Source organism: Pholcus phalangioides, unplaced genomic scaffold, assembly GCF_987345545.1.
Source record: "Pholcus phalangioides strain wild (caught in Gottingen) unplaced genomic scaffold, Ppha-v1.0 ptg000007l_1, whole genome shotgun sequence".
NCBI classification, from domain to species: domain Eukaryota; kingdom Metazoa; phylum Arthropoda; class Arachnida; order Araneae; family Pholcidae; genus Pholcus; species Pholcus phalangioides.
In genome coordinates this window covers 57,431,142-57,572,215 of record NW_028301600.1, presented here as the reverse complement: position 1 = coordinate 57,572,215, position 141,074 = coordinate 57,431,142, and the positions used below count along the sequence as shown (strand labels likewise).

At 33.8% G+C, this 141,074-nt stretch overlaps 1 protein-coding gene and 1 non-coding gene across 4 annotated transcripts; both read right to left on the bottom strand.

The window, feature by feature from the left end:
- Window positions 1-8,557: 8,557 nt before the first annotated feature.
- TRNAT-GGU (transfer RNA threonine (anticodon GGU)) lies at window positions 8,558-8,631 on the bottom strand. Its single transcript has one exon. It is a non-coding gene; the product is annotated as a tRNA-Thr (tRNA).
- Window positions 8,632-21,569: 12,938 nt separating this feature from the next.
- LOC149085540 (rho guanine nucleotide exchange factor 10-like protein) lies at window positions 21,570-120,104 on the bottom strand. Of its 3 annotated transcripts, XM_089233606.1 has the most exons (26): window positions 119,970-120,104; window positions 117,560-117,708; window positions 112,756-113,776; window positions 108,652-108,678; window positions 108,342-108,443; window positions 96,335-96,564; window positions 94,761-94,854; window positions 91,672-91,775; window positions 87,558-87,635; window positions 85,034-85,213; window positions 82,421-82,537; window positions 81,360-81,452; window positions 78,549-78,770; window positions 77,559-77,650; window positions 76,094-76,254; window positions 73,284-73,393; window positions 71,925-72,049; window positions 69,778-69,869; window positions 64,240-64,352; window positions 61,810-62,096; window positions 60,857-61,008; window positions 57,816-57,958; window positions 49,740-49,914; window positions 48,749-49,117; window positions 36,066-36,309; window positions 21,570-31,529 (listed from the first exon to the last, which is right to left on the bottom strand). In XM_089233606.1, the coding sequence occupies exons 3-26, from the start codon at window positions 113,636-113,638 to the stop codon at window positions 31,139-31,141; spliced, it is 4,584 nt and encodes a 1,527-aa protein (XP_089089732.1). In that variant the 5' UTR covers window positions 113,639-113,776; window positions 117,560-117,708; window positions 119,970-120,104; the 3' UTR covers window positions 21,570-31,138. The 3 variants fall into 3 exon arrangements, with proteins under 3 accessions (XP_089089732.1, XP_089089733.1, XP_089089734.1); XM_089233607.1 differs by lacking the exon at window positions 117,560-117,708 and having other exon boundaries at window positions 119,970-120,072; XM_089233608.1 differs by lacking the exons at window positions 108,342-108,443; window positions 108,652-108,678; window positions 117,560-117,708 and having other exon boundaries at window positions 119,970-120,076.
- Between the last annotated feature and the right edge of the window lie 20,970 nt (window positions 120,105-141,074).

Genomic DNA, 141,074 nt, shown 5'->3' with positions numbered 1-141,074 from the left:
CAAAGTCTTAATGAGAGGAAATTTTTTTAGTTTGTGGTACCCTTGCAATGTGAGAAAACAACAGTTGCAGAATCATGATGAAAATAAATCTAATGAAAATGTAAAGAATTTCTTTTTTCAATAATTGCATATGTTGGAGGAAAAACTCCCTTCGAATTTAGGAAGTTTGTATAAAATACTGGACAAGGTTTGCAGCATTGTAACTAAGTAATTATTTGATAGCAAACATATAAGTGCTCGTGTGAACTGTGATTTTAATATTTAAAATTATGCTCTGTGGACCTGTTTGTAAATTGTTTACATTGGAAAAAACTTATGTGTACATTGTTGTATATATAATGTTGGAAAAAATATTAAACTTTTTTTTTCTCTAATTTTTATTTCATTTCGTGCATTGAGAGTTCTTTTTCAGCAGTTAATTCGAAGAAATATTCACTGCTACGAATTTTCGAAGTGGGAGCCTTCACCAAAATGCAAAACATAATATTAGAAATGTTATGTTGTTGCTTTTTTTTAATAAAAAAATAGTTCCTGTTTAGCTTTTTAAAAATAGCGTATTTTTCTTGTACGAAAGTAAGTATTCATTTTTATTTAAAAATTTTCACATGAATAATGCATAAATATTGGCCGAAAAGTGAAAAAAAAAAAACGGAATGTATATAGGTCTTGTAATTCGATTTGCCCATTGCCTGTTATTTATGTTAATTATTTATTAACACGTTCAGGGGCTTTGCTTCAAAAGGGTGTGATGCGTAGGGACGGCTCGCGAAGTCCTCACTCCACTTTCCTTATAGCTCAGTGTAAAAGGCCTCAGCACAAAGCTTGTGACATCACTGAAGAAAGCCACCTCATCTAAGGTGTCTTGATAAGGACCAAATCTGGCTAGAGTCTCTTTAACCAGCTTTGATAAGGACTAACTTATTCTAATGGCTATAACCTAAGCTGACCATATTTACTCGAGAGAAATACGGGACATTGCCAATTATCGCCAAAAATGACGCCAAAACCGAACAAAGTTGTCAAATATTGCTGAAGTTACGGAAAAGTTACAATGGCGGGAAATGAAGCATTACTGCAAATTGCAGTGGATTAAAATTGAATTGCACGAAAAAAACTTCACCAACACAAATGTGGGAGATTAATATTCTCATTTATAGTTGTAATTATCATAACATAATTTATGAGTTGAAAAAAAATTTCAATCTTTGACTTCAATAAAGAATAAATTTTCAAGTAGGCTTCGTGTAAAATACTGGAAAAACCTGGACACACTAAAAAGTCGGGATGGCCAAAAAAACAAAATATCGGGAATGTCCCGGGAAATACGGGACGTATGGTCACCCTACTATAACCTCATTTATATCCATGAAGCTTTTTGGATGACATGATATTCCCCTCTTTCTGGAGGGACGTACAAAGTAACCAATATGGCGACTTCCTGCTCGACTCATGAAAGAAACAAATTTAAATTAAAGAAACGTAAAAATGAATCGTGTTTCTTCTTTTGATGGGCTTTAGATATTCCGAAAATTTTCTTGAAGTTCAAGTTATTGATTATCCTGTTTTTGCTTCAAAAAATGCTTGAATAAAGCTGCGGAATTTCTTCAATATAATTTATGGGCCCATAATTAATTTCAAAACATCCTAAACTATTTGTACTGAGAGATGCAGTTGGATATTATAAGACAATACAAAGACATTAATTTTCATTTTCATACTTGAAAAAATATAAATAAAAAGTTGAAATCAATGTTATTGCATGAATACCCATCTCAAATGTAGGTCCGGCTAATTATTTTATACTTAGTTTTCTAGGATCCGTATCTCTAAGCAAACTCAATATTTGCAAAACTATTAAAACGAAAATGCAAAATTAAAAGCATTGATGTGGCGGAAAACCACACCAAATTCCCGCATTTCTACGGTAAAATCGGCAACTTTAACATTGATTTCTATGGGGATCATCCTGTTCATGTCCCTCAAAGTGATGCTGATGATGATTATGACGTCTATTCGAAAAGCCTCATTGGATATACATATTGTGACCATACGTTCTGTATTTGCTGGGACAATTCCGGTTTTTTTTCCTGATTGTCCCATCCATAGGCTGAACATATTTCTTCGATAGAAATACGGGAAATTGGGAATTCCAAATACGGGAAAAATTATCGCCAATTATCGCCAAAATTGAACAAAGTTGCCAAGTATTGCTGAAATTACGGGAAAAACAATATGGCGGGGAAATGAAGCATTACTGCAAATTGCAGCAGTGAATTAAAATGAATTATTCCACGAGAGATAAAACGTTCACCAAGACAAATGTTCTTACTTATAGTTGTAATTATCATAATATAATTTATGAGTTGAAAAATAATTTCAATCTTCTGACTTCAATAAAGAATAAAAATCCAAGTAGGCTTCGCGTAAAAAACGGGAAAAACTGGACACCTTTGACAAAAAGTCGGGACGGCCAGAAAAATAGATAATTCCAGGACTGTCCCGGGAAATACGAGACGTATGATCACTCTACCCATCCAGCTTATATTACTCATCGAGGAGAAATAAATTATTTGTATTTCTCCTCTAAGTATATTACTGGAGGGAGTATGACGTCAGCGGTCTCCGCCTTGGCAGTGCTGAGAACGGTGTTTCCCTCAACATCTCCGTCGGAAGATCACGTAACTCGGTAAAAACAAACACAATCCCCCATAGAGATCAATGTTAAAATTACCGATTTTAGCATAGAAATGCGGAATTTTTTTTTTAGTGGGGTTTTCCGCCACATCAATAATTTTAAAAATTGAATTGAATTTTTGATTTTCGAAATATTGAGTTCGCTTAGAAATTACGAAGCCCAGAAAATTAAATATAAAATAATGAGCCAGGCCCACTTTTGAGGTGGAAATCCATGCAATAGCATTAATTTCAGCTTTTTATTTATATCTTCTCAAGCACGAAAATGAAAATTAATGTCTCCGTATTGTCTTATATTATCCAATTGCATCAGTCCATATAGTTTAAGATGTTTTGAAATTAATAATGTGGGCCCATATAAATTACATTGAAGAAATTCTGCAGCTTTAATCAAGCATTTTTTGAAGAAAATAAACACGCTGATCGATAACTTGAACTTAAAAAAAAAAAATTCGAAATATCTAGCTCCCATAAAAAAGAAAAAAAAGATTCATTTCTGTTTCTTTAATTAAGATTTGTTCCTTTCATGAGAGTCGCATGTGGCATTCCTTGCATGAGAGTAATTAAAGATAATTCCAGAATTAATGAAAGTGATACTTTCAGCATTGACGAAATTGACAATTCCAAAATCCCTGAAAGATAATTCAGCATTGATGAAAGAGATAATTTCAGAATTAATGAAAGAAAAATTATAGTTTTAATGGAACAGATAATTTCATTTCCAAAATAAATGAAAGCGATAATTTCAGCATTAATGAAAGAAATAATTTCAGCATTAATGAAAGAAATAATTTCAGCATTAATGAAAGAAATAATTTCAGCATTAATGAAAGAAATAATTCCAGAATTAAGAAAAAATTATAATTCCAAAATTAATTAAAGAAATATTCCAAAATTAATTAAAGAAAAATTCTAGAATTAATTAAAGAAATAATTCCAAAATTAATGAAAGAAAAAATTTTCTAGAATTAATGAAATAAATAATTTTTTCATAATTTTTTTAATAATAATTTTTTAATAATATTTTTTCATCTTTAGATAGTTTTTTTAGTCTTTAGAACGAAATATTTAGAGACCGAACTGTACATTTTTCTATATGAGGCTTTTCGAATAGACGTCATAATCATCATCAACATCACTCCTGAGGGACATACACCAACACCACACTAAATATATTTATATATATTTAGTGTGGTGTTGCATACACTGGATGCTAATTTAATTACATGCAAAAGAAATTAAGACCAATAATGTATATAAAAAAGTAGTTGTCTTTTAGTGTCTTTTCTTTTCCTAAGTTCCGATTTTTAAATATTTTATAGCTGTTTACGACTAATTAACGTGCACAATATATATTTTTTATACAATAATTTTTCTGTTTATTTTTAGTCGATTTGCTATCGAAAAATGCATTGATAAATTGGAGAAATATTTTACTAAAATTTGCAAAGGTTTTCGTGATTCGCCCCTTTAGCTGTTTGAATATTTCAGTTTGTACCGAATTTATAATGTATTTATATTTTGACGAATCTTAAAACTTTTGGTATATAATAAATCAAGTATTATAACAAAATATGTAGAAAAAATTATCAAGACCAATAATAATGCTGTAAAAAATGTAATTCCTTTTAGCATATCTTTACTCTTCTGAAGTTCTGATATTTAAATAGATGTTTAAATATTTCATAGTTGTTTGCGCTTATCAACATGTACGATATTTTTTTTCATACTATAATTTATCGGTTAATTTTTAGTCGATTTACTATCGAAAAATGCATTGATAAATTGGAGAAATTTTTTACTAAAATTTACAAGGATTTTCTATCACATTTTCAGAAATTTAAAGTCGTTATCCTCCTTTAACTGTTTGAATATCTAAGTTTGCTTCCAATGCATAAATTTGTTGGTTAAAAAAATAAAATCGTTTTTATAACATTGAAAATAGCGCGATTGCACATTTGAAATGCCTCGCGGAACATCAGTGGAAATGTCTACCTTGTTTGCACCACTGTTCCGCGATCAGACACGAAAATGAAGATATCGTAGAGTTACGCAAATTATCGTATGGGCTGGAGCAACGTGATTGGCTGTGTGGAAAAAATTACGAAAAATATCGTGTAATCGCGGTGCATTTGCGAAATATGCGACCCGTCTGCTCCCCTGCCTCCTTTAGTGACGTCACGAGCTTAGTGTGGAGGCCTTATTCTATAGGAGGGGTTATTGTGACTGGAATAAGGATATATAAAGTGGCTATAGGTGAGGAGCGCCATCTAGGATCATCCTCGTTAGTCACCGTCTTCAGCACTATGTTTTTATTGATTAATATTTTTAATAAAAATTGTGGAATAAAAATGTAAGAAATGTACGTAGAATGTGTGAGGAGAGTATTCTGGTCTTTATTTGACGGTGCGCTAATGTATACGCACCTTAAGATTAGAACAGTGCCGTCTTAACACATGGGCCCATCTGGGCACGGCTTGGGGCCTCATAAAAATGAGATCGGATTAAAATTTACTAGAATTTACCAGGTAGGGCCTAAGAAAAATCAATTGGCCCGGGGCCCATGATGCTCTTAAGATGGCCCTGTATTAGAAACATCGAGAACACATACTGAGCACGTTTGAAACTAGCGCTCGCAGTCACTCACAAAATGGCTGGCTGCTTCCACTGTGTATTACACACATGGCACTTTACCCCAAAGCCGCTTGTAAGTTAATGCAGCTCTTAATGCAGCTTTGCTTTACCCTGACATCCCTGTATAAAAGTGGTATCTAGAGCTCGTACAATGCGCGTACGCTCTAGGAAAGGACACAAGTAGCCGTCTGTGGGGCTAGGCTTGCCCACTGTAGCAACAGAAACCGATCCTATGCAGGCTGTCCCAAATTTTTTGCAAAGCGAATATCTATGTAACCGTTGACTTTCGAAACATACTTTCAATTACAAAAAGTTTTCAAATGATGTGCAGTTGCTTAAAATCTCAAAATTTGTTTCAGGGGTCGTATACATGAAAAAAATAAATTAACTTTTTTATATAGTCCCGGTGTGCTCAAAAACCCAATTAGAGCCCCCCCCCCTCCCCCCAATCGCTTCTGATGCCAACAAAAGAATTCCATGTTTCTAAGTGCAATATTCACTGAGATATTCGAAAAACAGAAGGAATTTGGAAAAACAATGCTAAATGCGGGTAAAACGTTTTCCCGCATTTATTGCTGTTTTTTACCCAAATTTCCTCCATTTTTCAAATATCTCAGTGAATATTTCACTTAGAAACATGGAATTCTTTTGTTGGCCTCGGAAGAGGCAGGGCAATAACTTTCTAATTGGATTTATGAGCACACAGAGACTATATATAAAAAGTTAAATTATTTTTTCATGTATACGACCCCACTAACAAATTTTAAAATTTTGAGCAACTGCACATCATTAGAAAACTTTTTGAAATTTGAAAGTATGCTTCAAAAGTCCACAATTACAGAGATATCTGCTGTGCTAACAATTTGGGACAGCCCGTATAGATGCTGCTGACCATATCGAGTTACGTTGATTGGTTCAATTTCTCCCTTATGTGCATACACGCATCTGTACCAGTTTGTCTGGCTACTCAGTGAATATATATGAACTATTGGGGGGGGGGGGGAACACTTATATAAAACACTGAGCCCCCAGATTGACCACCTATGCAAATGGTGCAAGTGCATGATGGTTCATACTAAAATCATACTGTCATAGAAGCAGTGATTATTGGTAACTTTTTCCCTCACATTTTTTACTTATGTCCTCGAGTGTCATAAAATAAAAATAAAAAAATCACAAATTTATAAAATAGTGCAGTATCCAGATTAAACTGCATCTTTATAAGAATTTATAAGAATGAACATACTTCCCTTATCTGTACAGCTATTCTAAAACAGTCATGAGATCATTTCATTCATAACCTGCATTCATCAAGTTCAAAGGTGAAATTGAATGCTGTTGAGCTTTTAATTGTGTCTTCATCCTGCAGTAAACCTAGAGCCCCTCTATATATATGAAAGCATTTAAGGTAGACCCTCACACAATAACCAATAGAAAAACAACACTCTATTACGTCAGTGAATCAAGAGTGTGCATGAGAAGTCAGCAGTTGTCTGTCAAGGGTACTTCCCTCAAGTTATCCGCCGAGAATGAGAACATTATTATAGCTTGCAATTTACTTGCTTTTAAATCATTTACAAGCAAAAATTTATAATTAGCTTCTTTTAATGAAATCACACATTTAAAATACAAAATGTACAAATTTAAAATACAAAAACACATTTAAAATTATATGAATTCCATGAATTATATAAAAAAATAATTTTGCCGCTCGTATTTGATGGAAGTTTGATGGAAAAATTATTACGATATTAAATCATAAATACATTATAATTTTTTGAATTGATTTCTTTTTTTTTTCTGGCCAGACCAAATTGAAGACAGTACATAATATTCAATAAATTTAAAATTATAATTACTCTAACTTACGGAGTACTTAAATTACAGTCACATTCTAATTTAACTGACTACAAGGCCCAGAAGATATGTAACCACGAGTATCTGGAGGCAAGGGCTACGGCTCGAATGGGGTCGGAAACTGCCCTGGGCGGCAAAATTTAAAGGATGGCAAATTTCAGATAAAAACAAAATTGCCTTAAAATAATCGAATTTTACAGTGGTGGAAGCGGCAAAATCCTAGTTCCAGCCCTGGGTAAAGGCAAATTTCAGGTAAAAACAAAATGGCCATAATAAAATAATCAAATTTCACAGTGGTGGAAGCAGCATAATCCTAGTTCTAGCCCTGGGTAGAGGTCATGAATGAAATATGGGAGATCCCCAAATCATTGGAATTTAATTTTAATTTTATTCTTCAATATTTTAATTGTATTTATGATCTGCAATTTTATTAAGGGACTTCAAAAAGTTATTGAAGTTAAGTGAAAAAGTAGTGGGGGCATTGTCATTGAAAATATTTGTCCTTGGTGATTTTTCTGAGCCCCTGGCCAGAAATGACATGACAATGATTTCTAGCATGTGATTTGAAAATTTGAACCAGATCTCATTTTCTTACCACCCCCCCCCCCCCGGGTGTGCCTAAGTGTTAAGACAGCACTGAGTTAAGTCATGTTTTTTAAATTTAATAGAACAAAAAATGGGCCCAAATTTTTTGGGTGCATCTGAACCTGTAAGGATGACCCTAATTATAAATACATCTCATATAATTTTTTCTTCAGAAATTTATCTTTAAAATAATCCTTTATTCTGTGTGTCATCATGTAGAGAGAAATTGGTCAATTAGCTGTCCCTTTTTAATGACTTTAAAAATAAATTACAATTAAAATCAAATGTGAGAAATGTGGTTGAACTGCGTAGAAAATGAAATTTGATCCTGTATTTAATAAAATTTTAAATTAAAAAAATGTGATCTGCTCATAACTTTTTTCAATAAGCAATTTTTTTTGTAAAAATGATAAATTTCTCTCGACTTGATGACACACGTTTACAAGAATCAGAAATTAATTTTTATTGTGAATACTTAAAAACTTCAAATGCTGAAAGGGAAACCCTTTTTTCAGTGATTTGGAAGCTCCCTCATCCTTAATGCATATTGCTTTGCGTTTTCTTTATTTAGTGACGTTCGCACATTTTATATTAGTGCACTTTTTGAGGACAGCCGAGACAATTTTTTTAAACATTTCTTAAATAAATATATGCAAAGAAAATGCAGGAAATTTGAATGGTTTTCAATGTCAAGGGTTTCAATAACTAGATTAAGAATTTATGTCATCAAGGAAACAGTTATTTTCCGGATATTATGCTGAGGTGAGCTCGGAAAGAAAAGTCATCACGTCTCCGCCGGGACTCGAACCCAGGCCCTCTTGCATACCGGGCAAGCATGCTACCATCTACACCACTGGAGACACATGAATCTGCCTTCCAAATTTCACACACTGTGTCGTGAGGCGCTGAAGTAGAGGCAATAGTAGCCTCTCTTAACTTCAGGAAATGGCCCCCGGGTGGGACGGTTTAGAGAGATATAGATGGCTTTTTTCTCAGCCGGAGATATCAAGGAAACAGTTACTTTCCGGATATTATGCTGAGGTGCAAAACCGTCCCACCCGGGGGCCATTTCCTGAAGTTAAGAGAGGCTACTAATGCCTCTACTTCAGCGCCTCACGACACAGTGCGTGAAATTTGGAAGGCAGATTCATGTGTCTCCAGTGGTGTAGATGGTAGCATGCTTGCCCAGTATGCAAGAGGGCCTGGGTTCGAGTCCCGGCGAAGACGTGATGACTTTTCTTTCCGAGCTCACCTCAGCATAATATCCGGAAAATAACTGTTTCCTTGATATCTCCGGCTGAGAAAAAAGCCATCTATATCTCTCTAAATTTATGCCATGTTTGTGAAGAATGTTTTAACATAACAGCTGTGCGTGTGAAACATCTTAAGACAGGACCAGCTAAAATAAAAGCCTGAATTATTTTTGTACAACAGTGCAACAGTGATAGACAGTTTTATTGACAAACTAGTTTTTGTACAGATTGCATGCATTATAAGAATAATAACTACAATAAACATCACAATGATATATCCAGTACAAAACAATTTACATACCATTTTGTACACACACAAATGATTGTTGCTTAAAAAGCCGGAAAAACCATTCTTGGTTTCCTTAGTAAACCCACCAAAATCATAATTTTTATATCTCATAAACCCATACATTCAGAATTGAATTGGATATTCTTAACAACAAATTTGTGAAAAAACTACCTTGTGTGGTGAATACAAAAATTATGTATCCTCAAATTTCATTGCAAAAAGGAAAAGAAAATTGTGAAGAGAAAGTTCAGTGTATTTTAATATAGTGTAATGAATGTATATATTATACAGGGTATTCTGTAAGTGCTAACACTGCTTTTATTTCATCAACCGTCCATCATAAAGGTATGATTCCAATTTAAAAATGCTCAACAGCTGTTAAAAAATTACCCTGTACCAGTTTTGAGAGTGAAAATACAGTGTGTAACAAAATAAAAAAATCTAAATTTTTATATGGCCCCTGTGCCCTAACTTCCAATTAGAAAGTTGTTGCCCTGTCTCCCGTGATGCCAAGGGAAAAAATTCAATGTTTCAAAGTGCGATATTTACAGAGATATTCGAATTTGAAAAAATTAGGAAATTTGAGAAAGAACAGAGTTAAATGCAGAAAAACAGTTTTACCTGCATTTAATGCTGTTCTTGATCAAATTTCCTCAGTATTTCGAAACCAAATATCTCTGTAAATATTTCACTTAGAAACATGGAATTTTTTCCCTTGGGATCAGGAGAGACAGAGCAACAACTTATTAATTGGAAGTTAGGGCACGAGGCCATATAAAAATTTGGATTTTTTTTTTTGTTACACACTGTATTTTCAGTCTCAAAACCAGGCCCGTCATTTAGGGGGGGGGCAGAGAGGCCGTTGCCCCCCCTGGCTTTTGAAAATGCACTAAAAATGGTATATGTATATACAAATATATATATATACATACACTGAGTACATGTGCTTTGCACCCCCACCTGGAAAAAGTTGAAATGACGGCCCTGCGCTCAAAACTGCTGCAGGGTAATTTTTGAAGACTGGTTGAGCATTATTTAAATTGGAATCACACCTCTACAATGGACGGTTGATGAGATAAAGGCTGTGCCTATCATATCTACAGGGTATCCTGTATATGATACATCATAACCATACACACTTTAAAAAAAGTTAAAATCGCCAGTAACCTATATGGGATTTTTGACTCCTACTTGGATTTTTATTTCTTCATATATTTAAATAAAAATGACAAAACACTGTGAAAGAAAAGATATCCAAAAAGCAATTTCTTCAAATAGAACATCTGATATTATAAAATGATCACCTTTTTTCTTTAACTACATTTTTTCTTTAACTACTTCATACAAATCAAAGAAAATGCAGAAGACAATAAAGTTTTGAAAATCAATCATGTTCATGAAAATAAACTAAAATTATAAATATAAAAAATAAAAACTTTCAATATACTGTATTCCCCTGCATTGGCCAGCATGCTAGGAAATTCAAGTCACAGATTCTTGAAAGTTCTTGATTATCTTTATTGTAAACATCACATCCATTGAATTGTCTGAATGCATACAGTGACCATTATTAAACCTCACTTTTCCAGGCATACCAGGGATGGACTAGACTCCAACATTCAGGCTGGTGTCCTTCAAGTTTTACGGTATGCCGGCTAATGCAGGGAAATATGTATAAAGAAATTAGTCCTACACAATTTTATATGTGTAATTATTTAACAAACGTTATTCTGTGGCTTATGTAATATACATATGTTATGGTAAATGTGATAAATCAGTTATTATGCATAATAACTGAATTGATCACATTTAACGTAAAATATATATACAAACAGAACAAGAAATACTTTTAACAAAGGCAGAAATCACAAAATATATCTTGAATTTGTCAATTTTAATTGTTGATTAAAATTAGTAAAAAAAATTCAAGATATATTCTACTTTATAATGCACACCATATGTAAATATTAAATATTTACTACTTAGATTGTGAAGATATAAATGAAACAGCATTAATTTATTCTATAAATAATTTACAGTTTGTTGAGTGCAAAATTGTCAATGACAGCAATTTTATGACTAAAAAATAAGCAAGTCCTATATTTCAATAGACACCCCCCCCCCCCCAGTTCAACAGGAATTCAATCAATCCAGTGTACAATGAATGGATGTAACTTACCAAGCTGTTTGACCTTTTGGAATTATTTCATTTTTCCCAAAAATTTTAGATGACTACGTTGTTTGTTCAAACATCACCCAATCACAGGCCAGCACCTCTCAGCCAATCACTCACCAATTCAAACTTAGTTTTGACTTTTAATGGTGCAAAGATCAACCAATATTTGGAATCATAGGTGGCAGCGAGAGTGAAACAGGAAATGTTTAGAAAGAGAGCATCTTGATTTTTATCTATGTGATTCTCGTCTGATGATGGCTGTCACAGCAACAAGTAAAACAGGGAAGGGGAGAGAAACGAATGACTATTCTGACCGAAACAGCACTTCAAGCTGTTACATCAATAAAAATGAATTTTTTTCAAATCCTTTTCATCTTTTATTTTCTGACTGCACTTTCCCATACTACATCATTCCGAGTGCTTGTAGGCAACAGTACCTAATGATGATTGATGAAATATGTTGAAGAAACTTCAGCAAGTTGTCAAAAATGACAGGAAACACCTAGATTTTTTTTATGCTGCAAGTCAAACCTTTATATAGTCCCACCAATTTCCAACTTCAAAACACAAATGAGAGATGATCTCATTTAAAAGGCTTGCAACAGATCCTCACAATGGTCCAAACATTCGATCATTACACTTTTACTCGAAATTTGAAATAAATAAATAAATATATATATATATATATATATATATATATATATATAACTTTCAATATTTTCTCGTTATTCTTTCTACCTGTTATCATTAGGGCTCAGATTTTTATGATGATATATTTTGGGCATTTTCGAGCTATTGGCCATACTTTAAACATTTTTGAGGAATCAGTTACATTTTAGGAATTTTTAAGCAATAGATCCAATGATTTGGTCTCATTTATCACCAAAAATTTCATTTCTTACAATGAATTTTACTTATCCAACTGATTTATGTTTCAATACTTATTCAATATTGATTCTCAATACTTATTCAATATTGATTCTCAATACTTATTCAATATTGATTCTCAATACTCATTCAATATTGATTCAATACTTATTCACTTACCATGTGAATTCTTCTCTCTTTTTTGCAAGAAAAACTTTTGCATTCCCAGTAGCCACTTTTTTTGTTCTTGGAGGATCCATTTGATAAGTTTCTGAATGTGGTGCGCCAAGCACTTGCGAAAGATGTTGTTCCTTCGGACACTCAAAATCTTTGCCTTCAATGTATTTTCAATCTTGCTTAAACGCAGGGATTTTTGTCAAGGGGCACACTTGGTATTGCCACTACTCACTGTCACTGTAAAATTCCAAAGCTCGATAACAAGGTGTTTTGCATTATGTTTTAAAGTAACATTTTTTTTCAAATTTCCTCCCCCCCCCTAAACTTCAAGACTGCCACTTCAAGTTTTGTAGTTGCTCTCTTTTGTCCCTTTCTTTAATTCTGGCACTGCTTATGGGGAAAAAACGATTTGCTACCGCTACCTTGGTGGCTAGGGCATTGGCTACTTTTTTGAAGGAGGTGGATTGGTAGGTAATGTAGAGTGTGTTTATGACCTTGGTTTGTGGTTTATGTGCGTTTTGCTTTTAGTTCCTTTCGGTATATGGACCGTTTCTAGTAAATCTTTACAACTTAAACTATATGGATCATCTGCCAGCTGATCAATGAGTCTTAAACTTTCCTTAATGGCTTCTTGGTTTTGTGAATATCCATGCACACACTTGACAATCCTTTAGTTGTTTACTATACTTTTCTTCTATAGTTTTCCCATAGCTCTTGACCAAGCTCAATGCTTTCACTTTCTGATAACGCTTTCGCTGCTGCCCAATAAAAGGTGCACTATTTATTAGAGATGGGACGAATATTCTGCTGGTATTCCGTGTTCTGCCCTTTTGCCGAATATTTGGTTTGGCAGAATATCTGCGTAAATCTAACAACAAACTAATTAAAAAAAATTATAACAATTGGAATTTTTGTATATATTAAAAATTTAATGATTATATTTTATTCTGTTATGTGCATTACTTTCTGTGCAAGAGGATGTACCTAGACAAGAAATGCATTGAGCTACTGAAAGGATAAAAAATCTAGAGTTAGAGTAGGAAAATAAGTCGTACATTTTGTGATGCATTAATACTTGAGAATAAATAATAGTCAACATTTTTTCTTAATTAGATGTAGAACTGTAACAAGTGTTTAAAAAAAACTGATTCTGTAGGCAGTGATACCTAACGAACACCTCAGCTTATAAATTTTTCAGCTAATGAAGATTTTTTTCATTGTTTTTCTGCCTTGGCTAACTAATATGGATTCAGCTAACAAGCATTTTCTATGATATGAATGCCCATACTATCATAAAATAACTGCTCAGTAGGAGTTGAATTTTCGCACCAATCATCACAAGCCCGATTAACTCATGTCCATCTCAGCATCTTTTTCAGATGACCTACACTTCTCTTTCTGAAATTCTTTGAATCATTTCATATATAATGAAAGAATCAGCCAAAATAGAAAATGCAATAGAAAAAAGGAAACCTATGTTTACAGAGCACGCGTTGTTTCAGTGCGAGACTCTTAGCATCAAGCTGAACAGTCTGTAAATTCTAGGAGATTATCTTTTCCATCTGCAGGTATCAAACCCAGAAACGAGTTGACCAAATCACAAATGGATGGGGACACTAACCAACTCAATTGGGTTGAGTCAACACCAGCTTCAATACATACTTCCTTCTTTTCTTTCAAACCAAGCACCACTCAGGTCTATCGCCATAGGCAATTTACTACCTATTTAGTTGTGCTGGAAGTGTGTACCTAACAGTCTGAGTAGCATATTTAGTGTTGTGCCTGATTTTTCAGAGCTGCCATCTATATTTCTCGGAAGTGATTGATGTGTAATGATTGAATATTTCTACTGTTTGTAGGCCTGTTGCTCTCTGTGGCGAGACTTTTTGACGAGAAGATAAGCTTGCATTCACACATCGAAGTTGGGAACCACAGAAAACCAACTTCAGCTGACCACAACTGTAGCACCAGTGGAGTTTGAACCCAAGACCTTGCAATGCGAGTCCGTCACTATGACCACCCAACCACCACAGTGGCTGTGTACATACTGGAAAATAAAAGATCTGTAGCATCTGTCATCTTCCTGTAGATTCTCGTTTATCCACTTTTGAAGTAATTAATTTCAGTCTTCAATCAGTTTGTCTTTTTTATAGCATTCCTTGATGTTCTAAAAACATATCTTCACATTATGGACAGAAGCTGGAAAGAATCAATTGATTTTTCATAGAAACCTATGGGAAATCATGTTTCAGCTAACGAAAATGATTCCAGAACGAATCATCTTTGTTGGCTGAGGCATCACTGTAATATTAAAATGCAATATATCATTAAATTTGATTGTCTCTCTCAGTATCATTACAATAAAAATCTTTCAGTTGCGTTTTTTAATATTTATTTAAATAATAAATTTCACAATTAAAATTTAATTTCAATCATTGGAAATCAACAGTAGTTTTATTTTGAATTAAAAATGCCAATTTTACTTATAAATGTGATGACTTTTAAGAAAATTTATATTCGGCCAAAATATTAGTCAAATATTCTGTATTCGGTCGAATCACTATTCATCCCATCCCTACTATTTATCACTCTCTGGATTACATCTCAAAGGCTTTTAGAGTCCACTAACACTTTTACTAGAATGAACAAAAAGCAAACTTGGCACCCTTCCTGGTCCAGTGCTCAGGCCACCACATCCCCCTGCTTTCCCCTAGTTGCAGCCCTGCCTACAACTGTACAAATATTCAAGCATTACACTTTACTCACAATTTAAAACACAGATGGCAGCACTAACTTCACACACAACACTAGATATGTGCGCAGATGGTAGGTATATATCAGGTATCAATTAGGAAAAGAACATACACACGTTTCAGCTCAACTAACATCTGAAAATGGATAAAATGACAGAATATTGATAGACCAGAGTTGTGCTCTATGTAGAAAAAAACTGATTTTACCACTCTATTGTTTTATTACACATTTTGTTGAATATGTTAAAAGTTCCAGCACAAAACCAATTTAATGTACAGCAACATTACAATTCAGCTTGAGAAACAATCAACGAGATTGCAGAAATTAGACGTCTGCTTTGTGAGTGTGTGTGACAAGCTTTTCTTCAAATACTGCTCCATCTGGCAATTTTTATCAAATTTGCAAAAAAATTTTTGCACATATAGTTTCCTCAAATATTTCTTAGAAAAAACTAAACAGTAGCAGTTTTTTTTAACATATGAAACTGCATCTTATAAAATTCAGTGAGATTCTAGAACGGCTGTGTGTAAGATAGGCATGATTTTCATTTGAATTCTGATGAGAGAATTTTAATTAAAATGGTAACAATGTATTTTATATATGTTTATTTTTTAACTTGATAAGATAAAGAAACAATAATTGAAAAAGAAGCGATGAAATAATGAGAAAATTATAAGGTCATATTTTCATGTTTTTTAGCTCTTTTTTAGATCATAAATGCATATTTGCTTGCATATTTTCAATATTTTTAGGTCATAAAAGTTTGAGCTCTAATTATCACCATTAAATTTTTATTAACATTTTTCATGATTCAATCTCAAAATTTTGATAACTTAATGCAACACCCTTAAATTTTAATTATTATGGATCTTATTTTTCTCTCCTCTATGTTTATTCATGCCAAAAACTATAGCGAAACTCCCATATAAAGATACTCAAGAAAATGGAGAAATGCATCTGTATAAAGGATTTATCATTATAGGCTGAATATATTAACACTATGAAATGAAAAGTATACCAAGACCAGAGTAATATCGTTACAGAGAGCATCATTATAGAATTTTTACTGAATTTTTACTAATAATACAAAAATTATGTGAAAAATTTACTTGCAAATCAGTGCACGAATCAAAGGGTAAAGAGTTAAACAGATTATGGTTAGAAACTATGTAACTGTGTATTAAGTAACTATAAAATTATGTGTCTATTTTTTGAGAATTGAATCAGCACGCTGTTGAAATATGATTTTAGAGAGAAAACTCCATTTTTGAAATTAAGAGAATTAAAACAGATTGGCAAGGATTAGACATATCAGCCATAAAGTTATAAATTTGAAAAAAAAGAGTACTTTTAAATTTTTAAAAATTAAAACTATAATACTAGCAAGTATGCAAAAAAAAAAATATTGAGAATCTGAAACATTAGAAAAATCATTCAAGGTTTCTTTGCACAACCAAACCAAAAATAATTATTTCTGGAAAATTATAAAACAACCATATAAAAAATGAATTATTTCAACAATTGCAAAAATTTTAAACATGAATGCGAAATAAATTGATATATCTATTTTTTCTGTTTTTTTTTTTATTTAGAGAGTGAAAAATCCTTGTAGATGTTCTTTTTGTGTGGAAACAGTTATAATTTCACACAGAGCATCAAAGTGAAGGCACATAGAAAATTTAAATAACAATTTACTTAGAAAAACTTATTTTCCCTGAAAAAAATTAAAGCTATGCAAACATTTTTCCTTAGGAAAATCATATTTCAAATATCAATTGGAATAAGCTAACAATTAAATAATAACTACACGATTTCTGGCTTTCTGTATTTATAGCGTGAAAGGTATAAATACACTTTAGTATTTATAGACATTTTGTATGCCTACTGTGAGAAAATTCAGAACACCCATTTTTCAGATATATATTTGCTGTTAATAAGGCACATAGATATATACATTAATTAAGGATATTGAAAATTAACCACAACGAAAATTTCTCTCAGAAATTGCTCTAAAATAAAGTTGATTCCATAAAAAAATGTTATTACATTCCAATTCAGGGTGTCTACCAAATACCAAAAGCAAAATTCCGTGACTTTTCTGTGACCTTTTCTCATTTGCAGGGATCCTACTCAAAAAATTAGAAAAAGTAGTGATGGGGGAAGGGTACTCTCCCCTTAGACAACATAATCTCATGGCATAATAAAAATAATCCCTAGAATTTTTTTTTTTGAAAAATTTCAAAATTAGTTTTTTTTTATAGCACACTATTTCAGTATCCTGTAAGATTAACTCAAGCCAAAGCAAAATGACAAATGTCTTAGTTACAAAAAAGTTATTTTTGATCAAAATAAGGTCTTAGCAACCACAGATAATTCTTTTTTTTCTGCTCTCCTCACAATATATATATATTACATTCTTTTTTGGGAGTTGTCCACAGTCCAGTCTCTCAACTCTCTTCGACAATACACACGACAAATTATGAAGATATGTAAGTTTTTTTAAGAATGACACTCTTTCGTACCACTTCCAAAAGCAAAATGTGTAAATTACAAGGTCTGATATAAATAAGTCAAGGTGGACTAGATGGTTTCACAGCCTTGTCCATCCCTTTTAATAAAAAGGATTTGTTTAAATTTTAGTGGTCAATGCCAGTGTAATCATTTTTGACAAAAATGAAGCATTTTCATTTCTAGCTCTTTACTTGAGCATTGTAAACATTGTTTGTACCTCTGCATGCCCTAAAAATACAAAAGAAAATTGAATGCTATTAGGTATCATCAGTCACAAAACCTAGAATAGGTCTATGTACCCAACTGCTTTGTTATGCAAACTGTTGTTTCACCTATACACAAAATGTGCACCATAATTTTGAACGATGAATGTTAGTTACTGTCCAAGACCATGAAGTAGTAAATAAAAAAAATTTTCAACCAGATAGAAATTTTTATTAACTACTCTATTTGTAGAACCCTCAAACAAAGCAAATGAAAAATTACTAAACCACCAAATGGTCCACATACACCCCGCCCCCAAATAACCTTAAAAACAATACAATTTCTGCTTTGGCAGAATCATCAATTGCAATCTACTACATTTATATTATTTGGCATTATGTCCATGGTTCCTTTCTCAATTAAAATCAATTATAAATTTTTTTTTTATGAGTGGGAACCCTGCATTAGACAAAATGAGCCATGCTGGACTGTTTTCTTACATCAGTGCTTCCCAAACTGTAAGTAGCGACCACCTAAGGGGGTTTGGGTTAATAAAATAGAGGGTCTTACTGAAAGGGGGAACGCAAGTAAATTAACAAAAAAAGACCTGTGAATTTGCATAAGTGGATACAGGTTCTTTCCCTAACAAGGTGGGGGGAAATAATATCCACTTTTTGCTCTTCTGCCTACGCCAATAATTTTTTTAATTGGGGGGATAGTCTTCATTGCCCCACATATCACCATCCAGTGCCAACTTAAGGCATGGGCCCTCCCGGGCACCTCAAGATAAAAGGAACCTCACAAAAATCAGACTTGGTTAAAATTTTTAAGAATTTGTCAGGTAGGGCCTCAGAAATATCACTCAGCCCGGGGACCCACAATGCTCTTAAGACGACCCTGTCCCCACCCATGGCTTCAATCAACTTTGCAAAATCACCTAAGCCTGTTTATCATGAATATTCAATGCAATCCATTCCTGCATATGCCCTTGCGAGTCGTATATACGGACGTCTGGCAACCCTAGACTCCCATCCATTCATCAATGTTTTTGTTGTATCGGAGTTGATTCACCACCTACGACAAAATTTTCCAAAGAAAGATCTGTGAGCGCACCCGTGCTCGTTGAAAATGCGTCCTACGAATGCAAAACTACTGAACACAGTTGATAGATATTAAGCCGTATGCACAACAGCAATGTTGTGCTGCAACGCATAGCAATAGTGGGCTCAAAACAGAGTAAAAGACCGAACAATGTTGAATGGAGCGAGGTGTGATTGATCAAGCAGTTTGTTCAGTCGGTTTAACGATCGCGCAAACTTTCTAAATCAGCAGTTTGCCGTCAGAATCTACGCTAATCGCCAGACAGGGATGTGCATCAGAAGAAAATGCCATCTTAATAGAATGTGCATGAATGAGCCCATTTCTTTACTGATTGTATTAACGCACGCAAGCAAAAGGTGCAGGTAAAATAAAAAAATTATATAGAAGAAACGTTTCTTATATACGAGAGCCGAAACCATCGTTTAAGAGTACAAACATAGTCTAGCCGATTTTCTAATTTGGAGGGAAGCACAGTAGAGGGCTGGTCCAGGCCGGGACTCTAAATGAGATAATTCTCATTTTTGTTTCTTCACACTATAAATTCACTATAAGGGGCCCCGTGAAAAATGTGGCCTGAGCCCGCCAAAGATCTCAGCTTAGGGGACCCTAGCCCAGTGTTTCTCAGCCTTTGGAATCCAGCGACATGGTTGATTTCTTTTTCTTGATTGGAAGGCCTGGGCATACACAAAATTAATGGGAAACAAATGGGTAAAAATGAAGCAATAAACCACTCACGGCCCAGTTTGGTGGATGCCAGGGCCCAGTGGTTGAGGAACACTACACTAGACCAACCAAGGGCCCTTTCGAAGGACGGATATCACATATTTCTTTTCCTATTCACATTTTTCAAAGTCCAATATTAGACGCTTGTTATTTGCTCTATCGTCATGCTTACGTTGTCCATCCAGATCAGGCATCTTCAATCCGTAGCTTACGAGCACTTGATCAACGTTCCCTCTAAACACCTTGTGCCAATTGCATTTCGATTATTACAATCATCATGCATTTGTATGTCAAACATGACGTAACAGTGCTCTTCTTTTGATGATGGGTACAGGCAGTGCTCGCGCCTGAAGAAAGGCACACTTTTGGAAACACTGTGGTACTCTTTTAAATTCGGCCTAAAAGTTAGGTTGCAACAAAATTAATGGCGAACAAGTCTGATGTCTGTCTTCTCTTGAACTCTCTCGTTCTGCTGCATGTGTATATTGTATGATTTCGTCGTTAGCTATAGCTATTCGGTAAACATCGATGCAATCAAAATAAAAAAATGGATAATTTTTAAAAAAATTCTTTTGCAGGGGGAAAAAATTGGTGCCTTTTTACCTGTCCCCTACAAGGATGGGGCTGACAGGGCTGCAGCCCTAAGGCCTGGGACAATCACCATCACTGTTTCTTCATGCTATAAATTTACTACAGAGCCCCCCAGTGAAAACTCTGGCTTGTGGACCTGCCAAAGATCCAACAGCCCTGCTCTACGTTGTGGGGGGTAGATCATGTCCTTTCTACGGAAAACCAATATTGTTCCCAAGAGGTTCCCCCTACTCCTCTAGGAATTATCACATAATCCTGAGAACACTGCTTTATTAGGGGAAATATTACAGATGTTGAAGTCTGGACAAAGAAAGATAACTTCTTTTTTGTTCATCCAGTCTAAATAGCTTTTCTGCCCCACCCATATAATGTCTGCCCGAATGTAGGATGGTTACATATTTGCATTGTTCTTTTCTGTTGTTACTCACCCATCCATCCCTCCAGGGAAAAAAAAAAAGAATGAATAAAACCTGAGAGAAGAAAAGAAATATTGAATGCCACAGATTCTCCAAAGCTTAGATTTTAGGGAAAATATTGAAAAAAAAGATCTCTGGAGAATCAAAAAAATCTGTGCCCTTCACTCAAATTTTGTGACTTTTTTGGGACTTCCGTGACCTCCCTGTGTTAGTAGACACCCACAATTTAAAAAAAATTGGTTATGTAGACATAATTCTGTAGATTACAGTAATGAGAACATGAGCATTTTGATAAAAATTTTGTTACATAGAAAAATTTGATGCATAGAGATTCCACTGTTATATGCAAGACCTCATACATTGATGCAAAACCCACTTGTATGACTATGAAATGTGTTGTCAGCTGTTTCTTTCAAAACAATTTTTCTGTAGCAATATTGCAAGTTGATATAAATCATCAGGCTGTATGTAATAATAATACAAGAGTCAAACCCCCCTCCCCTTGTTCAGAGGAATTCGAAGAAACCACAAAAATATGTTGTATCAACAGAATTTTATATTAACCTACAAAACAATAATTTGATCATGAAAAGAAACTTGAAAGAAGGTATGTAATTAGTAAATGATGTCCATAATGTATAAACACAGTATCTAGCTGAGGTGAAGTTACTGAACTCTTTCATAATAAAAAGAAAACATAAAAAACAAATGCATATTGCATTTTTTATTTACTCTAGAAAAATACATGTATAAAATCTTGAATCCATAGAAAACTCGTATAACAGTGAAAAAAAATTAAGTAAAAGGTACACATATAAGGTAAATGAGAAAGCCTGTATCCATCCTTTTATGACAAAAAAGAAGTCCTCAACAATAACTTTTGGTCTATCTGCAGTAAAGTATACATACTCAATGTATTGTAACACTAGTGAATAAGGAATCTAAATATTGAAGAAAAGTAAAAAATAAAGCTCAATTACAAGTTGTAGACTTGTCGAATTATTAGGTATCACTAACAAGATGTGGTAGGTAACTTTAATCATCAAGAAGCTGTGTGTGTGTGTGTTTGTATAAAGGATTTGTTTCCTTCCTCTCAAATTTATTTCTAGGTAGAAATTTCAAAGAAAACAATCATGTTTATATCATATGAATCGCCATTTAGTCTAAAACAGGTGTCATTGTTTGCATAAGTGTTTTAAACGCATGAATGAAATAATCTGTTCCTTTAGTTGTCTGCAAAAATACAAATATTCTCTGTCCACTGTGCCATTTATGTATTGAGAATGTTTCCAGGACAGCATTGTTATACATCATGGACCGCGCAGTAGCCAACCTTGTATTCTTGATGACCGACTAGTCTAACCAGAATTTCTTGTACTAATAGGCGAGTAACACTGAGAGAACCAACAAAATATGCCATGGAATTTTCCAAGACCATAATATACCAAGTAAAAAAAAACGAATTTATGTAAGATTGGTATTGGCAGTATTTTGAAGAATGGATTGGCCACCAGACATAAATCCAATGGAACACACACATGGGATATAATCAAAGTTTTTATGCTCATGCTCAATTGGGTAAAAATAAAATATAAATGCCTTTACAGTCATTGTAAATGGCATTGCTTAATAGCATCTACTAACTGTACACCTAATTTTCAAAAATATGAGATATGTATAATTCATTTAATAAATACTAGTCACTGAAAAGGATATAATTTTGAAAATTTCATTTCTCAAAATGAAATAATTATCTAGAAGAGCATTTTTTTACCATTTTGACCCTTGAAATGAAATTTCATGTTCCAGTCTTTACTCTAAAAAAAGTTCTGTAGAACACTAACAGAGCTACAGTGGACCATATTTATAATGCTTTTTCAATTTGCCGCCTAGCAGTCGAGTGGTTAGGGAGCTAGCCTCTTACTGTGCAGGTCTGGGTTCGAGTCCCGGTTCAGGCATGGATGTCTACTAACACTAAAAAATTCCCTGGATGGATCATGCTGATCCCTTGGGAATGCGTGAGGATCATGTTATTATTTTAGAAACTGCCATTACAAAATGTTATTAGTGAAAACGCTGTAAACAGGAAATCTCAAGAATCATTAGACATAACTTTTACAATACCAGTTTTATTATTTATTTATAAACAGTATGTTATACAGGGTGTCCTGTCGGTCCTAACTTGGCCTTTATATCATCAACTGTTTGTCATAGAGGAATGGTTTCAATTTAGAAAATGCTTGAAATATATATTTGCTCAAAAATCACCCTGTACTAGTTTTGAGAGTGAAACTGCATTGTGTAACAAAATAAAAAAATCTAAATTTTTTGGGTTATTTAGGGCAAGTTGTCCATATAAATATGGACAACCTGCCCTAAATAACCCAATTAGAAAGTTGCCTGTTTCTTCTGGGGCGATCAAGAAAGAATTCCATGTTTCTAAGTGCAATATTTGCCAAGATATTTGAATTCAAAAATCGGAATAAAGGTGGGAAAAGGGCAGCATAAATGAAGGAAAGAAGAGTTGCCTGTTAGTTTACGCTGATCTTCCCCAACTTTTCTTCAATTTTTGAATTCAAATATCTCAGCTGATATTACACTTAGAAACATGGAAATTTTTGCAACAACTTTCTAATTGGGTGCAGGTTGTCCATATAAAAATTTATTTTTTTGTGTGACACACTGTATTTTCATTCTCAAAAACTAGAACAAGGGGATTTGTTTAGCGTATTTTAAGCATTTTTTAAATGGAATCATTCCTCTATACAGCAAACGGTTGATGAGGTAAATGCTGAGTTAAGACTTACAGGACACCCAGTATAGATTTGATAAGAAGCATTTATTTGTACTTCACTAATATTTACATGTTTAATACAGGAAAAATTGGGTTAAAAAAAAGCTTAAATTTGAAAACGCAAACATTATATAACCAATAAAAAAAAACATCAATTTTTAAAAAAATGCTGAGATCATTGAAAATAAGTCATTCTAAGTGGGGGATCTAATATTTGCTACTATTACTTCTGTTTCTTATGAAACCCCCACCAATGTTTCAGGGTTTTACAGGGCCCTAGTTGAAAAACACTTATCTACAATATAAAATAAGTTTAAACTGTAACACTTTTTCTCTCATTAACTTTTAATTTTTAGGAATAGCATTGTGCCAGACCTTCACCAATACAAATAGAAGTTCCCTTCTATTTGAGCCTTTATCGACAAAGAAACATTAAATTGTTGTTAAAGTTTTTGATTCATGTCCTTTTTCAAATTAATGGTTTTGTTTCGGATGCTTTGAAACATCGATAAGTCAGGAGCTGTGTTGTCATTAGCAAGTAATAGTTCAATTTCTATTTAGGCTATACAAATTAAGTAAGCAAGACCATTGATAGAAATCTTAGGAATTCCTTTCTATATGAAATCAGATATTTTTAAAATGCTACCTACCTTTTCTTATATATAGGTGCACATTAAAATTCTATACTTAGCAAAAGTATACTTGTAGGCAACAATGTCATTAAAAGCCCTGTTTACATGGGGAATAAAAATCATTATATTCTTCACTGGGCAACAGGGGGAAAAAAAAAAGGATTATGGGAAAAGGGTTGTGAAACCCAAAATTCCATCAAAGATGATGTAAATTTCTCCTTTTTCACCTGTGAGGGAAAAAGTTGCAGGTTAATAGCATTCAATATCAGTTTAGTCAGAGAGCCCATCCCAAAAAAAAAAATTGTGGCTATGATAGTACAATAAAGCTCTTCCTAACGGAGACACCCCTCTTTTACATCCAAATAATATTTTTCCCTCGTGTAATAAAAGTATGTATTTCAAACCTCTTCATTAACAGTCACCTCTCTTTTACAAATTTTTTTGCCCCGTTGGTGTCCGTAGAAGAGAGGTTTTACTTTAAATATAAAAATAAAAAACTTACTGTTAAAATTTTAGTTAGGTTTCTGAAAATGATAGAACAATCCATGCGCAATTGATATTTTCTCCAACTAAATATTTATTACCACAAAAACTTAGTTTAGCTACCTGGCAGTCGAATGTTTACTGTGCTAGTCATCAGCTTTGCTATTCAGGTGAAAGTTCAAATTCTAGAATGACTAACAATAACTATTGTCTGGATAGATCACACAAATCTCTTCAGTTAATGGCATTTACTTATATATATACAGTATGTTCATAAACTGTTTAGAAAATATTGGAGGGGTAATGGTACTTATCAGGACAATAAATATTTACAATGGAACCTATGGTCGCACAAAAAAAAAAAAAAAATCACCTACATCCCCCCACAGATTTGACACATTTACCAGGAGTCTGTAAGACGGTGCGCCAGTCTTTGGATATCACCTTGAGCATTCTAGGATATGTGTGTGATGTCACTTTTCGCTATTCATATGAAGGATTTTAACAACTGGTTAAAGCGAAAATGTATTTAGGAAACAAAATTCAACTGCCTTTGTGAGGAATCGAACCTATGTCCTCTCACTTTCTGGGGTCCGTTCAGTGTGCACAAGCTGTTAGGAAAGATTGAGACATTTGTTGGCTTTGTAGTTTAGTGCGCTCACCTGGAAAGTGAGAGGACATGAGTTCAATTCCCTGCAAGAGATGTTGAATTTTCTCTTTTCTAAATTCATCTTTGCATCAGACAGTGGTTAAACACCTTCACCTTGAGCATCTCCTTTAGAGTCTTACGTTGATTTGCATGGGATTGTGCAACTTATGATTTTGTTATGCATCTTATTTTCACTTTTGAAACTTCAACACGAACAATTTACTTTTCTGACAATCTAAGTGGATTGCGATCATGGGTTCCATTGTAAATGCTGTTCGTCTTGATGGATACTATCACCCTCCAATATTTTCTAAACAGTTTACGAACACCCTGTATATCTAACTAATATAATAATTCAATCCTAATTTATGACACAAAACAAATACCAACATTTTCCATCCTTCAAAGCCTATGAGAAACATTGTTGGGGATCTCTCATTTCTCTGTTTCTTATAACAAACATTACTTTGTGAACTTTTGAAAATATTCCAGACCATTTAATGAGTGTCTCTTTAGAAATTAACCTCTTGAAGTGAAAATTAACATTGAAGACTAGTAGGCCAATATTCCAGCTCTTTAGTTACGTTACAACAAAGCCACCACATATGGATGTTGCATCAAATGATCATTATATAAACCTTCAAGCTTTTTTTCCCAATATGATGAAAGAAATACCAATTTTCTTATCTTCAATATAAAGGATTAGAATATGTGTGTTTGAAGTTACACATGTTTTTCAGATGGACAAACTAAATTAATATGGGCTGAAATAGCTTTAAAATGTTGAGTTCTAAAAAATATATAACTTGAAATCTACTTTTAGTTAACTATTGGGACACACATCCCCCCCCCCAAATAATTTATAAGAACCTCATACACTTTTTTATACCTTATAAGAACTCTTTGATAAGTGATTCTGACTTGCTGCTCTCTCATATTAGGTAATCATAGCAGTAAATAAATTTTTTCAAAGTCCTTGCTCTACTTTCTGGCTGAAAGTCAGCATGTAATAAGTTATTACATATACCTGTTTCATAATTTTTTTATGTGTGCTGGTTTATGAAGGTAAATTCTATTCATTCTACCCTAAAATGGACTTGGCTGCTAGTTAGCAGAATAGTTACACTAGTAACACAGAGAAGAATTAGCAACAACCACAAACTTGTAATATCCAAGTTCAAATACATATAATTCTGTGTATATTTCACTAGAGTTTCTTCATAAATTCAGAATGGATTCTGAGCTGTGGGCCACACATTAATAAAGCAGAAATGAAAAAACTCAATAAAACCAAATGGAACTAGCTTATCTCTTATTTACGCTATAAAAGATAGTGAAAATTGAGTAATTTTTTACAACTGTAATTTTTAACCTGAAAGAGTAATTTGATATAAACAATTTATTTATATTTATACAATATTGTTTGGCCGAAGCCTATACAGGAGGGTGCAGTGATGGGATTTGACATAAGCGATTGATGCTACATACAAAATCAGAGATTGAAGTACAGTCTACAGAATTTGATGGAAGGTTGTTCCAATCAATAATTGTACAGGAAAAATGAATTTGAAGCAATCTGTGGATGCAAAAAAAGGTTTCAATTTTTGGGAATGATTGAGTCTGTTGGAAAAATTCAAAGATTTGATTAGAATGTGGTTAGTTTCAATGTTAAAATAGCCATGGATAATTTTGAAAAGTAGTGATAGGTGAGCGATATATCTACGGGAAGTAATTGGGAGGATATTAAGTTGGCATTTGAGCTGTGTGATGGAAACAGAGGAAGACTAGCAGTTTAGTTAATGTGAAAAGTAACGTGTAACAGAAATGACAAAGGATACAAAATATACTAACAATAACTTTCATAGCCTTCATCCTATTGACCCAAGGGGTGCAAAACGAGGGCAAAAGGTTAAAACCACCCAACTTAAAAGGACATGCACAATTATGCCATCAGTTCTCAAAGATAATGAATTTTATATAGTTTTAAAGAGGGGAAAAAACAATATTTTATTCAAACTATGGCACACAAATATGACAAAAAGATATATATCTATAACGTGTAATACAAATATGAACCTCTTGCATTAATACAAAATCTTTCTAATTCTCTATGGCATAAACAAATATACAAAAAGTTTTTTCTGTTGATTATTATTTATAAATTACAAACTTTAAATGCATGCATATACATAAGTTTAGCATTGAGTCGAAACAAAAAAGATAATATGGATAAAAGACCTAAATGTTTCATACAGGTCTTTAGAATTCTGATAAGCTAGATACAAAACTGTATTGTACAGAAATCAAACCAATTTGCTGCAGTATTTTTGCAAAATGACTAGCTCATAAACAAAACCAAGCATTTATAAATTGAGAAAAAAAAGAAACACAAACAAACAAAAATAAACCTTATCTATATTTTACACAACATTTAATTGTAAATTGGTTAAACACATGCCTGAGGATACATAAATTCCATTATCATAGTTAATAATGAGACATTTCTTTTCAAACCATAGACAATCAAAACTATCATTAAAAGTATTTCTTGCCATATACCTAAGTAAAATTCATTACAAAATGTCAAATAAACAAAAACATGAATTTGAACTGTCATTGTTAAGTATGAAATGAAAACCAGAAAAACACAGTTTTCTGAAAAGAATGAAATGAAATAACTCAGGGATTCTCAAACCTTTTTCACTTGTGGCACCCCATCCCCTAATAAACGCTTATCTGCAGCTCCCTGGAGCAATTTAACAAAGGATCTCTTTGAAAAACCTTTGTTACAGCCGCCCCTGACAAAGGGTGGCGGCGCACAGTTTGAGAACCCCGGAAATAAGTCATTAAACAGATAAGCATTTTCAGAAATAGGTGTACATAAAATACATTTTCACTATGAAAAAATTCAACTTCATCTCATCACTGATAGAATCATTCGTGGAATGTAAAAGTTAATGCCATAAAACAAGTGTGAATAATTTAGGGGCATGATTGGACGGCTGAACTGGCTTTACACGTAATTTACCACCATTATGCAAATTCACTTGATTGAGATTAAGTTGCTGAAGCAGTTAATTCACTTACTGGTGCAGTTAATTCACTGCTTCACTGAAATTTAATTTTTTTTTTTCTGAAGTGAGGAAAAATATGAGAAATGAAGCTGATTGAAACCTTGGAATACAAATACATTTAATACACACATATAAATACTATAACATTCTTACAAAAAATGCAAAAATTCATTGGTCCAATAACGAGTTAACTAAACATGTTATTTTAAACAAGCACTCTATAAATAACCATGAAAATATTTGAAAGCAATATTAATGTACAGACTAAATTAAATTACATGGATATATAATAAATTTTCACATAAATTGTTGAAGTATTTGGTATAAAATTTATCCCCACAAACAATATTTGAAGTGGGTGGGGGAAAAGCTGCTCTATGACACTACATATTCTCTGTAACAATAAAAAATAAATATGTAAATATTTCATAATACAAGAAACATAATATTGAATTATATATAATGTTAATTTCATAAACTAAATATTGTTAGGGTACCACATTATTGATAGTCAACCTGTGATTTTAAAACAATGAAACACTGTGATACCTTAATACGAGTGTCTCCACTTACTAGAAAGTTACAAGTAGTATATATTTGCCAAAAATGCACCAACTAGTGAGCAAATATTTGACCAACGCTTAAAACATGAGAGAAAGAAAATTATGAAGAAAAAAAGATGATTCAACACATAAATGCTAGGAAGTCAAAGTAAAGAGCATTGTCAGGCTCTCTATTGGATATACTTGTAAGCAAACTACTTTTACCCTGCATAGAATAAATAGTTTTGCATCGTGTCAATTGAATTTTGTTTAGAGTACTGTAGTTTTTGCTAAAAAGCCACTGGGATTTTTAAGTCATCTCTAGAAAAATGATTAGCGGGAGAAATTTTATTCCTTAGAAACAACATTTCACACAACGCACATTTTTATTTAATAACTGAAAAACACTTGACATTTGAAGAAAAAAATTCAATAATTGTAAGTATGTCAAATCGTTTCACAAATTCCAACTTACTCAACAATTTCATATCAAAGATTTTGAGAACCAGAAAAACCTCAATTGAATTCCAAGGGGAAAAAACTTTCATAATTTCTTGTAGTAATAAAAATTGATTGCACAAATTTTAATAATCTTAATATTTAAAACTTGCACCTTCATCTCATAATCAGTTGTAGATCAAAGTGAATTTTAAACAGCTTTGCTTAAGTGCCTCTCACTGGTATTCAAAACAAAGGTTAATTGGCCAGCCACTAAGCTGCCAAGCAGTCTTGATAATCTGAATTATTGTATCAATTATTTGAATAATCTATTTGTTTTATGTTGACAGACTGAAAAATCTGTTAAATGAGGAATTTTTTAAAAACATACATTTACTGAAATCTAATGCATATTTTCATCCCTCCGAAATTGGACCCCTTGTTGACATGGGGCCCATTAAAATAAATGACGAATACCTTCAATGGGAGTCCAAAACACTGGATTATACTTTATGGCTAAGGAATAAAATGCACATTAGATTATAGAGTGAATACGGTATATTGTAACTTATCAATTTTATTCAGGACTGATTGTTCGTCATTCAGCAAAATGTTGTATTTCCAGCAACAAGAATCAAGTATTACTTGTCCAGTTTCTATTTGAAGCATTGAAATCTGCTGCTGCAGAGATACTATGTACAAAGAGTTTTTTTTTTTTTTAAAAACAAACCCCTGGGAAGGGGGTAGATAACCAATTTCAGAATTTATAGGAAATCATGAGATATATCAAACTAATTTATTTGTTAGAATGACAGTCACTTCAGATTTTTCATATAGTTACTTAAAACAGAATTTAATTTACAGAAACAACATTATCACAAGATATAGCTGCCTGCTTCAAGCTTCTATTGGAATAGTTACCCTCGCCAAACACTTGAAAAAGAAATGGCCACTAACTCATTAAGTGCTAGACGGTCACAATGACAGAGTTTCTGTTCTTATGTGTTTAGATATTAATGACCACACAGTTTTTAAAACAAAAACACTGGTATTGTAAAAAGTAAAGTAAAAGATACAAAAAATTACAGCATTGTGTAGAATGCCAAAAATACTAATTCCAACACTTAACTGTAATAAAATGAAATGTAGCTGCATTTCTTCCTTTTTTTTATTGAAAAAACCATTTATGCTTCATAGAGTTCAACTCGTAGTATTTATAATATTAGGCAAATTTCAATATTTCTGATACTTTCCTCATAAGTAAAACTTGCATAATGATATTTCACAGAAACAGATTATTGTTTAAATTTTTTTTTCACTGCACACAAACCTTTATATAGATGGAATAATAAAATTGAAACTTCCAAGCATACCATGAATTTATTCCATAAAACAAAGTATAATGAAAGTTGATTTGAGAAAGCTCCACACAACTGCATAACAATAGTTTAATGGACAACAGATAAAAAAGAAAGGAACTAATAACAGAAACAGAAAATCAGTTTTTTTCTCATTATGCAAAAGATTGAACTCAATAAAGCAATGAAATCTATAATTATTTACAAAAACATGTAACATACAATTTCTATTTAGAAAGATGACAAATATAAAAGCTCCAAATATCATACATAAAAAAAGAATTTCATTATTTATTTACTCGTATAATTCTTGCATATTTACAAAAAAATGTACTCTCAAAGTTTTACTTCCCATATCATAACATGTGAATCGATGCTGGACTTGAAATCTTTTTCAGGTCTTCTCCAGTTGACGTATCCACAACCACCAGTCAACATGAGTACAGTTTTAGGTGAAGAATCTACAATTGTTTTATGAACAGATTTGAAAACAGTTCTTCCTAGAGTAATCTGGGCTGCAGGAGCAGAAAATGAATCATGTATGAGGTGTATGGGTGATTGAGTACCTTCAGCAACAGAAGACTCGGGGGAAGGAACACTGATTTCAGTAGTTGCTGTAGAAGTTGCAGTTGAAGCTGTATCATAAGCAGCCGATGAGTCTGAATCTTCAGATACAGCCATTGCAGAAAGATCCCATGATCTAGGTCTGCCTGACTTCTGTTGCACTCTACATTTATGTGAAATAAACACACACTTTATTACAAAAAAGCCAAGTAAAAATAACATTACCTGAATAATATGGAAGTAATATTATATTTTGAGGCAGAAAAATATAAGTAAAGTAAAATGCCTATATAATAATATTCAAGGGACTGGAAAAACATATTGTTGTAAAGGAGGTTATGGTTATAGGTGGAATATGTTAGCACTATGAAAGTGCATTGTGACCAGAGAGTAAAATTGTTATATAGGATTTTCACTAAATACTCTTCTGCATTTAACTAGTCTCTACTCATATATGAATAATCTAATTTTCCATGAAACATTATGTATACCACTACGTTCGAAAAGTTCAGGAACTTATTTTATTAAGGGAGAATGAGTACAGGGAACCTGCACAGAACCTGTTTATTTGGTGTTTTCTGAATGAAACACCCTGCCCTGTGCAATTTTGTGTGTTTACCATCATTCATACGAAGATGTAAATAAGTATTGCAACCCTCTTTTTGTCACATTTTCCACTGCTTTTGTCGTTGCTCACTGCACCTCTTCAAAACCTGTGGATCCCTACCTCCGTAAGTAAATTTTTTATTTGAAAAAAAAAAGTAAAAGTCACACAAGGAAAGATCAGGGGAATAAGCTGGTAGTGGAAGTATTGAAATTTCATGTTTCGACAGGTAATCTGACACCGGGAGAGACCTGTAAGCTACTACATTATTGTGAATGTAGTAGCTTACAGATACTGACCACCTGCCTGGTGTCAGATTACCTGTTAAACATCACATTCTGATACTTCCACACCCAGCTTATTACCCCGATCTTGCCCCACATGAAGGCGAGATGAAGGGAATCTTTCCCTTGGATAAAGAATTGGCTTAAAGGGCAATGATTATGAAGTTCTGAAGAGGTTTATCAACAAACGCACTGAAAGACGTGACAAACAGAGGCTTGAAATCTGCATTTACATCTTTGTGTGAACGATGGCAAAAATGCATAATTGCACAGGGTAGTTAATTCAAAGAAAACTCCAAATAAACAGGTTCTATCTGTACTCATTCTTCCATAACAAAATAAGTTCCAGAACTTATTGAATGTAGTAAACATGTGGTTGAAATTATTTAATGTTCAGGGGGAGGGGGGGTTTAGAAGTTTTATAAAGTCCTTGACCTCAAATTATAGATGCATGCATGATGCATAAGTGGTCATCTCTTACATTATTCCTCTGTTCTGGAATCTGCATCATAGTAGAATGCAAGTTTATTGTTTCAAAACTTAGTCAGTGGAACCTGATTTATACAACTTTCACATTTAGACAATGTTCAGGTTTGGTCCCAGTTCATCACTACACATTTTAATGCCCAAATTTTTCATTTATATGTCACACGATATTAATTATATCATGTTTTCATTTTGACTCAAATTCTAAATTTTGGGAAAGATTATTTCCATCAATCAAATCCCAAAGTTTTTTCTTGGTACCCTATTCCCCCATATTAGCCAGCAGGCCTGGAAATAGCAAGGAAGACCAACATGTCAGGAATACCTGTATTTTCAAGCATGACATTAAATTTTCCAGATTCCAGAAAATTCTCGAATGCCTCAAAGAATTGATTGGATTGGCTGATTTGAAGATTATCTGCTCTCTGCATTTTAGGGCAACAACTGCATTACGAGCTTGTCACCGTATTTTTTTAAAATTTAGCTCAAATATTCTGTTCAAACACTTTTAATGGCCAATGACACATCAATTCCTTCATGTTGAGTCTGACACGCCCAAGGGTTCAGTCCCTCTTGTCTCTCTCTCACTATTATAAATAATATACTATTATTATTTATTATTATAAATATATTTACTATTTATTATTATAAATAATATAATATACGCTATAGCTAGCCTGTAAATATCAATGAATTTAAAAAATAAATAAAATATTGCAAAAAACTAAGACCTGAATTTTTTTTTTGAAAAAAATATATATCAGCAGAAAAAATTTCCTAGTATTGACAGTATTTCTCGTAGCTTCATAGTTGAGTGCGGTCATCCATAGAAACTATGGACAATCTGTAGAAGTTGGCAATTCTGCATACTGTTGTATTAAATAGATAAATATAGAATATTTCTCTTCTGGGACACATATATATAAACAGTATAGAATACATCGCACTATAGATATACTGTGCTAGGAACAGCGGAATCTATCCACTAATGTGAGAAAATCACGAACGAGATGAGATGGTGAGTAGAAAAACTTATCCTCAACATGATTGCAATATACAGTAGTATCATACCAGTGTTGCATCCAGAAGAAAGGATAACACACTTCACTACTACAGCTGAAATTTTCTAGCATAAGTAGTGTTAATTTTTTTTCTTTAATGAGTTTTATTTGTTTTGTGTTACTAGCATTTTGTTTAACATTCGCTATCCTTGATTAGAACTAAAGTTCATGTCAATAAATTGGTTTGCAGACATAACATTCTATCTTAAAAAAATTAATTACATTTTATATACTCAATATCTCAAGAAGTACATGATGTAAACAGAAGTTAATAAGATAAGACTTTTTTGGATACCATGCAGAGGTGAACTCTTAAAGGTAAGTCCACTAGTCTCAGCCAGAAATCGAGCCCAGTCCTTGCAAAGCGGGCAAAAATACACTATCCATATACAACATGGGAGACATGATGATTCCCTCCTTATTTATGTGCTGTAGAGCCCCTCTGTTGATCCTTAACTTCAGCAAATGGCCCCCAGGTGGCAGCAGTAGTGAGAACGAGATGATTTTTTAATTTTCTCAGCGCAATGTATGAAGGAAGAACTTTTTCTTGAAAAAAGTTCTACTTTTTATACTATTCAGTCTTTTTTCTATCTTTTTCAAGAGAAAATCTTTCCTTCATACAATGGGCTGAGGGGGAAAAAAAATGAAAAATCATCTTGATCTTGCTAAAGTTAAGGAGGCTACTGTGCCTCCGCTTCAGCACACTGGGCTACAGAGCATAAATAAGGAAGGAATGGCCATGTCTCCTGTGGTGTGTATGGATAGTTTGCTTGCTCAGATTGCAAGACTGGGTTCAAATCTCGGCGGAGACTAGCAGACTTTTCTTTCAGAGTTCACCTCGGCATAATTAACCAAAAAAAAAGCCTTTCCTTCATACATTGGCTGAGAAAAAAAAAATCAAAAATCATCTCAATCTCATTGAAAGATATAATGGGGTTAATTTACTTTTCTCTCCGAAGTTTGAGAACACCAGACCTTCTATATTGAAATGAGAATAGGCCATACTTTAAACAATTATTTCGCAGAAAGTATACAGTGCAGATAAATGTTAGTGGTATTTACGAAACAGATCTCTTATTCATGTGAATACATCTTTCAGTACCAGGTACCACCAAGCTGTAGTGTACAGTGACAATCATTATGTTACACATCAAAAATATCCAACATAAGGGAAAGAACAACTAAGCAGAGTTGTGATGGTCTGGGCAGGAACAATGCTGGATGACAGCATACCACTCCATGTGTTTAACTGAAGCGTTCTGACTACTCAGAGGTATAGAAAAGAAATATTAGAGTCCAATGCTTGATATTCACTTCAGGGGTACAGTTGGCACCAAGTTACTTTTTTGTGGACAACACAACTCATCTACATAAAGCCATAAAACTAACCTAGTGAATCTTCAAAGTGCAAATATTTGGATGATGGATTGGATAGCCAGAACCTGAACTCGATCAAATGTGTATAGGATGAATTTTGTAATGCAATCGTGAACTGCCATCCACCTTAGAAAATCATCAAGGAGGTAAAAATTCTTTTAGTGGAGGAATGGTTATGGTAAGGACTTGCCAGTTGTCCCCAAACCAATTATGACTCACTATTAGGGATGGGACAAATAGTGATTAGGCAGAATATTCAGCTAATGTGTTTTGGTCAAATATCAATTTTCTCAAAATTCATCACAATTATAAATAAGATTGGTGTTTTTAATTGAAATTAAAATTGGTAATTTTAAATGATTGATATATTGAATTTCAATATGTAATTTATTATTTAAATAAATATTAAAAACTGGTTATTGGAAGATTATTATTGCTATGATACTGACAATCAAATTTAAATATAATATAGTGTATTTCAATATTAATTACAGAATTAATTTTTTTAACTTTTTACCAATTTTACATCTAATTAAGAAAATTACAACCATTATTTACTCTCAACTAGTAATAAATCATGAAATTTATAAACTATTTTCTTATTTTCCTCTTTAGATATATTCTTTGCCCCTTTCAGTACCTCAATATGTATCTTATGTAGGAACATGGATACAGATAATCTTGTATCCATGAGCATTACTCACACTTGTGAATGCATACCTTCAATTTATATGGTATAAATTTCTTTCTGTCTCATACTCTGTATCAATACGAAATTCTGTTAAATTCTGTACGGCATTTTTCATGAAATTCATAAAAAATGAGTTTACTCTTTTAATTTTGAACACAATGTTTTTTTTTTTTGAGAAATATAATTTAAAATCTACCTTCTATCCAGTGTACTTAGATGAAAATGAACAAGCTCTGGATCACTATGATTTAAACGCTCATATAATTTCTCTTGACTATCTTTTTCATAATCTTGTACATTCATCAAATCTGCATATAGACCATATACATCATTTGAGTCTTCGATCTCATGAGATGAAACATGAGGACAAAATGTTATTCCTCTAGGTAAGGTCTTGGCTCCAGATGAATGAACATCCCCAACATTACGCTTTGGGATAGCTACAAAAAAAATAAAAATAAATAAGCACACACACATATAATGAAATTCAAGAAACTATAAAATTTATGAAAAATATCATGGAATTAAAACTATTTACATTTTCAGATAACAAAAATTTTCTTTTGGTGAACTCTTTGAAAGTTTTAGAACAAAAAATTTTCTCTACCAGTGGAAGCAATGCAAATAGCATTAAATTCAGAGTTGGCTTGTAATTAATTACAGTAAAACCTCCCAAATCTGGGATGACCAAAATATTTTTTGCATGTTTATATTTAAAGATAGGTGTGGGCTGAGAGAGTGAGTGTAACCTTTGTCTTAGCCCAGATAAAAAAACATTGATTTTGGCAATTATTTTTCTGAATGAAATGCAAGTATTGTAAGGTCTGTTACTTACTGTGACAAAGATTTTTCCAAAACTGAGACGGATTGCATTAGCAGGGGTCAGCACGGATCATGGCCTCAAAATTAGTGAAAATAGTGACCAAAATGTTTGAAAAAGTGACCAAATAGTGATCGAAATGTTTAAAAGTGACCAAAATATTTTTAGAGAGAGAGACCAAATGGACAATGAATTTTTATTACCAAATTGAATGAATTGAAATTGAATTTAGTTTTAACTTTGCATTTCAATAGAACTCATTGAAATTGCTTTTTTTACATAATAGCGTGAAATAATTAAATCAAACTCAAACGCATTCTGCTAACCAGAAAAGTTTTGAATAACTTATCAAATTTATCAACAACTATGTGTGAGAGAATAACTATATTACATCCTTTTTAAGTAACAGCAGCAATGCCTTCCCCCATGTTACTTTCCACAACCCATCTTAAAATCAATTTAAGCAGGAAAAACTTCAAAGCGGGAAAAATTTTTCCCTTTCAAAGAAGGGAAAAAAGTGAAATAACACAAAATTTGATGAGAGAATTTGTCCCATCTACATTCCAGTGGATTTTTCATTCATATTATGCTATGAATGACAGTATACAAAATGTACTCAAACGTTTTTTAACTAGTACAAATTTGATTTACATACCTAGGTTTGTATAATATGTTCCAACAAATTTTAAGAAATTTACTTAATGATTAAAAACCATAAAATTAAATTTTTAACATTTTAAATTATTAAATTAAAAAATTACTTAAATTACTGAATTATAAATTATTTAATTGAATAAAATATTTAAATTATTAAATTGAATAAAATTATTAAATTGAATAAAATTATTTTAATTATTATATGTTGAGGGAGGGCAATCCACCCAGCGTCAATGGCAGAGCCTACTGATGTGTATATATAAAAGCAACGTAAGATCTTCGGGTCCCCCCCCCCCATGAAAGGGGGAGGTCCAGGGCATCTCCGGCAAAACCAATATTTATTGATACGTCAAAGATATATATGATGTATATCAATTGTCATCGTGCCACACCCCTAAGACCTTAAAGTATCTCCACCTATGGCTGGACTGGGAAAAGTGGGCGAGTACTATTTTACAGGCGGGGCACCAAAATAATACTGTCCTTGGGTGAGGGAGAAAATAAACCAGTTTTGAAATTGTTTGCTTTTCGAGAGAAAAATTTGTAAAAATATATATTTTCCCTTTTTTTACACACAACATACACCCCTGCAAAAAAAAACACATTTACTCCTTTACCCAGAAACACAGGGGTGGAAAGTGACAAAGTCCATTTCGGAGCAGCTTTGAAGCAGCAAAATTCAGGATTCGGAGCAGCAAATTCAGGATTTGGAACAGCAAAATATAGGATTCGGATCAGTTTTGGAGCAGCAAAATATAGGATTTGGAGCAGATATTTATTGGAGCAGGGAAATTAGCAAGAATATTTTCGTTAACCCTCATCCCTTTTCAAAATAAAACTGCACTGTCTTTTGTTATCAAAAATCTTTTCATCAGCTTGTTTTTTGTTTTTGGTGTTTCAGGTTTTTGACACATCGTTTGAAAGAGAGGCTGTCATAAAATTTTTCACACCAGTCTATTTAAGTCTAGGCACTAGTTGCTGTCTTGAACAGCAGCACTTCAAATGAGCAAAAAATTTTCTATAAGTTTTTTATACTCGGAAAGAAATTGTTGCAAAAAGGGGGTTGAATTTCGGAAGAATCAACACGACGTTTGGCGATTAAGTACGCATTATTTGGCGAGATTAACGATCTGACACTCGTTATTCGGCAAAGTTTCTAAATTAACATTCGTAATTCGGCGAAAACACACTTTTTACTTCCAGAATGGAAATTTTTTTCACGAAACATCTGGATTTGACGCAATGACGATCGACTACAGTAATTTCTGCTGCTTCCAGTGGCGACTTTTTTTAAACGGCAACTGACTCGCATTTGCACTTTAAAGCTGAAAGACAATTGCAAACTATCTTCAGTTGCACAATCGGGGTTTCACGATGGAAAGGCCGACAGTTTAAATAAGGCGTACAGTGGAATATATATATAAAACACGCTCTTAGAAAGAATCGTTTCACGGTAAGCAGGAGCAAAAAATTTTTGGCGTCCTTTAAGAAATTCTGGACATACGAAGCAAAATTAGCTATTTGGCGCAGAAAAATACGAAAACACTATTGGAGCAGGATGGCGCAAGATGTTAATTTTGGCGCAGTGTTCCTACCCCTGGAAACAGTATAATTTTGGCCTCCCCCCGTAATTTTTAACAGAAAAAGAGACTCAGCGGCCTTCCCCGGTAAATTTCCCATGAACCTTGTAAGCACCAACGTGGCGACTTTTTTTCGCGCCAAGGAATCGCCGTTTTGCGGTAGTCAATTCAAGATGGCTGACAAAGGGCACATAAAAAATTACAAAAAAATATATAATTTATAATATGAATTAACCTAATATGCGGCAATATGCGAAAATCGATAGAAATATATCGGGAAATACGGAAAATTAGGATGAAATGAACAGAAAAATCGAATCAACAACATACGGGGTTTATAAATGCGGTTGATAGAGTATATGGATGCTGCTGTCAGGGCTACCTATTTTAGCGCGAAAACAAGTCGCCACGTTAGCGCTGACTCAAGGGCGTCGGAAGTGTTTCGAAACTGTGGGTGCTCGTCTTTAGTTTTATATCGGAAATTTTAATTTCTGAATCAATTCTGGGGGTGCCCGGATGCGTGCCACAAATTATCGTGGGTGCTTGAGCACCCACAGCACCCCCGGCTCCGACGCCACTGCGCTGACTCCTCCCGTAACTTTCAACGAACTAAAATAGTGAATTCGTCCCCATCCGGGACACCCGATTTACCATGGCCGTAATACAATTGTTTTTTCTGGAGGGGAAACGTAATTTTACTGCCCCTTGACTGTGAAATTCGATAATTTTGCAAAGGAATTTTTATTGCCTTTCTTAAATATACCATTCCATCAAAAACGCCGTCCAAGGCATTGCCCCCCCCCCCCGCTTTTGGATCTGATCACGGTATGTAGCAATCCGGGTCGCAAGTACGAACGAAAATTTACTATCGCTCGGGGCCGGTATCCACTCTTTTTAACAGAAAATGAGTAAACTCGGCACCTTTCCTCGTTCAACACCCGTGGAACCAGACCCCCGCCCTCTCCTATTGCGGTCATAACAGACTCGAGACAAACGTTTTAATAACTTCCGAGGTCTAAAAATAAGATTTTTTTACACATCAAGAATGGCGCGCAAGATGTCGATATTTCTTGTGGGGCAGAGCGTACCGACTGAGCTGAAGAAAAACAATGATCAGAAGTTCATTTTGAACTCTTTTATCATAAAAGTTGCAAAAACAAAAAAACGATCATTTTCGTTCATCAAAAATACGGCCGGCAATCAAAAGAGAGAAACAAATCGAATCCCGACATACATCCATGCGGAAAAAACAGACATCTCACCTATAGAGAAAAAACCAGTCTATATATCCGTGCTCCCGTGAGGGTACGCCGCAGCCGATTTGCATACAGCGTCGGAACAACCGGTTCCCGCACGTGCATAGAGAGAAAAAAAAGGGAAAACAATCCAACAATATTAAGTCAACAATCAGTATCGTGAAGATGCTCTAAATTAAGTTACGGCCCGGGCATAAAAAAAATTAATATTAGGCCCTTTAAATTAGGAAAAAAATGTGAAGTAGGGGCCAAAGGCGCGCTCGGTGTGCCCATCGTTAAATCCGCCTTCAGTTACGGCTCGCATGCACGTTAACTGAGTTTTTATCAGCCTGATGACAAATTTTCATCTGATTTGGAAACCCTTGTGTTAAACTAAATGTTGAATTGCAGGATTCTGTGATCTTTTCATAAATAGTTCTCCTTTCGATCAAATTTGGGGGTACGGTTTCGTGCTGAGATTTAAATCCAGTTAGAAAAATAGTACGAATTTTATTTGTCGATAGATCGCGATTTTCAATCGGATGATTTTTTTTTTATTTTAAGTAAATTCAAAATACATGCGAGCTTCTTTAACCTTAGCCAGCTACAAGAGTATTCTCCAAAGCGTATTAATAATACGCGTCTTTAATACGCGCTTTGGTATTCTCCCGCTGCGCGTAAGTTAGTTTCTGCACGGGCTCTCTAATCGTCATTTCAAATAACATTTAAAAAAATTAACAAAAGTAACGATAGAACAAACAACAAATGTAACTTGCTCGATGCTCAGAGAAAGGAATTTGGCCCTTAGGACTAAAACTTTTTAAAACAAATAAAATAAAGGATCAGTTTTAAAATATGAAAATGAAAGAACGAGTGAGCACGTGGGGAAATAAGAAAGAATGGTAGTATAGGGGGGGAAAAATTCTTTGTTGTAAGTACGCCTTTTATGCTAGTTTTTTTTCCGACCGGCTTTTCCATAAAATGACGATTCTTTAACCAAGGAGCTTACTTTTTCCAAGCGCCTTGAAATCAAGTTATGCTGACGTCACACGGTATGCTCCCGGGAAGATAAGATGCCTTCGATCGTAGTTCAATGAAGGGAGGGAGAAAATTAACGATATTGAACAGGTAAAGTTCCTCCTTGAAGAAAAGAAAAACACTGACAGCAGAAAAGCGCGCGAGACCGAGGTTTTTTTGCTAAAAAAGTGGAAAAAGTGACCTGGGCCTGAAAATACGTAATAAAAGTGACCAGTTTCTAAAAAAGTGACTTTTAGTGAAAAAAGTGACCCGTGCCGAGCCCTGCATTAGGCATCAAAGTTGGAAAACCACAGACACCAACTACCACTGTGCTAGTTGGATGGGAATGTATTTGGACAATTCCCAGACCACAGAGCTATGCCTGCACAATAGGACTGGACAAAAGTCGCCAATGGCGTCGATGAATATGAACACACGTGTTGTTTCTCTGTTTAAAAATAAGTGATTATGTTCATCAAGCACACTGTTCACGTCACAACATGGACACGACCATGTGTGAAGGTGCCAAGGCCATGGTGTGTGAAATGCTGGGCTCTATACAGCTTCTGGACGTATTTTTCAAGGAAAAATGTCCAGTCATGAAGAATAGGCAAACATCCCCAACAAAGAATGATGTAGCTTTAGCAATTTCCACCGTCACCACTCGTGAGAAAGAAACGGCAACTGTGCCAACTATTCCCTGGAAGGGAGTGAACAAGTCTGTGCAATGCTCCATCGTATCAATTGAATCACCTCAGGCTAAGCAGGATTCGTCATCGGCAAACGTCACAACCAACACCATGACTGGAGCTGGTGTTGATGATGATGATGATGGTGCCCCATTCACCGAAGTGACCACAAAACATTGTAGAAGAAATTTACTGAAGGGCGCTCGGGAAGAAAGTTGTCTTCTGTCTGCAGGTGCGGTGGTCCCTAGGGATACACTAATCTATCTGGGAAGATGCGAGAAAAGCACTTCAGCTGACGATGTGAAGAACTTCATGAGTTCTGAGATATTTTGGTTAATGATTGTGAGCGTCTGAGCTCGGAGGCGGCTCCATATGCATCTTTCAGGATAGCTGTGCCTGCTGATGTCGGCACAAAGTTACTGACAGACAGTTCTTTCTGGCCAGTGGGTGTTGTGGTATGACGATTTTACACGCCCAGGCGTAAGCTCACAAATGTTCAAGCAAACCCGGAAACGCAAAATGTAAGGATTGATCAGACAGCTCAAATGAATGCATGATGCAATAAGTCCAATGGCAATGGTATTAGAATGTACGACCAAAATGTGAATGGACTGAGATCGAAGTCACATGAGTTTTATAATACTCTCTTGGCCGATGATTATAACGTTATTTGTTTAACGAAAACGTGGTTGACTGATAGTGTGTGTGATTCAGAGCTATTTGATTGCAGATATGTAATTTATCGACGAGATTGTTATGTTCATCCAACCGCATGTAAAGGTGGTGACGTTCTAATTGCTGTTAATAAAAACCTGCAAAGCACTGAACTGGCTACATGGTGTAGTTCCGCAGAATTTATGTGCATTCGGGTTAGACCTTCCGATCATCACATAGTCACTATTTGCAATGTTTATTTTCCACCTAAATCTGTAAGTGCTGATTACATCGAATTCTTTCAAGCTGTTAAAGAAACATTCCCTGTTTCGAAAATGCACGAGCTTATGATCATTGATGATTTTAATATACCCAATATTGATTGGTCAGTGGATCCACCTCATGCGAGCATGCAAAAATTATAAAACAGGTGAATTCCCAGATATTTTTCGCAAGGATTCCATGTTCTACTAGGTGCTATATGAATTTGTATATATTTTCTTGTTTTCTCATCTACTTTAGGTTTTCCATTCTTTATTTTGGACGTTTTGTCTTCCTCATATTGAATTCTTAATGTGTGCTTCTGTTGCACATATATATTTTTGTATTTTGTTTGTTGACGATTTTATTTTTAACGTGTAAATTCTAAATTATTATTATTATTTGCTTTTCTATTAATTTTCATTACTTGTATTTTTCGTATTCTTATGTCCATGTGTTTCCCATCTCTGTAATTGGGCTCAGCTTGTTGAGATGAGTAAATAAATAAATAAAATATTGAAAATTTTAAATCATGATACACCATCAACCTTACATCATGATATAATGATGTATTAATATGCAGGGTTTCCACTCAAAAAATTTGAAAAAAAGTAGGAAGGAGTACCCCCTCTTAAGAGAACATAATTATAGCCTTATGGGGAAAAACCCCAAAAATTTTCTTTATAGCACTATTTCAGTATCTATAAGATTGACTCAAGCCAAAGCAAAATGACAAAAATGACTTGATAACAAAAAATAATTTTGTGTGAAAACAGTCTACTAGCAACCACATATAATTCTTTTCTCTTTCCTTACAATATACCTCTATATTACATTCTTTTTTTTTTTCAGGAGTCTTCCAAAGTCCAGTCTGTCAACTTTTTTTCACGATACACAGCCAATTATGAAGACATCATTTGATCATTTTTGTCGCACCACGGTCATTTTCTGCACACGAGGGCTAATTAGACCGGGACCTACAATTTATTGCCGATTCCGAACGGCCAGCTTGTTTTTCATACTCATCGAGAGGTTGGTGAGCTAACTCCTCGATGGGGGACTCCCTGCGGTAGCAATTTTTGCTGCGATCAAGTCGCCGTTTTTTTGTTGTACCCCTGTGTCAGGAAATTTTTCTGACAAGGACGAACTGGGTATCGAACTCGCGACACCTCTAAACATCCTTTGGTACTTTAGGCGAGCATCTTATCGACCGGGCTACCGCGCCCCCAATTATGAAGACACATGTAAGTCTTTTTTTTAAGACTGCCAGATCTTTGAGACCACTTCCAAAAGCACAGTCAGGGCTCCCACTCAAAAAATTAAAAAAGGTAGGAAAAAATAGGACTAATTAATCAATAAAAACTATATAGGTTAGTTTTTACTACCTCAAAATTTATCATTTTTTTATTTTTAAAAAATTAAAAAAAAAATCAGCACTATTTCTGTATCCTATAAGATTGACTCAAGCCAAATCAAAATGACTTGGAAACAAAAAATATTTTTGGCCAAAAAACTACTAGCAATCACAAATAATTTTTTTCTCCAGGGCTCCCACTCAAAAAATGAGAAAAAGTAGGAAAACGCAGGACTAAAAAGTAGGATGGGGGAGGGTAACCCCCTTAGACAACATAATCATAGTATAATGGAAAAAAATCCTTAAAAAAAAAAAATTTAATTTCCAATTAACTTTCTTTTATTTTCATAGCACTATTTAAGTTTCCTATAAGATTGACTCAAGCCAAAGCAAAATGATAAATGACTTGGTTACAAAACCAATTTTTGGCCAAAACAATGTACTAGCAACCACAGATAATTCTTTGCTGGTTTTTCCTCATATAATTATATTGCATTCTTTTTTGGACTCTTCTTCTCTTCGACAATGCACAGCAAATTTTGAAGACGTACGTTTTTTAAGAATGACTCTCCTTCGAGACCACTTTCAAAAGCACAGTGTGCAAAATGTGTAGATTACAAGATTACCTTATTATAATTAAGGCAAGGTGAACCAGTTAGTTTTACTGTGTTGTCCATAATTTTTTAAAGAGATTTTTTCACATTTTACTGTTCAATGCCAGTGTTGACAAATGAAGCACTTCCATTTCTAGCTCTTTGCTGAGCATTGTAAATATTGTTTATGCCTCTTCATGCCTTAAAAATACAGAGGACAACTGAATACTATTGGGTAGCATCAGAATCACCAAACCTAGAATAGGCCTATGTATCCAATTTCTTTGAAATGCAAACTGTTGTTTCACCTATTTGCACCATAATTTTGAATGGTGAATGTTAATGTCCAAGACCATGAAGTAATAAATACAAAATTATTTTCCCACCCAGACAAGTTTTTAATGACTACTATACTTGTTGAACCCTCAAACTAAGCAAATGAAAAATTAACCAACCAAATGGTTCACATACACCCCCCCCCCCTCAAATAACCTTAAAAATGATAAAATTTCTGCTTTGGGAGAATCATTAATTGCATTCTTCAACATTTGTAATATTTGGCAATATATCAATGATTTCCTGCTCAATTAAAATCAATTACACAAATTTTGTCGATAGGATTTTGTAAAAAGGTAGGAAAAGTAGGACAAAAACTAAAAAGTAGGACAAAACTGAGAAAGTAGGACAAAAGTAGGACATTTTACCGAAAAGTAGGAAAAGTAGGACGAGTGGGAGCCCTGTTTCTCTCTCTCCTCACAATACACATTTACATCTCCTCACAATATACATTTACATCTCCTCACAATACACATTTACATCTCCTCACAATACACATTTACATCTCCTCACAATTACATTCTTTTCTGAAGTCTTCCACAGTCCAGTCTGTCAACTCTCTTCGACAATGCACAGCAAATTATGAAGACATATTAGTCTTTGAAGAACGATGCTCTTTTGAGATAGCTTTCAAAAACACAGTGCAAAATGTGTAAATTAAAAGGTCCAATGTAAATAAGTCAAGGTGAACTGAATGGTTTTACTGTGTTGTCCATCCTTTTTTTACGGGGATTTGTTTACATTTTGCTGTTCAACGCCAGTGTAATAGTTTTTGACAAACAAAGCACTTTCATTTCTGGCTCTTTGCTGAGCATTGTAAATATTGTTTATGCCTCGGCATGACTTAAAAATACAGAAGACAATGCTATTGAGTAGCATCAGAATCACCAAACCTAGAATAGGCCTATGTATCCAACTGCTTTGTTATTCAAACTGTTGTTTCAGCTATACACAAAATGTGCATAATAATTTTGAATGTTAGTTACTGTTCAAGACCATGAAATAGTAAATACAAAATTATTTTTCCCATACAGACAGAAGTTTTTAATGACTACTTTACTTGCTAAACCCTCAAACTAAGCAAACAAAAAATTAGTAAACCAAATGATCCACATACACCCCCCAAAATAACCTTAAGATGCAATTTATGCTTTGGCAGAATCATTAATTGCAATCTCCTACATTTGTATTATTTGGCAATATATCAATGATTCCTTCCTCAATTAAAATCAATTACACAAGTTTTGTTAATAGGATTTGGTGGAAAAGTAAGACAAAACTGAGAAAGTAGGATATTTTATCAAAAAGTAGGAAAAGTAGAACAAGTGGGAGCCCTGCGCTGTAAAATTTGGGAATCACAAAATCCAATATAAATAAGTCAAGGTGAACCTGATGGTTTTACTGCACTGTCCATCCTTATTTTAAGGGATTTGTTTACATTTTACTGTTCACTGCCAATGTCATCATTTTTGACAAAAAAAAATTTCTAGCTCTTTGCAGAGCTTTCAACGAAACAATGAACCTCTGTGGTAATTATATGAAGTACAAATGACTAGATACCAAGCAAAGATAATTGGAAAGAAAGTCACATTCCTCTGTGAGGAGGAATATATAACCACCAAATATAACTTTTCTTTCCAATTATCTTTGCTTGGTATCCAGTCATCTGTGCGTTGTATAATTTAACAGAGAAGTTCATTGTTTCATTCTATGTCGCCATCTGGAGGCTAATTTTGTTACAACCTGTTGCTGAGTTACGAGGCTGTCTATTGCACAGTCCCGTTCAGCCCAAAAAAAAAGTGTTCTTAGGAAAGAAAATGTCTATTCTCTGTAGCTTAAAGGTGAAGCACACGTGCAAGATTGGTGGTTTGATTTCCAACAGAGAAATGTGACTTTTTTCAATTATCTTCACTTGGTAAACAGTCATCTGTACTTTGTAAACATTGTTTATGCCTCTAAATGTTCTAAAAATACAGTAGACAATTAAATGCTATTGGGTAGCATCAGAATCACAAAACCTACAATAAGCCTATGTATCCAACTGCTTTGTTATGCAAAGATAGAGTGCTGTTTCACCTAATACACAAAATGTGCCCCATAATTTTGAATGATGAATGTTAGTTACTGTACAATGCGTATAGAGTACAGATGTATACATGGTCCAAGACCATGAAGTAGTGAATACAAAATTATTTTTTTCTATCCAGATAGACGTTTTTAATGACTTCTCAAAATACTGACACAAAATGAGTTTTTGAACCCTCAAACTGAGCAAAAGAAAAATTAATAAACCACATGGGCCACATACACCCCCACCTTAAATAACCTGAAGCATGTGTAAGCTAAACCTGCATCGCAATGTTTGACACTGGAATTAATGATACATCGCCATGATCAAAATAGTTAATTTGGGATATCAATGTGGGACCTTACATTGGTGGTTTATTATAAATTGATACATCGCCCAGGCCCTCAAAGCAGAATGTTTTGCATTGTTCTGCAATGAGCCTGACGGGAAATATTCCGCAGTTCCCATAATAGTGTTTTCTACTTTTTTTTAAAAATTCTTTCCGATTGTTCTGCGACGTACGTCGCAGACTTCAGCATATTCTGCTTTGGGGGCCCAGGCCTACCACACAATCAAAGTAATTTTTCTGGGCATTAGGGGTTTAGCCTCAGGAAATAGAGGCGTGCAAATTTAACAATTATTTTCTGCTTCTTTCAACTTCCGGAAGCAACATTTACGCGATATCTTATCTCAAAAGCCTCTAATTTCAGTGATGACAGGCAAAGAGATTTTGTAAAGCACACTTATTAATTGAACATGTTTTTGATCTCCCCTTTCTTATCAGCTCAACTGGTACTCTCTGCAATCCTTCTTTTGTTCACATTTTGACAACAGGAAAATAGATTGTTCGAAATCGATCTTCTTTCTTCCTTTTTGTCTAATTCAGGGTAGTGAAAACTACTGTATATATACACACACCATAGAATATTTCTCTTCTGGGCTTATTGTGCTTGGATTTGGAGAGAAAGGCACTTGCACATGCTCAAAATTGGAGAATAACTTTCTCAGAAAAAGATGAGCAATTTCTAATGCAGATCAGTAAAATGAATAATGTCAGTGAAAGAGTTAATGTTTAGAGCTGAGTAAGAAATTTAGAAATAACCAAGCTATGCTCATTTCTTACCAGTTGCTCTGGATATTTACATTTGGTTGGTTTTGTTTCACTGCCTTGAATATAATGAGGTAGGTGTGCAGAAATATTCTGTCCACTCAGTTTGGACAAAATAATAATGACATTTTATTCAATTAAAAAAGGAAGTCAATAGAAATACACGAGTCAGTACAAAAAAAATAACTAAAATGATAATTTCTGAAGTTAAGAGAGGCTACTAATGTCTCTACTTCAGTGCCTCATGCCACAGTGTGTGAAATAAGGAAGGCAGGGTCGTGTCTCTAGTGGTGTAGATGGTAACATTCTTGCCTAGTATGCAAGAGGGCCTGGGCCTGAGTCCCGCCGGAGACAAGATATGACTTCTCTTTCCGAGTTCACCTCAGCATAATATCCAGAAAATAAACTGTTTCCTTAAAATGATAATGTTTAATTTTTGGGACTGAAGAAGAATCAATTCAAGGCATAAAGATATCATAATCTTGTGTTGTAAAATATAATACTCACAGTGGCTTTTTTTCGTAGCAATTGGAAAAGGTAAGACAGAATCTGACACTTGTTTCACAACTCTGTTTCTAGTTGGAGATAATGCCAAAGAATCATTATCCCCATCTGCGCTAGCTGGCCGACGAGGTACTGGAGAAGGCAAATGAGGATAGTTTGCCGCTTTTGGTTGCAAACTAAGAAGCAGACTCACTGGACCTTGATGAGCATGAAAAGCCATGTTAACGCCTCCAGTAATAATTGGAACCCCTTCTAATCTAGGTAATGGTACTGTCAAGAGCACACCAACATTGGTTCCAACCCACAATAGTCCTTTGCTGGCAACTAATGAAGTTATAAACACTGAACTTGAGGGTTTTTCCTTTTCTTTACCTAATATAAACCAGAAACATAATATAGTTAATATAAATGAGATAATGTATAAGAACTACTATTTTTTAAAGATATATTCATACAATTTTCACATGCATATGAGGGTTAAGAGTCAAAGCCGTCTGAGTCATTGGAGTATCATCTCATAACAAAGCATTCTTTCCTGAAAGCTCCCACAAAAAAATCAGTTTTCCTTGAAAGGCTTTTTTCCTTACGAGACACTTCACTTCAGAGTCATGATGTAATGTTCAAAGTGTGTCTTACACTCTATGCTCCCAACAGATGGAGAGAGGTATTTTTGGTTCCTCAAGTACAGGAGATGATAAACACAATGAGAAGTGGACGGGGGGAAGACAACCTGCAATATAACATAACTGCAACACAACAGAGAATATAGAAATACTTTTTATTAATTAATTAGTGTGATGGTGTATGATATATATGAATTTGCAGGAACTGTGGAATTCATTTCGCAGCATGCCATCCACAATGTGTTAAAAGCCTAAAAAATTATCATAAAAATGATTTTTTGCTAGGTCACAGTTTTGTGTTTCTTACAATAATATTTACATATCATATATAATTACAAAAGTAAAAAGAAAAGATATACTCCATGACTTACTCAAAAGAATTCTATTAACATTTGCTGACACATTTATATCCTGTAAATGATGGAAAGTTTCAGTGTGATATAAGCACACGGTAGCTGAATTTTTCATTGCCACCCAAAGTCCAGTTCCAGAATGGGCCAAGAGAAAGGCATGATTATCTGGCTCATGATGTAATGTATAATTCCTCTGCAAATAAAAAATATATATATAGTATGAGACATTATATAAAAAATACTGAAATTGAAAATTCAAAGCAAAAATATACCAAGAAAAACTCAAAAAAAAATTCTGAAGCCAGAGGCAGCTGTATACACATAACTGGAAATTATAAAAATAAAGAAAAGACAATAAATTCTTTATTTGTGTGTGTGTGTGTATATATATATATATATATATGAAATAAAACGTTCAACTTAAAAAACAAAGAATTTAAAAATTCAAAGTTGGAGCATAGCGCCTAAGGCAGCTGTATACACTTAACTAGAAATAATACCAATGCAAGATTAAAACAAAGACGAACAAAGAGAGAGTTAATGGAACAATGAGGAAGTCTTTCTCAAGGAGGAATCTCTCACATATTTCATAAAAGCAAAAAACATTTCTGATGATGGTAAGCCGAAGATAGGCATTATTTTACCATCCATCATTTTTTGTAAAACAAGCTTTGGAAGTCCAAAAACATGAGAAAAAAATTACATAATAAATATAACTACAATTTTTTAAGTCTTTTTTCTCCCCTCACATACTTCAATAACACAGATTAGAAAAAGAAAATTTTTGTCAACAATTATTTTTTGACAAAAAAAATCCCAAGTTATAAAGTAATTAACAATGTAACAATACCAGTAACTCTCTTGACAATCTTCCTCATGATGCAATGTAAAATCAATGATAGATATAACCAGTCACAACCCTGGACTGATGCAATTAGCAATTTACTTCTGTTATCTCAAACGAGACTGGGTTGTGTCAGAAATATGTAATCTATTAAGTTAATCTCATAAAATGCCGAGAAAAAATTGAATTAGCTTTCTTTCTTACTGTTGAGGTTAAAAATGTTAGTTTTTTGAAGTGGCTGAGGTCTGTGTATAGGGCTACAAATTTTTTACAATATTTGTTTTACCTCTTATAAAAATAATTAAGAGTCTCCTGTTGAAATAAAAATCTGAATAAGATTTAAGTATTCTTTTTATTTTATAAGTAAATTTTATTTTTGTTTTGATATTAAGAAACTGGAAAGAGAATTTTAAAAAATAACATAGCTACACCATTAGAAAAGTATTAAATTTTTATGCACCACTTTTAATGCAGATTTTTAAAACCATTTACAGTTTCCATTGGTTATATTGTATGTGTATAATAAGCAACTTCTTTTAAAAATTTCTATGTAATTAATGGTAGAAAGTGTTAATAGCAAGAAATACAAAATAAAATAAATAAAAAACATTTAAAAAAATGTTATATGTATTTGGTAATATACATACCAGTTACTACCACTAGAACTTCCAGACATGCCAACATTGGCAGAAAGCCTCTCAGTAGTGATGAGTGTTGAGCTTCCCCATGGGGGGCACCGCCCAGATAACATATACATAGTTCAATAAAAAATTGTGTGTTATTTAAAAAAAATAAAAAGCTCATTTAAATACAGCACCCCATAGACACTGAAGCCTAGGGGGCATGTGAGCTCCCTTCCTCAAGCAACTTCACATGCAAGGTAGGATATACAGATGTCCGGCAACCTCATACACATCCCAATACCTTTTTCGTATCAAAGCTCCTACAACACCTCTTACTACAAAGCATTCTCTCCAGAACAAGCTTTATAAGCGCTGCCGCGAATGTTCAAAATTCATCCTACTCATGCAAAACTACCAAATACACTATTGGTATTTACAGGCCTAAAAGTGAAAATTTAAAAAAAAAAAGTAGGAAAAAAACTGAATTCCAGAATTATTGTGGTATTTAAAAATGTTGTGCCATTGAGATTCACACTTTATATATTTTAATTATAGTATTATCTATTGATATTTTAAGAAACTTAAATACTCTCTAATGAATTTATAAATCTTTCATTTCCACAGAATATGGGATCAAAAACAATGTAAATAGCAAAACTAAAAAAGAAATTACTCAAATTTTCTACTGTTACTTTAAAAGTCAAATTAATGATCGTGATCCATTTTTTCCCTGTGGTTTTCGAAGAAAGAAAAAGCCTGTCTAGGGGTGCCATAGAAATGTAACACATGCACGCTTAACTCATCGCCCATGGGCAGAATGTGGCCCTAGAGTCATCTGTTGTGGCCCACAACTCAAACCTAATATTGTAAAAACTGAAGTATGTATTTACAGGTCAGCTTGAGTGACCAGCGACGCATTTCAAAATCAATGATATGCCCCACACTCTACTGAATGTTGAACACCCTTGATGTAACACCTCCTGAAGTTACATTACATCCCAAGGATACGATTAGAATAACCTGCATATGTTCATGAATGTCTGGTTTTTTTCAGACACACATTTTCTTAAAACACACATGCTAACCCATGGCCCTCAGAGTTATCTCATGTGGTCCAGGATGAATAACAAATCCACACAAGTGGCCCCCGAACGATCATCAAACCATTTAAGTGCGACGCATTTCCAGATTACTTCAGTGGCTTGTGGCACATTTCCAGATTATTTAAACTGCCAACAGCATATATCCAGATCACCTAAGTGACCCCAAGCACATTTCCAGATCACTTGAGCGACCAGCGACAAACCCCCAGTTCACTTAAGTGGCACGTAGTTCAGTTGCAGATTACTTTAAGTGGCTAGAGGCACATTTGAGTGGCCCTCGGCATGCTTCGAGATCACTTGAGTGGCTCGCAGAACACAGATCACCTAATGGTCTGCGATACATCAACACTTTAAATGGCAAGATGCATTATTTAAAGATTATTTTAATGGTGCTCTTGACACATTTCCAGACAACTAAAGTGGTCCAATACACACTTTCAGACAATCCAAGTGACTTGTGGCACATTTCCAGTTGACTCAAGCAGCCCACGGCACATTTCCAGATGACTCAAATGGCCTGTGGCACACTTTCAGATCATCTGAATGACTCGCGGCACATTTCAACTTAACTCAACCTTCTGAAGTGGGGACACTTTATTGATTTGAAAACGTGTCGTGGGCCACTTGATTAAGTAATCTGGAGCAGCGACGCAGGTTATTTGTGTGATCTGTAAATGTGCCGCGGATCACTCAAACAATCTGGGAATGTGTCACGTTTAAAATAATGGGCTGTTCAAGTATTACGTCAGCAAATTTTTTGCCATTTTTGACCCACTCCCCATGTCCGAAAAAGTCAGCAACACTGACCCTCCCTGTCAGTAAAATTTCATCAGCGCTCTGTCCCCTTTCTCCTAATGCATATTGGTGGGATCAGAGATGTACAGGGGGTGGAATCTGGATTTGGGGGCTCGTGGTCCCTCTCCCTCCCACAGATGATCAAAAATTTATTTTTTTAATGAAAAAAATATTTTTTAAAAGAATTAAAATTTTGAAAGAAAATATCTTTATATGTTATTTGAATCAATTTCTGTTAATTTAAACGCTATTTGAAGGCTTTAAGAACTCAAAATTGTTCAAGACATTCATTGTGACCCTACCTCTAAGCCCTTGGTAATCTTTGACCCGCACATTTGGCCTGGGCGGACCAAACGTGGTCCTGAGGTTATGATGTGGCCTGTCCCTCTCAAACCAAATTTTGTAAAAATGAACCAAGTGGCACATTTACAGATCACTTAAGTGACCCATCGCACAATTCCAGACCATTTAAGCGATCTGTAGCACATTTAGAGATCCCTTGAGTGACATGTGACATAGTTTTAAAGCATTGGTGTGGCCACCAGTAAGAAAAGCAGTACGACTGTTCAAGTCGTACAGAGTGCAATAACGCTCACAAGAGTGCTTTACGTCAGGCCTTAATGTGTGGTCTGCTTCTGGAGGTGTTAAGCGTCGTGTGGCGCATTTTTCAGTGATCTTCTATTTTCATGTTGTGTTCTCTTTTCCTTCCCTTCAAACTGGAGCATGCAGCCGATAGAGTAGCTGACGCCAGGGTTATATACTATATAGCCATCCTGAACTGATGTGCCACGCTTGGAAAACACAAATGCATAACGTGATTATGTAACACATTTCTGATAATGCGAAATGATCCAGTTCGGTTCACAGGGTGCAAAAAGCCTACTCCTAGGAAAACCCAGCTTCAGGGACGAATGCTCATTACGGGATCCCAGGAGAGAGTAACCTGTAGTCTCTCATGGAATCTTGTGTGTGTGGATGGATATATAGAGTCTGTTCCTACTCCCCTTTTTTCCCCTTCTTATTTACGGCAATCGATCTGTGAAACAGATTCGCTTTCCCCACTGGACTTCAGTTTTTAGCATTTTAACTAATCAAATAAAACACGTCTTCAGCAGTGACATTTTACGGTTTCTTGGAATTTTCATAGTGAGATATTGGCTGTAAACAAAAGAAGGGAGGGATAAAATAGGTGAATTGGGGTAAAAAAGAACAATTGCGGCAAAAGTAAGAAAATAGGAGGACATTTCTAAAAAATAGGAGTGCTGTGAGGTATGTATTTATGACAACTTGCCTTACCACACATAATAAAAAGTAGATCATGCAAGTAAAATAAAAATAAATTGTGGGAGCGTTGCATACAAATGCAAAAACCATTGTAACATTCATACTGCGTTCCCCCCCCTCTTCTCCGTCATTTCCATTCAGTGCAATAACGACTTCCTGTGCTCGGGTGGCATCACATAAGGCAGATAAATGCAGTAAAAACATGAAACTCAAAATTTGCCCGCACTCATTTAAATCCTCTGTTGATCAGTCCTGAAACCAATCCTCTTTGATTTCATGGATCGAGAACCACCTTTAATGGGTGGAGGTGGGGACCAGTGATAAAAAAATAACAGCCACTTCAGAGGATTGATTTCCTATATAGATACTTATTATTTGCTATATTGTCATGCTCTGCTGTCAACCCTTATCATATGAGCTTGTCACTCTATTCCTTTCAATTCAGTCCAAAAGTTGCATCACAACAATCTTAATGGTGAACAATAAGTAAATTTGATCACCAACCCAAGATATTTATCTTCTCTCAAATTCTCTGGTTCTGTCACAAGCAAATTCAAATTTGTCGTTATGCTATAGCTAAAAAGCACCTACCCCAAAGCAGAATGTTTTGCATTGTTCTGCAATGATTACTCGGCTGACTGGAAATGTTTTGCATACCATAATAGTGTTTTCTACATTTTTCGTTAAAATTCTTCCAGATTGTTCTGTAGTGGCACTGGTAGTTCTGTGACTTACATCGCAGATTTCGGCATATTCTGCTTTGGGGAGCACCTATATTATCTTATTAAAGTTCTCTGGTGGGGTAGGAGGGAAGGCTCTAAGTATAGCTTTTAATCTGTAAAGATCAACGCCATTTTAAAAATAATAATAAATTTACTGCAAGAAACTAGAACTGAATTTTTTTCAAAAAAAAAGTCTGAAGAAAAAGCAATTTCCATGATATTGAGGTTATTTTCTGTAGCTCCGTAGTTGAGCACAGCCGTCCGTAGAAACTATGGACAATCTGCAGCAGTTGGTAACTCTGTACTTGATACTTTTGATTTAAAAAAGTTAACAATTAAAAATAAAATTTAAAATCACAGTAGATGTCACTTATCAATCAGTGTGTAAATAAATGAAAGATTTTTAACTGGATCAAAAATTATGAATTAACATATTTGATATTTTTAAATGATGACTAATTATTTAGCTAACAATGTATTTGTTACAGACAATTTTCTTTGTACTATTTTATAAGACAGTTATTTGCACAGACAATCCAGTACTGGAAGAAACTGAACATTCAATTACTGTTGTTACAGCATTTGTTGTTGTGGACAGGTTCAGGTAGGCTAACCAGACAGCTAATGCCATGTACCGGGAAGAGGTTACCTAAGGCCATCTTAGTTTCTTGGGTAAAGTAATGTCCCAAGGTGTCTTCTTACCTGGCTGGAAACACCAATCTACATACTTCCAAAATGATAGTATCGGATCTCATAACCAAGGACTTCCCCTATGCACGTAAGGCCACTCAAGGCTGCTCCCATGCATTATGATAGTCCTGTGGGGTTCTCTTCCTTCCTTCATTCATTCAGAAATAACAAAAAAATGCATGAAACTACACTTAAATAGAAAGCACCCTCCCCCCAAAAAAAGGTATACTGTATACACATTAGAAGCTGTTCAGTTTTTTATGGCAAGAGATTGTTCTTTAATAGTATAATGGCATCATCTGCTGTAAAAATAAGTGAAATTGCCAAGAGTGCATGCACATGCCTCATCTTCAATTTTTAGAATCTAGTAACTTTATGTTCATGAAACTTTTCTCAAATATCCCAACCTATGTGCATGCTTATGTATGTAGATAGAACCAGCCATCCATCTTTCAAGTTCATAGCTTACACTGGAAATCATGCTTGCATTTTGATTTTTGGAATTTGACAATACTAATATACATGTTATACAATGTAGAAATATTTTAAAATGACAGTAAACTGATTCAAAAATAAATGTCGCCACTGAAGAAAAACAATTGTATCACAGAAAATAATGTCCATAATAGGTTGTTAACAACAGGAAAACTATCAAAATCATAGGCTTTAGAATAGGACAAATTTTTTCCCATAGACTTGGATGTTTCCCCATAAAAACATTCACGAATCAGTTGCATGATACAAGGCACTAGTTCCATACACAATTTTCTCCTCTCTTGTGATACTATTCTACTTGATCTACAATTGGAAAATGTTTAATTTTGAGCATTTTCACATTCCCAATATACAGGCTGATTCAAATTGTTTGTCCACAGGACTATAATGTTTTCCATATAAACCATAATGTTTTCCATATAAACCATAATGTTTTCCATATAAACCATAATGTTTTCCATATAAACCATAATGTTTCCCATATAAACCATAATGTTTTCCATATAAACCATAATGTTTTCAATATAACAACTATCATATATTTTTCCTTTCGATACAACAACTACCCATCACCCGGGGTTGCTATATCGGGGTTGTTTTTACTGTGGTTTTTAAAACTTGCCAACCCTGATACTGTGAAATCTTGATATAATGATACTCTGTGGATCAAAAAAAAAATATTGTTGTAAAAAGATTTATTGTTAGAATGAGTATCGTTGTAATGAGGTTTCACCATACTTAATTGTCTATTTTGGAATAACATTGATTTACTTTGGAAAAATTATCTACTTTCATCACAAACACAATTGTGTGAATGGTTGGGTATTAGACGATTTAAACGCTCTTGTAAAACATAATTTATGCTCATTCTTTGATTAATAAAATTAATAAGCATATATATCATGTTAATACAATTCTTAAACCAGAGTTTGTGTATTTCAAACAATTTTTTTTTATTAAATATTTTCTGTGAAATGATGCTAGATATAAATTAATGTAGGAAGTATCAATTTTTGATGCTTGGCAAAAACCCATTATTGCCAGGACATTTTTTTACAGCAATTCTTTTTAGCAATGGCAAAAACTCACCAACTTAGGAATTTATTAATTTTTATACTACAGTTTGTGTTCAAAACTGTCTTATTTATATTTAGAAGAATAATCAAATGCACAATAAGGCTTTACATGCATAAATGGGGAGAAAATAAATTTTTGCGTGCCACTTGGCAACCAAAATGGTTTTTCCCACCTATGAGGAAAACTGGCCAACCTTGATGGAGATATTTGACTTTAAAGTTTTCCATCTTTATCGCCAACCACAAGGGGTATAAAAAGTTAATTTCTTCATTTTTTATGCATACGACTTATCAAAAAAATATATTTTATGAAGCCATACTTCATTTGAAAACTCTTTGTAACTGAACGTATATTTCTAATTTCAATGGTTGCAAAGATAGCCTTGTGGACAAACAATTAGAATCATCCTATATGTGGAACTTATTGACTTAATTCTCATAACAGTTTGTGAAAGTATTTACCTGAACTTCAGTTGTCAAAGCATCAATAACCCAAATTTTTGGTCCACAAGCACAGTACATGGTCAATCCTAAAGGCAACAAACATGTGACAGGATCTTCATGTAATGCAATTAATGTTGGATTCTGATATTGCCATTGACCTTCTGTAAAAAAAACGAGACAGAAATAAAGAGATAATTATTAAGAAACAAAAGATTTACAGAAATAGGATTTTCTGGATGTCATGCTGAAATGAATTATTTGAAAGAAAAGTTTTTAGTCTCCTGTGGGAATCGAACTTGGGTTCTCTTACATACCAGGCAAGTACACTAACCAATACACCAGAGACAGGGATGTATGCAGGAACAACCTTTGGAGGGCACAAAAATTTTCTTCTCGCGAAATTTTGAGTTACCACCCTTCAAAAAACATTTAAATTAACAGAAATTAGTTAACATATTATATAAAGGGTATTCTTTTGATATTTAAATTTTTTCACTAAAATATTAATTTTTTTTGTAATTTTTGGTCGGATTGAGGGAGGCACAAGCAGCCTGAGCACCCCCCCTGCATACACCTCTGACCAGAGACACAACATTCATTTCCTTATAACACATATTATTAGCATGAAGCACTGAGTGGAGACATTGCAGACTCCCTTAACTACAGCAACGGCCGCCCAGGTGGGGACAGTATAGATAGGCGTTTTTCAACCCGAAGCACATTGAAAAATGTGATTTTCTGGATGTTAAGCTAAAATGAATCTAAAAAGAAAAGCTATTCGTATCTTCTAGGAATCAAACTCAGGTTCTCTTGCATACCAGGGAATTGTGATGACCAATACAACTAGAGGAAACAAACTTTTCTTGTCACCACTTGGGGCGGCCATTGCTGTAGTTAAGGGAGGCTGCAATGTCTCCATTCAGTGCTTCACACTAATAAAGTGTTATAAAGAAATGAATGCTGTGTCTCTGGTCAGAGATGTATGCAGGGGGTGCTCAGGGGACCTTGTACCTCCCTCAATCCGACCAAAAATTACAAAAAAAAAAAATTAATATTTTGGTGAAAAAAATTGAAATATTGAAAGAATACCCTTTATATAATATGTTAACTAATTTCTGTTCATTTAAATGTTTTTTGAAGGGTGGCAACTCAAAATTTTTCGAGAAGAAAATTTTTGTGCCCTCCAAAGGTTGTTCCTGCGTACATCTCTGTCTCTGGTGTACTCGTTAGTGCACTTGCCTGGTATGCTAGAGGACTTGGGTTTGATTGCTGCAAAAGACCAACAACTTTTTTTTCCAAAGATTCATTTTGGTATAACATCCAGAAAATCCTATTTGTCAATATACTTTGGATCGAAAAAAAAAAGAAACTTCTCTTTAAAAGATACAACTACCAATTGAGGTATATATATGAAAGCAATAACCGGAAACTACGTTCTTGATTTGCTATTTCACTCAATCTTTTTTTTTTTAATTCTGCAGATAAAAAAATCATTTTAAATTTAAAATATAGTGGATTCTCATTTATAACACTTTTTCACTGATGAAACATTTTATTCAAACCACCATTCATATATGTTGTTTGCCCCCCCCCCCCCCCCCGCGTCAAAGGTGAAGTCAACTGATCTAATGCATATATGTATAGATGAATTGAAATCATCATCGTGCCCCCCAGCAATAATGACTGTGCTCCCCCAGACTTCCAAGTCTATCTCAGCCTATGCCTTGAACCCAAAAGTTGTAGGGAAGATAGTAGTTCTATCAAATCCTACATTATTGATTCAATGTGAGTTGCATAAATGTGCTACTAAATCATCTTTCATGAATATTTTTGCTACATAAGACATAAGTTTGAGGTAACTGACAATAGATAAAAAAAAAAAAGAGTTGCATTGAGTGAGCAGGATGAGGACCAATTTAGAAAAGACACTATAGAAAATCATTTATTGCCTTCTCTTGAGAATACAAATGATGCTGCAAACTCCAAAAGAAATAAAACTAAATTGTGTGAATGGTGCCAATATATCGCCCTTTTCAATTTTTTTCTTTTTCTCATCTGGTAAGTTCCTATGTTTTGAAGGCGATTGAAAGGACCCAAGTCCAGTAATAAACATGCATACAGTATAAGTTCTCTCATTTTGAATAGAATGTATTCGGTTGCTTTGCAAGTTGGCTGTGTTAAATTTTCTGTTCCCAGCATTGAGAGAAATAATATTTTTTCCTATGAATGATAAAGCATGAACTTTGAAAAAAAATCTGGATTCTTTAAAAAAAGTGGAATATTTATTTGTGTAGCAACTTCCAATACATTTTCATACACCAAAGAGAAGAATATACAGAAGATCTGTTGTTTATGAAACACATGTCAAGAAATTGAGAGTGCAAGCAAATTTGCTGAAAATTGAGGAATTCAACAGCACTTTTTTTTGCCCAATGACATCACCAAACATTCATATTTCCAGCGGATAAATTTATGTTGAATGAAGAAGAGAAGGTTATTGGTCATTTTTCAAATAATTTTTGTTGCACCACAGTCATTGCATGCACACGAGTGCCAATTAAATATTTTATGGCCAATTTCAAACAACTTTTCTTCCATGTCTCTGGTTGGGAAGTTGATGTACTGATTACTGTGTGTAGGAACTTTCTGGAGTAGCAATTTCCTGCGTGATTGTCATGTGACCAAGTTGCATTAATTAAATATGTTAACATTATGTTGTCCACCAAAGAAAACTAATTCGAAAGATGCCGGTGTTTCATTAAATGATTAGGTACATTCAAACTAACAAAGGATATTGTCAGAATAATGAAGAAATCAAAAGGAAATTTTTTAATATTTTCCAAATAATTTAATGATAGGATTTTTCAAAAACTTCAGTTTATATATATTTTTTATATTTTCCATAATCATATGGTTTTTTTCATACAAAATTCATTATGACCCTATTACAAAAATTGGATGTTTTTATTGCAGCCATTAGAGAGGAACTTATTTTAACATGGTCCCATGCAAGTCATACAAACGGGGCTTCGTTGTAGGAATGCAATTTTTATATTTACCTGAATCTCTACTAAACACTGCTACAGTACCATTTGCTAGTGCTACGTACACTTGGTCCCAATGATACTTTATTTGTGTCACACTTGCTGATAAAGATGCAGTACCAACTTCCTCCCATTTTTCAGGGCATGACCCTTCCAACACAAGCAACCTATGGAATAAACATTTAAAACCATTATATAAGTGACTACTAAATTTGCAAAATAATGTGCAAAAATGTTTAATATCCTTTCAATTTCTGTACAGTCTCAACAATCAGAGGTGAATGAGACCTCCCTGGATAAGAGAAAAATTCAGATTATCCACTGAAAAACAACAGAAAATGCATGAGATATTAGTCTACTTTGAAAAATTTGGAGTTATTAACACAGTCCTGACAACATGAATGTCTTTTGTGTTCCACATTATATTTCAATATTAATTTTTTCTCAAAACTAAAAAAAAATCAAGGTATGGTATTTTTTCAGCCTGAAATATAATGGGAAATTGAATTTTCTGGATGTTATGCCAAAACTAATATTTTGATAAAAAAGTGATTTGTCTCCTCTGGAAATCGAACCCGAGTTCCCCCTTGCATACAGGGAAAGTGTGCTAACCAATACAAACATTTTAATTTCTTATGCAAGGAGACCCGGTTTCTCCTTGCATTCCGGGTTAGTTTTGGCATAACATTCAGAAAATTAAATTTCTCAAAAAAAAAAATCAGCCTTAAATTTTTAATAATTAAATTTTTATAAAACTCACTTTTGTTTTTCATATGCCTATTTTATACCAAAAACTATTCCATGATGCAATTTTGCACACAAGTGTATATTCATTGTATAACATCATGCCAACAATAACACAATTTTATCAATATTTATATTTTAAGAAATTTATTCAACACTATGAAATAAAATTGATTATGCAAATGGCAGAACTTGAATGTCCGAAAAAAAAAAAAACTACTTACTTTCTACTCTCTGTTCCCATCCATACAGTATCTACAGAGTGTGATAATTTCATGGCATCAGTTGAAGCATCATCTGAACTGCACCCTTTATTAGTAGATACAGAGGGTACTGCCTCTATAGCCAAAATACGTGTTTCACTCAAGTGGTACACTGCAACTTGTCTCAAGTGTGTCAGGTGAACGGCCATAACAACTAAATGACTGTTGATTCCATCAGATGAGCATAGCCATAAATACTGTTGAGGGACAGAACAGCTGTATACCACATAATGGCAACCACATTTCACCTGTAATGAAGCAATCACTCTATTACTATCAGCTGAGTAAAATATATTTCAACGAAATATTTGGGTTTGTGCTTTAATGATCAAACAAGGTTATTTTTTCTTTCTCCCAATAATACAGCACATTACCCAGAAAAGCCTCATTTAATCTTCATCATTAAAATAAAAAAATCAACCCCATCTTAAAAGATAGATTTAAACATGATGAAACTATGTATGAAGTGTTAGAGATTTAAAATTCTCAAGAATAATCTTTAGGAGAATATTCTCCAAAAAGACTACTATTATAAATTACTGGATATACTCTTATCAAAAATAATTATTATTCTCTAGTTATTTATGATAGCCTTTCCAGAGAACCTTCAAGAATATTTGTAATAACATGTGTAATAATTAAATAATCTCTATAAATAACTAGATAATATTCTTTGGAAGAAATTCAAAAACTATTATAAATAACTTGAGAATATATTCTCTAGTTATTTATAATATAGTTATGTATAATATTCTGGAGAATATTTTCCAGAAGTACTACTATAAATTACTGGAGAATATTCTTATCAAAAATAATAAGAATTATTTTCAAATTATTAATAATAGACTCTCTAGACGGAGGGAGACGCCTCCCTCCCTGTCATGAAGACAGAATATTGAAGTTTGTAGTCCACAATAAATTCTTGCTTTAAAAGCAAGAAAAGGAAACCACTACGACCGAATTACACAACTTGCAAAAAAATATGAGTGATCATCTGAGGGGTGTCTGTTAAGAGGGGTTTTACTGAACACAAACTTAAATTTTGTATCACCCCTCTTTTACAGATAAATTATGATTTTCCTCAGTATAATAAAAGTATGCATTTCAAACCCTTGATTAATGATCACCCCTGTTTTACGTACAAATTTTTTTTGTCCCACCAGTGTCCACAAATGAGAGGTTTTACTGTACATTAAAGAAAATAACAGTTCTGTATCTTAGTATGAAAGTAATAAGAATAGCTTCTTTTTTTATCAATAAACTTTGTTTTTACTCTTTGCTTTGAACTAATTTCCTAAAATTTTTATAATTTTAAAATAACTTTCAAAGGTTTTAATTTTAAGGTTTCTAAAATCTTCATAACCAAACTTTTAAAACTTCATCATGACCACAAGAATATTCTTGAACCAAAAGTTACCATAATGAGGTGATTATAAAAACAATTTTGTTTTAAATGTTTGAGGCATTGAAAACTGAATTATATTTCATAATATAAATAAAATTGGTAATTTTTTTTCATTATTTACAAGGAAAAATGAATATTCTCAATTATTCTCAGATTTTTACATCAAGGAGAATATTCTCCTTCTGCGAGAATATTCTCAATATAATACTGTTGAGGGACAGAACAGCTGTATACCACATAATGGCAACCACATTTCACCTGTAATGAAGCAATCACTCTATTACTATCAGCTGAGTAAAATATATTTCAATGAAATATTTGGGTTTGCGCTTTAATGATCGAATAAGGTTATTTTTTCTTTCTCCCAATAATACAGCACATTACCCAGAAATATTCTCACCTCACATCTCTATATGCAGTGAATATAAACCAGCAAAGACAAAAATGATGATATATTACTCTTGTCATTTCTCATTGTTGTACTACTTGTTTAATTAACTACCATCACTCTTAGCTAATACTATTCCACTCAAGTGATTTATTTTGAATAATTTGATATTTTCATCAGAACAGTCTAAATAAAAAACTAGTGACATTAAGTGAACAAATACTATATATATATATATATATATAATAATTGATAATATAACAAATTGATATATGAACGGCCCAGTTCAAAAAGGCCTCAACTTAAAAAATTACATTTTTGAGGTCAGAACAGAGGAAAATGCCTCTACATATTGCAAAACAGCAACAAAACTCCCAACTTTAAATGTATGACCCTAGTGTGTGTATATATATGTTATTTCAGCTGCCTATGGTGCTGGCATTGGCGTGATTAAATAATTATATCCAAGTTTCATATTCAACATTAATGTATTTATACTTATATAGATAGATAATATAACCAATGAATAATAACACTTTCCACATTTGGAAAAAATTTAGTTTTTCTTTTATAATCATTTATGACAAACAAAAATTACCTCTGATGAACATGATGCTTGGTAAGGTGAGAATGTTTTGACAAATAATGGCATTTTACTGCTTGGTCGCTTTTCTTGTTCTGAAACATCCCATGCTGGTGTATTGTTAGAATCTGAAACACATTTTTTATTTTTATATTATTTTATTTTTTAGTAAGTCAAACATGATATATCACAAAATGTAGAATTAATAAAAACATTTTTTACTTGTGCTGAAATCAAACCCTAAATTTTACACATTAAAAAAATAATAATTTAAATATTAACACCCACCAAGAGACATGAATAATAAATATTATCTGCAATACAATTTTCATGAGTATATATTTTGTTCTTTCTCAGTTTCTCTACACTATATCCATTATATAATTCACTAGCCTAGTCTGAAGCAGACAATATTTATAAAACCATACAATATTCATGGGTACAGTGATACTTCCGCTAACGATAATTTGTTCTGGAATAACATTTGTTATCCACGACACTATTTTCCACAGGTGTCTATTGAAAATTGTTTAATTTTTACTAGAAACTGATCAAAAGTTTCATAAAACACTAAGAAGTACTATAAAAAATAGAGCTGACAAAGACTGGGATAACTTCACAATTGAATGGGGGAAAATTTAAAGAAAGATTTGAAAAACTGAAACTCTTTTTATTTTACACTATGCAGTCAGATTCATAAGCCATAGTGAAAATAAAGTGTGGGAGGTGGTGTGTTATGCGATGTAGCTATTTCTTTCATACGCACATGCAGATGAAAAAGTTAAGTTCCAAGAATGTCCTGAAATCATTCACTCAAGTCTAAGGCTTTTTTTTAATTGCATTTCTCTCTTGGCTTGATCATTCATTTTATACAAAATGGCTCAAAATTCTTCTGAAAAAGAAAGAGAAGAGTATCTGGAAAGTGATTCCACAAGGTGGAAATAAATTAATCTAACTGTAGTTTCATTCAATTTAATTCACCAACTGTAGTTTCATTCAATTTAATTCACCAACTGTAGTTTCATTCAATTTAATTCACCAACTGTAGTTTCATTCAATTTAATTTTAATTTATTAATCAACATATTAATCAATAAATTATTCATTTTGATTGGCACAAAAATTTAACTCACGACATGGCTGTTTTATTTCAGCACATACATCCATATCAACTAAAATGTTTATTAACTGAATCCGTATTCATTAGCTGAGGCAGAAAAACGTCAAAATAATCTTTGCGAGTCAAAAAATTTGTTAGCTGAGGTATCACTGCACTGGCAGATAATGACTCCTTTGAATAGCAAGTCATTTTGGTAAGGGGGCCATTCAAGTATTATGTCAAAAGATCAGCAGATTTTTAGCCATTTTTGTTAGCAATATTTTGTCAACTCTGCCCCCACCTCCTAACCATATTGAAATCAGAGACCAATGTGGGGAGGGGGTTAGGTACAGTAGATACAAGGCCCCTATACCTCCCCCTAGACAATAAAAAAATTTTCATGCAAAAAAGTATTTAAAAAAATCAAAATATCGGAAGAAAATGCCCTTTTCTATTATAATCAATTTCTGTTAATTAAAATGCAATTTGAAGGTTAAGAGAACTCAGATTTTCTCTTCAAGAAATTCATAGCAACCTACCCCCTAAGCCTTTTGTGCCCCTCCAAAGGTCAATCCTCTGCCGGTGCCTCTGATTGGATTGCCATTCAAGAATATACACAGGGAGTCAGACCACCACTGCCTGACACTGCTGTAGTGAACTTTGCTATGCACAGGAATTACTTTTTCACATGATTACAGACTGAACACTCTACATTTTCAGCTTGTGTTTCAAGTTTATTAATTCAGAGCTGCCATTGACGCGCTATAGCATGTCAAATACCCAGAATTTCGGAAAAAGACGCATAAAAATTTGGTTCACGCATGTCCGTTCTTTCCTAGTTCCAAGAAACAGTAAGGAAAAAACTAACTTTCTTTCCCCTTTTTTATTTCTTTTCACAGTTCATCATGATCGCGCGACCTTAAAAAAGTGGTTTCATTACTTTGTATACTGTACTGTATTTTATTGATATACACGCGGGTTGTTGAAGATATTTACTCGCTTCCCTTAATGAGGAGGCGTGTACAGAATTTTCTAATTTCTGAGTTTTTATTCCCCTGCGGATTTTCTCCTCTCTGGTTACATACACAAAATTACAGTACTGTCATGGCTATTTGCCAGCATTCAAAGACAGCGTCTATACAGCATAAATTTACCTTGTCAATATAAGAAGATATAGTAATATAAGACTGTTTTTTCTCCAAAATATTTAAATTTTCTACAAAAATATTTTTAATTTTCTTGGGTCGGGTGGGGGGGGGGGGGGAATTTTGCCTTTGGTGAAAATCCGGGTCTGAAACCCATGATTGCACAGTAGTAATTAGCTAAAAATACAATTTTTTAAGGTCTTCTAATTTTGAGTTGGCTATTCCTTTGAAAAAGCTTGGTCGCCACGGAAATCACACAGACCGGCAATTGAATTCGGCACCCCCCCCCCCTAGTTCAGTGTCTGGAGAGAGGCACTAGACCCGCCTGTTCTCCCCCACCCTAGTTTGCGACCCTACACCTATCCTCCAAATTGGTAATGCATGGATTTGAAATGTAATGTATACATTGTGTTACACTGAACTGGGGGGGGGGGGTGCCAAATTCACCCTTTATAACTGCTTCTTCTTTGGCACCCTGTGTTTCTCCAAACACAGGGTGCCAAAATATGTGCTTGCCTCCTTTGAGAAAGTATCTAGTTGCAGCCCTAGATAGATGGCACCGCCTACTCAACACAAAACACACTGAATGCTGGGCACACGCACACAAACACACTTGAGTTTCAAATACAACGCCACAACAGGCAAAATACCCAACGAGGTGGCTGAGAAGGTGGCTGTTTCACGAACACAAATGACATAACTCCTATATTCAGGTGTGAAAATAGGTGGCAGTTAAATGGTGATAGATCAGAGATTAAGATTTTCTGTTTAAAGTGTTTTCCTGCTTACGTTTTTTATGACAGTTTTTTGAAAAACGTTATAACACATTTATATACTTACTAATAGATTGATTTATTAATTCCCTTCTGATTGATCAATCTATTAGTAAATATATAAATGTGTGCCTCCAACTTTTAATTACAGTGGATCCTGCTTACAATGTTTTCAAAAACTGTCATAAAAATGTTGTAAGCAGGAAAACACTTTAAACACAGGATATCTTATAATTAGAATTACAGTAAAACCTCGGTAAGTCATCACCCTAATAAGTCGTCACTCCGGTTAAGTCGTCATTTTAGTTTGGTCTTGTCTAGCTTCCATAGATAACAATGTTATTAAACCCTCGGTTACTCGTCACTAATTTTGGTTAACTTGTCACTAAAAGTTTGGGAGAGAGGAATGAATGATTTCTATGGTATTCTTTGAAGAAAAGGCTTGATACGATACTATTATATGTTCGAAAGTGACCATAAAAGCCTTATATACCGAAACGGAACAGATCAAACAAAGATAGTGGCGCCGAGGAAGTCCATTTTTCGACTAAAAAGACAGAAATTCTTGAAGCATTAGGAGGACTATTCGAGTTAAACATAATTTTTGCATGGGTCCCCATTAATTTAGGGCTTCAGTTTAAACAAAATATCTTTGTTGATAAACCAGATATTTCTTTTTTTCCAGTTGAGAAGGCTCTCTAATATCTGTTTTGCCCTACCCAGGGACCACTCAAGTCAAAATTTGTGTTTGAAATTAATTCATATTTGTACTATGAATTACTGATAAAAAATTCAAATGACTGAAATTAAATGTGTCATGCACATATAAAACTAATAGCATTTCTCCACAATACAGTTTAATGCACAACTATTCTAACATTTGCTCTGATTAATGTAAATCAAAAAAAATATATATTGGTAAAAATCATAAATTTACCAGTGTATTTAACTATATTACAGTGAGTTGAGTACTAAACGCTTAAAAAGTTCAAAAATTCGTTTTATGTCTTTTATTATCTATAAAATTTTTCTAATATTGTAGTTTTAATTTCTGCTGCTTGCAGTGGCGACTTTTTTCTTCTCTTGAAATTGGAAACTGCGGTCGGTTGTTGAGAAACACTGCACTAGAGTAAACCATCTTCAGCTGCATGATCAAGGATATGATCGGGGTTTCACAATGAAAAGCAGCAGGGATTTGCCATGAAAATCCAATAAGCATCAAAATTCAATTTCAATCTTCTGAATTTTGTAGAGGACTGAAAATACTCTTTCAAGTTTTGCTTAATTTTTTTTTTTCATAAAGGAAAATACCACTTAAAAATATAATATTATAATAATATTAATAATACATTAATATTATTAATATTAATATTTAATAATATATAATATAAATATAATAATATTGATAAAAAAAAATTTTTTTTAAATTCTCCTTAAAATTTGAGAGGAGTGAAATTACTCTTCAAAATTATTTTCTCGGATAATTCTAAGTGCGACTATGGAAGATGGGAGGAAGGGGCAGTGCTGAAGTACGAAGGAATAAAACACGCTCTCTGGGAAAGAATCGTCTCATGGCACTTTTTTTTATGCCCTATTCCGAAAGTCTGGAATTTAATTCGCTGAGAGCGTCATTGTACATACCATAGAGGGGAAATATAATTATTTCTCTATTTCTCCTCTAAGGTACATACAAGGCGGGTATAAAAGTATTTCAAGGAGTTTCTAAGTACACACAAAAAAAATGAAAACAAGCACTATTTGACGCAGAAATATACGAAAATACACTATAGGAGCAAGATGTTAATTTTGGCGCAGAGTTCCCACCACTGGTAATAGCATCATTTTCTGGACAGGAATGATAGTTAGTACTTAGCTAATTCTTTATTTCAATTTCATTGTCAATTTTTTTGACAGCACAACAATCTTCTTTTCCCGTTTCTCTTAGCATATTAGAAGCGGGTGTGGCCACTAGTCCAACCAATCAGGTGTCCTTATCTCAGCTGCGCTGGTCATTGGCAGAGCTGTTCCCACCCGGTACAGGGTGACCTTGAAATCCCTATAAAAAAAAACTCCCCGTCATGCCTTGTTTTCTTTTTCCTTCTTTTTTTCAGGGACCTTCTTTCAGCATCAAGTACTACTCATCATCAACCTTAGCAGGAAATATTCCAGGGTGGGGGAAACTCGACTTTTTTTAGAAACAGCAGGAAGGATTTTAAGTTTTTAAGAGCCCTTAAAAAGGAAATGAAAATTAATGACTTTTTAAGGAGTTTTTAAGCACCTTTCGTGTTTTTTGGCATTCCCAGTAAAGATGTGATTGAGAATATTTCATATTTCTATAAGGGTGGTTGGTGACGAAGCATTAATCAACCCCCCCATTGATGCTGAAGAAATACTTGAATGACCCTAAATGCTTTATATAAACACATTCATATGTAGAATGAATTTATATCTCTATCCCTCAGTAGTTTTGAGCAAATTTTTAATACTTCAGATATGTTATAAATTTTTTAGCTCATTAAAAATGAGTAAATACATACCCAAAGCAAGTTTTGCCAAGCGTAACTCTGTAGTCCATTCCCTTTTCACAGCTGGACTTGCCATCTGAAGGCAAATGCTTTCTTTGTTTGATCTATGCACAAAAATTTTGTTTGATTTAAATACAGATAGACACATTCAAAAATAAGAGAAACAATTTATTAAGGCAGTAGTTCTCAACAGGTAAGGGCTCCGTGTAAACTTCCAGGGGCTCCGCAGGAAAATAAAAAAAAAACTAAATAAGGAAAATAAAAGATAATCAAAAATAAAAAACAGTAAATTGGAGAGAAAAAAAAAACCTATAAATATTTTTGAATAAAAATAAGTCAGTAACTTTGATGTATAAATAAAAAATAGGCCTAAGAGGCTTCACCATAGGAATTATATACCAGAAAGGACTCCGTGGGTCAAAAAAGGTTGAGAACCGCTGCATTAAGGGATCTTAACTGATCTATATGGTAGACGCAACATACAGTAGGAATACAATCATTATTAGCATATTAAATTCACAAAAAAGAGGGGGGGGGGAAAGGCAAACTAATAATAATTAATAAAGATAAATTGGTATATAAATCATGATTTTTACATAGATTCACTAATGTTAATAAATTTGATGTATACAATAAAATACCACTGTACAATTGCGAGACTGAGATCAATAAGAAAGTAGTAGAGTAAATTTTTGTCAACATTATATACAGGCAAACAAAAATTATTACACATAAAAATGAATTCCAATAACAAAAATACCATTGTATCCGGTGATATGGGATGTGAAAGTTAAACAGTGCGTATGGAGCAAAAACAATTCAATAGAATGCACCTATGGGCGAGATTACAAAAGTTTTACAAAAGTTCTATTATAAAACTGGAAAAAAAACAAAGAGCCTATTGGTTACATTCACTGAAATTATGTAACCGATATACTTATTGGTTGAATTTTTCAAATTCCATAAAAGAACTTTTGGAAAGCTTTTATAGTGCAATCCTGTTCTTAGGATCAAAACCATTGCAATAGTTTAGGACTAAAAAAGTTGTGTCCATAAGTTATTTGAATTAAGATTTCACATAATCAGTAGTTATGTACACAACATTAATTATGAAGCATTAAGAATTTGAAAAAAAAAAAAGTTGGATCCAACTGGTTTTTTTGGAAAAACCATCGTGAAAAAACATTGTAGGCAGAATAACACTTTAAACTGGAAATCTAGATGAGTATTAGTAAGAGTTGGAACCACAAAAATAAATCGTGATTGGGAACGTTATAAGCAGAACCAACTGTACAAAAAGAAAAATTATTTGTCATGTAGAAGATTGGAAAATAGATGTTCCAATCAATTATTGCCGATTCATAGACTAAATAGATTCTCACAGACCAAAAGCTAATAAAGCCAAGAGTAATATTTGCCATATTCATGAAGAACAAATGCAACCAATAGCCTTATCAGTTATGTTTGTTAGAATGTAGCCACTTGACTGTTTTTTCAAGTTTTGTAAAAGATCTTTTATCAAACTTTTATCATGTAACCTCGGCCTTAGGAATAGGTAAATAAAATGTACCTTAAATTAAGAAGTTGTAAATAAAGTCTGAATTTTCTCTCTAAAATTTTTTTTTCAATAAAAACTAATGAAGAGCAACACTCTCTCCCTTTTTAAGCTTAAAGAAAATATTTAAGAGCTTAATCTAAATGGCTCATCAGCCTACTCACCCTCCTCCCCAGGTTATAATTCAACAATATAGTTATTTTTTTTGTTTTCTGCATACACATATTTCATTAAAAATTAACGCTAGGCACTCAGAATCATTCAACATTCTGAATACTTGAAATAAAAGTAAATTATTTGATATTTGAAAGTTATAAAGTAATGTTGATATTCAATTTCTTGAAGATTGTATTTTTCAAAACAAAAACTTATGTATATTTCCACATCATGTAAGGTAAGCATCTAAAATAACTTTTTCAAAAAGATAAGCACCACAGCAAATATTCCACAAAATACTGTAATTTATCAGTTGGAATTAAATCCCTAGAACAGAATACAGCTTGTGAAAATCACCAGTATGGCATGACACTGCGTATGGCATAGTTGAATTCCATTTCTGAATATAAAAACAAAGAGGTAATTGGAGCAGTAGAAATGCACTAACTTTGACTTTAGAGGAACAGCCAATTGAAGACAACAGCTATCAAGCAAAGTTATTTCTTCATCTTTTTGTCGGATTCGTTCTTGAATAGAATGTGATATGCCTTGTACAACCTCCACATTAAGGCCCTGAAAATTAAATAATATATTAGTTTATAACAGAGTTATATCCATAAGAGATATACAGTAAAACTGCTCTATCTGGCAAGGGAAAAACCTACCTTACTGTACTGAATCAATTTAACCCCTTTTTTGTCTCAAATAATTTTCTTTAAGTACGTCATTACCTTGAAAGTCTAATCAGGGGTAACACTGCAGTGAACAGAAATATGAAAATTCTTGTGGTTTTTTGTTGTTGTTGTTGTTGTTTTTGTTGTTGTTTTTTTTAAAGAAATATGGTTTTCTTCTGGAGGTGAATGAAACTTTAAAAATAGAAAGGTGTTACCAGGAGGCAAAAAAAGAACATGTTTGTAACCAGAAGTAAATGCTGTTTGTTGCCGTTCAAGTTAAAAAAAAACAGAAAAAATGGCTGAGAAAAGACACTCAATGTTCAATGGAAAAAATAGATATTTTAAAATTTTTAGACACAAATTCCATCATGAAGAAAAGTGAAATCATAGCAAGGTTGGAATTCTCTTTCAACAATCATCAGAATCACAGAAACCATTAAAAACAAGTATGAAAACAACAAAAATGTCTGGAAACTTATTCATCTTTATGGTTCATAAAATGCGAAGAAAAAATAAATTCTGATCTATGGAGCTACCATTATGAATGAGCCTAAACATTTTGCTATGGACATTTCTCAATAAAAATTGCTACCAGTTTCTTTTTATTTAAATCTAAAAAAAGATTTCATAAAAAAATCTCAAAATTTTTTCCGGTCTCATCAGTTTTGTGATAGAGCGGTTCTAATGCATTGCATAACATAAACAAAGGAAAATTTATGAAGTTAAAAGAAAAGGCTCTCATTGAAAAAGTTAAAAAAACTACAGTGTTTCTCAATGTATACGTCGCAGCTCCTGTGTGCCTATTTTTGCCTATAAGGTGGTTCTTTTATAAGGGAAAATATTGATCAAACTATTCTTGATAGCCGCAGATGAACCATAAGTTGGACAAGGGAGCCATGGGTGACGAAAGTTTGAGAACCACTGAGCTACACATGTAAATTAAATAAACAGATTATATCGATTAGCTCTTGACTAATATTTACTGGAAGAAATTAACCAAAATTCACATAGAAAGAAATGGTTCCAAAAGAGTATAAAAAGTTACACTGTTTCTCAAATCATATATTATCACTTCTTGTTGATTATAATAAATTAACAATAAGTGAAAGTTCAAACTTCAAAAACAGCCATACATTATATGAACGCCTCAGTGATGAAAACAAAGCAGTAATTCGACTTGTTACTTCCAAGTCATGCACCAAATCACTCAGTTCATCATATAATGCTTGAACAGAGCCTCCTTCTGCAATTAGAAACCAACAGTATAACAACGAGATAGTAGTAAAATAAATAGTATATATCTGTTATTACCAAAGCCTTAAATTGGCCAATTTCGTTGTAAATTGACTTGGCCAATGTCCGAATTTCGGGCTTTGGCCAACCAGTTTGCAACGTGGCCAGGATTCGTAGCTAAAGTCTGATAATAAAAGACACGATTCGGGTCATCACCAATTTTTAATAGTTTTTTATTATAATTATGGCCAAATTAGCAGTGACAACCCATAAAACCCCAGTCACAATATGGTAATAATTGTTTTCTTCAAAATTTGACAGAAAAACTATGTTTATATTATTTTTGTAGTTTTTCACTCAAATTTCTTTTTTCTTTCTCTTTCACATGGAGCTAACCCAATACAGCTACTATATATAAGCATGTATTACACATTGGTGATGAAAAAAAATGAATTTGGTGCCTATCAGACAGTCTTACATCAGCACACCGAAATTTGGCCAGAACTCTCGGCCACTTTGCGAATTAGCAGTAACATATCCAATAACAACCACCTGTTTGTTTATTACAAGGTTATTTTATTTAATTCGTCTCATACCAATTTTTTTCTTCCTTTGCACTGAATGAAAATTAAATACAGATTTGAAGCTTAACCCTGGTTCAAAATGTTTGAAAGAGTAGCTGAACTAGGATTTAAATTTAAAGCTCTTGCCAAATCAACCAGTTGGCCAATACATTACACCATAAACTATACATCAAAGCACAACTGGATACTCTAGAGCAGTGGTTCTCAAACTTTTGTCACCTGTGGCTCCCTTATCCAAGTCCTTGTGTATCTGTGGCTTTTCAAACTATATAGTTCTAATAAAGAACCACTTCAAAATACTGAACAGGACCACATCAATATCTGAACTTGCTGCGATGCCACATGGGGCCACAGCACACACTTTGAGACCCACTGCTCAAGATAATCAAAAATTTGTAACCAGGAAGATTGTTTACTGTGCATTATCAGCTTTATGAAACATTTGTTAAAACTGCAAATACAGTAAAACTCCTCTAAGGCAGCCAATCAGTGTTCTGCAAAAAAGTGGCCATTTGTGGAGGTGGCCACTGAATGGAGTTTGTATGACAGGAGAAAAAAATTTCATAGGGGGCGTGCTAAAATAACAGTTTTAAATGTCACAAAAAAAATCTTATGCGCAATTTATTTACAATAACTAAGAAAAAGATACATATGGTGAAATTTCACAATGATACTCAATATAATTATAAATCCCCCTACAACTGTATTTTTTCAAATCTTGTTTGGAATAACCTATAGTCTGTAATGTTAAACCAGTCTCAATACACCAATATCCTTTATTATATATGATGATAAGCCATTCTATAACAATATTTTTTTTTAAAACTCATCTCACATATTTCACTCCTTCCTGGGCCCGTCAATAATACCTGTATCAACATCTAATCATCGAAAGTGTTTGGTATCGCTACTTTTTGTGTGAAACACACGAAGAGTATTGCGATAAACTTTTACAGGGGCAATACATCTAACTGAATTTCTTTTATCAGCTAATCAACTGAAATATTTTGCAGCAAATAAATACTCCAAAACGCATTTTTTGGTGATACCAAGAACATCAATTTAGAAAAATTGCCTATAGCAGCATAAATTTGATGACACATGATGATAATGTTGCCTCTCGATATAACAATAATTCCTTTACAAAGATATTTTTCTTGGTCCGGTACTATCATGTATATCCAAGTTTCTCTCACTGTATTTTATGCTGAACTTGAAATACTAGATTATCTGATCAATTCCTTAATCTGTATTATCCGGGAGAGATCTGTTTCTTTTTTTAATAGCAAGTACTGTACATGTTCTTTCCTCGCATTTCTTTCACTCCCCCATTGTTCTATTGAATCTCTGCATGCTAAAAAGTGAAGAATGTATCCGCAAAGCCAAAACCACCACATTCTTTACCAATTCAGTAAAGATCATAGGTTATTTGTCTGGTTTACCCTGTCTCACCCCGGGAGCAAGTTTTTAAACTGTCTTATAAGCTAGCAGCAATCATATATGTAGCATTAGCTTTTGTCATCCTATTTACAAAGGTTTCCAACCTGATAGTGTCACACATCAACAGAAAATCCAATTGAACCAAAAAAGTATTTCTGCTGATGTATAAAAAGATTACAAGGTTATACAAAGAGAACTACCAGCACTGACTGCATTGAGAAGAAAAAATACACAAAACTTGTTTTTTTTTAACTCTTATCTATAAGGAAGTGGCAGCCAACAAGTTGGCCACTGACCACATGCAGAGATGGCTGTGGAATAGGGGTGATATTTGTATTATGTCTATGGAGCCTATTGTCTGTTCCAAGAAAAACTGGCCATGAAGGGAAGTTGGCTGAGGAATAGAGGTGGCTGCCTATGGAAAGCTTCACTGTATATATTGCTGAATGTTTCAGTCCAAACAATTAGGCAGGTGTTGCAAGGTTGAAACTTCCCCCCATTTATTATAATATCACTTATGATAATGCTAAGAAAATAACCATATATAAAAGAAAAAAGATGATGCTACTCTCACTATTGATTGAAACCTGAGAATTCTTGATGTCAATTCCCCCTCAACATAGGACCGAAAATAAAGTAGTGAGTTATAAAAAAAAAAGAAGAAACAGTTGAAAATATCAATTTACCTGAATTGCTTGTTGCTCTTGATCCAGAATTTCTCTGACGACCAGATGATGCTAAAAGATTTCTAGTAGCAGGAGCAACATCTTCTTGAACCTCGACATCTTGCAACGGGACTGCCCATTTCAAGTTTAATCTCTCACCTGTTTGGATTCCATCACTGTTTCTAAAGCAATATATTCATGCGATTAACATAACTATTATTTTTTAGTAAAAATCAAGTATCAATGATACAAATTCTTGTATTTCATAAATGATTGTGCAGAAAAAAATTATAAGACTTAGGCTCATGACTTATACATCAGTCTGAGTATTGAAAACTGATGAACAATGAAGAAGCCCTATAATCAATTTATTTTTAAGCAACAAACTCATTTTCCATGAGGCTTTCATCCCCTTACGATCTTGAATAGTTGATCAGAAATAAAGCTCAATTTCATTAAATCTAAGCTTTAAAATTTACTTCCTCTCAATGTATATTTATTTCCACTACAAGGAAAGTAAGAAAAACTCGATTGGGAACTCACATTTTCTGGTTGCAAGTTAAGCACCTGGCACCAAAGATTATCATTGAAGGCAGGGAATACCAAAAGCAAAATTCAGGGACTTTTCTGAGGCCTTTTCACATTCACAGGGTTCCCACTCAAAAAATTATAAAAAGTAGGATAATGGAGGGCACCCCTCTTAGACAACATAATCATAGCATAATTAGAAAAATTCCTAAATTTTTTAATTAAAAATTAAAATTTTTTTTTTTCATAACACTTTATATACCATCCTGTAAGATTGACTCAAGACAAAGCAAAATGGCAAATGACTGTTACAAAAACAATTTTTTTTTTGGCCAAAATAGGGTCTTAGCAACCACAGATAATTCTTTTCTGCTCTCTTCACAATATATATATTACATTCTTTTTTGGGAGTCTTCCTCAGTCCAGTCTGTCAACTCTCTTCGACAATACACACAGCAATTTCATTCTTCGTTTGCGACATGTGTGTTGTGTGAAAGGTGCACATTTTGAATCGCTTTTGATGTGAATGCAACGAGGTCTGCTTGCATTACTCACTATGTACAGCCTACTTATGGTAATGCCGCCTGCGGCGCAATTTGCAACTAAATTGTTGAGGTTTCTGTATCAGATTCTTACGTTTTTTTTTTAATAAACATACCACTGGTTTCATGCTTCTATTTATCACCGTTTCCGAGTTATTTATTTTCAAAGTTAGGGGTCCTTCGTGAAGCACCCTGTATATATTTCTTGTAAATTTAACATCGGCTCTTTGAGAAAATCTCTCATAATAGCAAAATCCTCATTATAAGCTGTGCACATTGTATCAGACTTTTGCTGCAATAATAAAAATATTTGAAGGGGAATAAATCTCAAGATTAGCTGATGAAAATTATAAATATATACTATAGAAAATTAAAAATAACAAAAACAAATGAAAACAAGTGTGTATATCACTCACCGAGGGGTAACAGACACTGCAACCAGCAGATCATTCATAAGAAATAAACGTCTTTCTTTTGATTTAATAACAAGTCCAGAGTGATCAAATTGCTAGGTAAAATTTGAATGAAAATGGAAAAATAAATAATTAGCTGCCAAATGAAATACACCATTCTTAAAAAATTAGATATGGATATAAGTTCTAATTGCATATTCAAAATCGGAATGAGACTGTGCATATGTTATAGTAAAAGTAAAGTACAAAAACCATCTACCTACACCAATTGGTAGAAGTCAGTTTTATTCAACTGGTGATTGAATGTATATTTGTATAAATTTGAAATTAATTAGTTTTAATTAACTTAATACTACTCACTGAATGATTATTAACCCTTTGAAAAATAGACATTTTTCCAAAACCCATAGAAAACAATGTAAACAGGTGTCCTCTGGGGACACACTCCTTCCATTGAGTAAGTTTTCTTACACATCTTTTAATTTATGAATAATGAGAACTTGCTGTCAATTTAAATGGAATAGCTTACCCCCGGAGGTAGTAAATTATAACACAATTGACACGTTTAAAAAGAAATACGATAAACATGTTGGGGTAAATCGAGAAGCTATCCATTCTTAGAATAAGACAACCATAAGTATTTTTTATGGGCGTTGTATAATATTTTATCATGTGTATATATTGTTTATAATTTGTGTTAATTGCATTTTTAATTGGGTTGCTGTATTTTTGAAATATATGACATCCATATTTTTATGGGCAGCTTTTTATCAGCCACCTCGTTGGGCATTTTGCCTGTTGTGGCGTTGTATTTGTATTTTGTATTTGTATTCATACATTTTTTTTAAATGAAATCACTTCCAGGAAATGTGTTAAATCATTCTAAATTTTTAAACTCAATTTTTTTCCAGCAACAGTTTTATGTTGATTTAGATTGCTGGCTATTATTGTTACAAAAAAAATTGGGAGAATTCTATAAAGCCTCATACTTACTAAATGAACAATATCATCTTGTCTACGTAAATAATGATCTCTATCAGTGAAAGACTTCAGAGAAAACTTCCCAAGGTGCTTTAGGACCTCTCGAACAGCATGATGTTGCTCAGCTTCTCGTTTCCTTTCATTAAGTGTCTCTGCTAAAGTTTCTAACTGTGTAAGAGCAAGCTGTAAGGATATGCGATCATGGTGACCAGGAGGTGTGTGTTTAAGAAGATCCTTTAAAAAAAGTTTGATGATTCAGTGTACAATTTAACTTATTAAAAATGTTGTAAACCATGTTTATATAAGTTATATTATTCAATTTAATAGAATAACTATGAGAAAATTTGGAAAATGGGTAATGAAAGCAGGGGGTGTACCACCTTCTGATTTTTAATAACCAATCATCCATACGTAAGAATCGGCTCATAAGAATCACGTTAAGAATCGAGCTTCGAATGCAACCACGGTGTGATTGTTAAAAGTTATTCTCAAGGTCACATGACGATGGGCAGGCCGAAAATTGCATTGACCAATCAGAACCCAGCTAAAAATTAACAACTTGTTGTTGACAAGATGGGAGAGAGGAAAAGGAATTTTAGAGCGACGATAGCCTGAAAAAATGGCTGAGATTATTTCAGCAAACGTGAATGTGGTTGAGAAGAAATGATAAATATATACTATTTTTTTAACATGTTGCAGTAAAAAACAAACATATCCATATTTAATCATCCGATATGATTCAAATCCAAAGATTCATCCAACGTTCACTAGGATGGATCCCTGCCACCCTCCATAAAGAGAGGCTGTGCTGTATAATGTTACGGTGAAAGTGATAAAGAGCTGTTATTATATGAATAATCACCGGCCATTTCGTTAAGTTTGATAAATTTTGCTCATATACTGTGAATCTATCACATTTGTAAGTCATTATGCATAATCGTCAAACCATAGTTAATGCGATAAATGAGTCATGGTTGTGTTTACATTATGTATGTAAGTGAAGAAGTTACAAGACTAACAGTAATTTTTGTAATATGCTTCATGTTTCTTTAAATTAATTGTCATAGCGAAATGAACGTGGTACTGTACATGTATTGGCATAGCTGCTTCGTGGTCAAATAAAAATAATAGTGATCAGATAATACATCAATATTAAAAATGGTCATTGTTTCTGTAATGTTGGCTTTTTTACATACACCGAAGCATGTGAAAAAAAACAAATGCAGTAGCAGGTTAATAATGATTTTTAATTTATGTACAACTATATTTCTACGATTAGAGCTTTATCTCACATATTTTGTGGAAGAAATTCTATTTTCTCTCAAGTTTAAAACTAATAAAAAATTTCAAATCTACAAGTTCCCATAATATGAAAAAAATTGTATTTACGACTCATCGATCATCGAAAAATTTCTGTCTGTTCTGGAGGTGCACAAAATCCGAGATGAAAGGGCAAAAGAATTTTTTTAGTTAGGAATCACAGAAGCAAAGGAGGTTGGTTATACGGGACTTCCTCCTCTTGAACCCATGATGGTTTTCCTACAATAAGTTATTATTGTTATCCACTTCACCAACTGCATTTTAATAGTAATTTCCAAAATTTTCAAGAGGGAGATTGTCAAAACTCACTGGTCATGCTCATTTTCATATCCCTATAACAATTCAAATTCTTTGGCTAATTCAAAGTTAGAGTTCCATCATGGTTCACAATAACAAAAAATGAGTATTAGTGGCTGATCAATCTCCTTCCCTTGAATCATTTCAAACCATTAAAAATTATATCTGACAAAATAACCATTCAATCATTTGAAAAAATATTAATTTGAGCATATTTTGACAAAATAATGATTCGAGCATCCTGACAAAATAAAGTACAGTGAAACTTGGTTAATTCGAACTTGCTTAATTTGAACTTTTACAACCCACCCCCCACCCCGAGTTTTCTACCAATTTTAATGTTGAAATTTCTTGTTTAACTCAAATTTTTTGGATAATTCTAAGTTAAAAGAAAAAATATTGAATGAGCAAATTTAGTTTGGAAAAATTTCACAAGAAGTCAAACTTGGCTTTGTTCAATCAATTTGTAAATAATTTTTGTTAAACAAAATTTTAACAACAAATAAAAGCTTGAAAATTCTGTTTTTCCTTCACTCTTTCTTTTTTTTTTGATAATTTATTGCTCATTCTAACATTGTTGAGATAAAGTGCATTGAGATTGTGTACAACTTAATACCGACTGTTTTTTAACCTACAGATCAAGGGGTATCATTCGAAATCTGATTATTTTTGTTATCATAAAGAGTATGGGAAATATCAGAAAGTTCGGACTGTAATACGTTAATGTTAATAAAAGTATAGTTGTATAGTTCCTTGATAGCATATAAATGACAATCAAAATTTGGGAAATAGTTATGTAACAGATGATCATGAACTATTTCTGTAAAAATAGTTCATGAATAGAAATTTTTAGAATAGTCGAACAGAAAATAGAAATTTTCTGTTCGGCTTTGAACATGGTCAAGAAATTCTGCAGTGATGTGATTCCAGAACAGTGGAATAATGTAGCAGCTAAGATCAATCATTATAATTATAAATTACAAAAATTTGGGGTAAAGTTTCGTAACTAAATGATAAAATTTTAATAATTGATGATTATTATCCAATTTGAATATTGACGATTAAGTTGCACAGATTTTGCAGTCATTTTACGGATCAGGAATAGATTAATTGGATAATTTGAACTTTTTTCAGTGACTTTGAACTTCAAATTAACCAAGTTTGACTGTATAATCTGTGCTTTAAACCTAAGTAAATAATACCAACCTGTAGAAGAAGTATGAACTGAGGAAATCTTTGAACAGGTTTAACCATCAGACCAAAAAAAGAAAGTCTGTCGGGACTGTTTATTTGTTTAACCTAGATAAATAATAAAAAATTTCATAAAAGTCTTATTAATATATTAAAGCTTATAGTGAGAAATGACAGTATGGATAAATGGAATGCCAAGAGCTTTTGTTATAAAGGGATGTTTAAGGGACCAATGTATTTATTTTACCCTTATGAAATAGTGCCAAATAACAAGATGTAATACTGAATGTAGAGATCGGTCAGAATGCCCTACCCAAGATCCACATATGTTTAAATAGGACAGACATGTCATCAAATTATGCGGATGAATGAGGACATCCACTTTGCAATGAATAAACATCAGAATGGACAAAATCTAGGACAAACATATGCGACAGAACAGTAAAAAATCATTAAAAATCGATGATGGGAGGAAAGAAAAAATTCTGAAGAAGGGGGCAAGGGAACAAAAGGTTTGGGAAACTATGGTTTACATAGATTTTTAAAGAATACAGACTTTTTTAAAGACTAGATTGCAGTCAAAAGCAAGTTAGATTTTCATGAAGCAATCGTCTGTATCAAAATGACTTTTTTTTCTTTATTTAATATATTTAACAAGAATAACTGAAGTTAGTGAAAATTGGTGAAAGTCATGTCTTTTTGGTGCGTATCAAATCATGGTCCCAATTAATTCATATTTATATGTATTTTTATGCAAAATTATGCCCCGACCTACATGGCTATGTGTCCCACTTATAGTATAACTTTGGAACATTGCTGTATGAATAAAGTAAGGAAATTCCTGCTATTTTTAGCCTTTTATTAGCTACAAAGTCCAGTGTTTAGCCCTGTTAAAGCAACAATATCAGTTCATATCTCAAATTTTCTCATCTGAAATTCATTCAGTGCAATTTTATTTTGGATAAAGGAGGTTTCACTGCACATGACTGTGAAATTCGAAACACAAATAAATATCAATTTCTAATTTAATAATGAAATATGAAAAACCCCAACACAAGAAAAAAAATTTATCTTACTTTCAAAAAATCTGCAAATGCAGATTTGTTTTTTGATGCCAATTTCGCAGTTTCCATAGCAATTGAAAAGTTGTTAATAAATTCACTGTATATGTCCAAAACCATATTCTTTGAAAACTAGAAAATGAAATAATATTCAGTCAATAATTAATATAAATTGAATATTTATAGGGATAGAAAATATAAAATTTCTCATCATTTTAAATGGCAGCAGATTCCCATCTTTATACATAGTTTTCATCTCAATCATCACAATATCCAAATGCACAACCATCTTCAGGTAAAGTATCAGATTTGAAGATTTCTCTATTTGAATTTCTCTGCTCCACCACCAAATTGGCATTTCCTTCAAATTTTGAGATATTGTCTTTGGGTGGAGTGATAAAGAGTCTTGCTTTTAGAAAATTTGTAAGCTCATTAGATAAAAAATACTTTTCTGTGTGACTTGATAGATGTGACTACAACAAGAACTCAAAGAAATCTGGACATCCCTAATCTGGGCAATTTGACCAAATTTTTTTCCCAAACAGGGAGGGACTTTGATGTTTTTCTTTACCAAAATTCTGTTTGGGCATTTCCTAATACATCATCCATTTTTTCTTTTTTTTACCACTTACTTTACTGTTGGTATCCACTGCAATTTTTGGCTTTTTTTTTACAAATATAACCAGCCAGAGCAAGTCAACCAAAACAACAAGACTGGAAGCTAATCCTTTAGCTAAGGCTCTCTCCAGACAATCCCACATTTAAACTAATCCTACATTGCTCACCAAAATAGGTTAAGAGCGATATGACTCGGTTTGGCAGTTATATATATATATATATATGTGTGTGTTTCTCTTTCCTCTATTTAAGTTATTCATGCATTTCATGTCCAAAACACACATGCATACTCATATTGTCGTATTCATGCTGCTCACCAAAAAAGGTGCTAAGCGAGATGGTACGGGTGATCCCTAATCGTATATGTTCCCCCACACAATATTTTTATTTTGTATATTTTCATCAGATCCACCGGAGCGATTCAACCCAATAAAACTGATGCTGGCTTCTAGTCCACAAGTTATCAAACCCATTTGCTCACCAACAAGGTGTTAAGCAAGATGGCTCACTCCAATGGATATTTTATATTATACAATAAGATTGTATTTTTTTTCATTGCATCCTATATATATAATAGGACAAGTGTAAACTAACAGATGAGATGACATGGGCTCCCTCCAATTGCTTTTAAAATATGCCTTCATCTTAATATGTGTACATTCATTCTTCTCAACGAAACCCAGGAAGTTTTTTCTTAAACTCCCAACCTCATCTTGTCTGTAATCGCCACAAAATTTGTTAATCGCGACAGTATCCAATTGTCCAGGGAAAATGTTATAAAAATTGTATATTTTTTTTTTTACTCAAAATAAAGTGTTTCAGACTGCCAGGAAGAGATCTCGGCAAAGGGATAAATCCAGTGGCAAAGTTTTATCATTCATTCATTCATTCATTGCCATTTTTGGTTTTCTGGGAAAAAATTATGTGGAAACTGTTTCAATGAATGTGATTAGTTAGGAGAGAAATCAGCTTTTATCAAAATAACTTTTCCTTCTATAATTTCACTTCTCCATGCTGTACAGTTAACCTTAGTGTTTTAGAACTTGTCCAGCACTATTTTTTTTCTGATTAAGTTCATTTCTGAACATGCCAAAAACATCTAGTGATGTGACATAAACAAGTCAAGATGTAAACAGAAACATGATGCTTTATGTATATGCAAGAAAGTTGAACTCTTGAAAAAACTAGAACATGGCACACCAGTACGAATATCAAGTGGAGAACATAGAATTGGAAAATCTACAGTTTGCGATCTTCAGAAAGGAAAAAATATATTTTTTCCAGTTTTTTTGGAAAACTAGTAATGGTATGTAAATTAGAAATTATGGGTTTAATTAACTTACTTGTTTCTTCTCTATATGCATACATACTGATTTATTATTTTTCAAAGGAAAATATGAATCAAAGAGGTATACTACTGCTTTAAATATGAAAAATTGGGAAATAAGGAAAAGTTGATCCATAATTCAGAATCACCTACATCCCAAGAAGTCCAGATTTGAGAGGTCCTACTGTAACAAAGATAATTTTTTTTTAAATTACTCTCTATTATTTTTTTATTCCTCTGAAGGTTGCTCAAAATTTCATATTACTAAAAATAAAAATATCTAATATTCATAGATACTAAAAATTTCATTTTGTTCTTGTGCCAATTAATTTTATTTGCTGCCAGTCATATAGGCATTTTTAGCATCAGAGACATAGGTTATGTAATCTCCTAACCCCCCCCACTCCCATCTGTAGATGGTTGGAAATTATTTATTGTATTAGGTATATGCTAATCATACATTGTAATTTTTAACATTAATGTATGTTATTTTCTAATGGACGTTATTTCAATAGGTATGTTAATACTATTGACTACACTAATGTATGTTATTTTCAATAGGAATTTTTATATTGAAATGCAGTATTTGAGTTTTTCCCAATTTAAACCATAGTTAAAACTGTCATTGTGTGAAAAACTGCCAATAGATAATCTGAGTAAATAAAAAAATTCAAACTACTCACAGATGCCATGAAAACATCACCAATTTTTTCTTCCTCATCCCACTGGCGAATACTTTGCGTAAGCGCAATTCCAAATATTGTATGACACTGCAAAATTTGCTCAACACGATGGAACATCAAACTAATTTTGTTAGCACTCACAATTGGTGGGTTTGAATCTTCCAATGCATGTTTATAATCCTAGTAATATAAAAAAATTATTTTTTAGATAAAGTTCAGTTTAAAATTTTTAATTATAAAAAACATTCTTGAGAAGTTAAAATTATAGGTTTTTTTTGTTCATACATATTTAAACTAATAAGAATAACAGATATTTCTCATGTATTCATCTTATTCTGCTCTAATCATATAGAATTTTACATTTCTGCTTTACAGATAACTAAAGAATTAACCCTTATAAATTTCGAAGTTTTAATTTTTATGTTGATTATTCTATCAATTTAACCCTTTGAGGGGCACTTTATTTTCTATCGTATCTAATGAAATTACTTGATAAATACAATGTATAATATCTGGGCCTTATGAATGTGAAATAGGGTGAGAAGATAGTTTTTTGCATCTCTAAGAGGAGAAGGAATGGCGGGTCAGGTGGTGTAACTGACACCCGTGAATAATATGATATTGATGAATTTTCAAACTATTAGTTTTACATCAAAAGGAAAAATAAGAGATAATTATTAATTATTTCACTGGTAAGCGTAGATAAGATATCGCCTGATAAGAACACTTTACAAGCACAGCTTAGTACAACATAGTACTTGTTCAGTGGCACTTCTCTTTGGCACTACAAAAGGTACATCTTTGTGATGTACACTGTACTGGTATGTGGACTTTATGGTTTGTCTTTTCCTCCGAAAAAAGGGAGACACACACACCAACCTTCCCAAAAACACATAATTCTGTCTCCCCACTCGTAAGCATATCATATTATAGCCTAGCAACAAGAAAATGTCACACTTCTTAGTTCTAAGTAACTGGTGGTTTATCTATGAAACCAACTAAAAACTTTCAAAAAAAAAAAAAATAGAAACTACCAATTTTTCTTGGTTTTATGACTTTAGCAAATAAGAGAGTATGCAGCTGAAAAATTTATACGTTTGGTCCAGGTTATTGATCACATTCTTTTGAGATTTAAGTGAGAAAAAGATTTCTTTCATTAATGATGAAATTATTTCTTTCATTGATTCAAAATTTTTTCATATTCCTGTAACTAAAGCTTGTTCACAGATAAATCAATAAAAAAAACTATTTTGTGCAGCCATCTAATAGCTTTGCAGTCATGGAAAACATATTTTCCAAATTGACTACCCCTAAACCATCACCAGGAAAGATTTTTGAAGTGGTTTTTTCAAAAGGTTTTGCAGTGAAACCACTGCTCTCCAGAGTTAAGGGTTAAAAGAAAAACTTAGTATTTTTTAAATACACAAATGCGTGTTTTCATTTTTGTTAAAAATCATTTTTGTTCCTACCATTCTTTTAAAATATATATACAGGGCACACAGGTAACAGGGTGTATGGTATTTTACAGGCGAACAGTTGATTCTAGATGCATACTTTGAATCAGTAGTATCCAAATAACGTGTAGTACCCAGATACGTCATTTATGTTTCGGGAGGTTGTGTAGTTATCAAAATATTTAAAATATTTTTTTATATTGACACTGTTCAAGAACCTGATTAGAAAGTTGCTGCTCTGACTCACCTAATGCCAACTAAAAAAACTTCAAGTTTCTAAGTGCAATATTCACTGTGACATTAAATTTTGAAAAACAAACAAAAGTTGGAAAAAATTACTTTAAGTAAAGAAAAACTGTTTTACCCACATTTAATGTTTTTTCTCAACTTTCCCCTCTTTTTCGAATCCGAGTATCTCAGTGAATACTGTACTTAGAAACATGGAATTTTTTTATTTTTTAGTTGGCATTAGGACAGACAGAGCAACTACTTTCTAACTGGGTCTTTGGGCACAAGGTGACTGTATAAAAGTTAATTTCTTTTATTTTAATAACTATACAAACCCTTGCAACATGAATGACATATCTGAGTACTATACATTATTTGGATAGTTTTTATAAATGGAAGTATGCCTCTAGGACAGTGTTTCCCAAAGTGGGCGATGGAATGGTCCAGGGGACGATAAAAGCTACAGGTATACCATAGGATACTATGGGTTCATTAGAGTTGGGGGCAATGAGAAAAAAAGGTTACTGAAGAAGGAGGCGATGGAACAAAAAAAGCTTGGGAAACTATGTTCTAGGATCAATGGTTTGCCAGTAAAATGCCATCCTGTTACCCATGCACCCTGCATATATGTAACCCCAAAATCAAAAATTTATGTGTGTGTAATAATAGCAATACAAGTTTAAAAGCACTTTTGCACATATGCTAAGCTACAAATTTAAAGGTTAATGCTAAAGCTTGGATCTGTGAAAGCATATGCAACAAATCATCTGAAATAGACTAACTGTGCTGAAAATTAAGTTGAATAGCAATCATCGCATGTTTTAAACATTGAATTTACCTACCCTGATTAACCTTTGAAGGGAATTTACATATGAATTTTCACTGTCTACAATGCTGCCAACTATATATCTTCGTTTTAGCTGCGGGAAAAAAATTATGAAATATAAATAGCAAACTTAATTTCAAGAAATGACAATCATGGAAAAAAATGAATAAGAAAATACATAATTTATGGAATGGTTCCGAGAACTAGATATACAAATACAACGCCACAACAGGCAAAACGCCCAATGAGGTGGCTGAGAAAAAGATGCCCATAAAAATATGGATGTCATATATATCAAAAATATAGCAACCCAATTAAAAATACAATTAACAAAAATTTTAAACAATATATGCACATGATAAAATATTATACAATGCCCATAAAAAATACTTATGGTTGTCCTATTCTAAGTATGGATAGCTTCTCGATTTACCCCAACATGTTTATCGTATTTCTTTTTAAATGTGTCAATTGTGTTACAATTTACTACCTCCGGGGGTAAGCTATTCCATTTATTAACAACCCTATTAGAGAAAAATTCCCTGCGACACCATAGCCTTGCATTGTCCCTCACCAATCGATACTGGTGTCCCCTTCATAAAATGTATGATTCTGTATAAAAGAGCAATATTAGTTTATCATTTTATACTGAAGTATAAAACATATAAATTAATCATATGCTCAATGAAATCACCAGTTTGAAAAACAGAACAAAGAGCACAAATGATTTTTTGTTTTGGAGCTAGCACATCTTTGTATTTTATGTTGAAAAAGGAAAATGAATATCATTTTTATGTGCTGGAATGCCACCCTATGATTAGGGATCTGTCCAGACATTTTTTGTAGGGTCCTGTTTTTTGTGAAAATAGTCATTAGTTTTGCAAAAAATAAGTAATTTTGTTGAAATTGAACAGTCAATTTGACTTATCACAAAAGAAAGGAAATGCCAGATTTATGGTTTGGTTGATTTGTATTTTGTAAAGGGGCCGTTTACTGGACCCAAATTTCGACTGGACACACCCTGATGATGAAATACTGATTTATGATTTCCTAAATCTTGCCATATATTCCAGCCATTGCTCCAACCCTCTCATTTGTTTTGAAGTTTGTATGTCAATTGGATATACCTGCACAGGTTTGTATAATTATTTATCCTTTCAGTGTACATACACACACTGAAACTGTATATCAACATTTAAATGAATTTCTCTCTTTTTGTTTGTCCAGATTTTTCAACTGCCATACTGCAAGAAATTGTCTTAATAGCGTACAATGGAAATAATTTTCATATTTTAAAAAGTCAGATGTTTGGAGTTTCTTGCATTTATTGATACAATGATATTCTGCCTACCAAGAAAACATTGTAGAGATTATCATTATATGGAGAGATGTCATTATCATTACACACAACAAAATTTTTGCTGTTTTGGCATTTCTCCAGTTCAGCATTGTCGGTGCTCACATGAGCAGTTATCTTCCATGCGAAAATAATCTTTACTTGATTTATAATATTACCAACATATTTTAGTTCCTCTTTAGTGGCAAGCTGCTTTCTTTTTGGTGTCATTTTATCTTATTCTTGATAGAAAATTAACACAAACACAATATTGTGTATAACATGATAACACACTGTTAGTCAGAAAAAAAAGCAATTTAACACTCCATGTAAAAAATTATTTTTAGCTAACATATGAGCCCAGTTTCTGCCATTGAGAAAGAACTTCACTGCTGCAGAATTTAACATCAAATAATCAAGTTGCTTTTGAAGATTCTGCCCCACTAGCTCTTTAACAATTTTTAATTTGATTAATTTGACAGACTTGATAAAGAAAATAATTAATTAGAGGAAAATTTTTACGGCTCTCACAACCTCTTTACACATAAGCTTTTGCGCGTGATAGCTGTAAACAACTTCAGAACCGCCTTTTAGAGTAAGCATGTAGAGGCGAAAAAAGTGTATGGTTAGGAGTGTGCACTGGAACTGGTCATTTCAGCGTTCAATTGTGAACTCAAAATCATACGTCTAAACGCAAACCAACCCCACAGGAACAAACAGGGTGAATCCCTCGTCTCCTGCATCGTCCTCATTATCATTCTCAATATATATATATATATATATATATATATATATACAGTATAAATAATTTTTCAGCGATATTACTTAAAAAAAAATTTTCAGAGTGTGACAATTTTTCTTCCTTTGTCCAACAAAGTTTCTTTTTTAAAGAAATGATAAATTACTTTCACGTACCATAATGACATTTATTAGGTTATTGTAATATTTTTGGAACTTTGATTTGGTTTCTTTATCTACTGACATTATCATCAGATTTATAGATATGTTAGACTACTATCATTATTTTGATAGCCTCACAAGCTTTCATTTACCCTAAGAGTTTGAAAAAATTTAAAATAGTTCAACTCCTATAAGTTCTCTTTCTTCTTTTAAAAGAAAATTGTTTTTTTTAATATAAAATAAATATTTTAAGAAAGATTAGTTTCAAAATTTGAAATTAACAATAGCAATATGGATATAAATCTATAAATAATGCAAAATAATGTGAGAATTGATGAAATTATTCCAAAATCAATAAAAATCCAGGATTGAAGAAAGAAATAATTTTAGAATAAATGAAGGCCTTTCAATAATTTGGGGCCCCTTTTTGATTTGGGGCACAGGTTCCATTTTCGTTCACTCACTCATTAGGACACCCTCCACTGGCTCAGATATTTTGAAACCAAAACATTTTATTATTTAGAAATTTATTCAATAAGCATATTTTTAAAATTGGAAATAGATCTGGAGAACAAAGAGTTGATGTTTTTAAAGTCACAGCTAAAAAGGTTAGGAGCATACGATTTAAATTTGATGGTATAAATTTGACTTCAATAAACTAGAGGGAAAAAAACTTTAAAAACGATTGAGGGTTATGAAAAGAACTTCCATTATCTGAATGTCTGAAGGTTAACAGTAATGCTGTTTAAAAACAGAAGCATCCTATTCATTAGATCCAGCCAACTCTGTATTCATAACTTCATGAAGTATTCAATTTATAGCAGGTGTTCACTGGACAATGTGTTGTACTTTTCCATGATAAGATAACAAAAGATGTCCAAGGTCAAACAAGGTTCAAAATACAGAGTAAAATAAAAGGGACGTTTCGTATTATAAAGATTATCGCCAATTTCATTTAAAACCAAAAACCATCCAATATCACATGAATGATATCCAAGTAAACGTATTATTATTCACACTTTTAATTTTATTGCTGTCATTACATGTCACACAACAGAATGTTTTACAAGTGTAAGAATACATATATAAAGTTACAAAAATTTGAAAAAAAAAATAGTTTTTCAACTTTTTTTTTTTTTTGTCTTGTTATGAACTGCTTATGCTTGACAACATTGATTTGGTAGATTGAAATGATTTTTTTAGGAAATGAATACAACCGAGAGAAATCTATCAAGAATTTTTTAAAAATATCTAAAACAAAGCCCTACAAAATAATGTCATAATTTCAAAAAAATACAGTGAAACCTCAATATAACAATACTCTGGTGACCAAGAAAAAAAATATTGTTGTAGAGGGATTATTGTTATATTGGGAGGATGCAGTTTAATATAGACATTTTCAAACATGATTTGCACACTGTCAATAATTGATGAAAGAAAAATCCGATTTTTTTTCCTTTTTCGGTAAAATTACAATTTTAAGTATAACTGATTTAATTCAGAGAATGTAGTTAACAGCTAATTACAGCAATTAAAGCCGAACGAAGAAAGGAATGCCAAACTGAAAGAATAAAATTCGAAATTAACAATCACAGAAATTTTATTTCTAATTTTATACAACCTCTTACCAATTGCATAAAAATTACCATAAAAGATACCATAAAAAATTATTTCAGAACATTTTTATTACAACAACAAATTGATAGAAATAGAATGAACTAAATTGCTCAAAATTTAACCCAAAAAAAAACATGTATTTTTATAAAACCAGTACTTCAATTTAAACAAACATTCACGAAAAATTATACTCAAAAATGTATCTGTAAACATTTTTATTTAACCACTTCACCACAGTAAATATGATTTAGTTGATCAAAGCAATAAAAATGCTTACTTTCTCATTTGTAAGACCTGGGGGAATGGGTGGTAATGACAATGGTGGACGCTGTTTTTTGGGCATTTTAACATCTACATAGCCTTCTTCATCTGTACAGAGAACTGTTGATAATTAGTATAATAAATATAAAATTCAGGAATTACCATAACAATAGATGTTCAAATCTTTTACAAAGAAAGTGATTAAAAAAATTAAAATTTCTGGTTATCTGGTTGAAACTAATAGATTTTGCTTGATTAAAAAACATATATATAGACACGCAGGCTATATTAAATAAATGTATTTAATTTTCATTCATTACTGGGACCTCTTTCAACCTGTATTGACACCATTTATTGTGCTTTATCCAGCAGACAATTGAGTCTCTTTGTTCAGAGCATATTTTTGTCCTTTAATTGTGTAAACCTATAGCTAAATGGGACAGCGAAGAATTTTTTTTCTATTTCTCAATTTCTTAATGATCAGAGACATCCCTGTGCAAATAGAAGAAATTCATAATATATATATATATATATATATAATTTTTCTTGTTCTTTTACCTCTTTTTTCATCATCATGAAGCTTCGTTGTAACCCTATGAACACACGTTCTCTCTCTCCCCATTTACCTCTACATCCCCCCCTTTATCATCTTTCCTTATTGCTTACAAAGGCAACATTGTGGAAATTATTTTCATCTGCAATGTTAGTGAAGATCGTTGATGAAAAATAATTTTCATCTAAATTGTTCAATTAAGTTTCATTAAAAAAATAGACCATTTTTATTTAACCCTAAATAACTAAACATTTGCCTGATAGACTACCCACCCCTGCTAGTTTTGCGAATTCGAGATGTTCCTGTTGCGCTCACATCTCACTCACAACTAGTAAAACAAGTTTCTTTTTTTTTCGATTGAAGTATTAATACTTCTCTTAAGTTATGTTAATTTGTTTGAAATAAATAAAATATAAAAATATACTAGTTTTTAATTCATAGTCTATGAGTAGAATGATTAGTTACAGAGTAACACTGATTTAAGTTTAGTTATCTAGGGTTAAAAAAATTCAGAACAAAGAAAAATATTTTGTTTGTCCTGAAATTACAGGAACATCCCATAAAATACACAGTAATATCCCAAAGTTACGTGATAAGTGGACCAATAATGAGCACATAAGTCAGGGTGCAATTTTGCATACAAATATATTAAATATTGATTAATTAGAACCAATATTTATAAATACCAGTCCTTCCAAAAAAATAAAAAATACTATTAAAAATGCAGGTTTTCCTATATACATAATTTAAAAAATTATCATTAAAAGTTTCAAATTGCACCACAATATGAACAAACAAATGTTATGTGTAGTGAAATATTTGATAACAATTAGGTCCATCAAAAGTTTTTTTTTTGTTTTTTATGGTTTTCAAACTTCAAGGTTGCCAAAATATTTCTAATAAACAGGAAACTTCAACACTATGCGATGAATTTATCTACCTGTTACATTACAATTGCCTCTACAGGGTGTCCCTGAACTCGTGGGTCAAATTTTAAGGGAAGGTAAAATACACATAAAGAAACATTTTTTGTAATAGCAATGTGAGGTCGGAAATGAAAAGCGTTGGCAGAAAAACACGAAATGCTGAGGAAATCAAAAAAGCTTTTTATTTACATCAATAATTACAGTAAGTGCTCAAATGTACCAACATCAATACAGGCCTGGCAACATCTAGCAAGTGATTGGCAGACTTTTCAAAGATGCCAGTGTTTCACGAACAGTTGCAGCAGCAACTAGAAGTTTTGCACAATGAGGTCCCCATCAGAATTGTGCCGTTGAGTCGAAGTGGTAGCAAGTATGGGCCAATAATGAAATCATTCACAATACCCACCCACACATTAACAAAGAACTGCTCCTGGAAAGCATGTGGGTTAGAGGTGGTCCACACATGGGAATTGTGAAAATTAAAAACTCTGTCACGCCTAAAGTTTGCCTCATCTGTGAAAAGTACATTTTCAAAAAAGCTCAGAGTCAATGTACTCTACTACAAAAACCAGTGACAGAAATCCACGTGCCAAGGATAATCATTGCAGCTACATTTAGTGCTTGCACTCTTTGTAAATGGTATGGTTCACCATGCAAAACTTTCCATATGGTGTTTTTACTCACACATAAAACAGAAACACTGCACTGGTTTACCCTACATTAATGATTCTCAATGTGGGGATGGGACAATTTGATTTTTAATGGGCGTAAACAAGATTGATAAAACTTCCTATTCAGTGGGAAAATAATTTCTGAATTAATGAAAATTTATGTGTGTGATGAAAAAATAATTTCAGAATCAATGAAAATTAATATTTTATTAATTTTTGATATAAAAATCAATGGGAATTCATATTTAATTTAAAAATAATATTCGAATTAATGAAATTTCTACCAATGAAAAAATAATTTAGAAATTACTGAAAATTCATATTTAATGGAAAAAATTATTTCTGAATTAATAAAATTCATATCCAATGAGAATTGAAAAACTAATGAGGAAGCAATTTAAGTATCAATGAGAATTCATATTTATTGAGTTCTTCTCCAAGCATCATCTACTTTTACTCTGTCTCAATGAAATTCATTCTTTGTATTCCATATTATATGTTTTCCTCTAAAGAGAGTCAAAAAAGACACATCTTTTTGCTTCACTCTATATTGTACACGGGAATGAATAAATACTGTATATCATCAACAAATTGTTCTGCACAGTCGACCGACAAAAGTATAAATGAAACTAAAAATATGAATAAAAACCAAACAAAATATAAAAGTTGTCAAAAACTATTTGGGCCTATAGAAAAGAGATTGTTCTGCAGCTACACATACTGAAAATATTAACCACTCCCCAAACTTTTTTCCCCCCACCAACGAGCTGCCTAAAATTACCCACGAAAACATGATAGTCTTCCAGACCTCTTGTGGTTGCTTATGGTATTTTGCGGTTTGCATCAAAGGCATTTTATTGCCTTTTCCCGTTCTATGTGTGTTGAATGGCCCATCTAACAGGGCCTTCATGGTTGGTTCTTGAAGTATTTTAAGAGCCTATGTGTATTCAATTACCTTGTGAATGCCTGTGTATTTTATTTATACATTTTTCCAACTCGTATTCTTTTCGTCTAGTAGAAAACCATCTTGTAAAGCCACCAGTAATACCCTGAAATATATGTGAAAATATAAAAATATGCATGGCATTTAGAAAAATGAAATAAAATACACACCATTTTTCTCTCTTTTTACTATTTCTAGATTTGGAATTATATAAACATTAAAAAAATATCATTAAATTTCTCTATTATTTGTAGTAGCTATACCTTTTCCAACAGTTGAAATTTATAATCAGCTTTTTAAAAATGAAAACAGATTTTATACCTACTACATGTCGCAAAAAGTTTTCGATCATACACACACTAGCAATGGTGCGTTTAAAATGCAAAAAAAAAAAATCTTTTTTTTTTTTTTTTCCTCCCAGTAAAAACAATCATTCTAAACATGGAATAAATGAAAAAAAATAAAATTTACTGTAATATGACCTAGAAAACAAATTTATAAACTGGAAACACCTGGGAGGAAAGTATTTGATCAGCACTTTGGTGGGAAATAAGTGTTCGATCACTCTTTTAAAAAAATATGTTGGTTTGAAATGTTTGTGCAGGGTAACCAGACAAAGTATAAAAAAATGTTATAATTTGGGGGTTTTATCATAATTTTTCTGAAGCACTAAGAGATGCCCCCCCCCCCAAAGATATATTTGTGCTGATCTGTAAAAGCTGATAATTTTTATGTTTGAAGACAGAGTTCCTCAAGAAGTTTCAGAATTCTTCATCTGTGCTCAAAGTATATGGTGAGCTTTCTTTGGAAAAAATATCAGCTAGTGTTTTTGTTATACTAGCAGTGTTTTTGCTGCGATAAAAAGATGCTTTGTTGTCTTGTAAAATTAGTTGAGTATCAAAACCATTTATAACCTCTAAGAATCAAGTTTTTCTATAATGTCCATAATAGAAATCACAGTGCACAGTTTTCCTAATCTGTTGGCTGTCATGCATGTCCAAACATTAAATAAACGACAAACCAAGCATTAGTTCTCGTTTTTCTTATCAATGCATTTAATATTAAGCTGTGTTGTCCTATTCTTCTTCATACAAATTTATGTATATATAATAATATTGTATATATATCCATCTAATTTTCAACTAAGAGTCAAGAAACAAGTTGCGGCCTCTTTGCCCTGTCATCCATTTTCCAGCTGACATGACTTTTTCCACCATTGCAACTGAGACTTCCTCTGCTGCTAATTTGAATAAGCTTTAGGTATTGATTCGTAGTACCTAAATCTCTTCTTCTCACAAAAGATTGCATAAAGTATGGTTGCAGACACAAACCTTGTACTTCGGCCACTTTGGATTCAATTATTTCTGGACTGCGCGACAATTCTTCTTGGTTAGTGCATTGTGAGTTTTCTATCACCTTTCCTTGAAATTTCCTGGTGTACAACGAGTTGTTAATGCTACAGCTGTTATGCACAAGGATGTCATTTTTAAAAGAAAAAGTTTCTTATATTTGTGTTAGTTAAAATTCAAAATAAATAATGAAGAACATATAAAAATTGAGAAAAATACATGAACTGGATTGGGTACCTCAGCATCTTTGCCTTTTTTGGAGCTTTTCTTTTTCTTTCCCATGAATCGAGCAGCTAGTTTAGATGTACTAGATTCCTCTTCATTTTCATCACTAGCAGAACTTGCTGAATGCTCCAGTGCTATTTCAGATTCAGCCCAGCTCACTGTTTCAGCCAATTCTTCCCCAGTTTGTAGAAGATCAACCTCTTCATAGATATTGTCTTCTTGCAAACGATGTCCAACTGAAGCTGGAGGTAAGAAAAATATGAATTAAGAAAAATATATGTGTGTTTATGTACTTGAAAGTGATATATTTCTTTAATCACAATCCTGGTATACAGACTTGAAGGCAATTTATTGGAGTGAAACCATTAGCTATGTCCACACTTGTGCACTTTCTTCTTTCAATCTCGTTTTTCTAAACCCTAAACTTCATCACTTGCCTTTCTTTTATCCGCACCTTATGTCAAAACCTTTCAATTCAGATGTACATGCAACTGATCCAGCTATTGTAGCAAAATTTTGAAATATGTGAGGAAGAAGGCCCATAAGATGCAGAAAAATATGGATGAAATGGATAAATCTGTGTATGTGATGTTGCTCTCAGCTATTCATACCAAGTACAAATGACTGGAGACCACGCCATCCCCCACATCCTGCAGCAGGGCCCCTAGGATGGGATATTTTTGGAGGGGGCCCCCCCTGGTCAGATTTTTCAAGCCCCTCTCCCATATTAAATTTATAGCATGAAAAAACAAAAAAAGTGGTAGGAATTACTCCAGGGTACTACCTGTCAGCTCTACCCTTGTGGGGGCCATGTACCAAGTGGAGATGTATGAAGATGAAGCAGAAGAATTTTAGAAAGAAAATTCACATATCTCTGCAGGAAACTAAAACATCTGTTTTTCACATTCTGTACGAGTGTGCTAACCATTATATTATACAGGTTTGATAAGAGAAAATATCAGTTCTCTGTAGTGTATTGGTTAGCCTACTATAGTCCAGAATGAGAGGGGATGGTGGTTCGATTCCCTGCAGAGGCATGTGAATTTTTCTTCCAAAAATCCATCTACTGTACTACTCTGAGAAGCAATACAGGCATTTCCTATAAACACTATAGCTGGATGACAATCTCTAACAACAGGTATTGCTAATTTTGTTTACTCCCAGAACTGCTCAAACAAAAAAAGATCAGTATAACTACAATTTCCTATATGCCAGTGTTTATCAGTTTTTGCAAACCTTCAGGATGATTAAAATAAATATCTGTAACAATTAAGATGGACCAATTTGCAGCAACATTTCTTCAAGTTTGTCACTTGACGGCTTCCTTGCTTGTCCCCATTTATTGGCAGATCTCCAGAATAGTCTCATAAACAATCACTTCAAAGCACTGAACAGTCTCACACCAATATCAACAGCTTGCCTCTGACATAAGTAGGAAATGCTCCCCTAAGAGCTGTGATGTACATGTTGAGAAATACTGACTAACAGTACATGGGTCTGAGTTATTTCATTCAAACTTATGTGAATGTCATGAATTTATGACACACATGAATAATTTTCATTTTAATTGTAATTAAATTCTCACATCTATCTGAGGATCACCGCTTGTCTGTGGACCATAAGTTAAAGAAACACTGCTTTAAATATATTTCTCAAGTATTTTTCATGTATCGGTTATTATGAATATTTTCCATGTTCCCAAATGCCACTTAGGCTCTACTCTAGCTGAGTCTTGGAAAGTGAGAATACTGCAATCTATATTGGCTTAAATTAAACTTGTAAAGTTAGGTATTACTTTACTACACATTGCTCATCATTAACCCTAGAGAATACTATTCAAAATAAAAACTGATATAAAACTGCATGTTAACTACTTATACGTCTATGTTTCTGAGAAGTAGAGTTAGTATTTCCTAGGGTTAAAGATGCTGTTTATCTAACATGGTTTTTGACAAATAAATTTGAACCAACGATTCCGAACATGCAATGAATCAAAACAGTAATATCCAATGGTAAAACAAGGAAATTGTTTTGATGATGAGATTGATTTTTCCAAACAATGTACATATACTTCAGTTTAGATAAACTACCTACCTGACTACAGACTAGGGGAAAAAATGGGGATTGTATATGAATCTAATAGAGGAGGGAAAATTCTCATAAGAGTAAATTAAGTAATCAATGCCTAGAATTTTATTTCACAATGTGTTTAAGCATTACACAATAAATGAAATGTAAAAAAATAAATTGTAAAAAAACTAAAAAAAAACAATAAGGAAATAAATAAAAAGTGATACAGTACCCACCTCTAACAAAATCACCAGTAAAAAAAAAATGCGCAATGAGCCACTCTATAAAATTGAATTACTAAAACGAAATTAAATCAATATCAATCACATTTAGACTTGCCAACATTTGGACGGAGACTGGCAGTAGCAATGCATATTGCCCTACGGAAAAAAGGGGGCCAGGCGACGTCTCCCCCTCAACTTTTTTTTTTTGCAAAATTCAATATTGTTTTCATTTTTGGTTCCCATGAATGATGAAAATATCATTGAATCATTGTAAAATAACTATTTGCCATTCTGTGTTGCTTTTCATTACTTAATTTTGAGTTAAATGGAAAACTCCAAGTTTACCAGCACTGATGGTTAAAAAAATCTGAAGTCTCCTGCCTAAATCTGGAACGATTGCAGGTCTGTGAATGCATTTATTCTATTTTTTTATGGTCAGTTGTTTTAAGAGTTTGTGAAGTTCCAGTTTTCAGCCAAATTCACGTTTTACTTCTTTAATATTTTTTTCCTAAAAAAGAGCAAACTTGCATCTAAAAAATCTAATGATATTAAAATATGTAATTGATAACTTTCATGCCGCCCATAATTATGTTGCGAGAGGAATACGACATGAAAATGTTGTAATGTGAGCCAGAAAAAACTTCATTTTTAAAATACTTGAATGTCTTGACCACTTCGCTTACAAGCAATTGGCAACAAATTGGGATGATCTCTATTTGACGAATCAGGGATAAATATGGTAACCTTTTCTTAACCTAACTGCACGTTAGAAAAAGGAAAAAAAGAAAATGAAAGAGTAAAACAGTGCAAAAGCTAAGCTGATAAGAGTGTAGGTACCAAGTAGATTTCTCTTTTCACTATCTCATATGTATATAGTAGAAAGGTGCATCATATGGGGGGGAAAAATCACAATCATGGTATGGAAAAAAAACAAAGAGGGAAAAAATGTATAGGTTACAACAAAGCTTCATGATGAGGAGAGGGGAAAGAAAGCAGAGAACTTGTTTGACTTTATTCCACAGGCCTTTGGACACAATATTACATCCTTGATTGTAAAGGGGTTTTTAAAGACCTAAATTTCTGTTTCTTTTAAAATAGCATCAAGTCCAATAAAAAATGAATTTAAAATTTTGTTTATTTTTATAAAAAAATATGGAATTTAATTTCATAAAATGAGTCATGTGACTCCCATTATATGATTATCATAATATCATTATGACTAGTTATTTAAAATGTTAGAGTTTGAGTCATGCTTACATACATACTCGGTTGATTTGATTTTTAAATTTAGCCATTTCATAATTTTTGCATTAGTTAAATTAAAAAATGGCTAGCAACAGATAGAGAAAATAGTTGGCTAATTTTTTAAAGGTGGTCAGATGGGTTATTTGTGCAGTTTAAAACAAATTTGTTATTACCACATCTGATAGTCTCTGGAGCTGATGTGGAAAGCGAAAGGTGAAGGATTGCCCCTTTAAAGAACTAAATAATATGAAGAAAATTAGGCCATCATGTAAAATAAGGAATGATTCAATGAATTTCACAATAAATCATCCTTCCCAACACACTGCCCTGGATCCGCGCCTTGATAGTCTAGAAAAATGATACATAGAATCATTTTCCTGCATTCCATGCCAAAGATCTTGATTGGGGGGGGGGGGGGGGGTTCATGGTAAACCCCCCATCATTGTCATTGGGGAAGGGGAATTTCGAAGAGACAAAAATTTGAGAGTATATATATAACGAAGAAACATGGTGCAACGTGCATCGCTAAAATGTGAGCATTTTTGTTGAAATAGGGAAAAAAATTAATGTTGTTGAAGTTGATATACTGATAAAATTTAAAAAGAAAATATTAATCTCAATTTGCTACAGATCTGTGCAATTGCACAATGGTAGGGAATAGAAAATTATATTGTATCAATAGCAAAAATGGATAAACTTAGATTTTACTAATGAATGACCAGCAGGGAAGATTTCTCAGCTGTACCTTGATAATCAACTGGAAAATGTTGAATTTGATGACTGGGTGAAGGTGATATATGATCTCATATCCCAGAGAAGTGTAACAAGTATTGTTCGAATCAATTTTGAGGTGAATGTTATCATACCAGTTGGCAAACACTATGAAATCCTTCAATAAATAAAAAAAAACCTTCAACAGCAGATCAAGTTTTTTATTGAAGAATTTAATTGATAAATTAACATCACGGAATGTCAATTTTGGTTGAATGGGCTACGATAAATGTGATAAATCAGTTATTATGTACAATAACTTCATTCTTATTGATTATTATACATAAAAATTGGCAATAAGGCATAACAACTGGATTTATCACATATACCGTAACATGTACAGGGTGTTGCCTTGAAGTGGCGACAAACTCAAACGGGTGATATTAGGCATCAAGAGGAACAAAAATTGCCATAGAACATGGTATCGCAAACCATGTTTAGTCAATGAAAATCGTGAAAAAACTTATAAAGGTTGTGACGTTGAGTGGGACAAAAAAGCCAATAACAAGTGGAAAAAATATTTATTTGACTGCATGATTACAACACAGCTGTGGTGTACAAAATAAAGTACAATAATAACTTCGAACAAATCCTGCAATCATTTTTTTTTGTCTACATTCTCACATTGAACTGTGTTCTGTATTGTAATCATGCTGTCAAGTACTTAAGTTTTATACTTATTTATTTCACTTCTTTGTACTTATTATTGTACTTTATTTTGCACACCACAGGTTGTGTTGTAATCATTTTGTCAAATAAATGTTTTTATACTTATTTTATTGGCCTTTTTATCCCACTCGATGTCACACGCTTCATAAGTACTTTTGCAATTTTCACCTACTTAACTTTGTTTGCGACACCATATTCTATGGCAATTTTTGTTTCTCTTGATGCCTAATATCATCCCTGTGAGTTTGTTGTCACTCCACGGCCACACCCTGTATATTATAATCTTACACATACAACAAATACATTCAGCCCAGATTCTTTCAATTACAAAATGCAATGAAGTTTTAAATGCAATGCACTGTATACCAGGGCTCAACAAATCCCAAACTGCCATGGTGACCAAAAAATTGGGATTGGTGCCTAAATTTGGTTATTGAAGTGTGAAGAAAACACACGATTTTTGGAATTTACATCAACATGTCTCTCAAGTTGAAAATGAGGTCACCAAGCCCCAGTAAAGTCTAAAAATATTATTTTGGAAACATTCATTACAAAAAAAAGAATAATTGGCTCCGAAGAAATTAGGTTGGCACATAATTTTTTTTTGTCAAATTTTTTACCCCAAATTTTTGATTTGTCAAGCCCTGCTGTTTACATATAATACATTGGATTGAAAACACAATATCCACATATAAGTATTTTGTGAATAAATTTCTATTTCTTTATTTAACCCCTTCGCTTACAAGCAATTGGCAACAAATTTAGATAATCTTTATTTGATGAATCTGCAATAAATATGGTAACAGAGGCGGACACTGTTTATCGCAAAACAAAGAACATCTTTGGTTTGGTTTGACTTTGAGACTGGAGAACTAAAACTAAACTCTCCTCCCCCCCCCCAACTCTTGATGAAGATCTTTCTTATACTGTATCACTCGCTGACTCACACAGAGAAGCATGTTCAGTTTGTCTAATTCTTAGTTGTCTTGGTAATTTCTGCTAAAATGTTTAATAAGTTTGTGTTATGTGTATGCCAAGACTTCAGTGGCGACTCTCAAATGAACAGAACCTTCTGAATAAACTTTCTGGTCGTATCTCCAAGCTCTGGATTGTTTTCCCTATGCTTCCATTGGCCTGATGGGATCTTCTCACGGTGAGCTACTGTTTTTGCTCTAATCTTCCGGCTTTTATATATATTTTTTCTTCTAAAATTCTAATTGTTTGCATAAAATAATTTTAGTTGGCATTTTATCCTAGTTTTTCTCCATCTATTTTATTATTGTTATTACGACATGGATGACGGCACGGATGCATGGTGGTTGCAAGGGTATCTTGTAAATTGCCTCCAATGTGGATAAATAATATTGCTTTATGGTTCGTGCAAGTGGAAGCTAATTTCTTTCGCAGTAGCACAAATAACTTCCGATATAACGAAATATAACACTGCAGCAACACTGTTTTAGCCGAATGAAGCTTTTCACTTCATTCGGTTTCAGACTTGGTGCTTAATCCACCAGCCGAAAACAAATACGAAGCACTTAAACAAAGGCTTATCACTGAATTTACAGATTCTAAATCTATACAAATTCGCAAACTGTTGTCTGTTTGACTGAATTGACTCTTGGGGATAAGAAACCATCCTCTCTACTGAGACAAATGAAAGAGCTGGCAGGAAATTCAGTAACTGAAGATTTTCTAAAAACTATTTGGATAGAAAGGTTACCTTTGAACTCTCAGGCCATTTTATCAGTCAACTGCAGATTTAACTGAGTTGGCCACACTAGCGGATAAAATTTCCAAGATACGACCAATACCAAGTATTTCCGCGATTTCTTCAGAGTCAGGTTCTTCATCAGATTCTGTGAAATCTGATATTGCACAATTGAGTTGTGAAATATCACAATTAAAAATTCAAATTGCAGATTTGTCAACGAAAATTAAAAATGAAAATTATTCAAGAGTGCACACACTCATTCTCGTTACCGAAGCAACAGCCGTAATTTTAGAGAGAAATCGTAACTTCAATACTACACAAACACTATGTTTCTATCATAATAAATTTGGTGAGAAAGCAACAAAATGTTACCAGCCATGCACATACAAATCAAAAAACTAAAGCAGGCTGCTGCATCACTACAGCATACTTTTTCCGGTGCAGCAGCAGGTCCTACTAAATGTAGACTTTACGTGTATGATAAAGCAACAAATTGTAATTTTTTAATCGATTTGGATAGTGACATCTCTTGCATTCCTGTGTCACCCAATGTGAAGGACAATTCTTCACATTTTCTCTATGCAGCCAACACAAAAATTTCAACATACGGAAAAAACATTTAGAGCTAAATTTAGGGCTTCGCCGAAATTTTCTTTAAACTTTCCTCATTGCGAAAGTCAATACTGCTATTATTAGTGCTGATTTTTTAACACATTTCAGACTCGTGTTGGATTTAAAAAATAGAGCATGAATTGACTCAATTTTTGACTCTAACATGCAAACAAAAGGTGTAATGTCCAATGCTGCAGTACCCACAGTGAAATTGATTGTTGGTGAATCACTATACCATAAAATATTTGAACAATTTCCAATTTTGGCAAATCCAATACCACAGTTTTCCCGTCCTCCAAAACAACACTCAGCATTTTATTGAAACAAACGGACGTCCAATTTTCTGTAAACCTAAAAGGCTGCATCCAAAAATATTACAAGCAGTTAAACAAGAATTTGAATATTTGATTGATAATGGAATTGATAACCATCAAAATCACCTTGGACTTCCTCAATTCATGTAGTTCCAAAATCGATTGGAACGTATCAAATTTGTGATGATTATCGTCGCTTGAATGCTATAACTGTCCCAGATAGGTACCCCTTACCTCATATACATGACATAACTAATGTGCTGTACGGAAAGAAAATTTCACGAGAATTTTATTCAAAAGAAAGTTTTCACGTTTAAAGAAACAAAACAAAGAAATAACACAAAGTTTGAAGGAGAGAATTTTTTCCATCCACACACTAGTGGATTTTTTATTTATGTTATGAATGGCAGCACACAAAATACAATCAAATTTTCTTTTACCTAGTGCAAATTTTATTTACATACGATATCTAAGTCTGTATAATCTGTTCAGATGCGTTTTTCAACTCGTCTGAGTCATTACAGCACAATTAAAAGAAGCAAGAGCAACAAATAATTAAAGTCCTATTTTCATAGTAGAAAATGGTGCAGCCTGAATTTTTCTAGCACGTGTTCAGGATTCACTATTATTTTTTCTTATAATGTATCCGCTGAGGGACATTCCCAATGCTATATCCCAAATTGACAATACATTCAAAAATTACATTATAATCTTGTGATGAATTAGACATGATCTACAAAAAATATTTCATGATTTAAAGTGTTTCAATTTAGACTATCGCTACAGAAATCTGTTACGATTTTGTGTTACTAATGGCACAATTGGTGCAGCAATCCCATCCCTGCTTATAGCTTCTGTTTCCCCTCTTCCCCCAGACCATTAAATCATACACGGAGGAGGGGTGATATTGGCTACATGGTAGGGTGGGAAACACTAACCTACAGCTGTTTGGAAATAGTGGAGGTGTAGACACTGTTTTGGGAGAGGCGAGGCAAAGGCATTGTGGTTGAATGTTCTGACTTTCCATTGCTGGATAAGATGACCCCCTTCCACCTTGTCAGGAAAAAAACGTGTGGTGGGGACTGTAGTGAAAAAGAAAAACTTCTTTGCTCACAAGCAAAGAAAAAGAAAGAAAAATAGGAAGAAATTCGCCATGAACACAATTTTGGAAAAACCACCACCCACCAAAGACAAATTTTTCCACCGAACCGTTTTCAAACCAGCCCAATTTGGCAGGAAAACCGTCAATCTCGCAACTCTGATAGGGGATGTTGCTTTAGCTGTATGAAGAGAGCAAGAAAATAGGTGACCTTGAACCCATAATCTTCTTCCTAGAAGAAAATAGAAACGTAGCTACACTGGAAACATGCAAGAGACAGAGGTCGCATTTTCTTTTCGCTAAAAAAATGGAAAAAGTAACCTGGGCCCAAAAATATGTAATAAAAGTGACCAGCTTCTAAAAAAGTGACTTTTAGGGAAAAAGGTGACCTGTGCCGAACCCTAAAATTGATATAGTAAGGGCATACTATCATATTTCTGATGTACCAAAAACTGCCATTACTACTCCCATTCGTAGTTTTGAATTTTTGTATCTCCCATTTGGTCTGAAATGTGCACCAATGACATTTCAAAGATTCATGAATGAGGTACTAAAAGGTCTCGATTTTACTGTCAGTTATTTAGACGGTCTTAATTTTTTCTGAAAACGAAAATGATCATGTTAAGCACGTGGAACTAGTTTTGGAAAGGTTTAGTAGGCACGGACGAAACATCAATGCTTCCAAATGTATTTTTGGCCAACAACAAATTTCTTTTCTGGGTCACGAAATATCAGCAGGGGGTGTCCGACCTTTGGACAACAAGGTACAAGCCATAATAAACTATCCACGTCCAGAAAATCTGGTGCAACTCAGAAAATACTTGGGGTTACTGAATTTCTATAGGAAATTCATTTCACATGCTGCTGAAGTATTAGTAACATTAACTGACCTATTAAAGGGGTCTAAAAAGAAAAATGATCAATCTCTCATTACATGGTACAAAAATTTGTTAGATTCATTTGAAAAATCAAAAGAAGCTTTGCTAAATGCTACTTCGCTAGTGTTTCCGGAAAATGAAGATAAGTTAATACTTCATTATGATGCTAGTGAAATTTTTTAAATTGGAGTTACCTTAAGTGTAAGGCAGAATTTAGAATATAAACCCCTGGGAGATTCTTTTCAAGACGTCTTACACCTACACAAATGAAATATTCAAGTTTTGACCGTGAACTATTAGCTATATATCAGTCTGTTAAATTTTTCAAATACATGCTAGAGCCTCGAAACTGTAAAATTGTTACAGATCATCGTCTATTAACATACGTTTTTTGTACGGCAACGGACACTTACTCGAATAAGCAAACAATATGGATTTCTTATATATCAGAATTCACTACTGATATCGAGTACCTAAAAGGTGAGAGAAATGAAGCTGCCGATGCACTATCATACATAAGTGAGGTTATTGTCCAATTATGATGAACTCAGTAAAGATCAAAAATCAAACAAACAACTGAAACAACTCATTTCAGACACTAATACTGGGTTGCAATTGAAATTAATTCAAGTGCCCAATTTAAATTCTCAAATATATTGCGATCTTTCAACTGGAAAAGCAAGACCTTATGTCACTGCTAAATTTTGCAAACAAGTTTTCAGTCAGTCTTTTAATTTATAGCAGTTGATTTCCATAAATTTAAGAGAAAGCAAAATTTATTATGAGCAAATAATTTATTTTGAAATAAATGTCTAAAATAATAATATTTTTTGACTTTTCCAGGACTTGGTGAACCCTTTCCAAGTTGAGAGACATGCTGATATAAATTCTGAAAATCTTGTGTTGTCCTCAGACTTCTAATCAATAAACATAGAAGATTTAGATGACAATTTCAATTTTTTAGTCCCCATGACAACCTGGCAAATGGGATTTGTCGATCCCTGATGAAAACAGAAGTAAAAAGTATCAATTAGATTCATTCATATGGACTCAATTGACATGAATGAATGAATGCCAGGGGCTATGCCACCGGACTTATCCCACTGCTGAGATCTCTTCCAGCCCAGCTTCGTGGCAGAGTCTGGAACAAAGTGAGTGCACCTAACAGTCTGAGTGTGTAGCTAGGTCATAGTCTCTTAAACTTTTTGTTCAATCGCCCCCTTCATCAGAAATTTTTTCCTCTCATCGCCCCCCCCCCCAACTCAAGTAAACCCATAGGATCCTGTTAAATCAGTAGGTTCTATCGCCCCCTTGGACCATTCCATCGCCCACCAGGGGGCGATATTGCCCACTTTGGGAAACACTGAGCTAGGTGTTGTGTTTGATATTTCAGTGCTGCCATCTGTACTTTAAATTTCAAGTGAAGTGTAATGATTGAATATTTATAACGTTATAGGCCTGTTGCTCTCTGTGGCGAGACTTTTTAACGGGGAGATCGGCTCGCATTAGCGCCTTGAAGTTGGAAACCACAGAAAACCAACTTCAGCTGGGACTCAACTGACAAGAATTATTTATAATTTTGAACAATTCATTCAAAACAAAATTATGTTGCTGCTGGAAATTTGGTTTATTTTTCATCTTCCTGAACGAAATCCCCCATCCCAGCGTTTCTCAACATGTGCATCGCACCCGTTAGGGGTGCCGCCAACCTTTTTAAGGGACATCACAGTTCACTAGAGATATATGTTGAGTGCCTATTTATACTTTGAAGGGGTTCTTTTATACAGGAAAATATCTCCTGAACTATTCTGGAGGCAGCAGTCAAACCATGAATTAGGGAAGAGAGCCGCAAGTGACAAAAGCTTGATGGCCACTGCCTCATCCCTACCTTAGCCATGTTAAATTGAAATCATTTTATATCATGCATGACTTCACCTTATGTGATTATTTTGTGGAACTAACCAATTGCATAAAGCGAGGGATGTCTGGGGTGGGGGGGGGGGTATCTACCAGCACTCTAGAGATTTCTGTAATTTAGTGCAATTCTTCTTGCACCAAATTAACTTAAAAATCGTACTAAAAAATCCAAATAAAACCTTCATAGCACAACACTTCACTTACCAATTAAACACCTTGATTGCCATACTAAAAAAAATGCCACAGGTTTTTCTTTTCGGGAGGGAGATTTAAGAATTAAAAAATCAACTATAAATTTGGAACTTTCTTTTAAACCAAACAACTAATAATAATGCTTGTTAAATAAGATCGTCAGTGACAATGCAAGTGTAGTGCAAATGACATGCAAAACATGCAGAATTATGAAAGAAGTATAAAATAAGCTAGGAGTAGGTGATTAATGAAGATCAATTGTGCAGAGGTTTCATGCAACAGGGAAACTCGAAAGTAACAGTTCCACCACCAACCTCTGGAAGAAGACCTCTGCCTATGGGTATCATCATAAAGCATGTATAAAGGTTCTTCTAGTGATTTTTCTGCATAGGTTGAATCAATCAACGTCTGACCTGCTGGAATCAGAAATACCAAGTAAAACGAATGTATATTCATTTTATTATTATTTATATATATAATATATATATATATATGTGTGTGTGTGTATGTATAGTTTTTCCCTTTGAATATGCTAAACTGGAGAGAGAGAGAGAAATCAAGATACAAAATTCACAATGAAGAGTAAAGGAAAAAAGCATCAGTGTTCTGGAAAAAATGACTCACCAGGAAATTTGCCATAAAGTGTAGCAGCTATTAAATAAAAAGAAGTAGCTAAATTTCAGAGCATGCACAGAAAATTGTCTTGTAAATATATATACACTTTAGACATCTTTCTAAGATGTGTGAAAATAGATGAAATTTTCCAAATTATACTTCCAGTCCAATACAATAGGCCTATACATAAAAACAAATATACAGAGCACCATTTCTCTCTGTGTTGCTTATTTAAAAGTATTTCACAGTAACGCCTCATTTAAGTTTGGTTCAAATGCATCTTCAAACATTTTTTAACGGTGAAATATTTGGTTTGTACCAAAACACATATCATCACTAAATTATTCAACAGCTACATCACTTCAATCACATTGCCTTTGTAGCAACTTGGCATTTCAAGTACACTGCTTTGTGTGGTTTAGCCATAGGCCTACCTGTTGTCTTCCATTAATGTGAAAGCAATTAAAATGAGATTCATGACAACATAAGGTTCAAGTTTTTCAATTAATAAATTCCTTGCCCTGACACTGGGTTTATTAGCAAAATCTGGGTCTTTTTGAGTGAAAGTGTAACCCTCTCAAAAAAATTAAAGTATGGTCCCTCACCCCATAATTAACTGCTATCCCCGTGAATCAAATAAATAATTCATTTCTAAAAACATGTTCAATCCAAAGTTTCATTGAAAAAAAGAATAATTTACCAGATTCTTTTATTTTCATTGTGTACTAGTAGAGAAAGCTTGTAAAGAAACCCATTAAAACGGATTTAACAAATGGAATTATATACAGAAATTAACACATGTAATGAATCTAAAACAATGTAACTAAGTTAGGCACACATTTATATATTTACTAATAAATCAATCTATAAATTTTCTCTTGATTTTCGATTTTGGGAAACCTTGGCTCTTTCAATAATATCTTTTGATTAAATTTAAAGCAAATGTGATTCTGACGCTCATCTTCCGATTCATATGCATCCTTGTGAAGCAATTCCCTGGTGGAATGATTTGCCTTTCCCTTCCCTGATGGTAAACAACTCTGATCTACCACCATTTAACTGCCACATAATTTCACACCTGAATATGGGAGTAAGTCAGATTTGTGTCGTGGAACTTACAAGTGTTCTAATGTGTGTGTGTGCCCAGTGTTTGTCGTGTTTTGTGTTCAGTAGGTGATGCCATTCATCTTCCAAATTGCTAATGTGTGGATTTGAAATTCAATGTATTCATATTTGTGTTTTAGGTCTGTGTGATTGTCGCGGGAACAGCTTTTTTTGAAAAGGATAGCCAAAGTTGGAAAACCTTGGAAAATTGTACTTAGCTGATTGTCACTGGGCAATTGTGGGTTCCAAACCTGGATTTTCACCAAAGGTAAAATCCCAAAGATTAAAAATATGTTTATATATTTTTGTAGAAAATTAAAATATTGAGAAAAAGTAAATTCTTATATTGTCTGTTAATTTAAAATTCTTTTTACGTGCTAATGATCCAAAATTTTCTGTGGAAGAAATCCTTGTGTCCCTCCAAAGGCCAATTCTGCATACACACCTGATTTTCACGATGCGGAACAGTGAGGACCGCATAGTGGCTAGATCACAAAACTGTGAACATTCAAGGTAGAGTTTTCACAGATTCGGTTTTTATCCCAATGATTACAGAATATTTTTACAATTTGAACGGGCATTCCAATCCGTGATGATTTGTCACCAAAGTCGCATGTGCAATCTTTTAGGAATGAAGCGAATTTACAGCGTATAGATGCTGTCTTTGAATGCCGATCGATATCCACAAAAGTACAGTAATTTCCAGAGAGAGTATGTAATCTGCAAGAGAAGTAAAACTCTCAGAAATTGGAAAATTCAGTTTTCAGGGACACAACCAAGTATCTTGTCATCTTATTCTTAAACAACCTGCGAGTGATATTAATACAATATAGTGAAGTAAAATGCTTAATTTGTACTTCAAAATAATAAAACCACTTTTTAAGGTCACATGATCATGATAGACTGTAGAAAGGGGGGTTTAAAGAATGCGTAACAATTTTTGTGTCCTCCTCCAACATTCTGGGTGTATTTGACACTCTAGAGCACGTCAGTGGCATCTCTGAAATCTGGTAACTGTACTGTCTTGGAAGATCTTTAATGATTTGTTGGGTTTTACATGTTTTATTTTTCATTTACATGTAATAATAACTAATATGATTGAGTCAAACATTCAATTGGTTTGAAAATACAAAAGAAACAATATTCTTTTAGGATAAGATTTCAAAGAATGACAAATAAGAATTTGAAGAGAAAGAAATGGTAAAGTAAAATTAAGTAAAATAATACTTCTATCACAAATGAGAGAAGAGCAAACTTATAAATAAAGCCCGGAAGTTCAGGTAAAAAGCTATAAATGCTTTTTTTGCCTAATCTCAAAGTTTTTGTAAAAGTGCCGTTTTAGGATTTTTTTTGCCATAAATGTCAATTGCAACATTGTTTAATGCTTAGGGGTCATTCAAGTATTATGGCATCATCGATGGGGGGGGAGGGGGTTTCCGATTTGCTGACAAGGGGGGGGAGGGGGGTTTGGATAATTGTTACGTCATCAACCGCCCTTTATGAAAATATGAGTTAAGATTCAGAGGGGCAGAGCTGATGACGAAATTTTGCTGACAAGGGTGGGGGGGGGAGGTCAAAAATGGCTAAAAATTTGCTTACATAATACTTGAACAGCCCCTTATTCGTGAATTTTAGAGGCTATATTCTACAAAACGTTTCATATTTTTTACATTGTGAAAAGAACTATTCTTTTGAAATTCTCAATCTTCAACTTTTAGCACTAACTCTTATTAGAAAATCTCTTATCAGTATATTTAAGCACAAAAAAACGTTGTCCAAAACAGAAAACTTGGTGTTAGGAAACATTGGAAGGGACAAAGACTTTCTTTCTCTGCTATACAAACTTGCAAAGATATCCTAGCAATCAATGAACCATTGAACTTGTATTGTAAAGTATTGTAAGAGTGCTAATTATAAAAAACAGAATTATAATTATTTACTAATGCATGGAATTTGCTTTAGCCCAGTGGTTCTTAACCATTTTTCCATCCTGCAACCCCAGTGCAATACAACTTATCTTCCCGCACCAACTTGGTTAATTAGTTTGCTATTCATTACTTGTTTCTGTAATCAATTACATTAATTATCAATGTTTAACAAATTTTTATAAACTCTTTTACTTATTATTTATAATTCCCATTTCAGCTACTGCTAATATTTAATTTTTTGTGTGTCTTCCTTTTCTTTTGAAGAAAGTTCAAAAAATTAAACTAAAAAAAAAAAAAAAAAAAAAAAGACTTGTTTTTTAACATTTTTCAAAATTTTCAAAAAAGGTTCAATAAATTTTTCTTCATTTATTGATTCCAGCCAGTACAACAATATAAAGCGTGTGTCCTTTAAGTCCCAATGCGGTCTTCATCTCACAGACCGCCCGTCGTAAAGGTATAGTTTTGATTTAAAAATACTCAAAATGTGTTTAAAAATCACTCTGTACTGGTTTTGACGGTGAAAATACGGTGGATTCTTCATAGACCTGATTGCTCTCTGTGAAAGACTTCTGTCAAACTAGCTCACAATTGAACCTTAAAGTTGGAAAACCAGAGAGCTACTTCTTGCAGGTATCAAACCCGTTTTTGTAAACACTGCTGAAAAAGAATTTTGGACCATATTTCTTGAAAAAAAATTACATGGAAATAAAGTTTAATCATTTCAGTTCCAAGGTCATTTTCTGCACACAAGGGAAAAATTAAACCATGATCTACAGTTGACAGCTGATTCAAATACATCATTTTCTCTTGTCTTCTCAAGAAGTTGGGTGCTAGCCTCTTGATAAAAGGGGGGGGGGGGGATTTTCACTAGGCAAGCAAGGTTCAGTAACAAGGTGATCTGCAGTCATCACATCTCAATTTTTATGGTTTTGGCAGTAGTATTTTTTTGCGATGCAGACTTTAGTAAAACTTTCAGATTTTAATTATTTGCTATTAACGTTGGTTACTGTGAAACTTCTCTATTTAATCGAAGTAAAATGTACAATTAAAATGTAATGAAAATACACTGGATTTCACTTACCTTTTTGATACTGCATATTTGATGCTTTGGAGTTAGGTCTAAAATCAGACTGCTGCAAAATGTATTCATTCATTACTCTTCGTCCTAAACTGGCTGTTTCAGGTTTAGGAAGTGTTCCTCCACCTCCTTGCCATCGGGATGAAGCAAAATATAGAGGGGGTGTCCCTGGACTTAAAACATGTGATGGTTTGATATCAGAGTTAATTTTATCTACAGATTTAGTGCTTTCTCTCTCAGATCTAAGATCAGCTGAACATGCTGTGTCTTCGGGCATTAGCATAGCTTCGACATCTAAATTTAAGTTTTCCAGTATTTTTGCATGACGTTGCTGTACTTTTTCAACTTCATCCAACACAACTTTTGAAGAGTAAGTTGAATTCCTATCTACATCCATTGTCTTTTGCCCCTGATTTCTTTTTGGAGCTAAGGGAAACGCTTGCACACTTCCAGAATAACAAGAAACATCTTCTTGGGAAAGTTCAGATATTTCTTCATAAATATTTGGCTCTGAACTGCGACGTCTATGACATTGTTCATTGTTCTTTTTCAGCACACTAGAAGTGTTCTCTCCAGCTGATACCACCTCTTTTCGTGTGCTATTTGAGCGAGGCGACATCTGAATACCATTAGTGATCAATGAATTTGATCGCCTATAGACAGGTGTAGCAACATTTTTCTTTTTCTTTTTTTTCTTCTGAAATGTAGAAGGTTTTTCAGGAACATCACATGTAGTTACATCTGGTTCTATGGCTAACAAAGGATTCTCAAATCCTCTACCTTTTTCATACGGATTTTCAACTTTACTCAAATTATTTTTCTCTGCCTCGCCAATAACACCTTTGTCTAGCTCGCTATAATAATATGGAGCTTTGCTGTTTGCCATTTCATATAAATCATCATGATATGCATTTAACCATCATATTTTGTTTCATTAACACAAATTACAATAAAAACCATGTGGAAAAACAACTTATTTGCTGATATTGATACTGAAGAAAATTATGAGCTCCAAGAGACATAGCTGAAAAGAAAAGAAAAATGATATATGAAAAGATACCCAAATAAAACTAAGCTTTCGTTTATATTTTTAATCTGGCAGCATGCATGTTAAAATTTGAACTCAACACACAAATCTGCTAGACCTCCAATGTTCATTTCAGTAACTTTATGGAAGTACACCAGAGCTTGACAAATCAAAGAAAAATTTGGATGCCAACCAAATTTTTTAGGAACCAAAAATATTTTTTTCCCTGAGAAAAATTCTCTAAAATAATAGTCTTCTGTGACAGATCAACCCTTTTTTCATGTTGGTAGACATGTTGATATGGACACCAAAAATTTTGTGTTGTTCTGAAACTTAAAATTTATCAATTGATAAAAGAAATTTCAGGCGCCAATACCAATTCCTCAGTCGTCATGACCATCTGGCACCTGGGATTAGTCAAGCCTTGCTATTGTGTGATTTACAATGCTCGACAAATCAAAAAATATTTAGGCACCAGCCCAATTTCTTAGGGGCCAAGCATGGTATTTTGCTCAAGAAAAACCCCAGTCCTAAATAATGTTTTCTTTTAGGCCAGTGATAAAAGTTCTTTTATAAAACTTGAGAAATGCAACCAATAAGATAATCAGTTATATTTGCTCAAATGTAACCAATATGCTTATTGTTTGCATTTCTCCAGTTTTATAAAGGAACTTTAATAAAATTTTTATAGTGTAATCCTGGTCTTACTGTCCCCATGTTAAAAGATATAGCATAATGAAATCACAGAAAATGTTATGTCCCCCTTAGACTCTAATTTAGAAACACTCTAATTTAACAAGCACATTTAGAAAATTTTAAGAGCAATATTGATTTTTTAGTAGCTGTGACGACCTGGCACCTGGGATTTGTCCAGTCCTGAAGTACATGAAAACTAAAAAATTCATTGTTTTTCTTTTCTTCAAAAAACCTGGCTTAAATTCATTTAGTTTCTTTAATTTACATTTTGATCCTCTCTCTCCTCACCTGCTGTCACCAGCGCTACAACTGTGGGGGGGGGGGGGGGGAAAGCTAGCAAATTTGTTGCTCTGGCTGCTAGACTGTGTGGGAGCACAGAATTAATCCTTTAACTACTCGTTTAACATAACAGGGGTGCCAAAATTCATGCTGTCACATTGTAAAATGGCAGTTCAGTACAATTTTTTTAGTCGTTGAAAAATACTTTAATTACTTTGGTGTTGCCTCTAAGAATTTTTTCGTCTGCACCATTTTTGGCAGCCAAAATAGTTTTTCATCATCACATTTTATCAGTAATTGGTTCAGAGCCAATCTTTCACAGGACACATTTTGAAAATCACATGAAAATATGCATTGGGTTACTAGACACCAATTTGTTTTCATTATCAAAAAATGAATTTATGACAAAAATTACATGTTCTTCAACTATGCATGAAGATAACCTTAAACTCAGCTATTGAAGGAATGAAGATCACATGCATGGGTCAAAAGCCCAAAGCTGAATGTTTTGCACTGTTCTGCAACAGGTACTTGGCTGACTAAAAATGTTCTGCTGTAAAAATTCTTTCATAGCTTTCTACACAGAAGAGTTCTTAACATTCTTCCAGAGATCACTCTGCAGTAGCACCAATTGTTCGAGAAGGAAGTACTTTGGTGATCATCAGGTGACACTAAGTGATGTAGTAAATGCAACCAGCATTCACCACTTGGTAAATTTTCTTAATTATACCAAACATCTGAACTCATGGCAAGTATCAATTTTCTGCTCTGATTCATACTCTCATGAGTTATTTTCAATAATCTCATGTTGAGTTTTAGCCATATCCTTAGATCTCTGCTCCTTTTTCCTTTAAAAGGGCACACGCAGATAGGAGCAACCTCCCCAATTACTTTAATAGGGCCCATATCGCTTTGCAGTTATACCATTTTCCCACACAAGGGGCTCAACAATATGGTAACAGACACACCATAACTCAAACCCCCTACGCTGGTTGCAAAACTTTTGGGAATTCACAGAATGATATATCTTCACAAATGCAGGACCCACAATTCATGTTACACTACATGGTGCTAGAGTAATGGGCGAAATTGCCTAAGCTCTTCCTGCATGGGACACCAAAGATGATGATGAGCACCAATTGTTCTCTGCTATGTACATCACAGTTTTTTCAGCATATTCTACTTAGGGAGCAGAGTGGTCAAGTTCACTGTATAAGGAATGGACTTTGAACCCAACACACATGCTACCAAGTACATAAGTTACTTAATAAATTGAAGTGCCCTACCAAAAAAATATTTCTACAATTCATCCAATCGCAAAAAAACATTTTTTAATCCTTTCAGACCAATGAGAATGAACGCGCGTGTGGGAGGCATTTTTTCTCTTATATGGCCAGAGAGTTCATCCCGACTTCAAGGGCTGGACTCTCTCAGGTTAAAAAAATAGGCCTATGGACTATTCTTGCGAAATTCACAAAAAATGAAAAATATATATATATCAAAAATAGATGTCAACCAAAAAATCCAAAAAAATTCTTGGGGATACTTCTTTACCTGCTGATAAATAAAATATGGTCAGCAGCAAAGTTTGTTCAAAATTCATCAGGGGTCTGTCCAGACTTATTATAGGGTCCTGTTTTTGTGAAAATTTCCCTTATTTTTGAGAAAAGGATAATTAATTTTGTGGGAAGGGAAGTAATTTAGTTAATCGATCACAAAAAAATGGAATTCCAAATTTATGGTTTCATTTATTTTTTATGAAGGGTCTGTTTTTCAGATCCAGACTTTTGTGAATGGTCCGGAAAATGGACCCAAATTTTGGCTGGACAGACTCCTGCTCATGGTGAAAAAATTTAATTTAGGTTTAAAAATATTGAGGGAAAAGGAAAATCTGACATGGACTATTTCACCACCAAGATTGGGGTTTTGCCAGGACAGTGGAAAAAACCAGGAAAAAATATGGGAAAAAAATAAAAACTAAAGTTTAAACCATAAACATAATGGATTTTTATGTAATTATCAACATTACAACTACTATTTAATGCATACAGTTGTCAACAATTTTCTTCCATATTTCTATTAACATTATTGATTAATAGACTATATATTAATAGTATAAATTGCGGGAGCCTTTTGTGGTTTTCACAACAATAATAGACATTAGTACTAAATCCCTTAACAATAACAGAAAAATGCTCTACATGCCCAAAAAACCTGATTTTCATTTGCAGTTGTCCTTTTAATGCACTTTTACATGCTTTAATCCTGGCAGTAATAGCATTGTTACCTTGTATATGGACAAATTTTACACATTTTGCCATCTCTTTTTATAATCCTTGGAAATAGTTCTTCCATCATCTAATGGTAGAATAGCAAGCTATTGTAAGTTTGCTTTTAATTTAAAAGATGCCAAACAAAACAAAAAAAGCAAAAATCTTAATATGATGGTTGAAAATTGAAATACTGTGGGCTTAGTCAATGGTGGTGACCTATTATCTATTTAATACTTTGGAATGCAACTTTGTGGCTCCAACTTCACTGCTTTTATCAAAACAAATGAAATGAAAAGGAATTTTCTACACTCTCACTTCTGTGATTCAACTCGTACCAATTCAACTTGTTGGGTTTCATTAAAAAAAGGCATATGATTTACTAAGAACTTCTTTCCCATGGCAAAAATGGTTTTTATTTATATCTATCTTTAACCCTTTTGTCTAATTGAAAGGAAAACAGGTGATTCCAGAGGTAAAAAAAAAATAGTTTTAAATATTTCATCTTTGTGAAAGTAAGATTCTCAGAACTTACTTCTGAACTGCAACAAGAGCGTCATGACATGGACATTCCAAAATGTATCAATTCGTTAGAAGTTCCGCAAAGGAACATGGATGAGGTACATGTGTGGTTTAGTAACATGATGATGAAGTCACTGTTGCTGCTTCTTTGTGGGGGGAAGGCTGTGAAATAATACACCACTTCATTTAGATGTGAGATATAATCCTCATTCATGAATTCTCTAAAGATAGAGCATCAGAATGTAGGCCAAAGTTAGAAAATTTGGCAAGACTGAGAAAGTTAGATACTGAATATAACTTTAAGCTACTAAGATACTTTACATGGAAAAAAAATTATATAGGCTATATTCTGGTACTTTTATGAGATATTTTTAAAAAAACTAATACCATCTTATACCATACAAATGTTTCCCCAAGAATAGAAAATGTGATAAGAATGAAAATTCTAACTAATAATGAACCAATATGATATTTTTCAAAGGGAAAAGATTATACTGTATTTAGACTATTTTTATGTGACTTTTTAAAAAAACCAGTCTGGTTTTTTTTTAAAAAAAAGTGCTTGGTTAAAACCACAGTAGGTTTAAAACAAACAACCTTGCTTAACTTAGATAAAATCATTATTTTTCATTAAAAGTTCAAATGATTGATAAAAACTTTTATTATATTTTGAAACATATCTCCATGTACTATCACTTCATGTTGATACAGATGAAAAGCGAAACTTGATTATTTATGATAATAATGTAACAGAGTGGACATTCGATAGTGAAAAATCTGGTGTACTAAAGATATAACATGAATTTTAAGTCGTTTATCAAAAGTCAAATCCAAAAAAAGGTTTATCAAGCATCAAAAGTAAACCTTTCAATGAGCTCAAAAGTGTTATCAGATTTAATCTGGTATAAAAATATATTTCCCAAATGACACTGTAACAGAGTAGACATTTTAAGATGGGAAAAATTTCGGGACGAACAAAAAAAAAATTTGTCAGTTTTATTCATCTCTGACATATAAAATATGATACCAAGTTTTTTGAAAAAAAATTCCAGAGAGATTTGCACTAAGTCTCTTTATTTAACACTTTTTCAAGCTGGGACAACAAGATTTTGAGGTTTTGATACAAACAATGATTTTTATAAAAAATTAGATACCATTTGAAAAAAACTGAGAAATACCATGTGACAGAGAAATAGAAAAAAATTAAAATTATATTACTAGAGTGCTCTGAAATTTTGTAAAAAATTATAGGGATCCAAAAAACCCAATAAAACTCTTTAAAAAACAAAAATAAAAGCAAATATATAAGGACCATAATATCAAACCATTATCATCACAACCATAGGCTCACGCAGAATTTTCCCAAGGGGGGGGGGTTTAAATTTTTTTTTCTTCTCAAGGAGGGGATTTTTACGTTTTTTCCTGCGAAATAACATTCTAATCTTGGCTTGACGGGGGAGGGGGGGGGGTTAGAACCTCAAACCCCCTACCCCCTCCCTTCGCATACGCCAATGATCACAACCCATTATGAACTATTCTTTAAAATAGAATATATTTTTCCCCTGGAATATATTCTGAAAGTATAAAAAGAAAATAATGAGAATGTGGATGGTGTAGGAATGAAAGAGAGAAAGGAGATAAAAAATTTACCCAGGGGCATATCAGACCCATACAGGACAACTCTGACTCACCTAACTGTGAACAACTCAATTCTGAGCTTTGAAATAGTAAAATATCTTATTATACACTATATTCTACTTGGGAATCATGTTGATATACATAAAAGACAAAGAGCACTTGTTTATTTATTATATTATAAACATGGTTTTTTTTTTTCTTTTTCATTCCTTATGGATTTCAGTTACATTCCTACATATAAGTTAGTTCCATCTACAAACTTTTAAATGTAAATTGCATGGTTCTCCCACATGAATAGTACCAGTAGACCCTAAGGGAAGAAAAATAATTCATCTTCCCATAAAAGTGTCTGTCAATTTTTATATACAATCTGAATCAAAAAAGGAACAAAAATGTTCTTATTTCTTATCTCATTGAGTAGGGAACCGAAAAAAACCAATGTCTCTTCAAAAATCAAAAATGAAAGTAACGATTAAGGGCCATGATATCAAACCATTATCATCAACCCATTATGAATTATTCTTGGAAATAGATAGCATATATTTTTCACCCGGCGTATATTCCGAAAGTACGATAGCAAGATAATGGAATAAATAATGTAAGAATAAAAGGGAAAGGAGATAAAAAAAAAATTCCCCAGAGCATATCGCATACAGGACAACTCTGACTCACCTAACTGTCAACAACTTCAAACCGATTCCAAACTTTGAGATAGCAAAAAATCTTATACACTTTATTCTAACTGGGAATCATGTTGATATACACAAAAGACAAAGAGCACTTACTTTATGATATAAGATAAATTACATAGGTTACAATAGACTATCACACAATGTGAAAGACAAACAAACATCTAACACAAACACTTTCATTCAGCGGACAGGAAACTAATGATATAATATGCTTGTGGCTCGAATTAATTTTCGTATGAATAAAAAATAAATAAATATTCATCGCATTAACTTAGCCCCAACTTGATTGGACCCGTGCAGAAAACTCACCAATAAACGCACGTTTAACTTCTATATTCTATGCAGCTTCTTGACCGGAAGAAGCAGGTGCTCAGATGAAATTCCGAAAGACAAAAAGGATATCACAACAAAAATTTATCAGTATTTGAACATTATTAAAAGTAAGTCCTGTTAATTTCATAACTTTCTCATTATTTCCTTCTTATTGTTCCCTTAAAAAATTTAAAACTCCTCTTAAAAACAGCTTTAAATTTTTTTTTCTGTGACTCAGTACACAAGTTTCCTTTAATTAATATTCTAGAAAGTGAAAGTGATTTTTGTAACAATAATAAGTTTTAATTATTGGAGTGAAAAAACGAAGTGTAAAATTATAACTTTCTTTCATCGGAGCTACAAAAATGGTTTTGAAAGATTATTTTCCGAGCACGGTTACGAAGTCTATTTCAGTGAGGGTTTTGAATCACGTGATTTATTTCTTCCTCCAGCGGAGAGGGACATACAAACCGTATTCATGGTAACCAACATGGCGATTTCCTTAGGTTCAGGGTTTAGACCAGTGTTTCCCAAAGTGGGCAATATCGTCCCTTGGTGGGCGAAGGAATGGTTCGGGGGCGATAGAAGCAACGGGTTACGGGTATAACATAGCATCCGATGGGTTTGCTTGTGTTGAAGGGTGATGAGAAAAAAGAATTCCTGAAGAAGGGGGGCGATGGAACAAAAAGTTTGGGAAACTGTGGTCCGAAATCTATACTATGGTTTAGAGTCTAAACTTTAGACCATAGCAAATCCTAAATTTTCGGATCTTTTGTGCTCTTAAATGTTTCTATGCATGAACTCAGTTCATCAACTGTTCATGAAACAAAGTATCTCTAATGTCGTACTATGGTAATGTCGTCTAATGGTACTGTACTAAATGAGTAATTAGATTGAGGGAAAAAATCAGAGAGAGACGTCTTACTTTTTCTTTTTCGGAAGTTCAGTAGTAAAAATTATCAAAATTTAGAATTTATACATTGTACATCCATCTTCCAGAATATATAAAAGAATGATTCAGATGGTGGTGTTTGAAAATTTCACAGAAGTTCTCAAGCCTGACACGTTTAAAAAGAAATACGATAAACATGTTGGGGTACATCGAGAAGTTATCCATACTTAAAATAAGAAAACCATAAATATACTTTATAAGTATTGTATAATATTTTATCATGTATATACGTATATTGTATCTAGTTTTTGTAATTGCATTTTTAAATGGGTTGCTGTATTTTAGAAATATATGACATCCATATTTGTTATAAGCCCCAGTAGCACAACGATATAGTACAATATCTGGACCATATTGTTATATATCGAAATGTCAGAGGAATATCAGATGTCATAACTATGATGTAGAACGATCTTGTCCTATATGGTACAAATTATTTATGATATTAATTGATCAAGTCTTTAATTTTTCAGTCGATTATGCATTTGATTCCATGCGAATAATCTCTACTTTGAAGGACAACAACTTGGGACAATAAATTATTTTAATATAGTTTGAAAAACATAGATCTATATCGTGAATCTGACAAAGATCTATATCAGATTCTCGATATAAACCTGATATAGATAGAAGACAAAGAAGACATAGCTCTATATCATGAACCTGACAAAGACATATATCAGATACACTATATGCTGATATATCAACATATTGTGTGCCTTTAAATAAAAATATTGCCTTCAAATAAAAATTTGGAGAAAATTTAAAGTCGAGCGTACAATTTTTTGTTTGAATGGAAATTAAAAACCCTTGAATGAATAATTTTTCATATGAAATTTTGATTTTAATAGGGTTAATTATGTTGATATATCAAAATCATTTCATCAGTTATAATTGAATCTTTACTGTGTATGTTTCACATCGTAGATGTTGGTATTTTAGGAGAAGCAAGAACTTATACACCGTAACTTTAATTGCCACTTTATAATTGCACATATTTTTTAATTTAGAAAAATTTGCTCTTGTTTTTGTTGTATATGTGTGTGTTTTTCTTAAAATTATTTATTATTTATTTTTTTCCTTTGATGTGTTTTCATTTTTTTACCATACTTTGAGAGTTTTAACTTTTTTGTGTTGCATATTTTTTATTTTGTTTTATTAGCGTAAATTAATAATTATAAATAAATAATTAATATACTACACAAAAATAATTTGTTTCTTGTGTTATATATAATTTCCTTAATTACAATATAATTTTTTCAATTATCTGCCTCAAAATGATAAATATGTCTCACAATTTCTATTTTGTAATTTTTGTGCATACATGAAAATGAATAAAATGATTGAAAATACCAGTAAAAAAACCATAACTTGTAAACTAATGTAATAATAACCCCCTGTAGCCAGTGCTGTCGTGGTGGGTTGGTAAGATACAGATGGGAAAAGTTCAGGGTATATGGGTTCACACCCACCTACAGAAAAAGATACACTTTTCCCTTCTAAAAGGGCGCCATCTATCGACCAAAATTTGAAGTATTTTAATATATCACATTCACGATATAGATCTATTTATCTCTGACTATGCCTTTTTTAGCCAGAACGATATCGTGGCCCGATATAGATCTATATTGGAAACTGAAATTTTGCGATATAGATCTATATCTTTGTGCTACTTGGGAACATGAGGACTCTCAAGGAAGCCTCTATGATCACGCAAAGGACATTCGCTTCAGAACCACATAACTCGGCGCGATACCGGATATTGTTGGCGAGAAACAGAAGTAGTTGGCGACATGCTGGGTACAGAAACCGATTCTCACCGAAAGAACACACACACACACATCAGACCTTAAGTCAACAACCATAGCTGAAGATTTCTGTAATAACTATATTGTACATAGAGGTTGTGTATGTGTGCTTTCACACATTAATAATAGACAGTGCTAGGTACTTTACTAGTGTAGAATTCACTGAGTTTTGCAAAGTATATGGTATGCAGAAAAGACATTTCCACGTATTCAAACGTCAATGGACGAGTAGAAAAGCCCAACCAATCCATTGCTAATATTCTGGTTTCCATGTATAGTAATGATAATTGGGACACTTGTTTGCCTCATACAATGTTAGCATTGAATTCTGCAATACATGAAGCAACCCACACATCACCATTCTTCCTGGAACATGTCGAGACATTAGACTACCTAACACTTTGAACACAGAATCACAAGCACACCAGTCCAAATTCGAATACATACAGCACTTGGTACACACATTAAATAAAATTTTTCGGAAGGTTTTGCAAAATTTAAAAGAACAATAAGTTAAACACATGACTCATAGTACAATTGGCAAAAGTAATGAAAAAATTGTTTATTCAATTGGGTCATTATGTTTCATAAGAACTCCAAATTTAAAACCAGGGTTGTCACAAAAGCTCAAACCCATTGGCGTACGCAAAGGCGGGGGGGTGAGCCCCCTGAGACGAGATTATAGCGTTATTTTTCAGGGAAAAACGTAAAAACCTCTCTGAGAAGGAAAAAAATCTGAAACACTCCCCCACCCTCCCGAGAAAATTCTGCCTACACCTATGCTCAAACCTAAGTTCGAAGGTCCCTGTAGAGCACTGGAGAGATTTTCCAAAGTAAATTATCAAGTTTGGCATGTAAACACCACTAGAAAAACATTCAACACACATGTAAACAGAATGATCCCATACACGCAACGATTTTCACACTTGCACTTGAGATATCCTTTCATGATGAACTATTCATGCCTACAAAATGGGATATTTTTTCAATGCAGGCATTGTTAAAAATAACTTATGTCGAGGTGATATAATTGTCATTACTTAGTATGTGTATAACTTGAACTATAACACCTCCACACTGATCCCATCATTGAGTTGCAGTTTGACACATGAAACAATATATATGAAAAAACTAACTGATTAATTTTAATATTGCAGTTCTCGAGGATAGTTTGTTTTGTTAATAATATATACGAAATCAATTAACAAATTTTAATTTTGGTTGTTCTCGAATGTTTTGGTAACAGTATGTACAGATGAAATTACACATCACAATAATGCATTTAAAATTTTGAATGAATTTCGAACAATCCCCTGTTGTAAATGCAATGTCAGTATAGATGAAATTTTTGAACAGAAATTTTCTTTTGTCAAATTTTGAATATTTGAGCCTGACATTGTTTCGATCGTAGTGTGCTAAATTACATATGAAATTTTATTGGAAATTTTTTTTGAATTTGAATGTTTTTCAGTTGAGATTGGCATGATGACAATATGTAGATACAGGAGATCAAAGAATCGAATTCTTTTTTATTGTTAGTGAATGTGTCTGATGAGTTGCTGTTGCAGGGCGGAACAATGGCAGATAATATTAATTTTTATTTTATTTTTATTATTCCCGCTTTCCCGAGACTTAGCAGACATTTTTTTTAGTTTTGTTTATGATTTGTATGATATATTTTATGATAGTATTGATGGATTTGATGTACATGTTTAAATTGTGTGAATATATTATATTTGTTCTGGCACCAGTCACTCCACTCGAATGTTTGTACGGTTGCACGCATTGTTTCTCTAAATCGATTTTTTTTGGTAAATTTCTGTTGTAAGCAATATTTTGTGTACTCTTGTTCAGGTTGAGAGTGGGGAGGGAGAGGTGAGAGTTGCTACCAGGAAGGTGTTTTGTGTTATAGTATATTAGATGGCTGGGGGGGGGGGTGCTCAATTGCTTTTAAAACATACCTTCATCCTAATATGTGTACATTCATCTTAACTAAACCCCGAAACTTCTCCAACTCCTAATCCCATCTCGTCTGTAATCACCACAAAATTTGTTAATCGCGACAGTACCCAATTGTCCGGGGAAAATATGTTGTAAAAAAGTCTGTATGTTTTTTTTGTTTTTTTGGACACTAAATAAAGTGTTCCAGACTCTGCCACGAAGCTGGGCTGGAAGAGATCTCGGCAACGGGATAAGTCCAGTGGCAAAGTTCTGGCGTTCATTCATTCATGTTATAGTATATTATATAATAATCAAGAAAATTTTTGTCATTTCCATCAATTGCCTATATCCATATTAAAGCAACAATGAGCCGCCACACCATGGTACTACAGAGCAGAGCAATGTCATGATATTCCAAGGATACGTCATGGTTTGCCAGGGTCAAGTCATGGAGCCCATCGTCAAAGCATCATAGGTGAGGCATCATCCGAGAGCCACTTCAGGTCAACCCTGATGTCTTCATAACTTCGACCACATCGTGGACAGTATCGGACTCATTTGATCAGTAAGAAGAAATATATATTGTGTAACAGTGGAGAGGTAAAATTCTTTCGGGGCGGGGGGGGGGGAGGGAGGAGAGGATGATGCAGTAACACACGAGGACTCTATAATCACGGAAAGGGCATTTGCTCCAGAACCACGTAACTGTTCGCGATACCGAATAATGTTGATTAGGAACAGCAGTACTTGGTGACATGTTGGGTACAGAAACCGGTTCTCGCCAAGAGAATATCATCAGCGTGAGGTAAGACAACCGACAAGAAAAACCTTCCTGCCGTAAGTTGCTTTCTTCCCTCCCCATGGCCCCCACATCCTGGAGCAAGGCCCTAAGCTGGGATCTTTTGCGGGGCCCTTCCATAGTTAATTTATAGCGTGAAAATGCAAACAATTATGGGAACTGTCCCGGGCCCTGTCAGCCCCGCCCTTCGGGGGGGGGGGGGTCATGCCCCTCCCCCTTCTTACTCGCCACCTTCACATATTCGAAATGTAACACGCCATGTAATAATTTAATCTTGAGCGGATGGACCATCATTAAATGAAGACGAGCAAACATGAATTATTGAATTATGTCTTTTATTCATGAGTTTGTGAATTTGTTCAATTTAACTGGGTAGGTTGGTTGCGAGGACACTGGCGTCGTATCACTACATTCGTGGTCAGTTTTTTCTCAAGCGACATGTTTGGATTTTAAACAAAAAAATCCCACACAATTGTGAAAACGGTAAAAAAATTTCTTTTGACCCGGTGCGGCATATTCTACACATCTGCCTAAATTTAACCTTGATCCTTTCAGAATTAGAATGGTAATTCTGAATGGTAACATTTTAATTGGTAAATTACCAATTAAAATGTTACGTATCACAGAAAGGTAAGAGCTACTGTCTAGCCTTGCAAGTAAATATTTGATGTAGACAAATTTGTTCGTTTCAACAAGTATACGTTACTAATGGAAATCAATTTTTTTGTTTTTAAATTAGAAGTAACATTGAGCAGACACGTGAACGCATTACTTTTGAAACTTTAAGGAAACGGGTTCTCTGGGTGTTCTGGATGAGTCAAAGAAGAAAAAAATAAAAAGAGTAAAATCACATTTCATATGTTTTGTGACCTCTAAACCAAATGAGTCATTACAGAATTCGGCGAAAGCTGTGAAAATTCGCATCAGATGGTTTACTAAATGACTTGTAGGGGTGACAAAATAATGGATGTGGCAGTAATGATCTATGTTTCCGCCAACAAAATTGAAGTAAGGCGCTGGAATAGTTTTGCAAGCGAGCAAAATTATAGTGTGTTTTTAAAGAAATTTTTTTCTACCTAAATATAGTTTCTTCTCACGCCCAAGTTCCGTTAGTTATGGTCAGGGTTGGTAAAAAACCGGGTTTTTTGGTTTTAATAACATTTACATTAAAAACAATAAAATTTCAGAAAAATCATTCAAACTTCTAATAATTAAAATAAAATGTTTATTAATGTAATTAACACAATTCCCATATTGATTTATCTATAAATATTTCTTACATTTTAATAAAAACTAACTTTTGCAATTTAATTATTTTATATCTTAACTCAAGAAATTATTTTGTGTTTGAGAATTTTTAATGGTATTATCAACCGTATAATAAAGATGATTTCTCCAGTTACTTTAGTAAGCTTAATTACGACTCTATTTTGCAAAAACTATGATAAAACTAAGCAATTACCGTGTGTTCAATGAAGCATAATTAATGTAATTTAATTAGCAATGACTTACAATATACAGGGTGATTAGAACTAAAGTTCTGATTTCAAAACGCTGTAAAATAAAAACCACTGGTCAAAATGACTTGAAAATTTGTATGAATGTTCCTGAAAAAATGGAATTTCGTATGGCGAAGACGAAAAACTACTTAAAAATGTAAGATAGATGACACTGTACTCATCCAGCACACGGGAAATTTGCTCGCAGAATGGATATGACAGCCAGTCAGGGCAAAATGATAATGCAATTAGCATGGCACTATTTCGTAATTCATGGAAGCATCACAAAAATGAAGTCATTTAAACAAAAAACTGCAACTTACACAAGAAATGTTAAATATGTTGTCCACCGTGTTCTGGCTGTGAGGTGGAAGTGAAAAATGCTTGTACAACTACGGATCAGAGCATGTTATGGTAATGATGTGTGGAGGTGCTTTCGATTCACCAAAGTTTGCAATCCGACCACCACACATAACATTTTGGGTTATCCCCAAAGCCAAAAGTTGCAAGGATTATAATAGCGTTCACCTGTCAGGTGAACATGGCATGGCGGCCAGGTGTCATATCATCTTTTTGTCAAAATGGTTCTTCAGCAGCTGCTTCGCTGGTGTTGCAATGTGCCTCTTGATAAAAGTTGTGCTATCCACCACAGGGCTGAATGAATGAACACCAGAACTTTGCCACTGGACTTATCCCGTTGCCGAGATCTCTTCCAGCCCAGCTTCGTGGCAGAGTCTGGAACACGATCCATCCAGGGCTGGATAAATCAAAAAAACATTTATAGGTGCCAGCCAAATTTGTTAAGAGCAAAGCATGTTTTTCCCTAAGAAAAATAGTCCTGAGTAATGTAATTTTTTACTTTTCCAGGACTTTATGCATGTTAGGAGACACATTATTACAAAAGCAAATAAAATTGCGTCACATTTACACTTCATTTTAGCAATAATGCATATAACATTTTTGGCGCCAAAACCGATATTTTAGTCGCCCTGGCATTTGGGATTTGTCCAACCCTGCTATCCACTCACTAATGCTGTTGAAGTGCCGAAATGATGTGGTTGCGCAAAATAGATTGCACTGCTGGCCAAGTATAGCATCATCTACTTGTATATTTTAAAGTTTTTTTTTCTTTCGCCAAGAAAATTCCATTGCTTCATTCAATGGACCCATGCATATTTTCAAGCCATTCTGATCAGCAGTTCTTATTCGTGCTTTGGAATCAGAACTTTATAATCACCCTGTATATAGCTGATTTATTTTGCTGAAATCACTCACTATTGTACATCCTAACCAAACTGTGACCCAGTACATATTCCAAGGAATTTCTAACTGAAAATAATAAGGGATCACCGGCCACTTCACGAACTGGCCAATTTCGGGCTTTTACTACTGTACAGTAGAACCTTGATTAACTGGGGGTAATGTTGAAAATATGTAAAAATAATAATTCAATATTAAGCCTGGTGGCGTTATGGAAAGAAAATGAAAATGTCTGTGAGGTAATGTAACTACTAGTATACTAGTCTTTGTCCTTTAAGGACAGCTGGTGTCTTTATTGGATTATAGGACCACCTGCCCATTGCATGATGGTGTCACTACTGTTGCTGCTTCTTTGTGAAGGGAAAAAGAAACCCTGTGAGATAATACACTACCACCAAATGTGTGATGCTAGCCTCATTCATGAATTTGCTTAAGATAGAGCATCAGAATGTAGCGCAAAGTTAGAAAATGCAGTAAGAATGAGAAATTTTGAGATACTGTATACAATTTTCAGCAGCTAAGATACTTAATATGAAAGGAAATTTATATTCAGGCCACTTCTATGCGAGATTTTTTTGAAAAACCACTTATATCATCTTACACCATTTCAAGATATACCATCAGAATGTATCCCCAAGGATAGAAAATGTGGTAAGAATTAACCATTTTGGATAATAATGAACCAATATGATATTTCTCAGGGGGAAAAAATTATACTTGGGCCACATTTATGTGCTTTTTTTGAAAAAAACTAGACTGGTTGTTTTTAAAAACCTCTTGATTAAAACCATGGTTTAAACCATTGTTTCCCAAAGTGGGCAATATCGCCCCCTGGTGGGTGACGGAACTGTCCAGGGGGGCGATAGAAGACGAGTATAACATAGGATCTTATGGGTTCGCTTTGGTCTGGGGCGAGGAGAGAAAAAAGTTCTGGAACATTCCATCGCCCCCATGGGCCGTTAACGCCCATATTGGGAATCACTGGTTTGAAAACCATGATTAAAACCTGGTTATGATAATTGAAAAAATCTGAACACTAACAAATTTCTCAAATTGATAATATTTATTACGATAGCAATTATAAATCGAAGAATCATTGACTGTTTTAGAGAGACATTTAACTGAATACTAATCACAGAAATAAAACCGCTTTATTATTACTATAATTTTAGAAAATAAACCATGTGTTATGTTTTCCGATGTATGCCGCTTGGCTAAAAACTTCACTTTGTTGGGCGGTATCTAATATTGGACAGGGAAGTTTCTCTAGTGCTCCAGGCGCTCCACCAAGAAGGGCGCCGAATTGACTCTCTTCCACCCTAAAAACTATGGTGGGGGTTGCCAAAATTGATACTGAACCCGGGCGATAGAGTAAATTTTTTTTTCTCGTTATGGCCCCCTGATTACAGCGCACATTAATCATGGCATTGTATCTTTGAGTTTATGCAATATCTCAACAATTTTATGCACAGTTTCGCAATATTTTAGAACAATTTTGCGCCAATATCTCGCCAAAATCTTTGGCTGGTTGAAGACAAAAAACTCCTCAGATCGTTTTCTTGAACGTATAATAATATCTCTCTTTGTGGTGGTTAATCCAAAATGCGCAAATGACTTGTGGTCTTCGAACCAGCGTTTTTACATTTAGAGATCAATTAATCTCGGCATTGCCCTCACGGAGTATGCTATTCCCTGCGCTGAACCAATGGACACCGCTTCCAAGGAAGCGGTGTCCATTGGTTCATTGAGTGTGCTAAGATACAACATCGAAAAGAAGTGAGCGAAGTATCTTGCGTGGTAGTGGTAGTTCGAAGTGATTCTAGAAAATAACACAACCCGAGGCTTTGTGTTTACTTTTCTTTCAACTAATTTTCTAACTTTTTAAATATTCATTAACGAGGATTTTTGATCGAAAAGTAAAGATTTTACTTTAAGTTAGAAGTTCCAAAAAAATCAAGTAGTCTATCAATGAAAGTGAAGTTCCACATGGAATGCAAGAATTGCGCATTAAGGTATGAAACGTTGAAAACGTCATTTTGGAAGAAAATATACATTTTTTTTTTTCATTTTATAAAAAAATCCCTATTCTTTGTGATTCCGAAACAGATCTTGTTTTGTTTATATGATGCTCAGAACCGAAGTTACGTCCACTTAGTGTTGCATTTTTACATACAAGTAACCCGTAAATAAAAATTCAAACGCGTTTAACGAAGAATGCTATTTTTGACATTTTACTTGAGTTTGAAACACGATTTCTAAAAATTTATTCATTGTAGCATTACAAAATTTTAATATGACATTTTGCTATATATTGCCGAGGTTATAAATTAAAATCTAAGGTCTATCACATTTGTTTGTCTAATTAGTGTTTTATAGACGAAATGTAGAATGAAATTTCCAAAAATTCACATGTACATCAAGGTTTGAGTAACTGATGAGCATATCATACGATCTTTTAAATTTTAGTTCATAACCTACAACATTACTAGCTAAATGCACTGTGAAAATAACAAAACATGCCATTCATAGAATTTTTTACAATCGTGTTTCGAATATTACATGAATTTTGTTTAAAATTTGACGTAAAAATTCGAAAAAATGACTTTTATAGAAAATGACATGGGTAGTTCAAAATTTATTATTGTTTTCACCATTTTGACACTTTCTATCAAAAAATGTTATTAATGTTCACTCCAGTACCATTTTAGGTAGTCGGATACCTTAAACGAAAATGCACTGAATTACTTTAGTTTTTTTCAGTGCCACGTTTTTGTAAAAGAAAAAAATTTTTATAAATCATCTCAGTTTCCATTCTTTTCGAATACATTTTAAATCTACCTTATCACCGTGGGCGAACGCAAACATATCTATTTGAAGGTATATTTTTTGAAGGTTAATAAACCTTCAAAAAATATTCTAAACAGAAATTGATGGAGCGAGAAACGGCATATAAAAATAATTTCTTTCCATATTTTAATATCTTTTACAAAAGTTTTTTGCAATTTTTGATTACCTTGGGAAAGACCCCCCATACAACCCCCATCCTGCCTACACCTCTGCTTAATAAGTTTAGTCTTGAGTCAAGCCGCTCGACGCCAGAACTACGCCATCGATGAAAAGTAGATTATAAAAGTAATGGAAATTTATAGTTGAGGAAAGGTGCTTTTTGTTTGTCTGGCACACCTTCCCCAAGTAAAGAGATAACGGAGAATGCGAAGCAGTTCCGCCATGTGAAGTTAGAAACAGGTTCGACAGCTACATCGCTGAATACGATTTCAGCGGATGCTGTAATGTAACACACTTCGGCGGCTATTGTCAGAGCACACAAAGCCTGAAAATTAAAAAGACAATTCAAAGAGAGGGAAAAAACATGAAAGAAAGGTAAAGAACATGTAATGGGCAAAACGAGAGAGAGAGAGAGAGAGAGAAATTGTATGCTGTGTGTGTGAGAGTGAGTCATAAAAAAAGAAACAAAAAAAATACAGGGATATAAATTAAAGAATGAGCTCTTGTCTTTTAACCTTGTCTTTGAAAACATAGTACTGTATATGGTGTGACATCGGAGAAGCTTTTTTAACTAACTACTGTATATAACGTGAATCTTAGTAATACAGTAACTTTGGATTACTTGGACCCAAAACAAAAAATATGATTTAATCACTCAATAAAAGTTGAATATCTCAACCGTTGTGAGATTGCATATTCCTAATTATTTAGGTACCTTATTACGTTGCTCATTTTTAAGTTTCATAACAATCTCGGTATAGTAGAAACAGTATTCATAACGCATGTTTCATGCTCGGTGGAAACATTAATTCGAAATCAAAATACCTGTTTCTAACATGAAAAATTATAGGCCATATATAGTGTGTGTGTGTGTGTGCAAGCCGATTCTCCCAAGTTTTCTAAGTGAGACCCAAAATTGAAACTCCCCCTAACGGCTGGTCTATATTTCACGCAATCTTGGGTCCCTAGTCAAAGAAGAGCCTCAAATTATTGAAGACATTAATTAATTTATTGTACTTATTTTATGAAATTATTTCTTGTACTTATTTTATGAAATTATTTCTTGTATTATTTTATGAAATTATTTCTTGTATTATTTTATGAAATTATTTCTTGTACTTATTTTATGAAATTATTTCTTGTATTATTTTATGAAATTATTTCTTGTACTTATTTTATGAAATTATTTCTTGTACTTATTTTATGAAATTATTTCTTGTATTCATTTTATGAAATTATTTCTTGTATTCATTTTATGAAACTATTTCTTGCACTAATTCTGAGTTTCATTCGTTTTTGTTTAGTACGAACATGCTTTTGTGTAGGTAATTTTCACCATTTCTGTAACTCAAGACCGTAGCGAGAGAAGAGGGGGCAGGAGGTCCGCTCCCTCCAAAATGTTGGAAAAAGGCTGATACATAGGAAATAACATGCTGAAGTCTATTGATTTTATTTATAACTTTGGTCCCCCCCCCCCTCCGAAATAAATTTCTGGCAAAGGCCCTGCTGTAACTTCTATGCGTTTTGAGGTGAGACTTCCTCCCTCGGAAATATATAGAAATGAGGTTTAAGTTGGTCCCCATCCCGCCATTAAAGATACGTTCAGGTGGCCTAATATATTTGTGTATGTTACGGCCAAAGTCCGACTTGCCCATTTGACAGTTGGCCCAGCCAATGTCTGAATTTCGGGTTTTGGCCAGTCTGTTCGTGGCCAGGGTGATCGGCGAATAAGCCCTTATTTCAAAATTAAATATCTCTACAACAAAGATCAATAGAATTATGCGGTAAACGGTACGTTTATTAGCAAAACTGTAAGAATATTGTACAGAAATTTCGAAAATTTAGTTTTTTTTAAATTTTTTAAAATTTAAAAAAACATTTTCCCGATTTTCCCGATTCATATTTTATATTTTCTTAGTCTTTTATTTGATATTTTTTAGTTTTTATTTTGTGTTTTTTAAATTCAATTGTTTTATATGTTTGTGTTTTAATCTGTCAATTTGTATATTTCGGTGGGTTTTTTTTAAAGTTTTGTATGTTTAGAAGGTTTTTATATATTTTTAGGTTGTAAGTTTTAGCGTTTTTGTGTTTTTAATATATATATATTTCCAATTTACTTAATATTTATATCTTTACTTTGAAGTTCAAGTTTATGTTTTGTTAACTTCTTTTAAAGCTCATATATTGTCGGGAGTGTTGTTTGCTTATATTGCTTTGTAACTTTGTAATTACGATCGCTGCGTCGAACCCACCTTGCCGTATGCCTGTATAGGCGGGACGGCAGAACGTATTGAATATTATTCTATCCCTTTGGATTCCCCCTCCGAAAGTTTCTGGGAACGGTCCTGTGGTTAGCTATGGCAACCCTAACGATCAAAGGAATCGGAATATCGATATCTTAGGGCAGCGGTTCTCAACCGGTGCTCCGCGGAGCCCTTGGGGCTCCGTGGCGACTCGAGGAAAATAAAGTAAATCAGTAAATTTGGTAGATGAATAAAATAAAGAGATCTACAAGGGCCCGCCATAAAAATTATATGCAAAAAGGGCTCCTGGAGTCAAACAGGACTCCGCCACAGAAATTATATACTGAAAAGGGCTCCGCGAGTCAAAAAAGGTTGAGAACCGCTGTCTTAGGGTGATGATTTTCAAAGTGTGGTTCAAAAACTAGGGAGGACTCGAGAGATTCTCTCCAAAATAACAGTGTCTAAATAAGAAATTATTTTAAAAATATGTCAAAACTAAAAATTGTCTTTACTCAGCTGAGCTAATCACCATGTATCATACAATTTAATTTTATCAAATTCTACTTGTACAATGATCAGTATATCAAGTTAATACTTGTACAGGTTGACTCGGAGATAATCACCCGATTTTAAAATTGTATATTTCTTAAAAATTAAAAACAGAATGATAAATAATATACGTGAATATAAGGGAGAAAATGTCTACGTTTTATGAGCAATTTTTGTTAATGATTGATTCCAAGTGTAGAATCATTTTGAGAAATTCGATTATTCTTTCTTAATCACCCTGTATACGAAATCAAGGCGCATACACCTAGCTACTTTTCCATCTTGTATAAGGAACACTAAGTAAAATAAAAATAAAAAAAAATGAAACTGAATATCGTTAAAAGTCAATGCACAATAGAGCATCTATTATCCGCATACCGATCAACCGAAACATTGGTTAACCGAAAGCGTTCCGGTCGGCAAATTCAAATTTGTGCGCCATGTAGAAGGTCCGCTAGCGGCCGATAGCGACTTTTAGTTTGAAGCAAAAGAAAATTTTAGACTTCTTTTCCTAAACTGTACTAATGGCCTACTTTAATGGTCATTTTGAATTTGTCAAACTAGGCTAGTCAGTTCTCTGTGTTATTTCTATGACATGCGATACAAAATATATGCAGTTTTGTGTTTAATATCACTGTTTCTTTGTTTCATATTGATCATATGACATTGATACAATTTTTTCCGTGAATGATCGGTTACCCAAAAAATCAGTTATCTGAACACCCCAGTCGTATCGCCTAATTAAAACCGAAACAAACGTTTCGAAAAGTGCTTTTAGAACAGCACTTTACTGGAAAAAAATTGGAATGTCAGCCTATGTAAGGGATCGCCGATATATTTTTTGGTCAAAAGGAGGTCGCGTTTCAAAAAGTTTGGGAATCACTGTTTTAGGGTATTGATATCAATATTATAGGGATCTCCAGTCACTTTCGGCTGGTTTTGAATCTCGACATTGGCCTAGTTATTTGGCCTATTTCGGGCTTTTGACATAACACATCTATGTGTTGACATCATCACCCTCCCCCCCCCCCCCAAACTTGAAGGCCTATCTCCGCTTATGCCAGAGTCATAGAGCAATAAAATATGATCGGGTCCCGGGGCAAAACCTCCTATAACTGCACACAGCTATAACATCCGGCTATAGATGGCATTGCCCGGGGTACCCTTGTTGAGACGGTCCGGTCGGGGTAATCCACTCATTTTCTTAATAAATTTCAAAGAATTTCCCAGAAATTCATAGTGACGCATTGCACATTGTTTTCTGTAAAAAAAAAAAATAATAATATTAGAAGAACTTTGAAACATCAACGCAAAAAAACTGCTGAACAGGTTGAGGAACTTGGATGTTTTTCCTCAATGCCAGCATCTACTTTAGTCCTTCATTTCCGTCATTATCTGTGGAGTTCGTCAACAGCATGTATGACAGAGTCGGCGCTAGTGACTTTGACCTTCGTCTTTCGTAATCGCTTATTAAAAGCTACCAAGTGGAAGAAGTTCTTGGGAAATTTCTTCTCCCCCCCCCCCTTTTGCCTGATGATATTACTGTACTTTCCCCTTTCTTGCTCCTCAGCATCGCAAAAGCAATTTTTTGTTAGTGAAAGGAAAGAAGATCATCTCACATATTAAGTGGCTTATAGCAGCTGCCTGCTTACTGAAAGAAAGAACAAGAAACATGACTAATGGGGCGATAAGAACAGAAATAGCCGCAGCTGCAAACTTTAATTCATTATTACCAAACCGGAAGAATACCATACCACGTGATCTATGGAGATGGGTGCGATGATAGATTCCCACGTCAATTTTTCCGATACGGTGCTTTATTTGAAGATCATTTTACGATTGGACTCTTAAAACGATTCTTCTCTACGTTAGAGGTGGGAGGGGCGACACTTTCAAATTAATAAGAAAAATATACTTCCTCCCTTTCGCATTCAATTTTCTTCCATTTATTCTTGAAAAATTGTTATAGAAAGTTTGGACCTAATCATTCGTGGTTGAGAGTTTAACGAATTCCGTACATTATCGCAGATTCCGACAACTCTACTAAGTGGACATATTTGTGTTATTAGCTAACTACATAGAGCAGTGTTTCTCAACCGCCGGGCCCTGATCTCATTCATACCGGGCCGCGAATGATCAGCCGTTTAATTTTTCCTCATTCATTTGCCGTTGGTCTTGTGTTTAACTGGCCCTTCCACTCACAAAAATGAATGAAACTGGGCCGTGGGCTTGCCAAGGTTGAGAACCACTGGTATAGAGAGCAGTGGCGGCCCAGAGTCAAGAAACTACGGGAGGAAATTTGGGAAGGACCTTTTTAGGTTTTTTCCAATCATTTTATTCCTTCAGAAACGAATGGACAGAGGCTGATTCGATAGGCGACACAAGAAATTTAAATTTTTTTCGAATAGCTTATATTTTCATCACTGCATGATAAAAAACACAAAATGTAGAAGTGAATCAAAAGTTCTGACACATTTCAAAAACTAATGCAAATTTAATTAATTTGCGTAAATGAAAGATTGATTTGAAGTACGGTAAAATTCTTGCCATGACCATCCATATCCTATGACCATCATTCAGGGCGATTTATCGGCGGGGGAGGGGCAGTCGGTAGTAGTGTGAAGGTTATGTAACCATTCATCCCGTATTTTACGGTACAGTCATTATTTTCCATAAATTTTACGCTTCTGAGCTTATGCGATCGCCTGTGTGGAAACTCACCTATGTTGGGTATAGGTGGATACATGTGAGGGAGGGGCGTTCGCAAAAAAAGGTGTATTGGCGGCACAGGAGGGAGTGAAGGTGGACTACCGCTCCCCGTTCACTATAGCTACACATCATCGCGGTACGCGGACTGAAAAAGGTTGGGAACCACTGCTCTATGATATTTTTTCTTGGTCCGCAATCGCTACATCTAGGTTTCACTGCATTTCATTTAGCTATTGTTTATTTGTCTCAGTGTTATTAGTCATACAGCATTTTGTAAAAAATGTTTCGGCCCGGGCTCCCGAACTCGATAAGTAAAATATGGCTCTCGGAGTGTACTTGTTTCGGTTTCAATCATTTTTTTATCGGTCTATTTTTCAACCTTTCTTTTCCTCCTGCATCGTATGGAAGCCTCCTTCCCCAAGGGTCACGTTCAAACAAAAGAAGAAGAGATGCTTCTGAGTTTTCCGACAGCGGGAACAAGAAGGAACCAAAGCACCTCCACCCCATACCATCTCCAGATGCCATACAGAGATGCATGCCTTTGGGGCAGCTACGATTGGCAACGAGGGAGAATGATAATTGGAGATCGAGTGTCGTTGTTGATCGTGAGAAAAATACTACAAATTGTTACAAAAAAAGCCAAGGACGAGTCGATTGCGATTTTAAAAAAGTATTAAAATAAAAAATTGAGTTTTTTTTACTAAACTTTTTTTTGGGGGGGGGGCAATTTTTTAAATCATAAAAATTGTTTTTCCGTGCCAAATATGGGAAACGTATCCACGCGAATTTTTTTTTTGGGGGGCCGAGCCGGTCCTTCAAAATTATTGGAGGGGTTTGGGCCCGTGGGCCGGATACAAGTTTACGCCTATGGCTCTTGGACCTTTGAAGACCGAACACACCCCGCTTCACAAATCAGTGAGATATCGAAGCGTACCCGGAGGACGGGTGTGTGGTGGAATTTTTTTTTTTACATAATCAACACTCGACAACGGGCGAATCATAATATACAATAAAAAATCAACTATAAAATCAACATAACCTTCTGAAGTTCTTGAGGTGTCGAGGTTCTTGGTTCTGGTCGAGAGGCTCCTGAACCTTTAAAAAATTATCTCATTTATCTTTTATTTCCTTTTTTTTTAAAATCAGTATTATAATTCACTTGTTTATTTGATTCTATGTTCTACTCCCACCCCCCGTCAAATTTTGTTGTAAAGAGTCTCGAAAAATGTTTCGGCATTGGCCCTCTAGATCTGTCATGAATGGACATTTAGAATGTACTGTTTTTTCCCAATATTTTTCAAGAAAACATTGGGGGGCTAAAAGTTATTGGTTCTCTCGTATATACGGGACTCAAGCGTGTACGAAGTAGAGGGAGGATGCATTGCAATGGTTTTTTCAGTAATTACTGGGGTGGGGGGGAAAGCTCAGTCCCCTTACAAAATCTATTGTGGGGGGGGGGGGGGCTCAAATGGCCTCAACCTCTAAGTTCTGGCAACTATTCTTCATAGAGTGTAATTTTTTTCGGTGGCATGCAGTTTAGACCCCTTCAGAAATTCGCCAACTGTGGAAACCAAAGCCGCTTGAAAGGCACTTTTAATGTAGCTTTGGTGGCAACCATGGAGGTATTATGGGAGATGACAAAAGGTCACGTGATGTCCTGCCTTTCGGCAACCCTATATATTCCGCTTGTTTGTGCTGAATGGACGCTATCCGTTGCTATAGCAACTTGTAAGCTGCCTATACGCGTTTCATTGCCGAATTACTTTTTTCATTATAATTAGTTTGATATTTTCAAAAGGAATCAAGAATATATTGAACTGAATCGGCGAATTGCGCTGTTTGATAAAATAAATTTTACTTTTTTTATATGGAAAGCAATTTTAACTGTCCAGGGGTCTTCAACCTATCAAGCATTTCGGAAAAAAGAAGAACTTTCCACAAAGCCCACTGGCCAACTCTGAATCCAGATTCACAACAGCTTAATTCAATGTAAAATGGTATGGGCCACCATGGTTAAACAGGGGCCCAAATTAATTGAAAATTTTTAATTATTCTGGATTTTTTTAATTTAATTAATTTATTTTTTTCATTTTTTGCTTATATTTTTTATATTGTATATATATTTTTTATTTCTTTTATACAGTTCTGATCAATTTCTTTCAGCAATTAAATCTTGATAAAAATGAATTTTCATCACTTATGAATAACGCAGATTTATAAAACTCATGATTTATTCATAAATGATGAAAATAATGATAATTAGGAGAATTCAAGATAATCATTTAATTATAATGAAAAATTGTTTAAAAAAAATAGATTCATCATGGGGGGTTCTCCGGGGCTGTGGCAAGATCGGCCTCCCCATGTAAGTGGCCATTCAAGTATTACGTAAGTAAATTTTTAGCCATTTTTGACTTTCTCCCCCCCCCCCCCTTCAGCAAAAGTCAGCAAAACTCTGACCCACTCCCCCCCTTTGTCAGCAAAATTTCGTCATCAGCTCTGCCCCTCTGAATCCTAACGCATATTGGTGAGATCAGAGACGTACAGGGGGGGGGGAGAGGGCATAGGGGTCTCACGTGCTCCTCCTCCCACGTTCAAAAATTTATTTTTTTAATGCAAAAAAAAATTTTTTTTCATTGAAATTTCGGAAGAAAATACCTTTGTATGTTACTAGAATAAATTTCTGTTAATTTCAATGTTATTTGAAGGCTGTGAACTCAAAATTTATCTTTAATAACTTCATTGTGACCCACCCTCTAAGCTATATAATGATAAATCGCATAAAGGCCCGCGGACCAAATATGGCCCCGGAGAGTTATCTGATGCGGCCTGCCCTCCTCAAATATAATTTTGTAAAAAAATGAACTAAGCGGCACATCTACAGATCGCTTAAGTGTCCCGTGGTACAATTCTGGAACATTTAAGCGGCCCGTGGCACATTTTCAGATTATTTAAGCGGCCCGTGGCACATTTTCAGATTATTTAAGCGATCCGTGACACATTTAGAAATTCCTTGAGTGACAGCGACATGTGACGTAGTTTTAGAGCACTTAAGTGGCCCCCAGTGCGGTTCTACATCACTCAAGTTACCCGAGGTATATACACTCATTGCCATAAAAATTTGCGCACCAAGAAATAATTGTGGGATCGAAACGAAAGTTGGCCTGAAGGTACATGTCGGGCAGATATGCAAATGATTAGAAATGCAGCGTGATTGCGCATTGCGTAATGCCACTAGAGGGCGTTGAACTTCGTTCTCCTTGGAGTATAAAACAGGTAAGCAGAGCTTGCCGGAGTGTATTTAATCGTTTGCAAAGGAAATGCTGAGGTAGACATGCCGTTACGCTGCCGTCGAAGACCATATGAGCAGTTGTCAGAGTTCGATAGGGGAAGAATCATCGGGATGATTGAAGCTGGGTGGTCAGCTCGGCGAATAGCTCGTCAACTAGGCTGTTCTGATTTTACTGTGAGGAGGTGTTGGGACCAGTAGACAGAAGAGACGTCATTTACACGGCGACCAGGTTCAGGACGCCCTCGACAGACCAGTCGTCGAGAAGACCGTCACATCATTCGAAACGCACGCGTAGAGCCAACTGCCTCACTGGCCGCTATCCAGACACAGGCAGCAGCTTCACTACGGGCCCCTGTGTCTTCCCGAACCATCGCAAGGCGCCTGGCTGAAGGACATCTGGTATCGCGGCGCCCATTACGTGTGCTGCCAATGACACCCACCCACCAACGCCTCCGTTTGGAGTGGTGTCGAGCACGACGGGATTGGACTGCAACGGAATAGAACCAGGTCGTCTTCAGCGACGAATCGAGATTCAACTTGAGCAGTGATGACAATCGTGTTCGTGTGTGGAGGCCCCGTGGTGAACGCTTCAATCCTGCCTTCGCTTTACAGCGACACACCGCTCCCACAGCTGGTGTCATGGTATGGGGTGCCATTGCTTACGATACACGGTCACCCCTAATATTGATCCATGGCACAATGACAGCCCAGCGGTACATCCTTCAGCCACATGTGTTGCCACTCATGGCAGGGCTCCCAGGAGTCATTTTTCAAGACAATGCTAGGCCACACACAGCAAGGATGTCACAAGACTGCCTCCGCCACATT

What these genes read in the sequence shown, in the direction of transcription:
- LOC149085540 (XM_089233606.1), bottom strand. Translation starts at nt 113,638, where the DNA reads ATGGCAAACAGCAAAGCTCCATATTATTATAGCGAGCTAGACAAAGGT. An exon ending in GCAGAGGTCTTCTTCCAGAG is followed by an intron (nt 96,565 to 108,341) that starts GTTGGTGGTGGA and finishes TCTTACCTCCAG; the next exon opens with CTTCAGTTGGACATCGTTTG. An exon ending in CATTTGCAGATTTTTTGAAA is followed by an intron (nt 81,453 to 82,420) that starts GTAAGATAAATT and finishes TTATTTATCTAG; the next exon opens with GTTAAACAAATAAACAGTCC.